The sequence below is a fragment of the Setaria viridis genome, chromosome 5 (genome assembly GCF_005286985.2).
Source record: "Setaria viridis chromosome 5, Setaria_viridis_v4.0, whole genome shotgun sequence".
Lineage (NCBI taxonomy): Eukaryota > Viridiplantae > Streptophyta > Magnoliopsida > Poales > Poaceae > Setaria > Setaria viridis.
Window position 1 is genome coordinate 41,027,194 of NC_048267.2, and position 118,374 is coordinate 41,145,567.

Genomic DNA, 118,374 nt, shown 5'->3' on the forward strand with positions numbered 1-118,374 from the left:
ATTTCTAATGACGTTCTTCATTCAGCTTAGAGTGCGGGGGCTTTGTTGTGCTAATAAAATTGTTTGTCACCGTTTGAGTCCATATGTCGTATGAAGCCTCCAATGGGTTCCTTGATATTTTGCAAAAGTATTAGCAACATCAGAAAACAATACTAACCTCCAACATCAGCTTGTCATTCGTATCACTAATGGATGGAGAGAACTATTCATTTGAAGTGGATGGATAAATTTGCATAGGTTTTCAGAATGCGGTCTGGGAGTGTCATGCACTCGTGCGGTCGTGCCAATGCTTTGTTCGCAGGTTGAATCTTTGCATGTGGTTTCAGGCTGACGATAAGAGTCAGAATCAGATTATCAGTTCAATCTATAGAAATACGAGTCGGAGTTTGGCAACTACTACGTCGTATATGTATTAACTACACATACTGCACATTTTGTTCAATTTCAATCCCTTGTGTCATGATATTCCCTTATCCTTGTTTCGAGTACTGAAGCTTTTCTTTTTCATTTCCTCTTGCAGCCTTGAAAGCAAACCTTTCTTTCAAAAGTTCCGTTTTCATCAAATAAATAGCTCAATCGAGCGCTGTTGCTTTCATTTTTCTTTTGGTATTCTTTTTTGTGATTATACTTATTTAGTTTTGAAAGCGACTCTTCTTTTCTTTTTCTGTAAAGAGCTACAGTTCGTCAGTCTTGAACTAATCCATATTCTCCTGACATGGACGAATCAACTACGTAGTATTAAATTTTATTTTTAGAAAATGGAGCATAAATATATTGGAGCCTCTACATCTACTAACTGCGAACAACACGATCTTTATTCAATTGGTTTGTTTGTTTGTTTCTATTTTCTTTTCTGTGCAGGCCCATACATTGCCATGCTTGTTTTCTCGTAGCCCACATAATTAAACTTACAACATGCTGCCGTGGCTCGCATACTCGTCACAGACCGAGTTCGGCCTGGTGCGGCCATCCCGCCTAAAAAGAAATACAATATGGGCCGACTGTTTATAGTTTGACGACGACCCGCGTGGCCCGTTCTGTCCATAGAACACTGTCTACTAGCAAGTGATTTCGGCGTCGACACGTCCACCGGCGACCTCCTCCTGATAAGCACCACTCTTCTGCAGCCATTTCTCCGTCACAATGATGCCGCACGTGACCTTTTCATGCCAAGAAACCGACGTCCTCGCGTGCCCGATTTGGGCAGATCTTATCCCCCACTCTTTTCGCCCTTTCCCTCGGCACCAGCCCCTCCTCGCCTCTCGCTGCTAGAGCTACGGGCGTTCAGTGAACCTGTCGTTCCCAGGCTTTGCACGCTCGCTGACGTCGCTGGCACCCGCGCGAGTCACTGGAGTGCTGGAGCGCTCCTGCTCGCCGCACCACACGCGTCTCGCGTTTTGACCCGGCCAGGCGGATGCTCGAAAGGCCCTGCGTGCCGCACGACCACGACCCATCTATCGCTGTTACTCCAGTGCTCGTAGCAGTGGTTCTCTGCTCCGAGATGAAAATGGGGCGATCGACGAGCGAGGGAGACCGCTAGATAAGAGTCTAGAAAGCCGATTCGTTCGCGTCGCCCAGGACGTCGGCTCAATAATTTCCCAAGTGGGATCGGCGTTTGGATGGCTCCGGTGCTAGCCACGACGCCCCCGTGGCGTCCGTCGGCCTGAATGCCCATACGCCCAGACGCCCGTGCTGTGCCTCTAGAGGCCACCAACTGCTACCGTACCAAGTGCTCGTCCCCCCCCCCCCCCCCCCCCCCCCCCCCACCCACCCAAAAAAAAAAGAGGATCTGCAGTACTAGTACAGATTCGTAACAGTTCGGGGGAACACCTTTTTAAGGGGTTCTGAGGCGCGTCTGTTTGTTATTTACCATGTGTTCGATCCTCATTATTATCTAGGGATGTTTGATTCTAAGGAGTAAACGAATGTTTAGATACCGAAGTATTAAATATAGGTTAGTTACAAAATCAATGGCATAAATAAAGGTTAATTCGCGAGATGAATCCATTAAACCTAATTAATCCATAATTAGCACATATTTATTGTAGCATCACATGGTCAAATCATGGACTGATTAGGTTTAATAGATTCATCTCGTGAATTAGCCTTCATTTATGCAATTATTTTTGTAATTAACCTATATCTAATACTCCTAATGAATATCTAAACATTCGAAGCTTTGTCGTGATCTCAATTCACAAGTGGCCGGTAGGTCTGCCGCTAGATCAGTGAGCACGCAGCTCGCAGCGTTGTTAATTGCGATCGGAATTGGGAAGTGTTCCTCGTTTTCGTATGGAAATTACATGTCTCGACGCCAGCGGCGTCGCTGTCAGCGTGGGAGCCAGCAACTTGGTTCGGGCCGGCCACGACCCCACTACTAGTATCCGATGACAAGGTCAATAAGGTCCTGTTTGGTTTGGGGTTGCGGACTAAACTAGTCTCTAAATGTTAACTTTAGTCTCTAAGAGGTTGCTAAAAGGGATTAAGGAGACTGTTGACAGGATCCGCCCCTTATTAATGCCTCCCTTCCGCTCAGCCCTCGCCGTCCTCCCGCCTGACCACCGCCGCCAGCCTCCCTCTCGCTCGGCCCCCACCGTCATCACCCCCGCCGCCCCTGCCACCCCCCCCCCCCCCCCCCGCGCGTTCCGCCCCGCCGCCGAAGAAGGTCGCTGCACGCGACGAGGAAGGCCAAGGAGTAGATCGACGCTGGCGACCCCTGCCATTTCGCCTGTAGATGTGCCTCCCGCTCCTCCTTGAATTAGAGGCATTTCGATCTTTATTCATCTGCATTAATGAACTTTAGTTCATGGATTCAAACAGAACCTTCACCGAAAGGGTTTACTTTAGTCCCTGGAGAAACAAAGGCCTAAAAAAGCGTCACGAAAGACGAGACCAAACGTAACGGACGCGAGTTACACGTGTCTGGAGCACGGCGAAACGCGAGCGCACTAACCCCCGGCTGGTGCTCGGTGCTCCCCCCTCCGGGCGGGTGCGCGCGGGTGTTTCGCTTTGCCTTTGGTTGACGGCGCGCGCGCGCGCACCCCCACCACCGTCAGGTGGATAGATTCACGCGGAGCCGCACGGCCGGCCCTGCCCGGCCGCCAAACGGCCAAAGCCATCGCGCTTTTATGATGGGTCTTGGCCTCTTGGCGCACCAGCAGCACGTCCGGTGCCGGTTGGTTCAGCATGATGATCTGCTTTCCCTTTTTCTTCTCGATCGATCGGTTACTCGAACGCGGACAGAACAGCACGATATACATGCCATTGCTATCGGAGCGCGATTGCACGGGTGACGTGTGGGTGGCTGGGTGCTGGCAGGTTGGTCGTCGTCCTACTTCTGTTGCGGCGAGGGCGACCTCGATAGGAGGAACAGTCGCGGCAAACGCTACGATACGCCGCCTACCATGCATGAATTCGTCCGTCCATCCATGATCAGGTTTGGCACCGGTCACCATTGACTCGAAGCAGTGTTTTTTTTTTTTTGAGAGGACTCGAAGCAGTGTATGGAGCTAGCGGAGCTGCGGAGGGAAACGAAAGGGAAATATGAGACATGCGGGGTAGTTAGGCCATGGCACTTATTACGTTGGCTGCCATGCCATCTCTCCCAGGCTCCGATGGCGTCGGTGGTGATGTTCTGGATACCTGTGTTCTGTTCTGCCTCCCCAACAGAGCAAGCGAGCGATGCCCACGAGGACCCTGACCGACTGCCAATGCAAAACCGATCGTAGTGGCCATGCATGATGGCGCACAAGAGGGAAATGCGCGCTCCCACCGCCCACCGGATCGGATCCGCCCATTGGGGACACGGCAGGTGGCGCTAGCACCTGCACGTGGATCATGGCTGAGCTTTGAGCGACGCGAATTCCAGTCGCGTCGTTTCAGGGGGCGGGTCCTGCCGTGACCTTCGCAGGATATGGAATGGAGGGAGAAGAAATTCGACTCACCGCTGGGGAATCGACAACGCATAGCGAATCCTCTCCGTGCTCAGGAAGGAGAAGATGGCGGCCTCGATCGGGGGATGCCTCGGGGGTTTGTAGGCATATAGGCTAGAACCCTTGGAAATGTCTGATCCATTGAACCCGACTCACCTGATCTTAGACTTTCTAGCAAGCTCTGGTTCGGACTGCAAGTTGGTAAATGACTTGGAGACCCGCTACTTGTCTACCAGCTAAACATACAATGATTGTTTTGCTGACACGCAATCAAATTATACTAGTAAAAGAATCTGACTACCAGCTCTTGATTACTACTCTCCCAAAGAGAAAACGAGCATCGGTTAGTTGATTCTGCTGTTGTCCATGCAGTCTGACGGGGATTTCCAAGCTTTACCCGTCGATGAAAAAGACTGCGCGTAGTAATAAATCTTGTTGCAGAAAAGAATTTAAATTGGTGGTCCTCAGTGGCCTCAGCACAAAATTTACTTGAAATGCTGTGGTGGGTTTATCGATCAAGACATACAAGGCGATTTTGTTAATTGTGGATAGATAACATTTTCTTCTTGTGTGCCTGTCCATGTCCATGGTGGACTGGTCCCTTTATTGTTGGAAAAAAAGGCGATTTAATATTCCAGATTCGGAATTAAGTGCATGTTGATTAGAGCACTCAAACTGGACCAAGATTTGTTCAATGGATTTGGTTTTTGTCTGTCGTTACTCACGGACTGTTGCCTGACAGCAAATAAACTGTATAATATTGCTACGGTCTGTCCTCACTCGAGGTTGCAAATCCTTATCCAATGAGTGACGGCGGTTGCTGATGCCTGGCGCCTCAATCGGATGGAATTTTCTTAGCGCAGAATGCATGCATGCATGAACAATGCGGGAAAACATCACCATGATTAGGGAGAAGAAATGCAACATAATTAGCTTTTCTAGCACGCATAGAATATTCTAAGCAATCACCATATTTATGATTATAGAAAGGAACAAGTGCTTGAAAACCAGAAATCTTTAACTATTAATAAACTGTATAAACCGGATAAATTTGACCATTAAATTGGTTTGGAAGTGGTTTTCGCTAACTTGGATGACAAGTGATAATGAGCCCACCTGTCAGTCCTTACGCGGTAAGGTTGGGCACAGTGAGTAAAAAAATTCAGAAACATTCTTATATTTAATAAAATAAATAATAAAAATATAGTGGGTCCAACATGTCATTCCCGATCCCTTCATCTTCTTCAGGCATCTCAAGCTCGTTCGCTCGGGCTGGCTAGGACTGCGGCCATGGCCCTTCCCGCGCCGCCGCTCGCCAGGACCCGCCCCTTCACGTGCTGCCGCTCGCCGTCCCTGGAAACAATCTTGCTGCAAACTCCAAAAGTTGGATCCATCAATTCTCTGTGAGAATGTCAGGTTGCTGGGCTAATCCACCTGATGCCACATGCTGCAGCCAGCAACCCAGCGCTCAGCCACCCTGACGCCACCCGATGAGCTAGCCGCCGAGGATAATCTTATTTTCCTTGGTAGCGCGTCTCTCCATTCTTGAAGATCTGCTCACCTGCATCACTTGCAGCATATATGGTGCCACAAGCCAATAGCCAAGAAAGTTCGTCGCGGAACCGGCACCGCGTTGTGTGGACCAGCTGCGCGCTGCGCCTGCGTGCGCCGCGGTGGCGGCGGAGGGAGAAAGGGCCGTCCCGCCGCAAACCTGCTCGCGCTATCTGAGCAGAGCGCGGCGCGACGCGGGGGCGAAGCGGCGCCCCAGCTCCCGTGCGCCATCGCCGCCGCCGAGCTCGCCGTACACGTCGACGGTGAGGTGGTTGGTAGTCGCCGGAGGGCTCCGAGGTCCTGGTGCTGGTCCATGGCCACGGCGACCCGCCGCCATCGCGTGTGTGGACTCATGTGACTCAGCATGCTGACATGGCGGGTGGTTCCAGTCGTGGCAGTCAAAACCACTCGAAACCAGTTAAAACAGGGGTTGAAGGGGTGCCGTGGTGATTTATACACGGTTTACACATCAAAGATTGGTGGTTTTCAAGTTCGAAATCATGTTGAATGGGCAAAAACCCTCTATGCCGAGTGTGAATTATAGGAGTACTTCATTGATGATCCATTAGGGAATTTTATTCTTTTGACCTTGTTGCCAACGATTCGATCATATAAACAACCTCTTTTAAAGAACTAGAAAGTTGTAGGTCTTAAAAAAACTATAATTTTATATAAAGATTACCTATATTGGAGTTCATACGAAAACTTATTTAAGTGAGAAACAAGCTAAAATACAAATTACAAGCGTGAAAAGTATATGTGCTACCTCGTAACTAAATAAAGACGAAAAGTATACCTCGAAAACTGTTCATACAGCACTGAGTGGATAAAATTTGGAGGACTATTCCTTTAGGCAAATGGATTTTTTTAAGCGAGATCACACCCCATTCATTGAGCACATGGATTGATCTCTAAGCATAACTTATGTCCATGATGAAATGTTGTCGCTTGTAATTTTCCTCCCTGATTTTCCAACCAAAGCACTATATCTTCGTTGAACGAAAAAGAGCAATCCCATCAAACGATCTAGACTATTAAAGTTGATGTGTTTGGTGGTGGTGTGTCTGGGACACCCCACCTTGATGATCAGCGATCCGCAGACAGGCGCAGCGGGCAGGGGGAATGGAGATCGCGAAATTATGGGTTGGCAGCCGGACCGGAAGACCCCAGACAACCAAAAGGCTGCCCCAGGCCGGCGGGAGCGGGAGCCCAACTTGCGCCACCGTCCCACGACCGCCGTGGCCACCAGCTGAGCTGCACCTGCACCCGCGCCAGCCGCGCTGGCATTTGACATTCGCCAAGGCCGGCCGGCTCCCGGCTGCCGCCTGCCGCAGAGCCAGCGAGGCCGCGCGCGCCGGCCGGCCGGGTGCAGGTCACCTTGTCTGCCATTGTTTATTCCCGGCCCCCCTCTCAGTCCCTTACCCGATCGTGCCGCGCTCGCGCGCGCGCAGCTTGCCATTATACTATGCCGCTCCGCACGGAGCGCTTGATCGGAGCTGCCGCCCGAGCGCCCTCGGGATCCGCGGCCGCGAATTTCCTATGCCCCGAGACCGGCCATCCCGATGCGCTCGTGTCCGTGGGAGGCCTCAATCACGCGGCCGGAGGGGCGAGTGCTGAGCAAGAGCCCGGATCGCCAATAAGAAACTGGCCACCCGCCGTGGCAGCCGCAGGCGGGGCGGCGCTCAGGTAGTCAGGTTCAGTGGCTGGCGGGTCGAATGATCGAGCTCCAGCTCACCAAGCCGCAGCAGCGAGGAGCCGAGCAACGTGCAACGACGACTAGTTTACACGTTCCTGCCTGGTGCATGTACGCGCCCCTGTCCGATACATGTATGTACGCATGGTTGTGTGCGCGGCTCACACTCCTCTGCACGAGCCGGCGCGGCGGCGGAGTGCATGCACGTAGCGGCGTGTGGGTAGGCAACAGGGACCAGCAGAAGCAGGGCGCATCGGTCTCAGCCTCCGTGTACGGTGTGCCGTCCCCCCGCGACCGAAGAAGATTCGCTGCAGGACGCCAGGACGGACGGCAACGGCGGCAAGCCGGACAGGACGGGACGGGAGGCAGGCAGGTTCATGAACGAGCCATGTACGTACGTACCCCGCCGAAACTTCAAGGACGAGCGGCCCCCGCGCGCCGGACCAACCAACCGGGACCGAGCGTGCGCCCCGGTCTACTCGCTGCTAGCACGTCCTCTCGCCTCGCATGGTGTCACGAACGCTAGCTTGGCATCACGTATGGTCGCGACGGGTGGAGACCGACGCGGCACGGACTTGGGGGTCGTTTCAGCCCTGTAGCACACGGGGCTATTGCGATCCACCGGTCTCGGTCCTGAGAGTCCTGACGCTCCCCGCATGCGTGCGCGTGCCGCGGCACGGAGGAGGCGGGCAAGGACGGCGGATCGGCGGCTGAGGTCGAGCACTGACACCCCCCGAAACGAAAATTTTGCTGCAAAATACTATAGAGAAATTACCACAGATAATACTCCGATGATACACTTGCATCTTCAATTAAATACACTGATCATCAGCTGTGTACGGAGTACGTACTGTGACAGCGGCCAGTGGTATCTGCAGCTATTTTAATAGGTGTTCTTTGTTCCGTCAGCAAGGCATCGCCGAGCAATTTTTCTTTCAGCGTAACAATTCGCTCGATGTACACTTGAACATGTGCATGCAATAAAATACGGTTGGGATTGGAAAAACAAAACGCGAAGAACACCTTTCTCGACGGGAAATGTAAACCACCGACCGAAAGCATCGTTTGAGCAAGCAACGATTTTTCGTATGTCACTAGACTGACTAGGCGACAAGGGGGGAGCAACGTATTCTATTCCAGCAGGGACGTAGACCACGTAACTGACGAGCAGATGATGATGGAGGCGTAAAAGCTACGGACTAATTAATACCGCACTATTTGTTCTTGAGGTGGATATGGATTGGACGACATGATGAATTATGGAGATGCTCTCTTTTCCCAGCCTAATCGCCTAGTATACACGTAGCTAGATGGACGTTATAGTGGCGGCCGACGCATTCAAAAATCCATGTAGCCCCAAGAGATTAATTCGAGGCTATTGGCACGGCAACAAAAAAACTTGTGATGTTACACGTTCATTTGAATATGGAAAGCCGCTGCACGTTCATTGAACCCGTCCGGCAACATGTTTAGTGTATACTCTGTAATATCTCGTCAATAAGTGCTCTACCAGTCATCTAAACCGATCAGTTACCGGATTGATTAGCTAGCCTTTCTACAGGTATCCGTCCCTCGCTCTCTCTGTTTTTTTTCAAGGAAAAATTGTAAAAATTTTCTGGTGTCTGCAGGGACACTTGTTCGTCTTCGTTCCGGAGGAGGGGACACCTGTTGCAGAGCACTCCAATTGAGTTCCTGGTACACACAACAGATGTCAAAAACTTGTGATGAAACAATCCAGTTCGTCAGTATTTTAAAAACTGTATCTTTTTCATCTTTTGTGTTTTCTTGCTGTGCCACACTGTTCACAGGCAGGAGTAGAACAAATCTCTAGCTTCTGCTTTATCTGATATCTGCCTCTGACAGCCACAAAAACCTGGCCGGAGAATATCCAAAACAGTACTGGCAAAGAAGGCAGAGTACCGGCCCAGGTGCATGCATCCAGCCCCCTCTTCGTGTCCTATATAAACTGCCCAAGGTTGTTCGGTGTTCAGCAAGGCAGTACTGCCCAAACCACCTCTTTGGCAGCATCGAGCAACGCTCACCCACACGCACACTGCCTATCTGCTCAACTGCCACCGCTACTGCTGCATCAGCAGCAGTGGAAGCGAGCGGCCGGTGGTGCAAGAGCGCCGAGCAATCGACCACACATGGCTCAGATGATCTCCACCATGCCCATGGTGGACGCGGCGCCGGCCGTGTCCGCCATTATGTCCAAGCTTCCGCAGGCAGCCTGCCTGGACGCGCCGGCCTCGGGCATCACCGTCGTGTCGAGGCAGCACGTCCGCCCGGACGCCGCGTCGGCGATCGGCGACCTCACGCTGTCCGTCTCCGACCTGCCTATGCTGTCGTGCCACTACATCCAGAAGGGGCTCTTCTTCCCGGCCCCCGACCTGCCCATGGCCTCGCTCGTCTCGCTGCTCGTGTCCTCGCTGTCGCGGGCGCTCGCCGCCGTCCCGGCCCTCGCCGGCCGCCTCGTCACGCTGCCCGACGACCGCATCGTCATCCGCTGCAACGATGCGGGCGTCGACTTTCTCCACGCCGTCGCGCCCGGCCTGTCGCTTGACGACTTTCTCGTCCCTGACGCGGACGTCCCGACCAAGCTGACAAAGGACCTGTTCCCCATGGACCGGACCGTGAGCTACGAGGGGCACCGCCGCCCGCTCACGTCGTTCCAGGTCACCGTGCTCGGCGACGGCGCCGTCTTCATCGGCATCGTCGCCAACCACGCCGTCGTGGACGGCACCTCCTTTTGGCACTTCTTCAACACCTGGGCCGCTATCTGCCGCGGTGAGGCACCCAGGCTACTGGACTTCCGCAGAAATTTCTTCGGCGAGTCCACTGCCGTCCTCCGCTTCCCCGGAGGCGTCGGCCCGGCGGTGACCTTCGACGTGGACGCGCCTCTCCGGGAGCGCGTCTTCCACTTCAGCGCGGACGCGATTCGCGAGATGAAGGCAATAGCCAACCGTCGCCCGAGCGGCGGCCACGACGCCGAGGTCTACGGCAAGATGGCGCACGACCCGAAGAATCCCGAAGCGCGCCGCGAGATCTCGTCGTTCCAGTCGCTGTGCGCGCAGATATGGCTCGCGGTGACGCGGGCCCGGAAGCGCCTGGCGCCCGACGCCACGACGACGTTCCGGATGGCGGTGAACTGCCGGCACCGGCTGCGGCCGGCCATCTCCCCGACCTACTTCGGCAACGCCATCCAGAGCGCGGTGACGACGGCGACGGTGTCGGAGCTGGCGCGGTACGACCTGCGGTGCGCGGCGGGCAAGCTGAACGCGAGCCTCGCGGCATACGGCGACGGCGCCATCCGGCGCGCGGCGGCGGCGTGGCAGGCCAAGCCCGGGTGCTTCCCGCTGGGCAACCCTGACGGGTCGGTGATCACGATGGGGAGCTCGAACCGGTTCCCGATGTACGAGGGCAACGACTTCGGGTGGGGCCGGCCCCTGGCGGTGCGGAGCGGGCGCGCCAACAAGTTCGACGGCAAGATGTCGGCGTTCCCGGGGCGCGCCGGCGATGGCAGCGTGGACATCGAGGTGTGCCTGCCCCCGGAGACCATGGCGGCGCTGCTCCGCGACGCCGAGTTCATGCAGTACGTGTCGTGCCCGTCGCACCTGTTGTGAGCTTGTTTGCGATGTGATGTAACGGTGCCGTGCGTGCGCGAGTGGGGCCATCGCTCGGTCGTGACATGCCGTTGCAACGCTGTTGGATTGCTCGGCCGCCCATGCCTTTCGGATGCAGCAGCTGGCTGGAGCCAAGACACTGTATCCGTCTCGCTCGTACTATCGGTGTGCTCCGTCTTAGGTAGCAACTACTGTACTAGTGCGTGCTTGGAATGACCAGCTCTTAGGCTGCAAGCTATGCAAAGTTAGTGTGGGCAGGGAGATGAGCCGTGTAACATGGTGTCAGAAATAAGTTTCTGAAATTGTTAGCGTTCAATCTCCAATGGTTAATAGTATAGTCTGTGTGTCGGATAGTTTTGCTGCTAGTTTGAACTTTGGAGCAACCTGAGAGTGCTTTCATTTTTATTCTCCTTGCTGATCTTTGCTGTGAATTCTGCCATTTCTTTATGGCACTGTTTCCACATAATCAAATCCCTCATTTCTTGCTCGGGGCATTTTTTATTAGCTTCTTTGCAGTGCGGCACGTGGCATGTTGGTTGCCACGTGGAGGCAGAAAACGCCAAGGCCTCAACAGATGTCATGGGAAGTTATGGTCAACGGGCTTAGTTCGTATGGAATGGAGCCAGCAACTATGGTTCGACTCTCGTTTACACAGACAATATTAACCCATATGAGGCTGGAGCTTAATTTTAGGTTAGGACTTAGGATCAACCGTCGACAAACATAAGTGAGCGACGCAAGTTCTCAAAACATGGCCACTTTGCTAGCTCAAATTGCAGAGGATCTGATTCCCTGCATTTTGAGTCCCCGTGTGGTGGTGTGGGCGGGTAGCCAAACATGTAACCTTAATCTGCTTGGTTACTGGTTTCGTTTCGTCTCGCCAAAAAAAGAAGAAGAAGAAATAAATAGAAATAAAACCTAAAAAAAACTTTACTTTGTTACTTATGCTGGCCCAGCCCATGAAGACATAATTTCTAGGCGTTCCTTAGGTGGGCTGTGGCCTATTAGCTTTGCTGAATGCATTGGTCTAGAGGCAACTCATAAATAAAAGGCTACGTATCAGGCATGGGCCGTGTAAAGGCCTGTAACACCAACAGCCCAGCGAAAACTTAAGACGTCAAACTGGTGGCCTAGGTGTAAAGTCACGCTACGCATTTTTTTTTTCGGATCACACAGTGACACGCTACACTGACAGAGGCTTTCACACTCACACACATCACCTATAAAATCACGCACATACAATTTATCCCTATGAATAACTACGAGAGAGAGACGTACCGGTAAATAGACGTCTTGATGTGGACATGACATGTAGCCTACCGTTGAAATAAATAACGCGTTAGGGAGACAACAGGACGTCAAAGCCTGGGTTTGATCCCTAATTAGGAGGAGGTGCAGCAATCTAGCGAGGCATCAACGTGCGGTCTTCACGAAAGGCTGAACCTGAATGACTACTGATACCATCAAGGCGTCAACTTCACTTTAACAACACAGTATTTGAAAGAAATGACTTGACTAACAACGTGCTGCAATCGTCTCTCAGAAAAGTAAAAACAACGTGCTATGAAGTATGAAGGTGATTACTTTTCCATTCGGCATCGTATATACTCCTACACAAGATCAGCCTGGTAAATTGGTTTTTCCGACCGGTGATCTACCTGGAGATGCTGCTTGTACTGTTGGCCTGTTGGGGACCTTGTCGTCTTCAAGACCGAAACATGGACTGACGATGGTCCCGGTCTTCAGATCTAGTCAAGCTCGAAGAGGATTTTACGGGCACGAGCATCTTTCCCAGTTTTGTGCGCTCTAAAAAAAAGACGAATTACGCCTCTAGAAGACTAGCTAGAACCTTCTTTTCAGTTTTCACTGTGACGCGCGTGGTAAAGCTTTCCCGGTCACCATGTAATCAAACATGCATACCCCCTGCGGCTTTAACCTTCCGGACCGAGCTTATGCAACGTGATTCATTCCTATCGTTCTCATACATCCATGACGCAGTCAAAAGTATGGAGTACCCGAGCAGTTGAGCGACAGAGACGCCAAGCTCCCAGTTCCCAAGGCGGGAGGGCAACAAGACCGGTACCTGTACCAAGACTCCTCAGTCGGAAGAACAAGCGAACAATCAGCGTCCGGAGCCAGAAAAACCAAAGGAAAAGCAGCGCGCGCGCAAAAGACGACGGCAGGGCCGCCGGCACACCCTGCCGTACTGCAGCGCTGCCGCTGCCCGTCTGCCCGCGATCTTCACAAGCTCACAGCCGGCGCAGCCGTCTGCCGAGTGCCGCCGGCCCAGGCAGGCGCCCAGCGATCGATCGGGCAGCCAGCAGCGCCGCGCCCGCATTCCCGAGGAAGCGTCGTCCCCCGAAATGCGCAATGATTGGTTCCCGCGCGCCGCATTGTCCACGCCGCACACGTCGCGTCCCATGCCGTCATGCCTCGGGCAGCGCGCACGCCGGGGCAGCCCCCACTGTGTCCCCCGCGGCGAGCACCGTCGCGCCCCGCCCGCCACCGTCCCGTCAATTCCATGTCTCCCCGTCGCGTCGCCTTGTGCGCGCTGTCTTGTCCCGGAACGGCTTTAGGGCAGACCCATGGCGATGACGGGGCCCCTTGAGGAGCACGGCTCGGCCTCTCGGCCAGCCTCAAAAGAACTGCGCGCTCGGCCTCTCCTCTGACGGTCCAATGTTCTCTGGTTGCATCACGCACTAGCTTTTTCCTCTCCCTCCTCACCTCTCTCTCTCCTCGCTTTCTCTTTCCATCTCCAGCCTCGGGTGGGCTTAGATCCTTTGCAAGATCTGCTTGCTCGCTTCCACTGGAAATATTCTCCGGCCACCACCACCGGCGCAAGGCAACAAGAATATACTGCACCCCGTACACAACACACACACAAACGTCGCGGTCTCTCGTCTCTCTAAAGCTGCAAGCCTTGCTTTGGCGGTTCCCCGGTCATACTGAAACATTAGAAGGGCTAGCCGATCGATGACCACTCTGCTCATCGCTTCTCTTCTCTGATCGATCCGATCGATGCCACCGTAGCGGTCAATTGGACCAGCCTTTGTTTCAGTACCTTGTCGCTCCCTTTGCTTCCTTTTTCTTTTCTGAGCTTGCTTGCAGTGCCTTTCATGCTCTTGTCACATACTTGCACTAGCCTCTCCTAGCTTTTCCTTTGAGCTGAGCTGAGGGATACCACCAGCCCTTGCCGTATAAAACGTGTCCTGCTGCGTAGGCTCTAGGCCGTCCTGCTGATATACGCACACACTATATTGGGCTCGTAGGAGGCATTCGACCGACGATGAGGAGGAAGGGGAGCGAGTGCACAAGGATCAGCCCAGCCGAGATCGGCAGCGCCACGCCCATGATTTCCCTGGCGTCCAGATCCGGCCGGAGGGCGGCGCCTGACCGGGAACGGCCTCGGCAGGTGCGGGGCGCGTGCGGGTCTCGCCTGCTGCGGAGCGCCCGGTGGACGGCCGCGCGGTTCTACCGGCGAGCGAGGGTGAGCATCATCAGGGCGTTCTTCCGGTCGGCTTCGACGACCAAGAAAACAGCTGCTACTGCCACCGTTGCGTCACCGGATTGCACGCCGGCGAGGCATAGCAGTAGGCGGCAGCAGCCTGCGCCACCGGTGGTCGTCGACGACTCGCATAAGAGCGAAGCGGTGGAGGAGTGCATCAAGTTCATGAACTCGTCGTCGAGGAAGTACCGGTAGAGTGTCGATCGGGGGATTCTGTGTGCGCGGATGCTAGCGTCTTTCTTGTATTTGTTCTCTTTTGTTGGCCTTTCATCTATGTGCGCATCTGATCAAACCTTGTACTTGAGAAACATACCGGCTACTTCTCTCATCTGTCTGTGCCTGGCAACGAGGCTGTGTATATTTTCCTGGGAAGGGTTTCCTGTGGTTTGCTGATTTCAATTTTTCGGCCGGAACCAAACAGAATTGCGTCATAATAAGCATAGTAATTTTTATTTGGGTTACCTGCATATTTTTATTTTTGACACAAACAGCAGGGGTGACTCAATTGAGACAAACAGAAATTTATGTAAAGAGCCGAAGGACAAAAAGGAGACCCGTCGTCTCCACTAGCAAAACTTGTACAAAATTAAGCAGCCAATCTTCCAACAAACATTTAAATACACTTTTTTTCCTGAACCTGGAACACTAATATTAAGGTATCGATACACAATCAGGAGCAGGCGTCTGGTTGATGTCCAATCGCTCTTAGTAGTTCCTTTTTTCAGTTTCCAGGAACAATGGAACCATATTCAACGAAACCATGAGCTACACCTATGATGTCTTATTTCCATATGTCGAAGACGAACAATGGATAATGATAAAAAAGAAGACGAACAATGGAACCGCATTCAACGAAACAGGTCGAGGAGATAAGAAAGCACTTGTAATTGAAGGAAACTTTGGCTTGTGAACATAGTAGTATAAACAATCAGTCAAACCAAACCTACACATTACTGTCCTAAACATAAAGAAAGAACGCAGTGAAAATGAAAAGAGGGACATGCATGCTTATAACTATTATTAGGTCGGTACGCCATCATACGTGCCATGCCATCACCTAGAGCTAGGGAGATAATTCCTAAGAACCGTCAGTCCGTCAAAGACGTAAGCTACGTGTAAGACTCCGAAATCAGGTTGATCTGCGTCCTAAAGTAGACATGGAGTCGAGGACTCAACCTAGCTAGGTAGTTGGTATTAGTTGGGATGAAACATTTTCCATCCTACTCCAGATATTTGACAAACTGAATGCGGCTCACTTCGTTGTATAATGTGCAATTGTGATGAAACATTTTCCATCCTACTCCAGATATTTGACAAACTGAATGTGGCTCACTTCGTTGTATAATGTGCAATTGTGGTACGGTGACTCAAAGCCTACTTGGATTATGATTCAATGGGATGTGCTATTAGGACTTCTATTTTTACTAGGACTTAATTCGTTGAATCCTACTGGATGTAGCACTTCTACTTGCATGTATGAGAGCTTTAGAGGGGACTATATAAACAAGGGGGTGGAGCCTCTAGGAATCAATCAAGCTAAAAGCAAACACCAAGATCTTGTTAAAGACTTGTGAGAGGCAATTAGGTGTATTCAAGAGGGATAGGCTAGACAGTTCTATAGCACTAAATTCTTGTATAGGGCAAGAATCAGAGGATCCTAAAGGGTTAAGAAGGGTTGTGAGGAAGAAACAATCAATTGTACTCTTTTGGAGTTGTGCTTAAGAATTCGCGGTCCGCTTCACCAAAATCCTATTCTCTTATCGCGGTTGCTTCAACACCATCATCTAGGGTTTTCTACGAGATTCATCTACGTTGTTCTTGATATGGTGCAAGTTCGTGTCGTACTCGCAATATCCTTTCAAGATCCAGGAGCTGTTGCGCATAACGAGAGGTATCAGATTTTAACAAGTGGCATCAGAGCTAAGGTCGGATTGATTTGATTTTGTGAGAAGGTCGGCAGTGCTAGGAAGCACAAAATCAAGATAATGTCAAGGATGTGGAATCAAGTAGAGAAATTTGATGGCAAAGGGAATTTCAACGTGGGGCAGTGCATGGTGACAGATATGCTTGTCCAGCAAGGGTTGATTGATGCTCTTGAGGGAAACAAACTGGAGAGTACAACTGCTGAAGAACGGAAGGTGATGGAATGGGAGGCTGTCAGTACAATTTGACTATGTCTCTCCGATGAGGTAAAGTACTCGGTAATTAAGAAAATTGATCAAAAAAATTATGGAAGAGCTTAGAAGACTTGTATATGGCAAAGTCGCTGACAAATCGGTGGGTGCTAAAGCGCCAACTATTCAGGTTGCGCATGGAGGAAGGCGCACGATTCGTCGACCATCTGAATGTCTTCAACAAGCTTGTCACGCAACTGATTAGTGTGGATGAGAACATTGAAGAGAATGATAAGGTCATCATATTGGTTTCATCCTTACCGTCATCGTGGGAGCAATTGGTGATGAATATTCTCATCGAAAAAATTACTCTCAACTTCAACACGATAATTGCATACCTACTGGAGGCAGAGTCCTTGAAGAAGCCAAAAGAATCTTCATACTCAGGTGATCAAGCATTGATTGTTTCAGGTGGAGCAGGCAAAAGTCAAGAATCATGGGAAGAAGAAAGGCAAGAGCAAGGGCAGTCGTACATGCTATCTTTGTGACAAAGAGGGTCGCATGATAAAAGACTGTCCAAATTTGCAGACTATGAGAGGAGTATGCTTAGTGGCAAGTGAGGATGAAAGTGATGTACTTATCATCAGTCAACAAGATACTACTCATGAATGGATATTAGATTCGAGGAGTTGTTTCCATATATGTTCAGCAAGGGAGATGTTTGACGAAGGATCTTTACTCCCGGTGAATGGAACTGTTCACTTGGCGAATTGCAAGGAGTATGCAGTCACTGAGGTTGAAACGGTTAGAGTGAAGATGCATAATGGAACATATTGTACACTGATGGGAGTTCGGTATATCCCAGGTTTGAAAAAGAATCTAATATCTGTGAGGTTGCTGGGACTCCAAGGTTGTGGCTTATCGCTTCAAGGTGGAGTTATGCGAGTTACTTGCTAAGGGCAAGTGATCATGAAAAGTATCTGGATTAATGGAGGATACCGAGTGATAGGAAATCTTAAAATTGGTGCAACCATTGAGAGATTTGGTAAAAATCCTGATCAGGAGAAGGAAGTCGTCTCGTCAACGACCGGTACTGAAATCTCATTTGCGATCAAGTGGAAGGCTGCAAAGGTGGTTGTAAAATTTAACAGTCGTAGAGGTGAAGCTGCGAGCTGTTGGAAGGAGGAAGATGCGGTGGGACCGACCACGCAGTACCAGTGAGCAGGTGGAGCTTGGAGGCGGTACAGACCTATGGCATGGAGGGATGTAGGAGAGGGTGGTGTGGTTAACCAAACTACACAAGAAAGGAGCTCTCAGGTGGAGGGTCCGGGCACTCAAGCCTGGACGCTTACACGTACATCGTGGTGATGTGCACGAGCCCCTGTAGTAGGGGCACTCCTGTGGTGGGAGGATAAAAAATAAAAAAGAAGTCGATTTGGAGCGAATTCTTGGAGGAGCATAATGACTTCAAAGGATTAGAGTCAAGGTGGAGATTGTTGTATGGTGACTCAAATCCTACTTGGATTAGAACTCAATGGGGGTGTGCTATTAAGACTTTTATTTCTACTAGGACTTGATCGTTCCTACTAGGTGTAGGATTCCTACTTGCATATACGAGAGTCTTGGAGGGGACTATATAAACAAGGGGGTGGAGCCTCTAGGAATCAATCAAGCCAAAGACAAATACCAATGTCTCATCCAAGACTTGTGAGAGGCAATTAAGAGCACTCAAGAGGGATAGGCTAAATAATTCTATATCACTAGATTCTTATATAGGGCAAGAATCAGAGGACCTTAAAGTCCTGAAAGGTCAAGTAGGGTTGTGAGAGAGCGACAATCACTTGTACTATTTTGGAGTTGTGCTTAAAGAATTCGCGGTCAATTCTCCAACATCATATTCTCTTGTCGCGGTTGCTTCAACACCACCATCTAGGATTTTCTACAAGATTCATCTACGTTGTTCTTGATACGGTGCAAACTCGTATCGTCCTCGTAATATTCTTTCAAGATCCGGGGACTAGTGCATGTAACGAGGGTATCAAATTCTAAGAGCGACATTGATTTAGAAACCGAATGCGGCCACAGTGGACGGATGAACGTTTAGCATTTATTTTTTTGGATAATGTAATAAGTGAAATCATCTTAGCCTATATAACTTAGATCTATTTGACCTACAATTATATGTAGTTTCAGGATATGCTATATTCAACCAATCTAGCGCACCGTACAATTATAATTGTATCTGCTTTGTTGTAAAAAGGGGTAAAAACTCATACTACAGCAGTTTTTTTAGATTAACTCATACTACAGTAGTTGAGAAGACCGAAGAAACTCACGGGGCTTTTTCTATAATTGTATCTGCTTTGTTGTAAAAGGGGGTAAAAACTCGTACTAGCTGAGAAGACCGAAGAAACTCACGGGCCTTTTTCTATTGGAACAGCATCAAGGTTCGTTCGCTGGCGGACCTGGGCTACGACACCTTATGCCATCCTTAGTGACAAGCCCAGAGCGAAGTTGGTTCCAGGCCTTTCAAATAGATAAGATGGGCAAACTGCAGGGTTCATTCAGCCCATAGTATCCTTGCCTCTCTTTTTTTCCTTTTTCCCTTTTTTCTAGACAATAATTCATGTCTATTTGTAATCTATATTTTCATGTATGTCATTTCTTACATACACACGACACGACACATGCGCACACACTCTAATGAACGTTGGCACGCACACTCTAACCCTTGTGAACCCCTATAGGAGACTAATAAGCTGTCACATTTTAAGATTGACGAAGTTATAATAGTCACACTCTAATCCAGATAGATAGGCTCCACCACAAAAGAACTTAACTAAACTGAACCATGCTCAACGGCGCACAGAAACTATTTGACACTCTTTCATGATTTGATTATTTTTTTAATCTTTGCTGCCCATATAGATACTAGCTCCTTCGGAAGAAAAGTGGTGGTTTTATTAGATTATCCAAAACATATACCTAGTGGAGTTGGAGTTGCCAATGGTGCAAAATCGGGGGGGAAATTAACAAAAAATGATAATATATTAATTCTTAACAAATTGAGTTTGCTTGAAAGCTGCATGTTACATTTTCTACCGCTATGGCGTGGAGCTGACCATAGGAAGTACAGTTATTAACCAAACATTCTGCAAGACAGCAAGAGTACTCGACTTTTTATCTTCGGGGGCGTTTGGATCTTTAATCCTGACTAAAATTTATGTCACATCGAATATTTGGAGGCTAAATAATCCTGACTAAAATTTATGTCACATCGAATATTCGGAGGCTAAATAGGAGGATTAAACATGAGCTAATTATAAAACTAATTACATAGATGGAGACTAATTCATGAGACGAATCTATTAAGCCTAATTAATCCATCATTAGCACATGTTTACTGTAGCATCATATTGTCAAAACATGGACTAATTAGACTTAATAGATTCGTCTCGCAAATTAGTCTCCGTCCGTGTAATTAGTTTTATAATTAGCCTATATTTAATACTCCTAATTAGTATCTAAACATTCGATGTGACAGGAATTTTAGGAGGTGCTAAAGAAACAAACACCCCCTTCTTCTGCTTTTGGGCCGGCGAGGGCGCCAGGCAAATCAAATGTTTCTTTTGCACCGTTAGTATGAAACCTGCAAAGCTGCACATGGAACGTGGTACAATACCAGTACGTTCTCTGTGTGCACGCAGACTCAATTGTCACAAAAAGAAAGATTATGGGTCGTCGATCGTCCGTGTGACAGAGTCAACAAACAAGAAAGCATGGTCCGGATGGCCGAAAAGTCATCCGCAAGCTTTGAAACTCCATGTCCAACAACAAGCCTCCAAAGCAAACTGATCAGCAGCCAACATTTCCCTAGAGGCAAGCGGGTGGCAGTTGACTATCACATGCTATGAACCCGTCAGAACTGCTTTCTTATCTCTGAAGCCAGAGACGGTACCACAGGCGCGGCTGACGGTTAAAAATTAGATGGCCATAGCACGGCATTTTGAATCCTATGCCCTGTCCTGTAAAAGCCTGCTGCTGTACGTGTTCCTACTGCATGCATCTTTCCCACCTAACACATTGTAGTATGCATGCATGAATCACACAGTTCACAAACGCCACAAACATATAAAACAACAGTCAAAACTCGCATAGCGTCAAGGAAATTCAGAGCCTACATATGCAATCGCAAGCTTAGTACTAGATCGTTGTCTCCTTAATAAACAAGTATCACTTGCTAGCAAACAGACGTGTATGCATGGACATGAGCATGAAATAATAATGCATGGTAGTACATGGATATACCATGAGGAGGTTCATTCCAAGAAGAAGAAGAAGATGAAAAAGGATATATCATCAGTGGTGAACAGGGTTAATTTTAGTATGCCATGCATAGGCAGCAGAAAAGAACGAAAAGAAGTAGTAGTACATCCCAATCTCATGATGAAAAGATCAAGGAAAGGCAAACTGAAATTTCATCGGCGTGCTCTTTCCCTGATCCTCCCTGATCCTCCCAGATCCTCTCCATGCAACACGTCGGTAGAGCGTACAAATTATGCTGTATCTCAACTCCTACACCTTTTCATGTCGGTAGCTAGAATCAAGGACTACACAATGATGCGCGCGCGCGACAAGGCCCAACACACTACGTGCATGCGCCCGCCGGTCTAGGGGCCGAAGCTGCAGAGCCTGAGCTCCAGCGGCGGATCCCGGCCGGCGGCGACGTCGAAGAAGGAGAACTCCCTGCACTGCTCGCTGGCGCTGCTCCTGACGTATCGGACCTTCTCCGCCTCGAGGTCGACGTAGGACTTGAGGGGGAAGAGCTCCAACGTCTCCACCTCCCTCGTCGGCCGCTCCCACAGCGCCTCGGCCGCCTGCTGCTCCACCACGTCCCTCACGTAGCCTGCATGTCGTCAACACCCGGCGGATGAGCTCATGATCTCAGGGCCAGCCAATGTGGCAATGCATACGACTAGTAAGTTGTAAGTTGTAACACGGTGAGCATGATATGATGCTTACATGTCAGGAGCCGGTGATGGTGACTGTAGCTCCTGGCTTCCCGCTTGCTCTCCGGCGGCTGCAGCACGAGGTCGGGTTCGACGACCGCCTCGTGGGAGGCGGCGCGCCCGACGGCGTCTTCCTCGTTGCTGCCGCTGCCGCTGCCGCTGTCAGGGGATGAGGCGCCGCGGCGGCGCTTCTTGTGGTGGTGGCGCTCTCGGGCCTTGTGGTTCTGGAACCAGTAGAAGACGTTCTTGCTCTCCACCTTGCCGAAGGCGCTGAGGTGGGTGGAGATGCGCTGGATCTGCTCCGTGCTGGGCGTCCGCAGCCCCGCGCGGAAGAGCTCCGTCAGGACCTTCACCTGCTCCGCCGTAGGGTTCCACCGCCCGCACTTCACCCCTACCCGCCCGCTCAGTGCCTCCATGACCGAGACCGCTCGATCACTAGCAGCTACTAGCTGCTGCTACCAATATGTATAGTATGCACTCCTTGCTATATGTCTTATCTACGATAATCCCAGATGGATTTATTAACCGATGAGCTACGCAGAGGTTGTGAGAGATCGATCAAGAACTGGATCGACACAACACAGCACAACACGCAGCTGCGTGCTAGTGCAAACTACTTACTACTAGCTAATAAGCTTCTGCTTCTGATTTGGTTGCTTCCGGGATCTTCTTCCGGTCAGAGGCAATGCTGAAATCTATAGATGCGCAGAGGGGGCACTTATATAATTAACCGGGGCGGGGGCAGGGCGCCGAGGCCGCGGTCGTGGCAGTGGCAGTGGCAGTAGCGGATTCGAAGGTCTCGGTGCTTTCCATTTGTTTTCTTTCCTCGAACCCTGAGAGCAGAGAGGAAGAGGGAGACATGCGCAAAAGCTGCCACTGTTTTGCAAAAACGCTCTCTCTCTCGCTCGCTATTTCTCTCGTGACCCGCGCCCGACATCCTTAAGCGCTATTGATAATGCGGCCTTGGTCGCGCGCTGCATGCAAATCTAAGTGCCGTCCTGTCGCGTAGCACCATGTCTTAGAATGAGGCCCTGTGTTGTGTGTTGCCGAGTCCATGAGTATTCTAATGCCGCCGTGGCGGGTGCTGATTTGGGGTGCGCGGCCTCCCATGGAGATCTCTGGCTCCTTGCATGGGTCGCGACCTAGCGCAAGAGAATCGCGCGCGGCGAGGACCCGTCGCTCACGGCGCACGGGCAATCAGCATTCAGCAACCTCTGGTTTCGGAGTTCGCTCAGCCGGCCGGTCCAGCGCTCGCGTCGCGCTTTGAATAAACGGCCGGCGCGGCGTGCTAACATCTCTTGAGTGGTTTCTCGTTCGTCTGAACAAGTTAAGCGGCAACAAGACAGACCTGCATCTCTCTCGCTGCAAACTGCACCTACTGCCAAGACGCATGCCAGTTTTCCCAGGAATTTTTTTTTAAATCACCTGTCTTGTTTATCACTTGTGCAATGGGTTCCTATTTGCACGCGAGTTAATTATTGGTTGGTGTGTGGAGGTGTTCGATCTCCTCCTCCATGCGTCGGGGACTCGGGGTCAAACTTGTCAGTGCTTGCCAAAATTAGTGTGATAAGATCATGCATATGCATGGAATTCAAAAGAGATGTCAGGGGCGGGTAACATGTCGCGTGGCCTCTTGCGCTCTGTCAACCAGCGCCGATCAATCCGATCCAGCTACCCACTCATGTCTGCCGATCCTGTTCTCACTCGTTCCTGTAGTCAGTTCACTGTTGCTCATGTGAGTGGTAGCTGCGGCCTGCCTCCTCCCGCTAGCGACCTGCACCCGCTTTTGTTCACACGGAGACAGTCGCGGGAGCGTACGCGCCAATGGTACACGCCCAATCATCACCGCCACCCTGCATAAGAGTTAACGCGAGACGCAGGGGGCCGTACGAGCATGACGCTCCCGCTCGATCAGGCCGAGTGTTCCTGTCGTCCGCTAGCGTCGCTCGCACAAACTCTCAGCAGCGCGCCAGCTCGGAAAAGATCGACAGTCACGTTCCAAGCAGGGGACACGACCGTACGCGCCTAAGCGGGGCAAAGGCGTCCTCTCAGCAGACAAACGAGGCCAGCGGGCAGCGCTCTCGTCACTCGCCGCTCGTGATCCGGCTTGTTCGGAGTGCTCTAGAGCGTAGCAGCTTGGCTTGGGTCAGTCACAGTCACTCCCACTCACACAGTCACACACCCGTTAAGTCCGCGGAGAACACGAAGCTTTTCGACGACCTGGCCGGGCTCCTGAAAAGCTGAGGCGGGTGTCACGCTTTTGGGGCGTCGCTCGGCAGATACCAATGATAGGGCCACACTCGCCGGCCGCGGCAGGGGCGGGCAGTCGGAATGAGATCGCGAGCGGCCGCTCCGGAAAGCGGCGGCAGCACCACCCCATTCCTTTTGCTTTGCCAAGTTTTTTAAGCCCGGGTTGCCACGGCCCGGGGGGTGAAGCCGCCGTGCCCTTTGAATAATGGCGCCCGCACCACCGGTGTGCCCCGTCCCGGCCGCGTCGCCCTGCCCTGCGCTAGCCGCTCGGCATCGGCATCGGCATGCAGCCCAGTCGCGGGCGTCGGTCGCGGCGCCGGCCGTGCCGGCTTTACGGCCTTTGGGCGTTCCCGAGCGCGCCGTGCACGGAAAATCCGTGCTGCGTGGGAGCCAATTCCCGAGGAACGAACGAACAGGGCGCGCGCGGACGGACGTCCGGGTCGCGCGTCGCGTACGATCGGCGCGCCCCACCCCCACACTGCACGCGATCCTTCAGCTAGTTAGCCGGATCGGCCCCCGGCCCCGGCCTCAGCGTGGTCCAGCTCCAGATACGTCGTGATTGCTAACGTGCCGGCCGGGATTAGTTAACTCTCTCTCTCGCGTGACGAATGGATTGGGTCGTCGGATCGGATTGTGCGCGGACGCGACGGGCACGGCCATGATTGATTGGTTCCTCCTCCTCCGATCCTGATCGCCGAGTCATCTACGTGTGCGTCTTTTCGTGCCGAAAAGTGATTGACGTGCATGCATGGCGAGATCCCTTTTTATCATGCACAGGTGTGCGTGTGTTGAAGGGTGGTCGTGCCCGTGCACGCGAGCACGGGCCGGCTCCTCCGGGTAAAGCTGTTTTGGGGGGATAATTATCGTGGCTTTGGATGATGATGATTTTGTTATGGCGTATTTGGTCGGTATCCTACGTTGCGAGGGGGGTGACTCTGCTTGATTAGCTAGAACTGCTTTGTCCCCGACACAGCATCATTCCTCAAAAGTAAAAGCAAATTGGAATTTGTGGAGCTCAATTGAAATGCTTGGACGTAGTAGTAGTATGAATCATTATAGGAGCCTCATGTGGATACCCTGAAAGATGATAACAAGATCCATGCATGTGGGGGCAATAATAAGCGTGTCTATTCCTCACCAAATTGATGAGCAAACATAGATTTCGCATGCGTACTGAACTCCTCTGAATTCTGAAATACTATGCACGTACTGCATGCATAACCTGACAGCAGTCAAGTTTACTGTCAATATACAGTCAGAGTGGATGAACATGGTCAATATAGAGTCAATGATAAACAAGTAGAGTAACTAGGAGCAGTAGTGTTGTAGATGTGCGTGGCGGAAGACCTGTTGTCCTGACGTGTTCGTCGAAAACAGATTCGGCCTCCTCACTTTGATCGCCGGCGATTCTTTTATCCTCGCGCGCACAGCAACCTGGGCTTTGGTCTAACCATTTGAGGGAGGGAGAGCCTTCTCGCACTCCGGCGGTCAGGCCTTGCAACTGCGTCTCCATGTCCGTTCCCCCTTGTCCTCCGCAAAATCCACCGCTGATCTCGATGCCAGGCCACCGGCCCCGGACCCTGCACGCCCACCTCCGGATCGATCAACTGGACGCCCTAATTTTCTGAGCTCCGGTGACCAACAATTTTGGGAAACCAAATCAGGAGTTGCGCACGGCCATGGGGTTGGGCGACCGACACGGGACGCCCCCTTTGACTTCAGAAGATGGCTTGGCACGGCTCGGTTTGGACGGTTGTCTCTGACCGCGAGCGCCGGTAATTCCCAATGCAGGGTGGCCAAACGGATAGCGATCGGCATCGTCGCCGCTTCCAACGAGCTAGTTCTGAAGGACCAAGACAAAACCACGATCGGCAGGACCGCACAGACATGGTGCTCGATCGTTCTGTTCTTAAATGGAGGACTTCTGAAAGTACGTATACAACCAAACTTTTAAAACTCACAGAAGTATTAATGCTTGTCACAAAAATGGTATTCGAAGATTCGAGGTTAAAAAATATTCTCAAATCACTATATTTTCAATAACCCTTACTAACAGTAGTAATAATAGCCAAAGACTAATCACATCTAATTTGTTGGCTCGAGTGAAGACAGGTGCCCTCGATACAATGAAATGAAAAAACAGTAAACTTCTTCTATAGTGTTAATCCTTAAGGTAAGGTATGTGTGTTTCTTCTCAAGATTAGCAGAACGACAACAACAGCGTCTCATTCCAAAAGGTCTACATGATACAGAACAGCTGCTTTTCAAAAAGAAAGATACAGAACAGCTGCCGACTAGTTTCAATCAGAATTTATGGGTCATGGCAATGGAACGGGCGTCCTCCAGCTGTGGAACTCAACCAGATCTCTGTTCACAATCGACCTGTTGTGCAGCCAGAACGTCTCTGGCGATTGATGGAACCGTCGCACCTTCCTCTGTAGCTCTGACAGGATACCGCTCATGGCAGAGCAAGGCTCCGAATCCGCTGCATACACCCACAAGCATCTCATGTCACGCCCATGACCAATCATTTCCTCTATCCTTTCATCTGCAACAGCAAGAGACGTCAACTTCCTTTGATCCAGCCTAGCCTTAATGTATGACTATAGCGTCTAGCACAAACTGAGGAGTACCATGCAATACCTGGTATTGATTCAAGGTACTCAAGTAGTTCAGGCCCAATCCTAGACGACGGCCACTTAATCGAGATTTCTCTGTAGTCGATCACATTCTGGAAAGGAAGCTCAGCTTCATCTGACAAAATTACTGGCACGCATTCCTATCATCGACATTCACAAGCTTATGATTTGCCATTCAACATAAAATCGTCTTTTAGCAGTAGGAGAAGAGGAGAGCTCACCACAAAAAAGGACTCATAGAATCGAAGTGTCCATGACGATTCGCCACGAGGAGCCAAACAGAACTTTGCATTCCTCAGGTGCTTGAAGTAATCGAGCCTTCCCAATTTGTTAGGGCCAGACAACTTCAGTTCTGGAGATTCCAGCTGTTCACAAAACCAATGTTACAGACAGTCGGAGTTTAAAAAAAAAAGAGTGTCCAAAGCACTTAATAATAAGAGAAAAGGCAACCTAGAAAGTGAAATATAGTGCAATCATGTAGTTGAGGTAGATAACTAAAACATGGATGCTTAATTCCTACTTCCATGTATTGCAATGTGCCTATACATAATTTTTTTAACAGAGAAACATGATGTTACATTGCTACAAAAAAAAATGAATTAAGGTCAAACCTTGAATTACCACTTTTCATCCGCTAATACTGAATGAAATGATCAAAATTTACAATAATGACTATTTAATTTTATTGTATTACCATATTAAAGTGATTCTGGAAATCAAACTGAAGACAACCTTGTCAGGATACTGCTTTGCAAGCTTCACCAGTTGAAGGCGCCCTGCTTTCCCCTGGGCGCGTCCAAGGAAGTTGGCTAAGTACTTCCTTTTCGTCAACGGAATTGGTTGTACAGCACGAGCATCAGACTTCACCATAGAGTCATCCACATTACCAGGTATAATAATATCTTTCCATGTATTAAATGCACTTGTGCCTCGTTTGTCTGTACGGTCACCCTGGCAAATGTAACACATGGCCATTCTAAGTAGCTTGCATAGGATAGAACAACATTCATGAACCAAGTTAATTCTCTGACCTTTTTCAAACTCACTTGCAAACAAATTGCAGATACCTCATGAATTTCGTTTTATTTAGATAAGGTGTAACAAATAACAACCACCATCTAAGTTACCATCGGGAAACCATCGATATCTTATGCAAGAGAAAATATAAATCTGTATGCATACATGAGATGTGCTAATGGAAGACAATCGCAAAAAGCAGGCCTACATTTTTTACCACACTTAAGTACAATTTAATTGTACTAGCAAGTCAGGGTGTGATCTTGGAGCTTTGGCCGCTAAGAGTAATAACCATGAGATTTGAGATATCATGACGTCGTTGTAGCACTATGAATCAGGAGTTAGGAAACCTTATTATAACAATGTTATAGAAAAGACTTCTTAAATAGACAGCAGAAACAGCCCTAGAGTCATCTGGATAATTTAAACACTACAACTCCTTTCTTTCCATGAAAAAGAATTAGGAAAATGTGAATAGCACCACAAACAGCTCATACCTCTGGAGTAAGGATAATAGATCGATTCAGAAATGTTGCCCATGAGCGAAATAGATGAGCTCCAGCACCACTACATATCACAGAAAAGGCATAGTCTTCTCAGGTAAAAAGAAGTCCCCCAAACATATATTGCTTCAGCAAAAATGAAAAAAATGATTATTTGTTGCTCCCAGGTTATCAAACACTAGTTAAAAGATGGTACCTTGGGAAAACAAAAATGTGGTCACGCCCACTTGATCTACGGAAATATGGCATCTGACTCAGAACCTGCAGCAAATGAAGGTGGAGCAGTAAGAAATTTGCTTTCAAACGCACATGATCCAGGAAAATTGTTTGGGGGTTTTACCTTGACATAGGTCTGATTGATTTCCTTGTCATTGAGTGCCCCTGTCATGCGAACACACTTGACATAACTCGGAACAAAGAAAAGATTTGCTTGATCCTTGTTGAATGTTCTGAATCTTGACTTTAGAAGAAGCTGGTGGATCTTGACCTATAAGATGGAAAACCATCGACATGAGGGTCATTGTTTTGTTTTCTGTGGAGTGTAAGAGACACTGAATGTAGTACCACGAACTAAATGAACAACAGAAAGGATCATACTAGTAGATTCTGCTATACTACTCTGATGAGATGAATAACTGAACATTTGATATAAGTTGTGTGACCTACAGTAACAAAATTTTCAATCAGGACTTTGTCAAATTGTGTGCTGCATTGCTTGAAATACTGATTGAACTGGATGACCTAGATAGGCAACAGTATGATTAATGTTATGCAGGGTTAATAGTTCAAGCCCTCTGAGTCGAATTAGGAAGAATGCTTACAGCTAGGTCCAGGGGCAGCAACTATATACTGTAATGTAAGGAATAAACAATTGCAACAAGTTAGCTGCGCGTTAACAAATAGTAGTAGTTTAGATGAGATGTAGATGTGCCTCCTCAGGCCAGACCGGTGTCGGTGCTCTGTAACAAATGGGACGTGGAGTGGAGGAGAAACGAAAGGAGGTGGGGGTTGGAGGTTTACCTGGGTACCCCACTGACCCTTGAGGCAGGTGGCTGCGGCGACGGTGCCGTCGCGTCCGCGGAGTAGGGTGCGGAGGCCCTGGATCTCATCCTCGGAGTAGACGTAGATGCGGAGGTCGGGGGAAGAGGAGGGGCGGGCGGCGTTTAGGGGGAAGGAGGAAGAGGAAGGAGAAGATGTGTCGAGGAGGAGGCGGTCGAAAAGGCGGGTGAGCAGGAAGGTGGCAGCGACGAGGAGGAGCGCGCCCACCTGGTGGCTCCGACTGCAGGCGTGTTGATGCCGCATGCTCCGATAGCTCGTCAGAGAGCCGCCGGAGCCGGAGACGGAGCGAGAGCGGATGGGATCGCAGCCGGCGAGCAGCAGCAGGCAGGCTGGTTAAGCGGGCCTTGTTGCAGCAATCTGACTAGCTAAGTCCCTAGGCCCACCAAATAATGGTACGTATCATATGCAATTTGTTATAAAATATGGGCCATATGGGCCTTTTCTAGCTTTCATCTTCCAATTACGGCCCGGCCGTGTAGTCCGAATCCGCCGGCACTGTCTGGCTGGGCTTCAGGACTTGGGCCTCTTCAGTGCTGCTTGCTTGTGGACTTGTGGCGGTGTCGTAGTAAAGTAGTGCCCTCGTGTAGTAAATTTATTATGCTAGAACTTAGACGTGCATGTTTGGATGGGTTATTAGGTAGTCTATCCGGCTAAACTTTAACATATAATTATTTAGATAAATTTATTAAAGAACTTAGGTCATATTTAGATGGGTTAAGGCTAAACTTTAGCACATATTTATTTAAAAATATAGTTAATGAATAGAGCGTCACTTTTGACTTTATTCTCGCTTCCTCTTCATGAAGTTAGGGATATTTTGATCTTTTCCTAAGATACTAGTTCCTTTTTAGCACCGTTAGCTCATCTCTCCCGGCTAATACTTTTATATTTTTTTTAGACATAGCTAAACTTTAGTCTGTCCATTAGCCTTTCTATTTACACGAGCAAATGCTAAATTTTGGCCCTCGGATCCGAACACGATTTTATACCAGAGAACGTAAGAGCATGTAGATCCGATCGAGATGGTTGCACGTGAAGCAAGAGACAACCAAGTAGAGCAGCCAAGACCTTTTCAGAATTTTGTCCATATCCGCGGACTCGGAGCGAGCGAGCGCACACAAGCGTATATCTTCTCCTGGGCTCTGCCTCAGCCATCCGTCATCGAGTGGAGAAACGGGCATACGGCTGCGGCAATGGCTACCGCGGACTCCCTCTTGCTTGTCTTGCTCCTCATCCAGCTGAGCATCCTCTTCCCCCTCTCCGACTCCTCCATCGTCCCCGCCCTCGAAACACCACAACAAAGAAGCAGCAGCAAGGAACGCCATCAACCCCGCCTGGTGCAGTCAACATGCAACTCCACTAGCTTCTACGACATCTGCATCGCCACCCTCGCCGACGACCCCTCCAGCACCACCGCCGACGTCCCCGGTCTCTGCGCCATCGCCGTCTCCGCCGCCGCCGCCAATGCCTCCGGCACCGCCTCCTTCCTCGGAAACGCCAGCGACGCTGCCGCCACCCCCGAGGCGGACCGCGCGCTCCTCCGCACCTGCGCCCGCAAGTACGCGGCCGCGCGCGACGCGCTCCTGGCGGCGCGGGCCTCCCTCGCGGAGCAGGACTACGACTACGCCTTCGTGCACGTGAGCGCCGCAGCCGAGTACCCCGCGGTGTGCCGGACGCTGTTCCGAAGGCAGCAGCGCCCGAGCAGGACGACGTACCCGGCGGAGCTTGCTAAGAGAGAGGAGGCGCTGCGGCGCCTCTGCACCATCTCCCTCGACATCATCTCACTGTTGCAGACGCAGGAGTAATCCTCCACCTGACTGAATGTTTGGTACTTGTCGGTGGGTTAGATATTACTCCATCCTCTGATCAATCGATCTCTCTCTTTCCTGTGTCGAATGAAGCTCATGCATGAGATGAGAGTACTTGTAAAATCGAGCAATGCAATGATGTATGATTGATCATCATGTCATGCATGGCACGAATAATCCATGGAACGAAAAGGTTGGTCACGGCCCAGGGGTGGGCATAAAACCCGATACCCGAACCCTGAACCCGAAAAACCCGAGCCCGAACCTGAAAAGCCCGAAATTTAAGAAACCCGAACCTATTCCGGGTTCCATGTCCCATAACCCGAATTTGCTTCGGGGAGTTCAGGCTTGCACTCCTGGTACCCGAACAACCCGAGTAACCCGAGCTAATAAAAAGACCTTAATAATCTGCAACAGCCCACATATAATATTGCACTTCAGCCCAACTCATACTCCACGGCCCACCTAGCTTCCCAACCCTATCCTGCTAGCCCACCCTCCCCAGCCCCAGCCGCACAGCTCCCTTCTATCCCGTGCTGCTGTGCATCTGCGGGCACGTTTGGTACGCTTGCTCATCTACTAGCCTCACTTTACCAGGCAAAGTTAGGCTTGCCCGCGCAAGAGAGCGAATTCGGCTCGCCTGGCGTTGTAAAACCTTGAAATCACAGGCACCGAGGCAAGTAGTAAACAAACCAAACGACAAGCTCCTGCCGATTTCTTGCCAGGCCAGGCGAGACAAGCGGCCAGCAATGAATGCAAACATGCCATCTCACTCTCCGGCTCTCCGCTGGGGATGTAGCTACGCGCTTCCCTTTCTCTGCCGCCCTCGCGCCCGCACGGCCGCACCGAGAGCTAATGGGAGCCGAGCCGTCTCACCCATGCGCCCTCGCCGAAGCCGACGATAGCTGCGCCACCGTGCCCAGAGAAGGGAGAATCAGTGTCGCTCGGTGCTCGTGCTCATCACCGGAGCAACGTTAGCTTCCTGTCCAAATCTTCCGCAACCAGCAAGCAAGATAGTTTTTCTTCTGTTCAGATCAGTGAATGCCTGTACATGAGTGTCGATCTGCATATGGTTTTAATAATGATCTGCTTCTCCTCTCGAATTTGCATGCCTTTTTGTCCTCTTCTATGAATGTGAAGTCTTACGGCCTTGTTTTGTAAGCTTGTTGTTCTGCGGTTTTGGTTAATCGATGGATGCTTTGGAAATTTCTCGTGGATTCTTGCTAAGATGCCTAGATGCATATTGTTCGGGCAATTCGGGATTATCCGAGCCCGAATCTGAATTTTTTTGGGTACCTGAAATGTCGGGTTTCAATTATCTCGGGCAAACCTCAGGTTGCAGAACCCGAATTTGTAAAAGCTCGAAAAACCCGACCCGAAATTTTCTGGTAACCCGAATACTCACCCCTAGTCACGGGCTGTTGCTCGCTGGACGGATCGGGTCGAGCAACTGGCTGAATTTAATTTGTCTCTACTGCTTGGACGCGAATATCGTCTTCCGTGAGCCGCCTCCATGCAACATGCATCTCTTTTCGTCTCTGGGTCTTTTTTTCCTTGAACTTGTATCTAGCTGAAGAGGTTTAGACAAAGTTTTTTTCTTCGCAGAAACTCTATGTGTCAATTTTATACAAGAACATGCTCAAAGTAACCCGAATGAGTACGTTGCGCGATCCACCACCCTAAAAATCACTTGTAATTAACCACCGTACTAAGCTTCTCCAAGAGTGTCAAAAACTAGTTTTCGACATTACTAAAAATTATCGGGAGGAAAAAGAAACTCATCACCCAACGGTTTAAAAAAAACTAGATCCAAAAAAAACTGAATCAGTCAGAATTAGCTCTACTTTTCAATCATGGAACAATATTTTTCTCTCACACAAAACAGCAGAATGGGTATTTTTCAGGCGAAGAAACCATCAGCCGAACAAGCCCATTAAATTTCACCACATCAAACAATCTGTAGACCCGGTATTGGGTTTTCCACGTGAAAAAAGAACTGACGGTTCTTTTCCTACTGGCGTTGCCCATCTACTCCGGAAAAAAAGGAACGGTAATTTTTTTCTCCAAGAAAAAAGAATGGCATTTTTCTCTCATCGAATGTCTTTTTTTTTCTCGTTTCACGGATTGGGAGTGAGCGGGTGGGGTGTAAAAATAGTACAAATTGATGTTAGAATTGGACGCGCTAAAAAATTAGGCACCAGTTTAGACAACTGTTGAAGCAATATTTTTTCTATTAGTTCCTAAAATCGAGTTTTAGGAATATATTTTGGACACTCTTGGAGATGATCGGACTAAGCAATGCGCTACCTTTAAAGCTACTGCACTAAGATTCTTTTTTGGGAGACAAGCGAACATATTGACATATGTAGTGTTTCCCTACTCTCGCCACACATATATTTTGGCAAGGTGAAGACAACCTCCTTAATTAAGTTGGTCATTCTCCATCTCAACTAGCATGTATCATGGTGGGCTGAAAGTTCCATCACTCACCACCGTTCTCTTGTCATACATGGGCTTTAAGATTTATTTAGAATTTTTAGAATTCCTATATAGGCCAAGTCCAATGTTCCAAAACTTCGTTCTACACACCTTACAGTAAGGTCTTGTTTGGATCTCAGAACTATATAAAAAGGTGAACTAAAATTTACTCCATGTTTCCTTCAAACCCACCTATTTTAGACTAAAAGCAGTCAAAAGGACCCAAACTTCTGAGAAATGATGAGAGGGCACATTCACCTTAACCCTTCGCGCACATGAAAAAGAAAGGGCAAAATGGATTTTCCGTAGTATCTCTTAGCCACAAGTCATGTGATCCAAGCATGATATGAAGGAGACTAATTCATAGTTCAAGAAGATTAACTGGACTCATACGTACAATAGTCGAAGGAGATCAAGTATATACCATTTCTGTAACGATATTTTGTCTATATTGCTAGCTCCTGCTCTCTCCCAGCCTGGCGCCCTGGCCCAATGAGGAACAGCATCGACACTGTACTAGTGCTGCTAATTGGCTTTGATGAGGCGCCGCGGATCGGTGATGGTGCGGTTCCAGTGGCCGTCCGAGGCATTGACCGTCGCCGCGTCCCTCCTGTGCTGCTCCAGCATCGCCACCTGGCTCTCGCCCAGCGCGCAGAACCTGTCCCTCAGCTCCGGGGGCTCGATCCGGTCGTGCACCGCCCACCACCGAGCGTGCGCCTCGTCGCTAGCGAACTGCCGCAGCGCCGGGACGTTCCAGTTGCAGTCGTAGTCGCGGTAGCACAGCCACGGCTTGATGCCCAAGTAGTGCACGGCGTGCACCTCCGCCGGCTCCGCGCTCAGCACCCGCGCCTGCGCCGTCCGGACCTCCTCGGCCCAGACGTACTTGAGGAAGTTGGCGCGGCGCGGCAGGCGGTGCCACCACGTGAACACCTCGTTCAGGTACCCCTGGTCGCCGCCGTTGTAGGAGTCGATGTCGTGGATGCCCGACATGAGCAGCTCGAAGGTGCAGTTGCACGGCTCCAGCACCATCACGCCCGAGTTGAAGCGCACGCCACTGTTCACCGTCGCGCTCAGCTCGGACGCCTCCTCGAACAGGAAGTCCATGTCGCGCAGCACCAGCAGGTCGGCGTCCAGGAACACCACCTTGTCGTAGTGCGTCAGCTGCCACAGCCGGAACTTGCTGTAGTTCCACTCGTTGTAGGTGTCCCGCGCCGCGCGCGGGTTACGGATGCGCGGGGCCGGGCGCACCTGCCACCCCGCCGTGGCGAGGGCGGCGCGGTGCTCGGCCCCCACGTTCTCCGCGTCCACCAAGGCCACCAGGTCGCGCGTGGACCCCGACTGCCGGATGCTCTGCGCCAGCGCGATGGCGCCGCAGACGTAGGCGTCGGCCGAGTGCAGCACGGTGACGTAGGCCTGCCTACCGATGCTTGATCTGGGCGGCGTCGCACCTGGTTGTCCAGGTGGCGGCGGCCGGAGAGAAGGGACGGCGAGCTGGCAGGAGCCCACGGGCAGGTCGAGGCGGTGTCGGAGGTAGGCGGCGTCGGGGCTGTAGAGCCAGGCGTGCGCATGGCGCGAGAGGAGGTGCTTGCAGGGGAAGAGATTGGGTAGTGGAAGGCACTTGGGCTCGCTCAGGATCAACACCATACCAGCCTTGGGAGTACTTGAGCTGCTGCCGTGGAGGGCGAGCTTGGCGGCGGAGAGCTGGAGGTGGAGCCTGCGCACGTCCCTGGACCAGCCTTGGCGGCGGCAGGGGAGCTTGACGGCGACGAGATCGAAATCGTGAACCGCGGGATCGGGGTCGGGGAGGGAGGGGCAGCTACTTCTGTTGCTGTCCTCGTCGACCCAGTTCGGGTAGAGGGCTTCCCAGGTGACTGCGTCCGCGGCAGGCGCCAGGCTCACCGCCCGGACGTCGGCGGCCGGCAACGTGCTCCTCCAGCGCGCCACCTCCGACGAGTTGAAGTTGAGCAGGCCCACTCTGACGATGCCACTGCCAGTGTCATCATTGCCGCTGGATGACGAAAGGCTCCTGGCGACGCTCTCCCACTGGATGTCCCACTCGCTGTCCGCCGCGTACGGTCTAGCAGAGAAAACCTCCCCCTCCTCGGAGGCTGCTACTGCCTCTGACTCCTGACGATCATGAGGTGATGATGACGGTGCTTCCGAAGAGGTTGTTGGGATCTCGCCACTTGGCGTAGAAGATGATGATACTCTAGCAGCAGGAGGAGCATCCCCGAGGGACACTGGAATGGCCCGTGGCAGTACTGCCAATTGGACGACGACGCAGCAGCCGCCGTTGCCGCGGACGAGCAGCGCCACGATGGCGCACCCGAAGAACAGAAAGATCACCAGCAGCTTGTAGATCCCACTCTTCTTCCGTACGCCGCCGTTCATGTCTCTGCGCAGGTGATGAAGGAAGCACTCAAGTGATGAGAAATCGCACAAGGAAGGAAAGAAATTAGAGAGATGTGATGAGAAATGCTACAGCAACGGAGCGATCGATCGGAACCGAGAATGGGCGCAGGCAGGAAGTGCAGCCAAACCAAAATCGATATGCAGTATAGATGCTTAATTTGATCGCACAATTTGTACTCTACTAGCTGCTTACCTGTCGATCGCTGGTCGGAGCTTATAGCTGCATGCCCTCCAAGAAGGCCGAGGCAGGCAGAGGGCCTTCCTTCAGGTACGCTGCACGTATATCCTTTGACCCTATACGATGTATTCCAAAACACAGAATATATGGAGATAGCTGACTAACTGCGTAAAAAACGCGTGCTTTATACTGTACGACTACAGACAGGAAATTGAAATAGATCGCGTTGGCTAGGTCAGCTGGTTCCTAGTTAGCTTGTACGTATAGTACAACTGCAGCAGACGCCATCTGGAGAATCCTCATGGAGTGAAAATTCTCTCTCTTCTCTGAAAGATGAGAGGAAGCCATTTGTTTTACGAATGATGGACGGAGCGCAAATAATCATACACTAGTAAAAAAAAATCTTAAAATTAATACTGATGAGCTAGCTAAGTTCATCGATCGATCATATCGGACAGCGGAAAATTAATGATGGATGTTCCATCGATTGATCCGTCGCCTTGTCCGATCAAAATGACCCTATCTGTTTGGTTGCATACGGCAACTAGTTATTTGTGCGGCCCCGAGTTTTAAGGTAAATCAAGCTCAGGTTGGCACCTACCGCTACCACAACTTTTTTATTTTAAGAGGGAAAAAATGGAAACTTTCGTTTTTAAGTTTCCTACGTGCCTCATGCTTGTTGATGGGAAATTGAGACAAATGCCTCACCACCATCTCGTCCATAACCGTGCCGACATGACAAATCAGATCCATTGGTATATTCAAATCATCAGCCTACTACGCCGAATCCAGTGTTGCACTAGTTCCCGGATGTTGTCCTAATAGTGTTCATCATGTCATCAGCACAATAGTTCAAAGTATAATGTTCCAATAGTAAATGTTAGCGTTGCATTAATTTGATTGTGCTATTCCGTTATTTATTGTGACTGTTCAGAGTATTTTATTGGTGATCTGAGATCAGGGGTTCAAGTAAGATTCAAGGCCCTCGAGTGGAAGCAAAAGAATACTTGAGTTCGTACAAAATGATAAGTTATCATAGAGATCATGTTGATGATCATCGGATCAACATGAATGATCTGAATGCGCTAAGATTTCAATTCATTCAGTAATCAGTATCCATTGAGACTCCTATTAAAGATCAGCTAGTCGCAACGCGTACATTGCGCTTGGGATATGGGCCACATGGCACCCCTGTCAACAGCCATTGGATCCATGGACCTCAAGAACCGGGCCTGCCAGTGGATTTGGCCAGCCTCTAACATCACCTGCATGAACACCGTGATGCGTGTCAGAGTCTCAGAGAACCTTAACTCGAGAACACCTATTCATTATACAATCTACGCGAATCTTAAAATATACACCTGGAGCTAAATGCCTGGGTGTGCCAAATGTTTTCCTGCTGAAGTGCTGATCAGTTCATATGCTCTATTAGACTGCTATACCATATTGCAATTCACATGTACGGACAGTAGTGACATTTTTTAGAACTCATAAGCAGTAGTAGTGTCTTGTATAAAGTAGTTCCGTGATTACCTCACCGACTTGGATTTGGACATGAAGTGTTAGAAAAGTTAGCTCTGTGCAGGTTCATGTAGGCTGTAGCATTAGCAACACTCCGGTTCATCTGTTAATGCTTTACCTCTGATCCAATCAAAGAAATGGTGTTGAAATGGAGCTGTATCCTTCCTTGCTCAAAAAGTGTACCGTGAACTGGTTCTAGTTGCTGGATCAATTTGTAAGGTTACTGAATTTCGGCGAACAGGCACATGAGAAACCCGAGACCCTCCGTGTCGTTCCAGCTGGCGCCGAGGGTGACTACCACCGCCAGCCAAAAAGCCCCGACTCCCCTCGCCGCCACCGTTGCCGTTGCTGCCACCGCCGGCGGCGGCCAAAAGACAGCTCCAAGCGGCGCTTGTCGTTCCCCCTTCCAACTACCTCTGTTTCACCCTCTCGTTTCTTCCTTGTCTTCCTTGAGGCCAACGATGGAGCAAACCAGAGGGCCGGCCACCGGACATAGCAGCTGCTCCCCTGCAAATAACACATCCGGCCTGGAGAGGCGTGCTAGAGGCCTGATCTAGTGCCAAAGCACCTTGATCTAGCTGCTCCCCATTGATGTTGGGTTAGGCCTGTAGATCCAGCGCGGGCACCGCTTGCTCGCCTACAGATCTAGCGCGGGCACGCGGTGACTGGGCACCGTAGGTTGAGGTCGGCGCACACCTCAGGTGGGCGATGCCCCGAACAGCGAGGGGTAAGCCGACCGCGGCCTTTGGAGGACTAGTCCGTCCCGGATCTGGAAAATCCCAGTGGGGAAGCTTGGGGCTCCCTGGGCGTTCCTCTCTCGGAGTTCGCGGACTAGGCTAACGCCAGTCGACACCGTGTTGTGGCTTCCGTTGTGCTCGATGCAGGTGGATCCACCGGTGCTCCTTACCGTGCATTGCCTGGGCCTAGGACTGGGCTGGGGTGGCGCGTGGCGGCGGCGGCCGGCTGCTGTCTACATATGTGCGCCAGTGGTGTGAGTCGTCGGTGAAAGCCTGGTTTCCTACCTGCGATAACGATGACGCCTGCAAGCGCCGTTCTCCTCCATGGAGGCGTTGTCTTGCGACTCCTATACCATCTCCACCGCCGGTGCCGTTCACAGATGTGGTGGAGGCTGTTGTGCAGCGAAAGCTTCGCGCTCGGAGCGCGAGGGTGTCTCACCTTTGCACAATCAGTTGTGATCCTTGGCTGTTCGATGCCTCCTATCATCTTCATCTCTTTATTGTCGTTATACTTCTTGCACTTATTGACATTGGTTGTTGGCTATCGTCGTGGTTCGGCGAGTGTCCCCCATTTGGCGCCTCTACTCCATCGGTGCTCTTCTTGTTGATGGTGCCATCAAATTTTATGCCAGATGGTGTTTCCACCTCTTCCACCATTCTCCTTTGAGGCTTCCTCCCCTCGAATGGCGTTGGATGATGGTATATGGAGCTCGGATGTCCTTCTAAAGGTGTTACCATTAGCTTCAAGGAAGATCGTTGTGTCTAGTAGGCTCTGGTTTGCGCACCTCTCACCACCTTTATTCACCCTTCGTTGATGGTTCCTCATATGGAGGGCAACAACGAAGCGGCGCAGCTATGAGGGTTGGTGTGGTCGTGCAATGGTTAAGATATATTGGCGAGTATGTTGTTCAATGGTGGCTCTAATCGGCGAACGGTGATTGTTCTTCGACTTGTGTTTGAATTGTATACGTCTTGTATTTCTCTTTCTTTGTGGTGTCTAGTTGTACTCTTCTTATTTTTTATTTTGTTGTTGAAGATCTTGTACTGTTTTGGTTTGCTCAAGACCTTTAAATGAAATTCAGGTGGATTCTCTCCCCTCGGTGACCGTAAAAAAAAAGTCACTGAATTTCCATCTGAATTTTGACCGCATGTATTGCATTTGTTCTGCCCTCAGTCTCAGATCCTCAGCACTGAATATTTGAGGACAGCTCAGTTTGAGAGTGAGCTTCAGAATGGCGAGCTAAATAGGCCACCGCGCGCCAGGGAAGTCCGCCAGCGCCGCTCACCGACTCACCGTCCGGGCGTCGACCCTGCTGCCTGGTGGCTTCACAACAAATCTGCAACGCGGCCTCCCGTCTCTGGGCACTCCGCGCTCTCAAGCGCCGGCCAGCATCTCACCTCCCGAAGGAGGTAACGAGGGGTTGCCATGACCGGCAGCAGCGGCGCGGGAGGGGGTGGAAGCGGCAGCTGCCAGCTGGGCGCGGGAATTCGATGGAGGGCGAGCAAGGGACGAGAGGCAGCGGGGGGCGGGGGACTCGCGGTGGTCGCCGGCGGCGCGTTGCTGACCCCAAGATTTGCGGAACCTCCCCCCCCTCTCGCGTAATAGAATTTGGATCGCGACTAATAATCGCGATCCAAATAATTTACATATAACCCCTGGTTTGGATCGCGATTAATAATCGTGATCCGAATATTTACAAATAGCATCCAAAATTTTCGAACAACACCCTACCGGCTTGGATCCCCGTTCCCAGGTCTATCCCCAGGTTCAGCACTTGAGCTCTCAGCTCCGCGCCCCTGAATACTGCAGCAAGGACGGGAAAGGAAGGGCGCGCGCGGATCGTCGCCCTCCCAACCAGTGGAGCGAGCAGACGCGCGCTTGAATTCACGTGAGAGCTCGCCATGGGTCATGGCAGCTTGGCCCGTAGCTTGTCTGTTTCGGGATTTAGCCAGATGCCGGTGCTACCTCGTACTGCTATGCTTAAGCTGATATTGCTTGTTTAGGAACCGGCAATCGTACTCCTAATTGCTTGCTTAGGAGTTAGGAACCTGGAATCGTACTGCCTTGATTCACATTCGAGTAATCAGTAGTGTTTGTGGGCAGAAGTTTCGTGATGCTAGTTTGCTGAATTGGGGATAGTAAAATGTTTGTCCAAGCATTTAGGGTGACTGGATTAATATCTGAACTGCAATATTTGCAGAATTTTTGAACTATATCTATCTACCACTCTAAAACAATAGCAGTCTTGGCATAAGGATTGTTTCTGTAGATGTAAAGCCTATGCACAACAATTTCACTGAATTTACGTTTCACGTACATCCAGTGGAATCAGGATTAATTTTCCTGCACATTGTGAGCAGCTTTCATTTTTTTAGGAAAAAAATGACAGTAATTTTTCATGGAAGTCAATAATGTCAGTGCTTTTGTATCGGTCAATGTAACAACATCATTTGCCTCTGATAAAACTAAAGAGAGTGGTGTTTAAACTGAGCTTTTATCCCTCCTTGCTCTGGACTGCTATTGATAATAGTCCTCCATACATCATTAGATGTAAATCAATTTCCAAAGCCACCAGATGTTTTCAACTATTTGAAGGGGCAATATGTATGGAGGACTATTATGCATAGGAAATTATAATTTACAGTGTTTAAACACACTCACATGAATTCCTGCACTATAATTAATCACTCACGGTCAGCATATTCATATGATACTCTAACAATCTGACATACACATCATTGTTGCAATGTTACTTTACGTGACACATTCTCGCAACTGATGAATATTTTTTGATCTGTACAATCTTCACTTAGTTTCAAAGACGTTTTATCAGCGGCTTGTCGAGGTCGTCTTAGCACTGTCTGTGCAGTCCTACTCTGCTAGTGTTTTTCTCGTTTCAATTTCATCCAGTATAGCCAGCAGCAACTCTGTTTGGTGCTGTACCAAGTCATGGTTGACTAGTATAAGCAAAGTCGGGACAGAGTGATCTGGTGGACACCATCAGTCCATCACCAGGAAGATAAGCCAAAAATGGATCGATTTCGAGATTTTTGATTTCTCATCTGCAAACATTGTTGCTGTGACCCGAAACCACATGTTATGTTTTCCTCCCCCTTTAGTTGTTGTATACTTTGTTAATTTGACAAAAACAAACGCGAACACTCACACACTTCTCTGAGTTTTTCTACATGTCTTATTTCTCACCGTCAGTATCGGTACTGGAATTTGCAGGAGCGCAAAAGGTAGGCCACAACCTCTGCAAATAGGAATTTTGTTGGAAACTGAAACTGCATAGTATCAGACACAGACTTATATCATAGTTTTTTCCCCAGCCTTTGCATCATCTTGGTATGCTTCAGCACTGAAGTTGAGAAATTCTGCTGAAACTGAAACTGCATAGTATCAGACTTTAAATGATTCATTCCTGCCTCTGCATTTGCATGTCCTTGTGGATTGTGATACTACCAGCATCTATTCAAGCATTCAAGGTATTACTAGCACCTGCTCCAAGGCATAATTACTACTTTAGAATTTTAATGGAAACACCCCCAAGGAGAAAATAACAGCGTGACCAATTTGGGAAGCAGAGCCTATATTGGACCGCATTTTTTTTCCTCCAGACTAGATCAGCCCACTTCTCGAGCCAAGTTCTAGTTTTAGCCCATGACAGTCCTCTTTCCACTAAACTAAGGTCCAATTTTGCTGATTGTTAAGTGTTTTTTTTCCTTCAAGGATTTTCAAAGATAATTTAATGCCATTATTTATTAAATATTTCTTACAGAATTAGGTTTTCGAATTGGATGTTTAGCACTTGAAATCGCCGAAGCCAAAAGGAGATAAAAAAAAGAATTACTGTTCTAAACAGTTATTAAGATAATAAAAAAGTTGATTGAATTTTTTTGGCATAGTACCATTTGGATACTGTCAAGTGCCAACTACCAAGAACACACAATCGAAAGTTAGAACGTACTCGTCGTAACAAGAATATGATGGAAATGAAACCTCTCGTAAATGAATTTGGCCTTATGTCCATTTGCTTTTTCTTTCTTGTTTAATTTGTTGGGTGAATAGCTGGTAGGCCAGATATTTCTCACCAACTATTGCTGCCAAGTCGGTGTTGGGAGCACTGCATGATTCTAGTATGTCAAAGGTGAGGCATTTGACGAAATAGGTTAGTTAAAGTATGGGCAACCATCCCGGTAGTTCGCACTAGCAAGAAGGAAAGCGAGAGAGGTCTTCAAGGCAGCACACGCACTGAATTTTCTACAGCAAAACCAGTGCCAAATACCACCTACAGCGCTCCTTGCTTTCTGTTACACGCTTTGAAACAAAAAGGCACCAACCGCGATTACTTTAGTCCCAGTACGTTCACTGAAGTGAGCAACATTGCTAGATTAAAGATTCTTGTTGAGCAGAACGGCCATCAAGGCAAGAAGTATGGACAAGAACAACGCATTTTATTTGCCCAGGAGGAATTCAAAATCTTGCCAGACTGAACCACATTTAAACTTGGGGCGCAGAGGATATATATACACGAGGGCGCCAAACACATTTCCCAACTCACCAAGAACACCTCCATTTCTTAATCGCAGCGGCTAATCCCAAACCCTCCTAATTATATCGCCAGAGTGTTACTGCAGCCAGGTGCAGCAGTACACAAGCTTAAAACGCACACCGGCATGGCAATGATACTGGATGCTGGCGCGTTGCATTTGCACCCCTACGCTGTCGCCGCCGCCGCCGCGGCTTTGGTTTCAGCGTACATGGTGTGGTTCTGGGCGCTGACGCGGCGGCTGTCGGGGCCGCGGGTGTGGCCGCTCGTCGGCAGCCTGCCCAGCGTCGTGCTGAACCGGGCGCGCGTCCACGACTGGATCGTCGACAACCTGCGCTCCACGGGGGAGGCGGCCACGTACCAGACGTGCATCCTGCCGCTGCCGTTCCTGGCGCGGCGCCAGGGCCTGGTGACCGTGACGTGCAACCCGCGGAACCTGGAGCACATCCTGCGCGCGCGCTTCGACAACTACCCCAAGGGCCCCATGTGGCAGGCGGCGTTCCACGACCTCCTCGGCCAGGGCATCTTCAACTCCGACGGCGAGACGTGGCTGCTCCAGCGAAAGACCGCGGCGCTCGAGTTCACCACCCGGACCTTGCGCCAGGCGATGGCGCGCTGGGCCAACCGCATCATCAAGTACCGCCTCTGGGGCATCCTCGCCGATCACAGCGGCGCCGCAGCGAGCGTCGACCTCCAAGACCTGCTCTTGCGCCTCACCTTCGACAACATCTGCGGCCTCACCTTCGGCAAGGACCCCGAGACCCTGTCGCCGGGGTTGCAAGAGAACCCTTTCGCCAACGCTTTCGACTCCGCCACCGAGGCGACGCTGCAGAGGTTCCTGTTCCCCAGCTTCCTGTGGCGCATCAAGAAGGCGCTCGGCGTCGGGAGCGAGCGGAACCTCCGCGAGAGCCTCGCGATCGTGGACCGGTACATGACGGAGGCCATCGCGGCGCGCAAGGCGACGCCGTCGGACGACCTGCTCTCCAGGTTCATGAAGAAGCGCGACGGCAACGGGAGGGCGTTCCCTGAGGACGTGCTCCAGTGGATCGCGCTCAACTTCGTGCTCGCCGGGCGCGACACGTCGTCCGTCGCGCTCAGCTGGTTCTTCTGGATGCTCATGCTGCGCCGCGACGTCGAGCGCAAGGTGGTCGTGGAGATCGCGTCCGTGCTCAGGGAGACCCGGGGTGACGACACGGGTAGGTGGACCGAGGAGCCGCTGGACTTCGACGAGCTGGACCGGCTCGTGTACCTGAAGGCGGCGCTGGCGGAGACGCTGCGGCTGTACCCCTCGGTGCCGCAGGACTCCAAGTACGTGGTGGCGGACGACGTGCTGCCGGACGGCACCGTGGTGCCGGCCGGCTCGGCGGTCACCTACTCCATCTACTCGGTTGGGAGGATGGAGAGCATATGGGGGAAGGACTGCGCCGAGTTCCGACCCGAGCGGTGGCTGTCGGCGGATGGGACCCGGTTCGAGCCGGCCAAGGACGCGTACCGCTTCGTGGCGTTCAACGGCGGGCCGAGGACGTGCCTCGGCAAGGACCTGGCCTACCTGCAGATGAAGTCCATCGCGTCGGCCGTGCTGCTCCGCCACTCGATGGAGCTCGTCCCGGGGCACAAGGTGGAGCAGAAGATGTCGCTCACGCTGTTCATGAAGAACGGTCTCCGCGTGCACGTCAAGCCGAGGGACCTCGCCGGCTACGTCGCGCCATCGGAGGAGGCACCGCAGCAGGGAGCCTTTGTGATCCCGACCACCACAGCGGCAGCTGCTTAAGTATGACTCGTGCGATGTGCCCACGCACATTGGCTTCTTCGTGCATGCTGTGCTGCCTCTTGAAGCTGTCCTGCCTGTCAAAGTCATATCGTTTTTCCCCTGCATTAGACTGTTATAGGTTTGTTCGCTATTGTTGCCTACTTGAGTGTGTTTGTGTGGATCGAGCTGTGTACTTTTGTTGAGGTCTGCTGGATGAACAAAGCTCTTTATTCCATTATTAATACTAGTTTTTCAAAATGTGAGGCAAAAATTCCAACCTCTACTCTTCATGCCCTCGGATGTAACAAAAGTCAGACGAAGAACTTGCATCGGGAGAGCGCCCACGGTCGGCTGTTGCCTACTCGATGGACCCCTCGAACTGCAGCTCGTACTTTTTTTCTTCTAACTTAGCAGTAAATAAATGAGGCGATTACATTTTTCTAACTTAGCAGTAAATAAATGAATAAATGAGGAGATTACTATGAAATCTATGAATAAGCGTCTCGTCAATTCCGGAATTAGAGTTACACAGGAAATATGGCATATGAGATTACCATTGAAAATTAAGATTTTCATCGTAGGAGGAATTGGAATGGGGATAGATATTGCAGCTTTTTGGAGTTCCGAGGAACCCATTAATCATCTTTTCCTTCATTGTTGATCCAAATTTCTATGACGTGCGATACATTTAGTATTTGGTACGCCAACAATCATCAATGACATGTTCCCTTTCATGGGTTAAACAGTAGGGCACATGCCAAATCTGTACCTACTGGTGAGGTATCAACTTTTTGTTGGGCAATATGTCTGTCTCGAAATGAGGTGGTTTTTGACAAATGTCGAGTGAAAACTTTTTTGCAGGTACTATTCATATTGTCTTTGATCTTGAGCCGAGTTGCAGCGAAGTAAGAACGATGAGAAGCTCTTCATTTTAGCATGCCAAACCTTGGAGATGGCAGCTTATTTAGGTTTCTTTAATTTAAATGGATGATCTTTTTAGTTTGTGAATTGGTTTTGAGTCGTCTTTGTGTCTTTTTTTCAAACTTATGGGCATAGCAAGTGCTACTACTTGTAATAATAATGGATTGATCATCTTCAATAATGGACTGATCAAGGTTGATGCCGGAATATTATCCATTATCTAAAAAATAAATGAGGAGATGGTGAGGGAGAGAGTTGACGACCGGATGGACCCTCGAATTGCAGCTCTTACTTTTTTGCTAACTTAGCAGTAAATAAACGAGGAGAGGGTGAGTGAGAGAGCTTAGGTACGACATTGGGGCAAATATGTACATGTTTTTTGTGCATGGTATAGAAGAAACAACTTCATTATACTATGTATTAAAAAAGTGTATCATATATACTTGTACTATATGATAACTTTGGGAAACATGGTGTGTCGAGTAAATCTGAAAAAAAACAACTGTGCTGTATAATTACCCATCATTCTATTCGAAAATGGATGAAGTTTTAGATAATTATGAATCCTTTGCTACGCGGTCGAAGGTCCAGAGACGGTTTTGTAATAAAAGTCAGATGAAGAACTTGCAGCACGAGAGCACCCACGGTCGCCCGATTAAGTTTGATGTTGCCGACCAGATGAACCCCTCAAATTGCAGTTTGTACTTTTTTTTTTTGCTAACTTAGCAGTAAATAAATGAGGAGAGGGTGAGGGAGAGAGCTTATGTACGAAACACAACCATTTGAAACCACACAATAGTATTGGGGCAAATATGTACATGTTGTTTGAGCACTAGTATAAAAGAAACAGCTTCATTATACTATGTGTTAAAAAACGTGTATCATATATACTTGTACTATATGATAACTTTGGAAAGAGATGGCATGTCGAGTAACTCTGAAAAAAACAACAACTGTGCTGTATAATTACCCATCCTTCTATTCGAAAATGGATGAATTTTAAGATAATTATGATCTCCAATCTTGTACTAATACACGGCCCACATGACATTGTCAATGGAAACAATAAGTAATTGACCAACTTTTCGACAAACAACAATTAATCGGAACAAATAACAGCAGTATTGTAATTAATCGGCTGCCTGAGTCCGGAGTACTGATTGTTTGCTGCCGCGGCCTTGATTTGATCGCTAGTTCTTCTCCTTCTCCTTGTTCTTGGACGGGACACGGCCGTCGGTGCCGGCGAGTATGCTGTACTTCTCCTTTCGGGTGATGGTGGTGCACTCGAAGCCGAGCTGCCCGCTGAGCGTCTTCTGGATGTAATTGGCCACCTCGATGGGCGACTTGCCACCGCTGCAGGTGAGCTCCTTGGGCAGCTGGTTCAGGAACGTGACCTCGTACGTCGGCCGCGGGTTCATGAAGAAGAAGTAGGGGTCCATGATCTTGAAGCCGCGCACGGTTGAGCCGTGGAACATGCTCTCCTTGGTGTTGATGGCCACGGGCACGATGCGGTCGGTGAGCTCGGCGAACAGGGCGCTGAAGCGCAGTAGGAAGGGCTCGCGGCAGGTGGTGCCCTCGGGGCAGATGACGAGGTCGCCCTCCTCCAGCAGGCGTCGGATGTTCTCGGCGTCCTTCTCGCGCTCCCGCGACAGCGCGACGGCCTTGATAGGCGAGATGAGCTCGGAGAACTTGGAGATGCTGTAGGTGACGCAGCTGACCTTGCGGCGGAGCGCGACAGCGACCTCGACGGGGTCGAGCACGGTGCGGTGGTTGCACACGAAGAGGACCCCCGGGTGGCCCTTCTTGGGCGGGGGCGGCGGGTTACCCTTGACGATGAGCCTGATGCCCATGAGCTTGTAGGTGTAGTAGACGATGCGCTCGGGCAGGGGCAGGTTGATGTAGACCCGCATGAGCGCGAGCGCGAAGCCGAACGGCATCCACAGGAAGGTGACGAGCGCGACGAGCGGCGTCGGGCGCTGCACGAGGCGGCCGTCGTGCAGGATCAGCGGGCTCAGCAGCTGGTTCTTGGCCACCGGGCTGTACTTCCTCGACGTCACCAGGTAGGCCTCCTGCACAGCCACAGCCACCGGTGCGCTCAATAATTTTGCCATGTGCTTTGTAATAGTAGTACCAACCACAAAGCTGTAGTAGCAATAGTCAATAGTGACGAGCGGTGCGGTTCGATGAACTGAAAGACATGCATGATGTTTCAGAGACCACCACATTCCACCAAACACAGAAATCGCCTCAGCAAGTATTTTGAAGCTAAAACACCGCACACAAGTGAAGTGCTACTGCTACCAAATACCAATTCCGTGTAACGATTTCAGAGACCACAAGCTGGCGGCTTGATGTATACTCAAACTACCGATCTGCTGCACGTGAAGTAGCCCACAGCGTAGCAGGCCAAAGATGGCCGGACAACTAGCCCTGCTGCCACTACCAGCACCCGAACAGGGTGCAAGACACTACTCCAGTCTCCAGCACTGGGGCGAGAAACAAATTAGTTATACTGGCAAGACAGCGCCATACCGACGGTCCCAGGACGAACAGTGCACGTACCGTATTTACTCCACTGCCAGGCCGGCCGGCCGGACGATGGAAAGAAAGAAAAAGAAGCGGCAGTCTTAGATCTGGCACGCTCAGCGCCAGCTTTCATGCCTCACGCGCCAGCCAGCCGCTCCAGGCCGGTCTCCTTCATTGCGCCCGGCCGGGGACAGGGCGCCATGAATTCACCACCAAACAGCCGTAAATGGAGCCGAGACGAGGCCGGAGCCGGGACGGGGACGGATGCGACTGTGACGAGTGATCCACTGATCCCGCGCATTCAATCCGCACGGCCCAGCCGCCAGCGACACCACCGATATGATCTCCAGCGTCCACCCACTGTCCCACGCGCCACGCTACCGATCTCTCTCGATCATGCTCACTTCCGCTGTCAAACGTGTCAACGATGACAGCTGAGAGGTGACGACCATCCTGAGTTATCACTTATCAGGGCATTACGAAGGCTGATGGCAGTGCGGAGACACTAGATGGTGCGCTGTTACTGTAGCAGCTTGGACGGGAGCAGCAGCTGTTCAGTGTTCAGAGTGTACAGCTACTGCATATATGTGTCATAAAGGCCTGGCATCGACTAAACTCTCTGATTTCTTGAGAAAACAAATGGACAGAGATTAGTACACTGCTCCGCATGAGGAGTACGTTGGTTGATATACTCCGCCTGGACTGTCTTTAAAATCTCAACTTTGCATTACTCAACAAGCCCTAAGATTCTAGACGGTTCTACTGACTGTGGTGGTGTATGGTCATACCAAATTTGCCAGAACATCTTAAGTTCCAATCTGGGTTGGCCTTCAGGCTAAAAAAACACTGAACAAGTGTCTTTAGTGACATGCCTACCTAAACTGTGAAAGGGCCGAGTGCTTTTAATTTCTACTTAAATTCCAACCTGCCACACTATAGTTCCAGGTTGCCGGCTAAAACCTAAACCATGTATGTCGGATGCTACCAGGGGCGTCGTTTGGATTTTAGTACGAATTAAAATTCATGTCACATCAAATATTCGGAGGCTAGTTAATTATAAAACTAATTACACAGATAGAGGCTAATTCCCGAGACGAATCTATTAAGACTAATTAATTCATCATTAGCACATATTTACTGTAGCACCGCATTATCAAATCATGAACTAATTAGGCTTAATAGATTCACCTCGCAAATTAGCCTCCATTTGTGCAATTGATTTTTATAATTAATAGATTCACCTTCCAATTAATTTTATAATTAGTATATAAACATTCGGATGTGATAGAAATTTTAGGAAACAGGGTCTAAATACTCCACGAGATCAGATATTTAGATCAGGTAACAACGCCGTACGATACCAATTCGGAGCACGCGGTCACACGTAGACACAGTATCAATAACTGACGAGAATTTTGCAAGTAAATTAAGACACGGGATGGGATTACGACGTCAAACCTTGCAGATGGACATGAAGTCGAAGTCGGTCTCCCTGTCCCCCATGCCGACGTCGGGCACGGCGTCGCCGAGCTCCTTGACGACGGCCTGCTTCTTGTGGTCGCCGACGAGCACGCCGGGCTTGACCATGAAGCCCGTGGCCTTGCCGTTCTTGCCGACCTCCAGCTCCGTCCCGACGACCTTGTCTGCGCCGAGGAATGCCCGTGCGAAGGGCTCCACCATGATCCGTGGGCTGGCCGTGATGATGTAGCGCTTGCCGAAGGAGTTGAACACCCTCCAGCTCTCCGGGTGCACGTCGCCGGCGTAGAACTTGGGCAGCACGGAGCGCGCCACCATCTCGATGCTGCGCACCTTGAGCCCCGCGACGGAGATGTAGACGAGCGTGCTGATGGCCAGCGACTCGGAGAAGAAGATGTAGGTGACGTAGACGAATGGCACGGAGAGGAGGAGGAGCACGGCGCGGAGGACGCTGCCGGCCTCGAGCGCCACGAGGAGGTAGTAGGGGAACGCGCTCCGGGAGATGAGCAGCGTGCCGTCCAGGTCGGCGGCCACCGTCTGCTCCGACCGCCCCTCCGAGCAGCACTCCTCGATGGGCTTGAACCGGCGAGACGCCACCATCTTGCTAGCGCTCGATCTCGCCAGCAGGCCGGCCCCGGAGAAGGAGGGGTTGGAGGCTTGGAGCAGAGCAGAGGGGATCGAGACTGCGAGTTGGCAGTGGAGTGGGGCGGCGAGGCGGAGTTAATAAATATACGCGAGGCTGGTCGTTGGTGGTGACGGGGCTGTATTGCATGGATACCCGTGGATTGATGGGAAGGCCTGCAGCTGCAGAGGCCACAGGCCAGCGCCAGCCTCGACGGGAGACGGTGTATAACTGCAAGGCACCACACCCTCTTCCCGCAGCTAACTTGAGTGGCCATTACTTCTAGAGAGCGATGTGCGCCACGGGAGAGCATCGTGCGTGAGGAGGTTAGCTAGCCGATGGCCGATGCCAAGTGGTAGTACACCGTACTACGCCGCGCTAGAAAAGGTAAATGCCGCCGTGAGCTATCTCGTCCGCATTTTCTCACCAGCACGTTGAATTTATGAGAGGCAGATCGAGGCGGATGAGTGGACGCCAACGGGCAGCCGTGCCGGGCTCGCGTCGTATCTGGCCTGACCTGTCCACGATTCCCTTTTCCCGTGCGCCCGAGACGAAACGCTGATGGTTATCCCAAGCCCGCAAGAGACGTATAATCGTCGTCGCAGGCGGCAGCAGTATCGACAAGTCCATAAGCTTTGGCTTCGTCATCCAGCAGGAGGATGGGGCGTGCGCGACTGGGCAGAGATGGGGAGAGGAGGCTTTAATCGCGTCGGAATAGTTGGTTGGGAAGTTTATGGTGCGCGGCGGCCCATTGATTTGCGTCGCCGCTAGCCTCGGTAGTCAACAACTAAACCACGTCAGACAGCTGATGGCCAACTGCAGCGGCAGCGCGGAATTAATCACGCGCTTCGGATTACGCAAAAAGATTGTTGTTGCGGAGCAAACAAATGCGATGGCGACATGGACTAGACGTAAACATGCTGTGCACGGCGCAGGAACTTTTCTACGTCCTACACATGCTACAGGTGTGATGCAGCAATCACTTTGGTTAAGAGGGCTCAGAACTGTCCCAACAGTCGAGGGTAACAAAACTTTGGAACACTGAAGATTCAGCATTGTCTGTCCTTCTGGAATGTGACAGTGAAGATAGGTATGGAGGGAGGATTATATCCTGCTGCCCCCACCCCTAAACACAAGTCTAGTGAGAATTATACTGCACGAAGGATTAAAAAAAAGAATTATGCTGCACGAAGGATTAAAAAAAAGAATTATGCTGCACGATATATTGATGAGGCATGTGTAGAGTAGAGCCCCATACCGTTGCCTGTAGGGGCATGTAGGCGAAGAGCCACAGGAGCATGTTCGTCAGAGGTGAGGGCTCACAGCATCGAAGAACCGAAGGAATTTTTGTAGGAATCAACAATGTATCCAGAGTGGTCAATCCCAATATCCCAAGGACGAACCAGGCTGCACGATATCTTAGTAAAAATTCTCGGTTATTCATATCTGCTGTAGCCTGAAGAAATGCATCCTTTGAAAATTGAGATCCACGTCTCTTCTGGTGTAGTTCCGATTAGCCTTCAAATGTAGTGGATATTTTCACGATAACAACATCATGGAAGAAATGGTCGGACACCCAGTAATGTTCCTTCCCACCAGAAAGGTTAACGTTCACCTGCTCGTGTTGAATAATGAGTTTCTGTAAGCAATCTCGCACAATGCATGCCAGAAAACAGGAAATGATTTTGTATATTACCCTAATGATTGCCGAAATATTCGTTTTCTAGAGTTATCATTTTATATCAAAACCAAAAAAAATGCATATTACAAATAAATACTCGTATCAATCTTTGCACCCACATGACTTATTTTCTTTCATTGCCGACCCATAAATGAATAAGCTGCGAATGACTGCAACTGCAACCGCAGTAGAATGCCGTGTGGACCCTGCCTTCACAACCAGACCTCAATATCAATATGACCACAACCATGTGATCAGTTGGGATAAGATCTTGATTGATTACATTGTGGATCTGAGCCACCGATGATGTTACCTCTTATGTTCACCAGAGCGTTTCTATAACATCTTTATGTTACATAGCCTTTGTACTGTGAATTCACGCGAAAGGAAATGATTAACCATTCTGGTAGTCCTTCCAGAGCACTGTATATTTCTGTTGTTGAGCATGTGCTAACCATTATGCATACAAGCTACTTTGGTCAATAGTCTGAACTCTGAAGTGTCCCAGTTAAGTCCCAATTCTACATGATTTTACCCGTTTTGCCAAGGAGAAACTGGGAAAGAGAGTACTGATTGCTACTTAATCGGGAACAGAAGAAAAACCACACGCTGATGCTGGCAAAACATTTCATTAATGGTAGCTTGTTATATGTCACTGTTAGCCTGCATGACATAGTTGTTAGGCGATGAAAATAGTACTAGGTCTAGGCTACACTATCATGGAAACGAAACAAGTCTACACATAAGGACATGTCACTAGAACCAGACTTCTCAACCGAACATGCATACAAGAATGATATATGTTCCCTCAACACACAAGAGCAAAGGACTGACCAGCCAGCCAGATCATGGCCTTTAGCCGGTAATAGTCAGATTCCACCCCAAAATTCATTCTTTTTTTCTCGAACACGCAGGAGAGCTGCGTATCATTATATTAATAGTAGAACAAGGAGTCATACAGAGACCCAAACACACACCCACACACACTAGAACGTGTAGATCCTAATCACCTTTTACAAGAAAAAACCCCAAAATTCATTCTTATTGTAACTTTATTCAAAGTCATCAATTTAAAACGCCAAAGGGCATGTAATAGCAAACGGGAATCAGAACAGAGCAAATAAAAGAGGCAAAAATATTAATCAACCTGTGTGAACACTTCTCCAGGAGCTGATGGGGAAGCAATAACTAGCAGAAATAAGCTGGTTGTCCACTGTTTTTTTCCCATTACCCTGGACCTGAAAAATTAGTATTTTGTTTAGCCACATCAATTTGATTCTTAAAGATACTGAGGGCGACTGGCAAGGATTTACATGGTCCTGACAATAGGCACCACTTCAACAGGTAGGCAGATTTTAAGGATTGGAAGGCGCATGTGACTGTCCCCTTTGGTACTGTTGCACGCACCAGGGCAAATTTACTGATGATATCTAGAGTAGTTGCTACCTGTGGAGGCAAGCTGCGGAGGGAGGTTCAAAGGATGAAAGGAGGACAAATTGGTCGTGTTTAAAAGAATATTGACATTTCATTTATCTTAGAGTGATTGAGTGGCATTTTTTTCTTGGGGGCCTTTGATATCATTCTAAAAAGAAGCATGGGAGCACTAAAAATAAAATAGTTATTAAAAAATAATAAAGAAAATTCGAAAACTGATGTAATAAAGCCCAAAGAATAATTATAGAAAACGCAATACCTTCGTCATACCATAGATTTTCAGATTGCCCGTTCAACACGAAAATATCAAACTTTGAAATTTTACAGGCCTTCAGCTATAAGATTCTAGAAAACAAAAAAAAAGCAAATTAACAATTTTGGTAGGCATAGAGTATCTCTTACTGTTAGATGGTGCACAGAAGAAACAGCCAGCAGGTGCATGAACACAATCTTCCGGAAAACAACAACATAATGACAGGTCACACGCTACCACTACCGTACTAGGAAGCTACAAGCTAGTGTTTTCGAAAGTGGCAATCATGTGTACTACTATACTTCAGGAAAAGAAAACATCAAACCTGTATATCCGAGGAACTGTTCCCGTTTAACTGACGACAGCAACATCAGTGACAAAAATTATGATGGACCAAAAACAAGCACACAACCTGACAGACTATTGTCTGCCATCATAAGGAAAGGGAAGACATAAACGGTAAAGAAAATGACATGAGAAATCAGATCTAGCTTTTCGTGCAAGTAAGTTGTAAACATATGCAAAGCAAGTAGGCTGGTGTAACTAACAGGAAATTGATGCGGTATGCAATGACTAAACCATGCAACCACTACTGGGCAAAGGAAATCAGTGAAGTGAAGTATTACAAGTAAGCGTAACTCCTATATTTAGCATAGGATGCATAACAAATAATCCCTTCGAATTCACATCCCGATGTGCCAACGCACTGAGTGCTATCCAAAATTTTTACTGTAGTGTTACTAGCACTAGCTGTACAGGGGCTACTTGGTCTTTCGCACAACACGGTCTGTTCGTGATTCACGTGTGCCTTCAGGAGTTCAGTACTTCAGGTCCAGGATGATGATCAGGCTGATCTGAATTGCAATCTAAATTCTCTCTGCCCTTTAAAAATTCAGTACCACTTGAGGTCAATCGGTCACTGCAGAACTTACATCAAGCTGCGGCATATGTCCGAATAAGCAACCATAAAACAATTCACTAGAAAACCAGCGAATCACCAGGACAATTAACAATACAGTTCTAGAGGAGATGGAAATAAGCAACAACCGTAAAAAAAAAAAACTATCTGCAGAAATCGGCGACTTTGAACGGAGGCACAGGTATTCTGGCGCCGCTGCTCTAAATCGAGCGGTTAAATCTATAAAGGGGAACGAAAGGATACGGCATTGGTTATTGTTACCTCGCCACCTCGGTGAGATCTGCCTTGGCCATAGTTGCCGGAGGCGAGATCACTGAAGAGCGCCGCGCGGCGCCGCCGCCGCCGCCCCGTTGCCTTTCGGGAGAGGTCGAGGACCCCGTTGAGCCTGCGCCATTACATGGGCTTGGCAATGACAGCATTGGACGACTGGGCCACTATGTTGTCACCAATATGGGCCACTTAAACCAGATGTTGTTTTGGGCCATTATATAGGAAAACTGTTATTTATGTGGAGACTACGACAATAAATAGTCCAAGGTGATCAAATGAAACTTTTTACAAACACATCTACGAGCAATCTAGCATCATAATCTGGTAGTTCCTTTCACAGATGATGAAATGAAATGAAATCATATCCTATCCTCTATAATATACCCAATGGACAATAGTTCTAGTAGGACCGATGTGTCCGTCGTCGGTCAGGGTCGCCAGAGGCATTGGAGTAATTTTTCTCGCCCCTGAGCGCATGACTTGTAGGCCAGATGATGAAGGTTATCCATCGCCGCTAATCTGTACGGGTGAAATCACTAACACGCAGTGCGCGCCGTACAAAAGTAAAGGTGTAGCTTGCCAATCAGCTGATTCTTTACTCGGTGAAAAGTTTGCTTCACCATCGAGTTGCTCTCCATTACTTCGCCACCTCCACTCCAAAAGTCATGAACAGAAACTCGACACCAAAATGGCAAAATCCCGAGAGGGCGAAGAGAAAAAGCGTACCCTGAAATTTCAGTAACAGCAGCCGAGCACAATCATGGCCACCAAATGCATCAATCGGTAACCTGTCACAGATCACGGAAGATGTACAATCTCGTGTGCCGTTCGTTCCAAAAAAAAAATCACGGAAAGATGTACGCGGCGTGACGTCACAGCAAGGGGCAGGTGGCGCCTACCACGAATATCCAAGACCATCTGCGCCACACATTTTCTTTCCCGTGGGGCGGGGTGCAGGACCACCGTCCTGGGCCCGCGTATCGAAATCAGCCCAGGAAGGTTGGTGCGTGGGCCATACGTGGCCCGACTGCCGGCTCCGGGAGGCCCGATTGCACCAGCCATTCGTCCGTTCCCGTCAAGTTGCGCGCAGCGCGCATGTCGCGACGATCGGACAGCCAGCAACCATCTAGTCTAGTGCACCCAAGTGGCCAGTATTTCCTGCTGCTCCAGCAAAGACTCGCTGTAGTTTCCTCGCAATCGCAATCGCAAGCGCTCTGAATCTGAACACATTTTCATCCACATAAGTAGTTCCAGGCCATGCGCAGAGTCTTGGGGTGCAAATTGCCGCAGATTTTCCGTGGGAGATCCCAAAGATCTGCGTCTTTTTGGGCATATCCTTGGTTATGAATACGCACCTCCCGTTTGAATTTCCACGTGTGACGGATATTTGTTCGGGAAGCCACGTCGTCAAAATTCTTGAATGAATCTTTGACGTTAGCTTGGAAACCTCGCCACTTGCCATGTTGGTGCTGACACGGCAGAAATCACTAGATCAGCAAGTGAAAAGGGCGGGCACTGAGGAACTGAAGCTGGGTGGGAAAAGTACGTGCCAATTTTGCAGCACCAGATATTCTACCTTGCTCATCGCAAAAGGTATATTACAGTATAATCCTGCAAAGGCAAATATTGCAAGATGTTCCTGCAAATAGAAGAGATGGATGGTGGAAGGAAAAAACTGCACGTGGACGAATTTGGTGACGGTTTCATCCAAACGACCACTGCAACAAAAAAAAACGTCTTGGCAGTACAACAGTTTCTTCGGAAAAGGGAGGAAGGTTCTAGAATTGATGGCTCGCCGGTCTCCCGCGCGGCATGACCAAGAAAGGCAAACGCCCAAGCTTCTGCAGATATCGCTGGTGTGTGAACAATGGAGACACGTTGAGTGGAGCGAGGATAGGTGGCAGATGCGACAGGTACGGTGATGGGGAGCTCCGGAGACCCGGTGACGACGGGTTAACCAGAGGGGGGATAAGAGCAGGACGTGTGAGATGGAATGCAGACACGGGCACTCGGCGAGAGTGACGAGCCGACTGCCGGGGGGGAATCGCTGTGAGGCGGTGTGGACTGTGGAGATAACTGAGGGGTGGCGTTGGATCGTCGGCGATTGTTCATCAACGGCATCTCTGTCGGCCATCGAGTTATCCAGCTGAACAGCTGATGCCATTCAGAGGATCTCGGCATGACCAGTGTCTAAGTCGGCATACTGCTGCTATCGCTCCAACTGTGTTCTGTTGAAATACACTGATTCCAGTAATCAGATCAGATTAACGGAGCTTCTGGTGCTTTGTTCAGCAAATAAAGTCAAAGGAGGTTACTGCTTGTAGACAATGCTCCGACTGTAGAGCAGTGGGGCTACTGCGTGGAAAATTGCATTCGTGCCAGACAAAGGAGAATGATACCTGACTGGTTATCCCTGCAAATATCTGAGCTGAGGCGAGCAGCAAAGTGGCAGCAAGCCATCGCGACGCCGATTGACGTGAGCAGCCACCTGAAAGCCGCTGAATCGACGCAGGAATTTCACCGGCGGTCAAAATCCCCGTTCGGGCCCGATAGCAACACCAGCTGCTATAAACCTGTGCGCACGTGAACAGTCTTAATTAATCCACTGTTAGTCGTGTGGTGCGGCGAGCTTTGTAGCGGAGCAGACGCAGAGCTCACGCCGGCCGGTCATGCCGCTGTCACCGCCGTCGCGTCGGAATTGCGGGGAAAAGAAAGTTTCGAGACGAGAGGAGATCGGGCACGGAACGCACGGCGACCGTCCGCATCGCGCGCGGACGGGAGACGATATACATGTACAGTAATTCAGTATTCCAGAGGACGATAACATCCACTGATGTAGCCACCTGTTTAAGCATCTTCGTTGGATCTCAATCACGCGTCTTTAGGCTATCATATGGTGAGATGAATATTCTGGATCGCCATCAAGCCAATTGTTCACGTCCAACTTTCTTTTTTAACTCGTAGCAGGAGGAGAAGCTCGTACAGACTCTTTGAGGGAACCGCACAAGTAGAGTTCGGTTAAACTAGTTTGGCAGCTTTGGTGCCAAGTTGCTGTAATTTTGCATTGCGGCTCAGTAGTCCAAAATCTCTGATGCAGGGGTTAGACTGAGAATTTCATTTTATTTTTGGATCAAAGTTAGACAGAGAAATGGGAGACTACAGATCATTTTTGCAGTTGAGGACTATTGAGCTGCACCAATTTGATTCTGAACATGTGGATTCGTTGGAGATTTCGTTGGGATCTATCGGGTTGATGCTGTTTCACTGTCTGGACTTGCTGCCAAAAACAGCAGGAGATGCAGGCATATCAAAATCTTTACGCCCATGCATGTTGAGATCTAAAACTTTGAATAGGAAGGAAACCTTGATTCCTGACCACACAAGGTTGCAGCAACCATTTTGCCTGTAAACTTTCCAAACGGTTGAAGACCTTTGCTGGATTGAACGATAGCTGCCCAAAAGTCCTTGCAGAAGAGAACATCAGCAACGCATCTAGACGGGGATGTGTAACGCACAACTCGATTTGTGGTGTTTAACTCTTGATTCTCAAGAATACACTCCGATTTAGTAGCGAGATCCTCACATGAATGTTAGAGATTCAGACAGGATCCTCTTATCGCAGCCGCCACCACCAGACAGAGCTGACCAGAGTCGTCTTCTTCCTTCCCACCTCCTCTCTCGGCTAACTGCTCTCTATAATAGCACTCCACCTACAGTCTTGGCCTAGCATTACTTGGGCCATCAACTTGGGCCGAGATACTCGAACAATCTTCTTAGCGCCACCGATTCCTCCAGCTAACTCATTAGGTTGCTGCTCTCTTCCTTGGTCAATTGATTCTTCTTCAGGCTTCTCATGTAGCTTCAGCTTCGTGACATTCCCACCTCCATTAGTACAGCTGAAGTAGCCGGAAATTGTTGTTGTAGCGCCGCCTCATTTTCCCACTTTGACAGTGAGATTGGCCAAGAAGACCAATGTATCAGAACTTGATCAACAACATAATTGCTTCTTTGAATAGAACGGTGTTGAAGCATACGCAATGGAACTTGGAATTGTGTGTCAATAGGGGTAGAGTGGGACTGACCTGTTGGTTAGTGCCCATAGCACGCTTCAGTTGTGAAACATGGAATACTAGATGAATAGCCGAGAATGATGGAAGTTGTAGACGATATGCCACAGCTCCAATCTTTTCCATCACCAAGAATGGCCCAAAGTATCAAAATGACAATTTGTAGTTGGCTCTAGGCATGATTGACTTTTGAATATAAGGTTGAAGTTTCAAATGAACAAAATCCTCCACCTGAAATACTATTTCTGCTCTATTCTTGTCAGCATGATGTTTCTGCCTCTGTTGAGCTCTTATGAGATGCTGCTGTAAGAGTTCACTCAAAAGCTTCCTATTGGACAACCATTCTTTTAGATCATCCATAGCACAAGCTTCCACTCTGTCAATCCCTAATTGTCTTGGCATATGATCATAAAGCACTTCAAATGGGATCTTGTTAAGAGATGAGTGATATGATGTATTGTACCAGAACTCAACATGTGCTAGCCACTCTTTCCATTCAGTAGGACAGTTATGCACAAAGCATCTCAGATAAGCTCTAGACATTGATTAACTCATTCTATTTGCCCATCTGTCTGTGGATGATAAGTTGAACTAAGTTTCAAGTCAGTACCAGACATTTTTAACAACTCTTTCCATAGAGTACTATTTCCATAGAGGACTAGTGAAAATTATGTCCCTATCTGAGATTATCACCTGAGGTAAACCTTGAAGCTTATATACATTGTCCATATACACCAGTGCAACTAGACGTGATCATTTGTCAGGTCAGGTTGGGTTTGGGTTGGGTTCTTTTGGGTTGTTGGGTTAGATTTTTTGGCCCACACTCGACCCGTCACATGGTTGGGTCAGGTTGGGTCGGGTCGGGTTTTTTGAGTTCTAGATCAAAAATTTTGGCCCGCGCCCGACCCGTCACATGGTCGGGTCGGGTTGGAGTTTTTTCAGGTGGGTCAGGTCAGGTTTTTCGGGTCGAGCGGCCCATGGTCAGGCCTAAGTGCAACCTTCACGGCTGTTAATGGGTGGGTCAGAGGGATAAAATGTGCATATTTTGAGAACTTATCTACTACTGCAAAATGCAATTGTAATGTTTAGAGGTTGGCAATCCTTCAATGAAATCTATTTGACAACTTGCCATGCATGTTCAGGAACAGGTAAAGGTTGAAGCAAACCTGGGTATTTCACATGTTCAGTTTTAGCCTTTTGGCATACAGACCAGCTATTGACAAATTCTTGAACTATTTTCTTTAATCCAGGCTAAGCAAATAGGGTTCTAACTCTTGTATAAGTGACATGAATACCAAAGTGACCTTGTCGGTGCAAAATCTGGCCGACAAGTAAATATTTGTAGTTTTGTCGTGTGTTAGATCGGATATGACCTAGCACACAATGGCACAGGATGTATACTGGTTCGGGCAACGCGCCCTACGTCCAGTTAGGGGCAGTCGGTCTCTATGTAGAAGCGGGGGGGGGGGGGGGGTCCGTCCTCTTTTATAGTATAAGGGGACAGTCCTTACAGATCGGGGGAGGATAAGAGAGTGAGTGTGCAGGTGCTGCCTAGTCTTGTCGAATCCCACATCGGTGGATACGGTGTAGCTTCCGTCCTCGGTCGTTATTCTCCTGGTCAGGACACTACGCCATAGCGGGTAGGTTTATGACGCCATTGTACAGACATGCGCAGTGCATGGCGTGGTACGGCTCCGCGTACGGTCGCCTGACCCAGGCGCTACCTCATTATCCGCCCTACCTGCTCCCTGGGCCCACTTTGGGCGGACGTCCCCGGTCGAGGAGATCAGTGCAAGTGGTACAGTAAATCCCCAGTTGGGGGATTAGGTTGGGAGAACTCAGACGGGAGCGCTCGGTCGGGGGTACTCAGTCGAGGTTGGACTGTGGCCCCACCCCCGGCTAGCTTCCTCTAGTCGGGGCGCCGACCAGGCCTCCTGGTTGGAGGAGCTGGTCGGCGGCCGGATTGTGGTCTCGGCCTGGCTGTGCGTAGCTGGGCCGACCCAGGTACACGTTTGTTTATGTTGCCCTTTATTGGGCTAAGCGTTGTGGGAAAGTAGTCCTGTTGGGGATCCCAGTTCTATGGACCTGTCAAACCTACAATAGGACTTGCATGGAGAGCTTGGAGTACTTTGTGTTGTGCTTTAACATTATATATTAGCCAGATTTTACTTTTGTACTTGATGACACCATTGTTTAAAGAGAAATGGCTAACAGAACCTAATACATACAAGGATGCCAATAATTTACTGAATTCAAGATGAGCAGAATATCTTTCAATAACACTTTGCATCCAAACTGGCTGTAGCTGAGAAACTGCCAGTGTTTCTTGATGGTGAGGTGAAGTGACTCCTGCCAAAGCATTAGCCACTTTGTTATCAAAGCCCTTTTTATTGCAGATCTTATATTGCAATCCCAACATTTTGGTCATAGCTTTGTGTTGCCAAGGTGTTGACAATCTCTAATCATCAAGGTGTATCAAACTCTTTTGATATGTAAGAATGAGAAATTCACCTTGCAACAAATACTATCTCCAACGATCAATGGCCATCAATATAGCTAAAAATTCCGTTTCATAAATGGACAGAGTCTAATTTCTAGGTCCTAAAGCTTTTCTTACAAAATCATTTTGTAAACATGATGTCCATTCTGTTGTAGGATTGCCCCCACTTATTTATCAGAAGCATCAGTTTCCACAACAAACTGCTTGGAAAAGTCAGGCAATGCTAAAATTGGAGCTGTGATGAGAGCCTCTTTTAAAGTGTTGAATGCTTCATCATGAATAGAGGTCGGCAAGAACAGCTCATTTTTCTTGAGAAGATTAGTGAGTGGTTTGGAGATAATACCAAAATTCCTCATAAATTTTCTGTAATATCCTGCCAAGCCTAGAAAGCTTCTCAACTCTTTAACAGAAATTGGAACTGGTTAGTGTTGTACAATTTGGACTTCACTTGGATCAGGTGCTACTCGTTTTGCACTGACAATGTGGCCTAAGTAAGGGAGTTCTTGCTTTGCAAAAGAACATTTGGATAGTTTTTCTTGAATTGATGTTCTTGTAATAGCTTGCACACAGCTGAAATATGTTCCAAATATTGTTGCCAAGTTTTACTATAAACAAGTATGTCATAAATGAAAACAATGGCACAATTCCTTCACAGTAGAACCAGGATGTTGTTCATCACCCTCTGAAATGTAGCAGGCCCTCCAATAACCACATACAACATTACTTTATATTCAAAGTGCCCATGGTGGGTTTGAAAAGCTGTTTTGAACTGATCTGACTTTTTGATCCTAATTTGATGGAACCCCGATCACATCTCTAAGGATGTGAACCACTGTGCACCAGCTAATTCATCCATAAATTCATCTATGACAGGTAATAGAAACTTGTCATTAACTGTCAATGCATTTAGTCTTCTATAATCAACACATAGCTTCCAATCACCAGTTTTCTTCTTGACTAGCAACACTGATGAGGCAAATAGACTGGTACTAGCTTGGATCATGCCATTCTTCAACAACTCATTCACTTGTGCTTCAATTTCGTCTTTCTGAGCTGGGTTGTATCTATAAGGCCTGAGCTTGAAAGGTTGAGCTCCAGCAATGAAAGGGATTGAATGATCATATGGCCTTTAAGAGGTAGAATTGTTGGCTCCTTAAACAGATCATCAAACTGATTGACAAGATCTTGAACTTCATGAAGCCAATCATTGGTATTTTCACTTGAGTTCGCTGAATATAGTTCAAGTATGCACCAAAGTTCATCTTTCCTTAGGAGATGTTCCACTTCTACATCAGAAATTAGCTGACATTCGGTCAAATCAGGTCTAATGCCTTTTAGTTTAACTCTAGAACTGTTGTACTCAAAAGACATCCACTTAAGCTTCCAATATACTTCCATTGGGCTGTATATTTCCAACCAGTCCATACCCAATATAACATCATAATATGTGAGAGGCAGTATTTTCAGGGATACAGTGAAGCATTGGCCATTGATCCAAACTTTGCAAGCTGGTAGTTCATAAGTGCAAGTGAGCAGATTACCATTAGCTACTCTCACTTGAATTGGGGTTGGTAGTTGCTTCCAATTGGGTATCTTGCATGCCATACTTTCACTGATGAAGTTACCAGAACTGCTAGAATCAGCAAGTATGATTGCACTTAAATCCATCACTTTCCCAGAAAACTTGATTGTCCTTGGGGCTTCTACTCCATTAACAGCAGCCAGTGACAGTGCACAAAGATCTTCTCCAGAATCAGACTCATAGGAGTGAGGTTATAAAGGGAATTCCACATTTGGATCTCGAATGAGTTACTATAGTTCTTCAACAACATTCAGAACAACTGTTGGAGCACATTTATGGCTTGGATTCTACCTTAAGCCACACTTAAAGCATAAGCCCTTGGTTTTTCTGTAGGTCATCAGTGCTACTAACTTGTTTTCAGGAGCTTGACTGCTAGAAGCCTTATAAGATTCTGAACTTCTTTTCTCATCAGCTGCAGGGGTTGGGACTGAAGCCTTTACTTGCAGAGAGTGTATCAGGATTGCTTGTTTTCTCAGAAGATCTGATAGGAGTGACAAAATCAACCTTCCTATGTTCTTTCTTGGGAAAACCTCCAATCACCTCTTCCTGTAAAATGGCGAGTGAACAAGCAGTATCCAGGTCAATATGCCTTTGTATCAAGACTACAGCTCTTATATCATCACGCAAGCCATCTATAAATCTATTGGTAATCATAGAAGGTTTAATAGAAGAATCATGAGCAAGTAACTGATGAAATAGACAATCAAACGTCTCGACATAATCTATCACACTACCAAACTATCTACCATGGAAAAATTGTTTGGTAAGCTGATTGTGTTGCTTCTTCTAAAACCTACAACGAATAGCTTGGCAAAGCTCTGCCCAAGAACTATTTATGACAGTAGCTTCCATAGCTTGTAACCAAAAAGCAGCAGAACCAATGAAATACATAGTAGCAAATTTCACCCATAAGTGAGGAGGGATAGCATAAATCACAAAGAAATTCTCACACTTCGTTTTCCAAATCTTTGGACTACTACCATCAAAGGAAGGGAAATCTAGCTGAGGCAACAAAGCATTCCAGTTTGGACTACCACAACTAGTCGGCCTGTTCGCTTCAGCTTATTCAGCCGGCTTATCAGCCACCAAACAGTATTTTCCTCTCACAACAAATCAGTCGTTTCAGCTTTTCAGCCGGCTTATAAGCTGAAGCGAACAGGCTCAGTATCCATATTACTAGCTTCAGTAAGAGAAAATAGAATTGGGGTGAGATTTGGTAACATTTTCGCACATGTGATCGGGGAAGGCACAAGGGTGGCGACCACCCCATGGCCAGGTCCCGGTGAGCGTGTGTAGAGTGGTGGCCTTCAGGCCCTGAAGCCGCCTCCAAGGAGGTCGCAGCTAGATGGGTGGCCGCCAGCTTCAATTTGGTGAAGTCGAGATGCTCAGTGTCGAACACCTTGTACGCGGGGTTCTCTTGGTCATCTTGACGAACAACAATTTTGTCCACTTTAGCTTGGAGATTAGTCACGGACACCTTGAGTTCATCAACCTTGGAATCAATTTGGGGATGCCAACCCGCAACATCCTTCATCACCGCCATGTTAGCGTCGAGGAATTTCTTCAAGGTTTGGAGAGTCTCACGATCTACAACACAATCTGCAGCTCGATCGACTTGCATCTGCTTCGCTCGGCCTGCATCTGCTTGACCAAATCAGCAAGATCGGAGACCGCCTGCTCCATCTCTTTGGCCTTCTTCTGCTCCCGCGTCAGGTAATGCGACTTGAGCAGGTAATCGGGGAGCTCCGCCAGGATCTTGAGGCGGAATTGGGAAACGCCGCAAGCTTCACACCCGAGATTGATAGCTCTGAATACCAATTGTAACGCACAACTCGATTTGTGGTGTTTAACTCTCAATTCTCAAGAATACACTCCGATTTAGTAGTGAGATCCTCACTAGAATGTTAGAGATACAGACGGGATCCTCAGATCGCCGCCGCCGCCACCACCGGACACAGCGGGCCAGAGTCGTCTTCTTCCTTCCCACCTCCTCTCTCGGCTAACTGCTCTCTATAACAACACTCCTGCAGTCTTGGACCTAGCATTACTTGGACCGCCAATTTGGACCGAGATACTTTGGGTTGGGCCTTGATACTCGAACAGTCCTCCTAACGCCACCGATTTCTCCGGCTAACTCATCAGGTTGTTGCTTGGTCAACTGATTCTTCTTCAGGCTTCTCGTGTAGCTTCAGCTTCATGACAGAATGCAACTCTGTACTCGCAACCTTTGGTTGGTAGATTCAGACATTATAGCAGTACCCGATTAGTTGGTAGATTCAGCTCCCGTTATTCCAAACAAATGATTCGGGCAGAACCGCACAAGACACCTCTAGTGTCCCAGCATCAGTCTGAACCGTCCATCCGATTTCTTCTTACAGTAATCATCTATAGAACCGACGGAAATCAACTTGTTACAGGGGGCCATAGTATACTACTCCCTTTCCGTTTCTTTCTCTCCTTTTCACCCCATTTTGGAGGTAAAAGAGACATGACGCTCATCTCTACCATGTTCTAACGCGTACCCTGCGCTATGAGCCTATGAAGTTGCCCTCTGAGCCCGAGGTCATTTTCAGATTTTTTTGACACTAGCAAGCAGCTGGAGCACAATCCAACATGGCAGTGTCAGCGCGCCATCACCTCAAAAAATAGAACGAAGCACACACTCGATACGAGGGAGAAACCAAACAAGCGTAGGCATCAACAAGCGGGGAGAGCAAATCTGAGAGATACAACCCGATTTGTAGCGCCCCAGTGATGGCGATCCAACTTGCACGCCATCGCTTGGCAGCTTGCCCTGAGCCCTGGCCCGGCGCGCACTTGAGTCGCCTGTCGCTGGCGGACCCAGGCCCGGGCGCGCCATCATCGATCGAGTGAAAGGACTGGTCCTCCTCCGCGGCGCGGCCTCTTTCCCCTCCTCACAGGCCACAGCCTAGAGCCCTAGAGCACGTCTCGACCGTCGAATTCGCGCGCAGCAGGGATGCTGAAAGCTGATTCGGCGGGGTCGAACGGGACGCCGGCGGATGGGGACGGCCGTTGCGGGATATTTCGTGTCGGACACGGTGGCGAACGGGACAATGGCGTCGCGGGCTCGGGAAACGTTGCCGCCGCGGTGCCTTTCGCAGAAGGGAAAAATCTCCAGGAATGCACGCATGGCCTGAATCCTGATGGTATGTACTCGCAAAAAGACTACAGTATAAAGTGGTACCACGGGCAGAACCTTTTACGCCCTATAAATATAAAAAAAACAATGAACGAGACAAAACAACACGTGATTCATTCCGTGCCCGTGCATTGTACACGCGTAAGCACTGAACCCCCGAGTCGAGCCCATGCAGCCATGACACGGCACAGTGTTCCGTGGGGACAGGTCCCATGGGTGGGCTCGATGACTTGTATGGCACTTTCTGATCGCAGGTTGCCACCGCGGCTTGATGGCGGACGCGTGTGGGACGGTGGCGGATCGAGGGAGCTTCAGCGAAGGGAAGAGCCTCAAGGCTTCACATTTTGCAGGCACGCAGGTTGCAGCACCATCGCCGCGGGTGACGGCACGTGAACAGAGGTTGACACGTCAACAGTAACACCTCGTCTCTACTGGTCTCTGTTGCAAATTTTTTTCACCCTTTTTAAGCCTAACCACGTGGGACGATATTTATGTACAACGATCATTGGGAGGATATTTATGTACGACGATAGTATCTCATCCATTTTAAAATATAGGTCATTTGTTCTTAGATGTATATATATTTGTGTGTATTTAGATATACACTGTTTAGATGCATACAAATATCTATCCACCTAAAATAATTTAAGATGGAGGGAGTACTTCACAGTGGAATTTACGGGTATCCAGTTCCAAACCAACGATATAATAATCTATGCTCCGGAACTTTATTAAAAAAATCTATTCTTCGGGTCCAATTATGCCTGATGTATATAATAAGTATAGGTTTTTGCATCTGCTGCCTGCAGCTACTCGGCAAAACTATCTTGTCTACGGTATCCGGGGGTATTTGGATACTAAAGTTAGCAACTATCACATTGGATGTTTGATACTGATTAGGAGTATTAAATATAGGCTAATTACAAAACTAATTGCACAGATGGAGTCTAATTCGCGAGACGAATCTATAAGCCTAATTAGTCCATGATTTAATAATATAGTGCTACCGTAACCATTTGCTAATGATGGATTAATTAGGCTTAATAGATTCGTCTCGCGAATTAGCTCGGGGTTCTACAATTAGTTTTTATAATTACTTCATATTTAGTCCTTCTAATTAGCATCCGAATATCCGATATGATACTGCTAAATACCCCTGAGCTACTTCCTGTGCCATAAACTGTGACTGTAAAAGGAACCAAGAATATGAAAGGGACTCTAGTGAACAGCCCAAGAATATGAAAGGGACTCTAGTGAACAGCTTGTGGCATGCTGTCTCCAAGTATAAAGAAAGAAAGAAAAATCTTGGGACATCGTTTGTCTTCATCTGAAATTATCATTGCAGATACTTGCCATCCATTTTGCTTACATACTACGGTCTAAAAAAATACAATACGACGAGAAAAACAATATAGATATTCAGGTGTGCTCCGTCTCCATACCCTGCACACACGTTGATGATGCCAGAGGGGAGCCGTCTGTACAGAACTGAGAGGCAGGCGGTGGTCTACAGATTCCTCGAGCTCAGCACACACACATCCCGGGGGAAGGAGGTAATAGGCTGGCTCTATGGCCTTCATCATCTCCAATCATTTCCCTGTATTTTCAATCCTTCGATTTTTTTTTTCATCTTGGTACAGTTTCCATTTGTAGCGACGCGACAACACCAATTCCTACTAAATTTGGCCTGTGCCTATTGTTTTACGGAGGAGAAAAAATATCATTTGTTCCTGCTCCGGGTGTCTATAAAGTTTTGTCTAAAGGTGGCGTCGCCATTGCGGCACTAGCAGTGGCACTAGCTGGGGAGGTTGACCGAGACTCCTTCCGGATCCTGAAATAAGGCCACCGCTCGTTTCCCCTCCCTTCACTCCCTTCCCTTGCATTTTAGCCTCCCGCGGTTCTGGAGCCGCGGGCCATTCCCAACCATCGTTCCGGTGGTGGCCGGTATTGGCCGAGACCCATGGGCATCCAGGTCGCGGCGGTCGTCACGCCGCCGCCGTGCTCTTCTTCCCCCTCGTCCTCCTCCCCGGCGTCGCCTTCGTCCTCGGCCATTACCACGTCGCTGCGGCATGCCGCGCCAGGCGTCAGGCTGGCGAGGAGCCAGTCGTCGCTGGCGGGCTGGAGCGCCGGCCTCGCCCCGCGGCGCGCCGGGCAGCACGCGATCAGGCGCACCCTCAGCGCCAGCATTGACAGCGTCGGGAGCGACGGCGGGGACGACGAGGAGTTCTTGAGGAGGATCCAGGAGCTCGCGGCGGGGCAGCACCCGGGCGCCGGCGGGTGCGGGTGGCCGGCGAGCGTGGAGCGGAGCGCGAGCAGCGTCGGGCTGCCGCTGTCGCTGCGGATGCTCAAGCGGCGGAAGCAGCAGCAGCAGCAGCTGGAGCAGGGGCGGAGGGACGAGCGGCTCGTGGACCGCGCCGGCGAGTCCGCGCGCGCCGCGGTGGGGCGCGCCTTCGCGTCGATGGTGCTCATCATCCGGGAGCTCCAGAGCTTCACGCTGCAGATGCGGGAGGCGCTCTTCTACGAGGACCTGCAGGGGGTCCTGGCGCGCGTCCACGCAGAGATGCACGCCTCCTTTGTCTGGCTCTTCCAGCACATCTTCTCCGGCACCCCGGCGCTCATGGTCTCCCTCATGCTGCTCCTCGCCAACTTCACCGTCTACTCCATGGGCGACAGCGTCGCGACCGCCGCCACGCTCCCGCCTCCCCAGGCCGCCGTAGCGGCCGTCGAGATGGTGGACACCCAGCAACCGGAGCAATCCCATTCTTCCCAGCAGCGGTTCGACCCCGCCGCGCTCAAGACGTTCTCCATTGGCCGCACGGCCTCGGTGGGCGGGAACGGCGACGGGGGCGGCAAGGTGCGGCCGGTCGCCGGCTCCACCGGCGACGGCCAGTCGGACGAGTCGTCGTACAGACAAAGCGGAACGGTCTTGCCTCAGGACGCGTCACAGCAGGCGACACCACTGGGCGCCGGCTCGGAGGCGTCCGTGTCCGACTCAATGGCCGTGGAGGATGTACAGGACGAGCTGGTCATCTGGAAGCGGATATCCGATGAAGCCACCAGGATGCAAGCGAGCGCGCGTGCCGAGGAGCTGATGGACCCAGAAATTCTGGAGCAGCTCGTCGCGCCGGTGGAGGCGCCGAAGCTGGACGTGGAGTACTCGGCAGAGCACGCGGCCACGGCGCAGAGATACGAGCAGGCCGTGTCCGAGGAGCCCAGCAACTCGCTGCTGCTTGCCAACTTCGCTCAGTTCCTGTACCAGGTGCAAGGCGACCACGACCGGTGAGTGTGCCCAGCTGCTGTTCCGGGGAACGCCAGATTTAGCGCCGCGCGCGATGGTTTTGGGTTTCACTGCACACAGCGTGCGGTGGTCGCTGACGGAGGTGTGTTTTGGTTTTTGCGCGTGTCCAGGGCGGAGCACTTCTTCAAGCGGGCGGTGCGCGCGGAGCCGGCGGACGCGGAGGCGATGGGGCGGTACGCGGCGTTCCTGTGGCAGGCGCGCAACGACCTCGCGGCCGCGGAGGAGACGTACCAGGAGGCCATCGCCGCCGACCCCGGCAACGCGCACCACGCGGCGGCCTACGCGCACTTCCTGTGGAACACTGGCGGTGAGGACACATGCTACCCCCTCGACTGATGCCGCCGCTACCGTGCAACACAGATCATCGGTGCCTCCCATAAAACCCAAACACAAAAAGAAAGAAAAAGATCACTCCGCCACTCCACTCCCTTCCTTCGGCAAGTCCACGCTCTTCTCGCGGCATGTGCTTTGGGCGGTCACCCGGGCGGCAACCTGCAATGCTACAACAAGTGAGGCTGAAGCTGATACACTTCGCCCTGCTAGAATCGTTCGTTTGCTTGAGGCATGTTCTCTCTTCCGATCCCGTGGTCTCTCGTTTTGGGGCAAGTAGTGGAGCAACGGGCAACGGAAACCCGCGGCTCGCCGCTGCTGCTTCCCGAGCTGGAAACCCGGCAGCTGCGACGAGTTGAAACGCCGGGAACGGCGGCAACGCGCGGTTGTCGGTTGCGCCGGGGGATGGGGGTCCATCCGTCCACTTGGCGTCGCGTGTCGAGACTCGAGAGGCGGCGTGGATGTTTGTACTGGCACTATGCACCACGGTGCCGTCGAGATTTGCGAGACGCCGCTCTGTTTTCAGTGGAGCAGGTGGAAAGTATATACACCAGCAGCAATTTGCTTCTTGTAACTGTGCAGATGAATAAACTGTATAAGAAGCTCTTCATTTTTCCCCCCCACTCTGTGAGGCACCACCAACAAGTATATGCTTCTTTTATTCTGGACTCTGGAGTGCTCTTGAAACTCGGAGTAGCATCTGGACGTGAACCTGTGCCATGGAGGATGAATCATTTTTAGTGAAAAGCAAGCATGTGAACGGGGGCCCCGGGGGTTGCGGCAGTTGACAATTAGCGGCCTCTTTTCCGTCGCATTGCACATGCAAAACTGGAACGGTGAGTGCAATCTGCCCACACGCTTTTTGTAAGACCACGGTAAGTGAATCCGTAACCATCGTAAACTTCGGGCAAGACCAAAACTTTCAAGTAAATTAGCATGGTAGTATAACTTTGAAATTTAGATACAACTTTCAGTTGGTCAGCTCAAACAAATAATAAATAAATAAATAAGTTTACAGCATAGAACCGCTGGCTCTGAGAGCTGTCTGAAGAAATCGAACAGAATTTCCCCTCTAGAATGTGCTATGCACGTATTCCATAAGGAGAACAAATTCAAGACACAATTAAGAAGCCAACTCAAAATCAAAACCCACAAAGTCTTCACTTGATTTGGTCCTCAAAGTAACTATCAAACATGGAAAACTTAGAACTGCAAACTTAACATCCTTTTGACATTCGGCTGGCACCTAGTGCTTGACATGGCGCGCCCTTGTGATCGAGAAAAAAGAAACATCTATAACACATTGAACATTGATCTTTAAAAAAACACACATACATCGAACAAAAATAGAGGAGGGGATCGTCTTTGAGAATTTGCATATCCTATTGGAGCGTTTTTCAATTTGTGAAGTACATCCATGATTGCTGAATTGGCCACTGATGGAAGCATTCATGTTCCTTAATCCTTAGCAGTTAAGGCTACGAAATAATGCTGTGCTTACTAACATTTTTCTACATTTGAAAAAGAAAAGGGAAAAGAATATATGCCACCACATATGAATGTATAAAAGAATGAGAAAAATACCATCACCTTGCCATATCACACTTGGTCTATCATTTCGTGTAAAGCTGTTTTTGTAAGCACGAGAGGAAAAGAAAAGCCAGCTAGAAAAGAGCCGGATTCCTTTTCTTTTTTCTTCATCTTGCTCTTTTTTTAAACAAAGATATAACAAAGAACCGGAGGTAGATTCAGTCCCTTAGGTTTAGGACGTCAGAAATAGAGCAGACTGACTGGGAAAAAACCATTGATTTCAGATTTCTTGTCAACGGTTGATAAAAAAAAGAAGAAGATTTCCAGTCACATCGTGTTGTTTTGTTCCTTCGGGAAGCAGCTAGTAAGGCTGCATCAAACTGGCTTTCAAAACGCAGAAGCAATTGCAGATGCAGCAGAACTATAAAACTAGTTTGCACTCTCATCAGAATGTGCCCAGTGGCAATTCTTAAGCAATAATTCGTTCTCGCTTTCGCCGCATCTACGCAATCATGCATATGATGTAGCACTGCAGCTCTTCATCGACCAGTCCGTACGAACGAACTAAAATTTTCGATGTTGCCGAGTACGAACACTCATCACTCATCAGTAGGCACGGTTTTGATCATGATCGCTTGTGGACGATGCAGCAGTCAGTAAGAGAAGTTCCTCTGCCAATCTACCATTTTCTGAGCCAATCTCATAGTTCAGACCAATACCAGCTGAGCAGCAAGAAGTAGCTACAGAATTTCTCAGGATCAGCATCTTACAGCAGGCATCACGATCGCCGGCCAGGAGCAGCTTTTCGACTGCCACGAGGATCGACGTTCGACGAGACACCAGACCATCGCGATCTGCAACCAACCTGATCCGTCTCTGCCTGACGAGACGTTATGCTTTCCCGTCTGCCCCGTGGCTGTGTCGTTCAAATATCAGAGCACAACCGAAACTTCAGTGGTAACGTCCTTCTCTTCGACATATACTGCTCAGTGCCCAGTGTCCTTCGGATAGGTGATTGGTAGTCTTGTCCAGCGCCATGCTGGACGCACTCCAACCGACTAATCCGCCAAAGATGAGCACCCAAGGCCGGCAGGGCCATGCCCAGTCCGAATGAGAACTACAAGTCGTTGAGCCAAACTCATTCACTTCATCAGAAACAGCGTGGACGATTGATACGATTCCGATCAAGATGTGTATGTGATGGATGGGCCGTCAGCCGCTGCGCAACCCCTTGCAGGTTACGGGGACATGATCGACAGATCGAGCTTACATTGCGCCACATGCCTGGGCCAGATGTAATGTGTATGGTTATGCCTGAACTTATTCTGAACCTACTGTTGTTGATCACGTAGACACCATGCTGCGATGTACTGACGTTAGCCTGTCCGTGCTGCTTGATGTGGTGTGTTCCCTGACCGAACTGGGATCCAGGGTTTCCAGTCATGTCCAAGAGGAAGAATCCACGGCGACGTAGGGTTCAGAGCTTCAGATCGAATGTAACATAGTTCGTGCTTCAAAGGGACAACAGCAAAGGCCAGAGGGGAAATACAGTTTTCTATAGTCGCCGGCTTTACTTTTTAGAGACTGATAGAGGTAGCCCGTATTATCCTAATTGCTTCGGGTTTCTTCTTACCTTTTCTGAAGACGATCTGCCATCATATCTGTTGATGAATAATCATCGTTCGCGCTGTCGTATGAATGCTCTCCTATGGTACTGCAAGTATGATTACTGATCTCGAGAATTGAATGGTATGGCATTTTTTTCTCTTTTATAAGAACCGGTGCAGATAATCTAGTCCGCTGAAATAGCGGCTAATTTTAGCTGTCATGGACACGGATTGGAATGAGCCTGGACTAGCTTCTTCCGAGTTCGCTCTGCCATGTCTACGTTCAATGAATATCCGGTGAGTATGTAGCATCAATCATGTACTGAGGAACGGCATGTCCTTTACCCCTTGGCATGCTGACTCAAGCTTATCAGAGTACAGGAGTCGATGTTGAATCATGTGCTGCCAACGTGGTCTTCTCCTTCAGTTGAGTGGCACCCATTCTCGATGCTTAGTTTAAGGCAAACGGATGCTCAACTGACTGGTACTAAGAAAAACGCTTAGCTGGAGTTGTTTCTGCAGGAGAACCACGAATAATCAAACGTCGACGCTGTGGCTCTATGTGGGGGAAAAAAAGAGACAAGAAAAAAAATGAATTTCTAGATCCACACATTTTTGAACAAACTGAATTAAGGATCCGATGGTTTATATGGACCGGATTAGTTTGAGCCATACCTTGATAAAGCCCAATATAACTTAAGTCGAGCCCAGAGAAATCACCCACGAGGCCACGACCACAAATCAAGTGTGAAAGCAAAGCCAGTGTAGGCTGGGCCGGTGAGCCCAGAGAAAACCACCCACGATCAGTACTTGCATATGTGTATGGGCCTCATAGATGAACATAAACAGTGATTGACAAAATCCTGCCCAATCTATCTATCAATTTTTTTTCTGATTTTTTCATAAGATTCGCAGTATTTTTTTAGGTTTAAAAACGATTTATTAAACCTCTAAAGACCGAATCCAGCCTCCAAGATCAGCCACGTCATTGTCAATTCTCGACCTTTGGATCTTCCATCTGCGGCTCAAATCAGAGCTCAGGTCGCAGCCTCTCGACGTTTCGCGTTCGCCGTCGCTGACCTCGTTCTTCCTCGCCGCCCCTCCCTCCCTTTCGGATTCTCGCGCGGCTCGCCTCTGCCACTCAGGCCACGCTTCTGGTGCGGCATCCGTTGCGCCATCCCGGGGTCGCACGAATTTGTCAATGGTGACGAGGTGGTGCCAGCCCGGGTCGGCGAATGCGGCAGGCCGGCAGCGGCGATGAGGACAAGCGCGACTCATCCAGCACCAGTGAAAACGGTAGCCGGAAGAAGAGAACTGGGGCAAGTCCACGACGACGACGAGGACCTTGAGGACTATCATGGCTCTGCCCAGCCTGAGTGGTCGCGTTACTCGCGTACTCGCCGGCGCGTGGCCGCGTGCACGGGCTATAGCGACTTGCGCCCGCATAGGTTGTGTCGCCGTGGTCGGCATGTGTATCAACGCGGACAGTAGATACCAGAACGAGCAGCGGAGCAGGCAGCCAACATCGCTCGTGCTGTTCAAGAGCACAGGGAAGAGAAGCGGTTGCAGTAGCTCCTGCAGCGATACCTGCTGTTGTGCCTTATAAGTTGCTCGACCAAATGCCTTGCCGACCCACGGGCAGGCTTCCTTGTGGTATGTCTCTCACATGTGGACACCCTCCCTCTCCACCAACACTGATGAAGCAATTGGACATCTGAATTTTGATTTGGCCTTCATAGTGTCGACTATAGGTGCAAGGTTTTAGTGTTTATGAAGTGTTGAACTGTAGTGCTAATCATACCATGCTAATTGCTTTAGGGGGTGTTTGGATAGCAGTGCTAAATTTTAGCACCTGTCACATCGGATGTTTGGACACTAATTAGGAGTATTAAACATAGTCTAATTACAAAACTAATTGCACAACCCCTAGGCTAAATCGCGAGACGAATCTATTAAGCCTAATCAATCCATCATTAGCGAATGGTTACTGTAGCACCACATTGTCAAATCATGGACTAATTAGGCTTAATAGATTCGTCTCGTGATTTAGCCTAGGGGTTGTGCAATTAGTTTTGTAATTAGACTATGTTTAATACTCCTAATTAGTGTCCAAACATCCGATGTGACATGTGCTAAAATTTAGCACATGCCTTCCAAACATCCCCTTACTTCTGTCAAAACAGAGGTACCTTATACAAAGTCTTGTCCAATCCAATCTATGTCTAATCCAGTTAAGTATTTATTGAGTAGCATGCCTTCTAATCTTCGATTGAACCTAATGGAGACCCTGAAACACAGTGCAATTAATGCGATTCTTTGTGTATAAATCGAATAGCAAACAAAGGTTCATGAGGCTAAGTTGCTGTCAATAATCCAAAAGTGATACTAGAGTTTTGTCTCTTTAGATTAGTGTTTGCAACTTCAATGCTTTTCTTAAATTATCATGAGTTAAAGTATACCTCTGTGATACTGCCTACCTTCACTATAAACTGCCCGAAGGCCACACAATGAGGTTGGATAGTGCACATTTATAGTGGCAATGAGGCTGTCATAGTTTCAATTTACCTTAACCTGCCTTAGCCTGGTCCTGAGTTCACTATGTACCATCGATACAATGCACAGATTATTCTATATCTGATTATTTGAATGCAAGAGGTTACTCATTTGGTATATATATGCGCAGACCTCTCCATCAGCTACCTGAGCCCGTTCACAAAGCTAAACAAAGAAAACGCCACCTAGGATACAGCTTTTGTAGTATATATTTCCTCACTGTTATGATGTCAGCTAAGAAAGATATCTTCGATCGTAGTCATAGCAGCTCCTGCGCAACCTACAAATATATGCTGGCTAGCTCCATGGGCACGCATTTATTTTGCAAAAAACCCCTCGAACTTTACTGAAATCAACACGCGATCCAACTCCATCATCGACTGTTTCAGCCATCCATCATTAACCGTTGACATCACCTCCCACTCCATCTCAGTTCCCGCATCAACCACGGACCGCCCTGCCCCGCTTACAAGTTCAAATCTCTATATGTTATCCTAGTCTGCAAGCTCCCATTCGCCCTGTCCGTTAGCTGGCCGCACGGCACTCATCACCTCCCTTCTCCTGCTCCCCGCGCCGCCTACCTGCGTCTCACCTCCCTGCATGAGGACGCGCGATACAGCGGTAGGAGATCGAATTTGGGAGCTGCAGCTGCACGCTTGTCAATCTGCAGGTGGATTGGGGCTTATCTGATTTCGTTACTCGATGCGAAATACAACTAAGAGGGATTAGAGAGAAGGAAGGTTTGGCTTGCGTGGGTTGCTCGACCCGGATTTGGTGGTGCTCGAGTGTTCCTGGTAGAGGAAGACGAGCAAGGAGGTGTTGGCTTTACTGCTGCCTATCGAATCGAGCATTGTCAGCGTGAATCACGCTGCAGGCTACAACAGTCGTGGAATCGAGCACCGCTGCCACGGACCTGCAGCTCGACCACCACCCCTCAGCAACTCTGCCTCCTGATGTGCTCCTCCGGCTCTTCGCCATGTGCCATGGGCCACAACATCGAGGCCCTTGACCTACACGACACACCCCTTCTGGCCCCCACGCGCTGGTCCGTTGCAGCCGCAGTGCTTGCCGGCTAGGAGGAAGAACACGGCGGAGGGGAGGCAACATGAGGGGCCAAGCTGCAGAAGTAATACTGGGAGCTCCAGCTCGTTGGCCTCCACCGGCCCGGGCACCTTGCTCACCAGCGCTGCTCACAATGGTGCCGGCCATCAAAGCGGCAACGAGGCATGCGCCTAGACGGACGGTTCACAATTGTAGAAAATGGACGGTGGAAGCCTAGCAGAGATAAGACTCAACACATTTACATGACTTTAAAATGTGCTGCTGACTGATCCTAAAATGCAATTTTGAAGAAACATCTTAAAAAAATCCTAGGTTTCTTAATATTTGAGTAGAGGAATTCGTATTTCATAGCCGCAACAAACATATATTATATGTCGTCTTTTTCAATCATATCAATTAAAATCTAACGGTAAAATGCTCCATCGTTTTTTCAAGTATAATAATCATGCGATAATATTATTTGCACAAATATATAATTATTTAAGTAGTTCATTTTAAATTTAATATTTTTTTCTGTTGCAACGCACGAGCATATTTGCTAGTCTATACTCCCTCAGTCCCTTTTTATCCATCGTTCTTACTTCCCGAGAATTCAAATGCGATCAATTTTGACCAAATATATATAAAAAATATTAATTTTATACATAATTAGTATCATTAGATAGATCCTGAATCTATTTTTATAATAAATTTATTTAAAAATATAAATGTTGCTAATATTTTCTAAAAAATGTTTGACTAGCACACTTCCCACGACGACATATATCAAGGGACAGACAGTATCTCATATCCTGTTTTTCCAGATCTGATAACCACAACTAGATCTCGTCGCCCCTATTTCTATTTCTAGATATGAAAACCATGTCTAGCAGCGGAAGTTCCTATCACATCAAATATTTAGATACTAATTAAGAGAATTAAATATGAGCTAATTATAAAACTAATAGCACAGATGAAAGCTAATTCGCGAGACGAATCTATTAAGCCTAATTAGTCCATGATTTGACATATGATGCTACAGTAAATATGTGCTAATCATGAATTAAATAGACTTAATAGATTTATCTCGCGAATTAGCCTCCATCTGTGCAATTAATTTTATAATGAATCTATATTTAATACTACTAATTAATATCTACAATATGACAGGTACCAGTTTTAATCCGTGATCTCGTAGCTTCCCCCAATTCCTCACCGACATTTGCAACTCCGACAAGCAATCCTGCCACCGTCCGTCGTCCCAGGAGAATTCTGTCACCACGATGGCGTCGGCGTCGGTGTCCTCTACCCCACCGTCCCCCGCTTTCGCGTCGCGAGCCCGTTGCCCAGCGGCATCATCTCCTCTGTTCCTCACCCGGGCCCTCGGGGAGTCGGGGTTTCCTTGCGGCTTCACCGCCAATCGCCGTCAGGCGACGCCGCACGGAGAAAAGGAAGACCTGCTAGGAATTCCACGGATGTTTCTGGGAACTATGTGCTGAGTCCTGAGTGCTGAGGCCTACATCAAGTACAGAATGCTGAAAGGTCTCCAACATCGGACAACCACGTATCTCGTTTGGTTTTCTCTCGTCGGAGGCACGAGCTGCCGCTGCGTTGCTTCCGGCTCACGGCACAGCACATCCGTGGAGAGGAGAACGAAGATTAATCAATACAGATGCGTGCGACAAGATACCTGTGTCAAACGTGCGCTCACCAGAAAGTCACAAGAAGGCTAGAAGTTTCAGAGCGTAGCGATGCGAGGGCTAATTGATCTTTGCAGCATACTTCAGCTTCTAGATGAATTGTTATTGTTTGGTGCATCAAATTCACTAACATGAAAACTACCGTGGTATTATTGTACATGCATGTGCATGTCAGCATGTGTCTCGTTCATAGCTGTGCTGCGCGGTTCAGGTGCATCGATCACAGTGTGGAACTATATGATGATGCGCTGCCCGCGAACTCTTTTGAAAACTATAAGCTGTCCGAAAGAGGGCTATCATCTAAACTCTTGATTATCAATGAGCTTGATGTGAGCTTCCTTTTAGCTGCCTCAAGTAATGGGAGTATATGGAAAAAATTTACCCAAAATGGAGGACAAAAGCTTGTAATTGCTTTCTCATCGGTTCAGGGTCGTCATGGAGCTGCTGGTCGCAGTATTGTGATCGACTGGCAGCAGCAACCTGGTTACCTGTTTGCATATAGCTTAACGGAACATTTGACAAGTACTAGATGCACTATTCTATCGATGCGACCGTATCCCGTCGGATGAATCTTGCGCCAGCACACCGCGAAGGAGACGTCATTGTATGCGTATGCAGACAAGCAGCGTGCGTGACCTTGCCAAGCAAGGCAGACATATGACCCATCTCTTCCACAAAGCCTATCCTGGATCATCGATGTAGCTATATATAAATATATCCCATATCTGTATACACGTCCATATCCACAGACAATAACAACATAGATTGCACAGAGAGACACAGGTCCTAAATCCGAGCTCATCAGTCACCACTTCACTACAACCAACCATGGAAGGACTCTACGTCGGCGCCGTCACCTTCGTGCTCCTCGTCTTGCTCCACTACCTCTTGGTGGCGCGCAGGAAGCAGCGGCGGCTGCCACCCGGGCCGCGGTTCGCGTTCCCCATCCTCGGCCACCTCCCCTTGCTCAAGAAGCCGCTCCAGACCTCGCTTGCCGACCTCGCGGCGCGCCACGGCCCGGTCGTCCACCTGCGCCTCGGCAGCCGCCACGCCGTCGTCATCGGCTCGGCGGCGCTGGCGAAGGAGTGCTTCTCCGGGGAGCTCGACGTCGCGATCGCCAACCGACCGCACTTCCCGTCCGTGCGGGAGGCCTCCTTCGACTACTCGGTGCTCACCGTCGCGAACTACGGCGCGCTCTGGCGCACCATGCGCCGCGTCGCAACCGTGCACCTCCTCTCGACCCACCGGGTCAACATCATGTCCGACAGCGTCATCGCACGCGAGCTGCGTGCCATGGCGCGCCGCCTCGCCCGCGCCTCAGCCGCCGCGCCGGGCGGCGCCGCCAGGGTAGAGCTGAAGCGGAGGCTGTTCGAGCTCTCCCACAGCGTCCTCATGGAGATCATGGCGCAGACCAGGAACACCTATGGCAACGACGTGGACGAGGACATGTCGAAGGAGGCGCGGGAGATGAAGGACATCGTGGAAGCGATCGTCCCGCTTGTTGGCGTGGCCAACCTGTGGGACTACATGCCCCTGCTCCGGTGGCTGGATGTGTACGGCGTGAAGAGGAAGCTCGCGGACGCGGTTAACCGAAGGGACGTGTTCATCTACAAGATGATCGACGCAGAGAGGCAGAAGCTGAAGCAGCTGGAACGCAACAACGGCGAGGGCGACGCCAACGACTCCGACGACAAGAAGAGCATGGTCGGCGTCATGCTGTCGCTGCAGAAAACAGAGCCAGACGTGTACACGGATACCTTTATCAGCGCTCTCGTGGCAGTGAGTAGTACTTCTTTGTAGCTAATTATTATGCTCTCTTTCACTCTCTAATACTTTTTTCTCGTACCTGGATTGAAGAATGTTCTCGGCGCCGGCACGGAGACGACCTCAACGACTATGGAATGGACAATGACTCTCCTGCTTAATCACCCAGATGTACTGAAAAAGGCGCAAGAAGAAATCGACTCGAACGTCGGAGGGGATCGTCTTCTTGACAAGAACGACCTTCCCCATCTGCCGTACCTCCACTGCATCATCAACGAGACTCTCCGGCTGTACCCTGCCGCGCCGATGCTACTACCTCACGAGGCATCCACCGACTGCAAGATCCATGGATATGATGTCCCGGTAGGGTCGATGGTCCTTGTCAATGCCTATGCCATCCACAGGGATCCGGCAATATGGGAGAACCCAGAGGAGTTCAGACCGGAAAGGTTTGAGCATGGCAGAGCCGAGGGAAAGTTTATGATGCCATTCGGGATGGGAAGGCGCAAGTGTCCTGGGGAGAATCTCGCCATGCGGACCATGGGGCTGGTTCTCGGGGTGCTGCTCCAGTGCTTCGATTGGAGCAGGATTGGAGATGGAGAGGTTGACATGGCAACAGGCACCGGCACCATCATGTTTAAGGCTGTCCCTCTTGAAGCTCTCTGCAAGCCACGGGCGCACATGTATGCTGTTCTTCAGAAAATCTAGGGTGAAATTGTGAAATTTTATAGGTAACAAATAAATGCCACATATCTTGAGGAGCCAGAGGGGCCTTCCCCCTATCCTTCTTGCACCTACAAGCCCATATAAATATTGACCATGTTTTTGCACTAAAATCTTGAATCCCCCTCCCCCAATTGACAATTTGCTACACTTTGGCCTCCCTATATTTCTTTTCTAGCTTCGCCCTTGTATCTATATACTGCTTATATATTGCGTATAACAGTTTCTTGATTAACATTGTGCATGTATATTGCATACTTGTACTTGTAAACACTATTGTATGCATAATATCATGTTCTTTGGGATTTACCGTGTGGAATTGAACGGTGACAGTACTTGTGGTGTTCATGACATTAAGAAGGTGTTTGGTTTGAGATATGTGATTATCTATCACATTCTCACTTCTTACTTTCTGTTTGGTTTGTGGAATGAAATGGGTTGGTCCATTACCATCACAAACCTCATAAGTTAATAATTAGTAAAAAGTAGTAATCACACCAAAATTTATAGGATGGCTTCATGATAAACCACCTCATCTAGAATGGGTGATTCCTAAAATCAAACACTCCATAAGCTGAGGCACCAATGCTATACTAGTAGTTTTCGTGGTGTTTCATTCAATGTATTAGAGAAAGAGTAAATTGCATCTATCATACAATAATTTGTATGATTGTATCATTTTTGTCCAACATGTAGCAAACTATGCCAACAGATGCACAAACTTGTCATGCGTGTGCATATACGGTCTCATGCACGCCAGTAGATGTATTTTGCACATGTACATCTAAGTAGAGTACATGTGACCGTATATGCACATTTGACAAATCCATACATCCATTTTCATATTTTACTACTTATTGGATCAAAGTGATACAACCATATAAGTTATTGTATGATGGATACAATTTACTCTCAGAGAAATAGGTTTAGAAAGATGAAGTGGAAGAAATGACAACCCACAAAGTGGCAAAAAGGAAGAGCCATGGACCATGGTGGGATCATGGGATCGTGACATGAGGTGGCATCAAGGAAAACATTTATTTAGTTCGTTTCTTTATTATTATATTTTGCCTTTGCTTCATGCCATGATGTTATCTTGGAGATACCATAAAGAACGCTCTAAAGCCCAAGTTTTTTTGGGAGGAGGAAAACCATAGGTATAGGCTTGTGAAATGAAAATTTAGTTGCAAACCAAAAGAAAAAGAAGGAATATTAGGACTTGTAACTCGATTCATGGAATGAGTAGCTTTTAATCCTTTTATATGAGTGTGGCAAACATGGCCTAAAAAATATATTTGAATGCAAAACTCCTCAGAAAGAGTGGGAATTAAACCATGAGATTTGCATTTTGGTCTAGCTTCATGTAGTCATGCCCGACAACGTCATCATGCAGGAGGTGCGCTTGATGGTGCATCGCCTGGTCCACACCTCCACCGTGGTGGGCACGACACCAAGCTAAAGTGGAGGCTATTTGACCTCTCGCACAACATCCTTAGGGAGATCAGGGTGAGGACCAGGAACACCCTGCTCTAAGGATGTGGATGCAAGCATGTCGAAAGAGCCATGCGAGATGAAGGATATCATAGAGGAGATCTTCATGCTTGTTGGCGTCACTAACCTTTGATACAATGTGCCTGCGCTACACCGACTCGACATGCACGGTGTGAAGAGAAAGCTCAGGGGTACGGAACCAGAGAAATGTGTTCATATGGAAGCTGATCAAAGCAAAGAGGCAAAAGTTGTTACAACTGGAATACAATGATGTGGAGGATGATGCTAATGACTTCGACAAGAATTAGTGCAAGATCAACGTCATGCTCTCGCTGCAAAAGATGGAACCTCACATCTACATGGGACAATTTCATCAACATTTGTTGACGCTCGTTATTGACACACTTTTAGTGCTATTTAACTAGTGTTTTCATATATATTCTTATACTAACCCGCCACTTGGCACTTGAAATAACCCCATTATTGCATATGTGTTGTATTTTGGAGCTTATTGTGTTTTGACAGAAAATACAACATAATTAGGGGGTTTTCATAAAGAGCTTAATGGATATTTGGATATGGGCTGTCGATAGAAGCCTCCACGAGGAAGGAGAGGACCAAGAGGGCCAGAAAGAGCCCAGGTTGATTGGCTTGGGATCCTACAGACTGATCGGCCCAGCCCATTTCAGGACCCGGTCGAGCTCCCGTTTCTTCAATGTGAAGTCCACGACATATCTAGGGTTTTTCCAGTAACCATCGACCCAGAGCCGCCGCCTATGAAGGACAATAAATATCCCCTCATGAATTACAAGGAAAAAAATGTTGGAGAAGAGAGGAAACACCATGTAAATACCATCCACCGCCACCACAAAGTCGGGAAACGGAGAGAAGATTGGATCTACAGGAGGCCACGCGAAGCAGAGCACCAAAGGAGGTAAAAACCTCCCAAGCTGATCGGCTTGGAGGTGCCCAAGCCGATCGGCCTGAGGCTTTCCCACCCCCGTTCATCGTCATCTTCGATCCAGCTGATCTACAGGATGTCCTTTACCTACTTTTGCGTCAACATGTGTAAGATCGTAGGGTAAAGTCTCTATTTGTCCTTGGGGTTGTATGGAGATCTTGATTTGTAATCGTCGAACCTTGTGTTGAAGGTCCTTTTGTTATGATTCATATCTTAATGATGCTCTTTCATGTAATGGTTGGCCAGCGCTACTTTGGGTTGCTTTATTGCTTAACTAGAACAATCATCATGCTATTTTCTTATTGTCCGATAGTTTAGTACCCTTGTGTAGTGACGGTATGTGAGGGGGAAAGTGTTGGGTATGGTTCACATCCACTCATGATAACGCTCAGATCTAATCCTTTCATTCATGGCGATTGCATCTGCAAGTGATCCTAGATCCCTATGATAAGTGTTCCACCTATCTTGTTCACAACCTTTTACTCTCTATCTGCTTTGATCTAGACTGCTTAGTTCTTTTGTTAGCATAAGTTTATCCAATACAAAGAGCTTTCGGTTACATAGATCAGTGCTTAGTTAAGCATGCAAATTCCTTATTCCGTGGATTGATAAACCTTGGGGGAATCTCTAAGAGAAAAGCTACAACTGATATGTGTGCTTGCGGTTCACAACTTAGCGTGCTAACTGCCGTCAACAACACTCTAGTAGTTGTATACAATGTTTTCATGTCCTATTATCCACTAGGGTGTTGCTATACATTCTCTAACTATTTTCTTTTTTTTTTAGTGAATCTACTTGCTACCGGAATTGAGACAACCTCAATAACCATAGAGCGGGCAATGACGCTCCTGCTTAACCACCCAAATAGGCATGCGGTGTGTTGTGATGTGAGGTGTATTTGGATGGGTCCAAAATAGATTTGGGTACCTAGTGGGTTGGGATAGGTTGGAATGGGTTTGTATGGATAAACCCATGGGTTCAGTTCTACAGGTCTACCTTTTGATGCGAGACCTACATGTTGGACACGAGGTTTATGTTTCAAGGCCTAGCTCTTGATGCAGGACCCATATGAAGGTTTAGCCACATTACTTTGCACAACATAGCGGAATGTCGAACTGGATCATCTCCAACCAATTTCAATCAGTTTTGCTATATTTTAATGTGTGAATGCGAGATTTTAGTTCTAGGGTCCAGCTCTTGAGGCGGGCCCCACAAGTAAGTCCAGGCACACTTGATCAATTTTGCTAAAATTTTAAGGTGTGAACACGAGGTTTTAGACTAGTGTACGGGTCTTGACGCAAGGCCCACATGTAAGTGCAGCTGCACTACTTTGCACAAAGTAAAGGACTGTCAAACTAAGTCATCTCCAATAGATTTTGATTAATTTCGCTAAACATTTAAGGCGTGAACATGAGGTTTTAGTTCTAGGGTCCCGCTCTTGAACCATGAGCCGCATGTAGGTCTAACTTTTACTGCAAACTTCTACATGGTTTTTTTTATAAAGCTATAGTTTCGTGTAGCAAACCCGCAAGTTCTATCAGTTGGTGGGGTAGATTGAGTTGGGTTTAGACAATAGACTTATGGGATGAGGTGGGGGTGAGGAAATGAGTTAATTTGATGAGGCAAAGAAGAGATTGACGCACATATTAGAGACTAACGTCTTCTTGACCAGAACAACTTGTCCCATCCGTCTTACCTCCAATGCATCGTCAACAAGACTTTGCTCCTCTATCTATCGTCACTAATGCTTCTTCCCCACGAGGCATTCACCTAGACCTAAGCATTTTGCACGATGGGTTGAAAAAAATCCCAGTTCATTTTGGGCCAAATATTTGTGCCCACGAAAGTCCTATGGGCATTGTTTAGCTGAGTTTTCATGCTAGGGCTAGGTCAAGGTCAGGCATCCCATTCTTTTTCAGTTGAAAAATTAATAAAATTAATTGTTTGCTCGGGACGGTCTGATTTTTTTCGGGTTTGGTTTTCGCTGACCATGACCGGCCCGACAGCTAGCATGAGTGGGCCAAAACCCACTGGCTCAGGTCGAACCTGCAGGCCAGGCCAGTCTCCAAATGCTCAAGTATGCATCCACCGAATACAAGATCCATGGGTATGACGTCCCGGCTGGATCGATGATCCATGTCAATGTGTATGCCATTCACATGGATCCAACAATATGGGAGAACCCGGAGGAGTTCTGACCGCAGAGGTTCGAGCCTGGTATAGCAGAAGGGAAGTTCATGGTACTGTTAGGAAAGGGAGGTGCAAGTACCCCAAAGAGAATCATGCCATGCCAACAATGGGCCTTGCTCTCAGGGCACTACACCAGTACAACAGGGTCAGTGATGGAGAGGTTGACATGGTAGGAAGCTCTGGCTCGATTATATGTAAGTATGTCCACTTGGAAGTTGTGTAAAAGCCACATGGAAATATTAATGTTTTTCTTGGTATCTAGGGTGTAAATGGTATATTTATGTAATAAACAACACAAAATTGTTCTAAGCATCTTTTATGTAGATGTTGTGTAAAAGGGATAGAGCTAGTAAGGCATTTCATCGGATGTAATCCTATATTTTTTTCCTTTTATGGAACAAATTGAACATAACTTTCTCCCTTTTCTTTTAAATGTAGGACATTTAGGGATATCGAGATAAAATTCTAAACCAATCTAATCAACATCCAACATTATGGTACTATCATATTGAACCGATGAATATCCCATAAGGTGCTACATAATACAAATTTGCTAACATATGCATGATCCTACCCGTCTCACATGGGAACATAGAGGAGTGATTGTTCATCTCCCTCTATCACCATTACGTGCCATCATTTTGCGCTTTCACTTCTTCTACCACTGATGGTGAGGAGATGCATGAGGACTGTACATTAGACTTCTCCAAAACTGAAGGTTTCTTAGTCTAATTAGGAAGTTTCGGTGTAACAAATTAGCCTAATTAAACCCAGTTTAAATCTTAAATAACTCCATAGAACATAAAGAAGAACTTTGGCAGTGGAAAAGGTAGGTAAAAAGACACTTGTGTCCCTCACAAGCTAAACCGTTGTTTAAGCAGTAACTCAAATTTTTGCTTTAAAACTTAAATATCTGTCGAACTAAGAGTTGTAGAACTCCACCTTCCCAACAACTTTTATTTTTGGTGTTTTGTTTAAATTTGAGTATAAGACCTTCAAAAACTCAAAATTTGAATCTGTATCAATTTAAGAAAAGCAGTTGAAGTCTCAACTTTGGGGCTCTTATTTCGAAATTTCTAATATAAACTCAAGCTGAGCTCTATACCAAAGTTGAATATCTTCGAGACCTTAACAACTTTGATTAGATGAGTAAGTTCTAAATATACACAAAAGGCCTTCAAAACCTAGATCAAAGTCAGCTAGTTCGGTCAACCCAGCCTCAATCAGCAATCCAGGCTAAGTTTGGAAAACAGCTCAACTAAGCATTTTGGCATGGGTTTATCTCTTAAAAGTTGAACAGGACATCAGAAAAACCCTTTATAAGAATTTGAGATCTAAGTCTGCACAACAATTTGGGCTCAAGTCAGTCAAAGACCTAAAAATCGGCCGAACCCCCGTTTTTCTCTAAGTCTGGAAAACCGACGTTCCTCCAAATTTTGCAGCCTTGTATCTTCGAATCTACCATGAATTAGAACTCGGTTCAATTACAAAAGTTGAACTTTGGTCTGAGGACTACAATTTTGTAAAGGGATTTAATGTTGTGCGGTTCAAGAATCGGGATATCTTGCGCTTGGAAATTGGCCCGGCGAGGGATCCCGCAAATCCCTCGGCCCAGAGCGCGCCAGGGTGCGCGCCGCGCGCTCTAGAGCGCCGCCACCGCGTGGTGCGGCTTCACCAGTGAGGTTGTCTCGCCCGATCTCCGGTCGAGGCAGGACGACGCTTTGAGCGCCCCATGCCCAGTCGCGCTACACGCTCGCCATACACGCCCTGCCCGTTGCCTCGCCTCACCTCGCCCGAGGGCACGCCCTGCCGCGGCTCTGCCGCTCGTGCCCCGCGACACTGCCGCGACAACTCCTCCCTGCCTCATCGGTGATGCGTCCCGACAAAGCAGCTGTTGCCACGCACGCTCGCTTCGCTTCGCCCACGCCTACCGCCTCTCCTGCAGCGCTCTCGCCTGTCGCGCCCCTCTCCCTCCTCTGTCCGCCAATGGCGCCATCACCATTAATGACCGCCGCAGCATCCCGACACCCTCTGGTCCCGCCCACCTGGCGCCGCTGCTCCGCCTCGCTCGCCGCTCCACCCTGGCCCTATAAAAGGAAGCCCCGCGCCACCTGTGCCCCCTTCCCCCGCTCGCCCTTGAACCTCGCCGCACTCCTCTGCTCTCGCTCTCAACTCCGCTGCACGCCCTCTCCGTGGAGCTCCCCCTTCCGCACTACCCCGTACCTTGCCGACACTACCAGCCACTTCGCCTTCCCCTCGGGCAGCTCTAGAGCCCACCGTTGCCCGCAAAGAGCGTCGCCGCCGCCGGAACACCATCGGACTTCACCGCCACCCGAAGCTCCCCGCCCTTGCGCCGTTCCGCCCCAACTGAGCCTCCCCGCCACCCCCAACTACTTCAAACTGGCCAAAAGTGATCCTGTAAGCCTCCCCGACCCCTTACTATCCCAAGGCCGCCGGCGAGTCGTCGGAAATTTCGGCCGGCCGCCGCCGGCGAGTCGTCGGAAATTTCGGCCGGCCGCCGCCGCCCACGCGCTAGGGACCCAATTGCGGTTTAGAAAGTCAAATAAGGGGCTTTAGTGCAAAGACCAGGAACCCCTACACAATTAAAGTGTAGACCTAGGGGCTAGACCGCAAGTTTACCTCGGTTTTTCTTTTATAGTCAGCAGAAAATGTGTTTAACTTTGGAAATTCACCAAAAGTCATAGAAAATTCAGAAAAATATCAAAGAAATTTTTCTAGACTCAATATAAAGTGTAGTTTTTAATAAACATAATTTTGACACATGTCGCTGCTAAGATTAAAGTTATATGATTTAATCCTTGTTTTAGCTATCTAAATTATAAAAAATCACAGAAAAATGCTAAAAAGGTAAATCCAACTCTCAAGTTCTTTTTTAAGAGAATGGAAGCTCATAAAAATCATGTGGGGCCTGGATCAGATGTTTAAACCTCTATTTTAGTTTTGTCATGAAAATCTAAGGTTGCTTTTGTATTTTGCATAATAATTAAATCAGAGATGATAAAAATGTGAAACCAACGCGAATAAGTTAGTGGTATAGTGTAGTTTGTAGGAAAAATATGGAACCTGATCAGAAATAGAAAGAAAAACCACTTTCCTTTTTAGGGAAGAATAAATAGGGTGAATGTATGGAAAAAGATGCCCTTCACTAAAATTTTTCAAAAATTCACCAAAATCTAAATATCACCCCTATAACTCACTGTTGAAATTTCATCACCAGTTTCATTATGGTTTATGTTTTAAAAATGTTTAAGTATATACTACCTTAAGGTAATAAAGGTAATATTGGAAGAGATACAAAACAACATTCAGAAATTGGATATCTTTCCGATCTAAAGTTTAATAAAGTAAGTGCTTATATGTACACAATTGCCATCAGAACAACCCCATACTTGTACCACACCCTACCTTCCTTATGTAGATAAAGAAGGTGTAGAACCTTGTTTAGGTGAATATGACCCTTATATAACTTCTTCTTCAGTATTAACTCGTGTTTTACATCCTATGAGAAAGCTTGAAAATTTAGCTTGATGCATTGCATTTCGTACTAACCTCTTCTTCTTCAGTACTAACCTCGCTGACAGGACTTACGAGCTTCACCCGGCATTAGAAGAACGAGCCGTAGTTGATCTGCAGCCAGTCGGAGCCGAGCCCGAGCAAGCCAAAGACCAGTTCGCTAACTCCTCACGTGAAGGCAAGCCCCGGAGCATAAATTCCTTTCTTCAAGTACTTGCAATATATTTGGTTGCTTGATTGTGCATTTACATTTTTAGGAATTGATTGAAACCGTAGATGCATGAATTAGTGCCCTTTGATCTGAACACTAGTATGATAGGCCGAGTAGGCAATGCTTAATAGGACTCGGTAAAAGTCGAGTGATTGACTGTCACTCACGAGTTATAGGATTTGTTTGCTCTCCTTTTGTTACAACTATAAGGACGATGGACGGGGTAGGGCTCTGTGAACTATTTTGGTGGTCGGTGGATTGCCCCGTTTGTCTACATGAAATCGGACTAAGCTTGAGATGTGATGGTGTGCGTGATCAAGTGTTTGAAAGTACTAATCTCATACCTAGTATGGGATGGGGAAGCCTAGTACCTGATTGAACCGGAACGTGAGCGGATCATTCCACTGTCTCTGGAATGGAGTTCCCTTGCGGCCGCATGTGGTGACAAGTGTGGTCATAGAACGGCAGAGGCCGGGTCTATGGAGCCTTGTACCAAGGGAAGTGGGCCTGACACGGGTCTAGGAATTGATGGGGATGGCTGACAAATGAAGCGACCATTCGCGGTGCGCGGATGTCGTGGAATTAGGTTCGCCATGCATGGTTAAGAAATTCAAAACGATTCATTTGCCTCTCACAGTTTGGGACTACTTGATCGCTATGCTACACTGAGTAACAATAGAACTTGATGATGATGTTAATAGTAACGCTTGTCATAAATTGCTTGGAAAACTATGCTTGTTTAGTATAGTTGTTAACTTAGATTGTTAATTGAACATAGAACTTGTGGCTAAAATATTGAAAGTAAGGACCTACACTAGTTGCTTTTAGCAAAAACAAACCCCTCTAGCCAAAAAGCTTGCATGTCTAGGTGTTGGTGGAATAGTACCACTGGTCGGTTAAGTCTTGTTGAGCGTAGTCGCTCAGTCTTGTTGTGGCACATCTTTTCAGGTGATGTTGATGCCTCTGAGCTCGCTGCAAGTGACACTTGGACTCCCCAGCTTCCTCCTGGTTGGACGGTTGAGTGGAATACCTCCTCGAACGGTCAGGATCGGGATCATTGATGTCATGATCGGCTTCATCATAATATCCTGCAACGACGTTAGCTTCCGCCTATTTATTTCTATTGCTTGAAACTCTGCAAACTATGTTTGAATTTCGAACTCGATGTTGTAATCATTTGATGCACTTGTTTAATTTGGATGGACTATTGTAATCTCTAGAACCACTCACCTTCGTGTGAGCTATGCTTTCTCGATCCTGTGTTAAGTGGTTTATCGGATGAAATCTGACGAACTACCAAGTTAACTTGATTAAACTACATGATCGTGTGTTAGGCAACTTAAGTGTGCTTTAGCTAAGTTAATTTGGACGGTTCCTCCACATTCAGAACCTTGAATCAAAAGTTTATTCTTGAATCAATTTTTTCTCCCTGATTGAGACATAAGCTTCCTGAGTGTAGGGATTCTTTTTTAACTATTTAGTTTGATACTAATAGTTTTCTGCCTCAAATAAAAAGCTCTTGCTATCTAATCCTAACTCCATGGTTGCAAAAAAAAATTAAAAATCATAGGTTCAGAGAACAAGGAAAGGCGCTTGGGCCCCGAGGAAGGCAAGGATGAACTCATGAGAGATTGTAGTCTGGGAAGGAATAAATGATGAGGAAATTCCACATGGCATGCTCTGTTATTGATACGTGCCGCAAAAGGCCAAACGAGTTTCAGGTCTATCCCCATTAAAAGTTGGTCTGACTTATACTCTCATTAGCCTTGCTATAGAAGAGATCTCTAGGGCCGCTAATTTGTGAAAGAGCAACTTGGGCTGATAATTACTTCATACGTTGGGCTAGGAATATTTTGGACCAGGTGATAAGAGGAGTTAATGGCACAAATGGGCCGAACATAGTGGATGCCCATACCAAAGTAATCCCCTTCCATGGGCCGTGCAAGTAAGAAAACAAGAGTTGGAACGTCATATTTTTGCATAGTTTTTGTCCATTGGATGTGAAAGTGGTTCAAGGAGGTGAACGGGCGATCTTGCACCCTTCTTCTCTATATTACCAGGGGCCTGGATCTCCATCTTCATCCTTTCATCTTTCCCCATTGTTTCCCCTTCTCTCACCCACCTTGAAATTCAAGTCTCTGCAATTCACACTCTTGCCTCCAACCTTGGAGGTTGTACCAATCATGGCGTTTGAGGAGTCCGTCGTCTTCAACCGCGTTCTTGCAGCGGCGTTGGTAGGGGATGAGGTGGCGGTGAGTTACCTTGCTAGCTCTGGTCATGGTGGTCCTCGATTCGAGCACAATCTGGTGGCGCCTTCTTTTATTCAAGTTGGTGGTGCTCAATCCATGGGCGGCCCCCTCGATGTGAGCTCCCTCGTGGCTAGTATAGGCATGACTCCGGTGGGATTTCAAATGCCAGAGGGGGCTATTACGACCTCCAGCTACAACGCTCTTGGTGGCATTCCGATTGATGCTGCAGTGGCTCCACAACCGGAAATCGAAAACGATGGCAAGCCAGCACCCTTCAAGGGAACATGGACAGAGGAAGAGGATAGGTAAGAATACCAAATCAGAATTTTCCCCCTCCACATGGTTCAGATCCCTTTATTTCGTTGTTTGATCTTAAGTATTTGCTTCTCAAATCCACAGCATTCTGAAGGATATGGTAATGCAACTTGGGGAGCGCAGTTGGTCGGTGATAGCACAATCTTTGCCCGGTCGGATTGGCAAACAGTGCCGTGAGCGATGGATCAACCATTTGCATCCTGACATTAAGGTCTGATCCATGTCTTTCTTGTTATTTGGTTTACTTGTAGGAAGTTTTTAATCTAGAGAATCTCATGTGATCTTTATGCATGAGCAACGTGGAGAATTTTCCCTCATCACAAAGGAAAAGATTAGATAGCTTGGATTTGTTCTAATGTTACATGTGTTTCTTGTTAATAATAAGCGCATCTAATTCATCTAATTCCTCATCAGAGCCACTAAAGCATGTAAGTGTATTTTGTCCAAGCCTTTACTTCCTCTTTTTGTTGCACATAAACTTTGAATTGTGATAGAAAGGTGATTATCAAAACAAGGTTTTAAGTGAAAAATTGATTTACCCCGCAATGAACTCGTATTCCAAAATCAGTTTATGGTATTATGCATCCCACTTAAGAGTTTATGGACCTGGCAGGCAGTAATTAAAGAAACGCTTAATATTCCAGCACATTTCACCCTTTTAATACTAGAGATTGAGGCACAAAGTAGTACTCATTAAATGTTGTGATCTTTCTTAAATCTCATCCACCTTTTCCTAGCTTAGATTTCGCATGGAGAAGGAAAGGAAAATGTGAAAGCAGAAAAAATCGCGTATACAACGTGCTCCTTTTTTTTCTATCTTTTCGACCAGATTAAAATGACCTCTTAGATCAATATTTGTTGTTTAGCTAGTTTTTATTCCTTTGGTGGATCACATTCTTGTCGTTCTTTCTTTACATGCTGCTAGTTTACTACCCCGGCCAGTTGGCTTCCTATTCTGCGTTCGCTTTAGAGGCTCACCCGCCATGCTCGTGTCCAGCTATCTGACACTAAAGTGGCAGATAACTATCTGTCACCCGAGTGGCATAAATTTGGCCCGTTAAGACTTTTTCGGCCTCCTACACATGGAAATCATGGTCCAGGTACAGCTCATGTGACGGTTTTCTCATTTTCCTTTCACTTTCTTTCCTTTTTTGTTTTACTTTGTCTTCCACTTTGTTTTACTATCTCGTTTCTATTTCATTTCTTTTTTCTTTAAATTTATTTTTATTTATTGCTTCCTTATCTTTTTCCCTTTGACATTCTTTTTATTTTATTTTGTATAATTATCTATTTATTTGTCCAACATATGTATACTTTTTTGCAATTTTGTATATATTTGATACTAGTTGATACTTTCAAGTATTTTTTAAAAAAAACTACTGGTCGTTGATATGAGGAAGGTAGTAAAAAAATCAAATTAAATTAGATACAGTCCCATTAATTTTTACTTAGTCCCACCTATTTGATACTTCATGATATTTTTCTTTAGATATATCTAGGTACTTTCTATCTTTTCATCATACGATTTATATAAATGGGCGGCTCTCAATTTTTCTAACCATTGCAAAAACCCTATTCTTTTTTGTTATTTTTCTCTCTTTTCTTTTGTATACTTACGTGTTTACCATGTGTAAATTATTTGTTTGCCTATAAACGCATTTGTTCGAGATGTTAAATTTTTTTTACATTCTACATTAATTCGTTCGCACGTAAGAATAATTTGTTTGTAATGTAGACATGTTTTGGGGGGGTAGATTTGTTATCCTGTAGAACATTTTGTTCGCCCTTCATAAACTAATTTATTCGCATTGTTAAGTTATTTATGCATCCCATTTCATCTTTTGTTCACATAAAACAAGTACTTGTTCAAAAACTCCATCCAAACATGGTATTTGTCTTGAAGATCTTATCTAAAAAATATTATGGTGCAATCAGAATTTGGTTTAAGATTTATGCCTTTTTTTCCAAAATATTAGTGACATCCCAGGTTCCTTTACTCCTCTTCAAGCATTGTTATTTCACGTGGTGTGCTATTACATGTATCTGGTTGCCTGATTTTGTGTCCACCCGAGGCCTGTTTTTCACTACATGCGACACGCTGAAAATCTGTTGGTCTTCACCTTCTTGGACGCTGGCACCCTCACCGTGGTACCACCTCCTGTCACCTAGTTTCTCCACTCTAGTATTTAGACTCCCTTGGATCTAAGCCCAGTTGCCATGGCGAATCCTAAAAGGATTATGAAAATACCCGAAACGCTAACCCTCGAAAACCTTCATCAATGATCCATCTCTCCCGACTTGTTTGTACATCCCCCACAGTTTACCGTTCAAAACAAAATGATCCATCTCTGGCAAATTGAATGTCGACAGAATGTTTTCACAATTTCAGGCGAATGAGCAACAGGAAGCATTAACTTTTTGCATGTACTATGTCCTTCTAGCATAGAATTGATCGTCGCTTATGCTAAGCATTCTTTGTTCATTGAATTTTCACAGCAAAACGACATATGGACGGAGGAGGACGACAAGATCCTTATTGGAGCTCACAAAAACTTTGGAAATCGCTGGTCATCAATAGCAAGGTTCCTCCCAGGCCGGTCAGAGAACGCCATCAAGAATCATTGGAACGCAACCAAGCGCAGCCTGAAGTCGAACCGCCGCTTGAAGAAGAAGAAGAGCGAACAGGTGCCGCCCGGTCAGTTTTCCATCCTGGAGGAGTACATCCGCACCGTGTCCCCGCCCTCCGAGTCTGTAGCACCGCCGCCGCCGATGTCACCGCCGCCCCAAGGCCTCGCATACAACAGGCCCGTGGTCGGTCCCGAGGCTGTCCACTCACCGGCGCCCCAGATGGAGATGAACTTCAACGCCGCCAACCCGTCCGGGCCGCCATCTCCCCACCTGCAGGGGATGATCAATCACAACATGCCACTGCTGCCAGACCTGAACATCAGCTGTGATCCGCAGGAGGCGTACCACATGAGCTATCCTATGCGTGCTCCCGCGCCGGTGCCGCCCCTTCAGATGGTTACTCAAGACCCTCATCAAGCCTCCTTCAGTTGGCTCCCGTTTGCTGAATACCTCACGGAACCGAACCCAGGGCTTGCAGCTGGTCCCTCGTACTACACTGGTGGATACTACAGTAATGCCGGCGCAAACGGCTACTACAGTGAAGCAGGGCCTAGCAACGCCGGCGCAAACAGCTACTACAGTGAAGCAGGGCCAAGCAACGCCTGTGCAGACGGCTACTACAGTGAAGCAGGGCCTAGCAATGCCGGTGGCAGTGGCGGCGAACCAGCTGGTGACACTGACAACATCGCTGAGCTGGTGTCGTCGGAGGAATTCTTCTCCAATGACGACGTGAATCTTGATTTCACCAGGTTCGGGTGAGGATGACGAAGGGCTTGGATTTGCGTAGCTGTTTTGCATTTGCATCCCGGTAAGAATATCTTCGCGCATGCGTGGACTATATACAATTTCCCTTGAACGATTTGGATTTTAAATTTGGTATGTGGACCGTGGATGTGGCTTTAATTAAGAACCTGTGCTGTAATAGACTCTTTCGTTCATCAGCAAGAAACCATTTCTATTTATGTGATTCTGTCCCTTTTGTTTTATTGTTTCTTGCTTGTATGGTGGCAATTCAAAGCACCTGAGATGCCGTAGTGTAAGATTTTGCTCCGATCAACTGTGTGCAGTTGATGCATGTATAGAGGGGCTGTCCATAGCACGCCCGAGTATTCCATCCCCTCACTACACTCGATTTTTTTGACCCTTGATTATCAAACGAACGGCTCGGATCAAATCTCTCTCTCTACCTTATCTCCTCATCTTCCCCATCCATTCACCCCAGGAGCCCCGACCCCGACGCCCGCCGGCTTGCACGCGCCGCTCGTGCGCTCTCCCCCGCGCGCCACCGGTACCCCGTCCGGCTCCGGCGGCGTCCCCGTTGCCGAAGCCACCGCGGCCCGCCGCTAATCCTCTCCCGGCGTTCTCCTCCCGGCATCTTCTTCATCAAGTCCGGCCAAGGTTCCCCCGCCGCCACCGGCGGCGTACCGCCGCCCTCCATCACCGCCGACGCGAACTGGTTGGGGAGCTCGACGCCCCCGCCTCCTCCACTGCGCAACCGGGGGGTCCATCGCCGCCCCAGCGGGCGGCGCCCCGCCTCGCCGTCGTCTCTCCCGCCACCACCGCCCGCTACCTGCCGCCCGGAGCTCCCTCCGACCCCCGAAACCCCCAACCCTAAAAGCTCGCCGGAGGTAAAGAAGAAGGGGAAGAGGATGGAAAGAAAAAAAAAATCGAGTGTGAGGAGGGGATGAAACACTCGAGTGTGATTTAGCTTTCCATACAGGGTTTGGCTGCAGCGATTTCCCTTTTCTTCTCCGGCCAGTAAATATTCATGCCTTCTCTGGTGTGCACGCAACCAAATCCAATCCTCTTTGCAGCCATCTGCATTTTGGACAGCCTGAGCTCCTGTGGAAGCTACTGCAAAGCAATCAGTGGCAGAGCTTGAGCCAATTGTAAGAGGGGGCCGGCTTCAGTGTGCATAGGGATTAGGGAGCGAGGGGTGGCCATTTGATAGGACTGGTCTCAAGAAAAAAGCTGAAATCTTGCCAGATTTGCTGAGGATTGCTCCTGCAAACGTGCTAATTTAGCACATGTCGTGATACTAATTAGAAGTATTAAATATAGGCTAATTACAAAACTAATTGTACAGATGGAGTCTAATTCGCAAGATGAATCTATTAAGTTTAATTAGTCCATGATTTGACAATGTGGTGCTACAGTAACCATTTGCTAATGATGGATTAATTAGTTTTAATATATTCGTCTTGCGAATTAGCTTAGGGGTTTTGCAATTAATTTTATCTCAGATTTAGTCCTCAAATTAGGATCCGAACATCCGATGTAATACGGTTTTTAGCACCTAATATCCACACACCACTTGAAAAATTTCAAACTGAGGAAACTGAAGGAGTCCACGGCCTACTTTGGTCATTACAATGCTCTGTCCCTGCAAGCAATGGTAGTGGGTTGTATGTAACGAGGTACATGGAGTCTGGAGCATTTTAATTTAGAAAAAAGATGCGGCGCATATAGGAATTGTTTACGCCTGGTCGTACATGTGCTAATCTAGTGTAGTGGTTCATTCTACGCCGGCAGCTATGCTGTGTCGAATTACTGAAAAAAATAGTAAATTAGATCATATGGGCCCTTCTGCGAAAAAAGAAAGAATTGATCATATAGGCCAGTTCTGGAGGCCCAGCATCCAGATTTTGGCAGGCCACTTAGATAGACAGGCCAATCGTCGTAGAAGGCCCATGCAGCTATCCCATCTTTATTTTTTCCGTCCTAAATAATCTTCTTTTCTTTCCCTTTCTTTTACGACATTCCTCAGCTCAGCTCACACTTTGCATTTCTCTAGTGCTCAGTGTGTTTTGTATTTTGGTTACGTTACGTGTGTGGGGAGGACAAGCATGGCCAGCAGGCATGGCTCGTGCAACCCCATCGACAACTGTCCAGTTGTGCAATGTGCAGAACTGCAGATACAATGGACCTGGGGTAATCGCCCACTGATTACGTTCGTCTATCGTGCACTCCTGGTGGAAGACAGATTGCCCGCCATGTGAGCAAGGGCGGCATCTGTGCATTGCCGCGGTCTCGAGGAAAAGCATGTTGGTCACTGGTCAGTGCGCAGCAGATGTTTCTAGACAAATGTCCAAGTCCATGGCTCCATGCTATCCAGTTTCTCAACCATCTTCTACTATAATTTGAGCATTCCTTATCCATTACATTTGCATAGCTGGCCGTTGAATGTGAATGCAATGAAAGTAGATATGGTATCTTCAGTTTTGGTCTGTCGGTTAGGTTTAACCCCGAATTCAGCCACCTTACCAGGTTCCTATAGAACATAAAAGTGCAGCAGCAGATCAGGTCATCAGGTGACTCGGGCCGAAGTCCAACCGAACTCGGTACCAAACAAGGCTCAATTCGACACTTGCAGTCAGGGCAACAAATAGGTTTTCGATATGTTCCTACGATTTGATTTCTGCAGCGTTCTTCAGTGTAAGCATGTGTCCTGATTCCTGAAACAATTGTCCAATCTTCATAGTCGATCAACAACACTCAGTCAATCCAAAACATGAAACTATCTAAAACGTATTTACAAAGTGCGATATATACACGATTTCAATTGAAATGCTTGCCTAGAGTTACAAATGGCATCTAACTGAATCAATCTCTCTCGGTACAAGACAACACAACGCAGGGCACAAAGATAAGAGAATCTGGTGCTACACGTAGTACACAATCCCTATATATGAAATGAACCACACTCTATCACACCACCGAAATTAGGAAGCATTCGGGCCTGCAAAACTGCGATCCGGTCACTCTGTCCAGCCGCGCCATCTCGTCGTTTCAGCTTTGCTGAGACTGAGCAGAGACCCCCGCCATCTGCTGAGCCCAGTAGTCCGCCAAGAACGTCTTGGCCGCGTCCAGGCTGGGGTAGTATGGCGGCTCGAGGAACATCTGCGCGAGCGGGTCCATCCCCTCCGCCGGCACGAACAGCGCCCGGTTGCCCGACGCCTCCGCCGTGCCCATCACCGCCGCCACCAGCTGCCGGTACGCGAAGAAGAACCTCCTCACGGCTGCCTCCACGGCCTGGAATGCCTGGAGCAGCTCCACCTTGCCTGCCTCCTCGCCCTCGCCGCGCCTCCGGCTGTGGTAGAGCCTCATGGCCGCCTCCTGCACCCGCGGGCCGCCGTTGGGGTCCACCTCGACGCCGAGCACCCAGGGCACACGCTTCTTGAGGTCTCTGGTGGTGTTCGCGACGTGCAGTAGCGCCCTGGACCTGAAGCAGAACGACGCTTCGGACCCCGGAGCCGCCCGAACCGCGAGCTGGCTCTTGAGCCGCAGGAAGTCGTCGGGGTCCATCAGCAGGTGGAGGTCCTCGACGTCGGCGAGCAGCTTCCACACGCGCTCCAGGATCCAGCAGTCGCTCGCCGCCGCCTCCCAGTCCTTGGCTTCGATCCGTTCGTTCAGGCGGGCGAGGAGCTGGGACGCCGCGCACAGCCAGGACTCGAGTATCTGGTACATGGTGACGAGCGTCTCGTTCTCCCGGTTGCGATAGCCGGACCTGGGCTCCGGCGCAGTCTTGGGCTTGAGCGCGTGCAGGTCGTGCGGGCGCACGACGCGGTCGTACTCGAGCACCGGCTTGCCGGCGAGGTTGGGCTCGCCGAGGCCGAGCGTGAAGGCGCAGCCCTGCATCTGGCCCTCAACGGCGTACATGATCCGGGCGGCGAGCGCCTCGGACTTGTCCCATGCCGCGAGGCGCGGGAGCAGGCTGGCCTCGCTGGCCTGGCACACCACGGCGGCGGCGCTCCCGGGCAGCTGCCAGACCTCCGACCCGCTGCGCTCCCGCGGGAGCACGCCCCCGGAGGCGGTCAGCTCGGCGAGCGGCGCGCTCCGGTCGCCCTCGCAGAGCGCGGCCACCAGCTCGACCTCCCGCGCCGCGAGGGACTCGAGCCGGCGCGCGAGCTCGCGGCGGCTGGCGTAGCCGCGCGGGTCGGAGAGCGCGAGGGACGCGAAGCGGAAGGTGATCTCGAGCGCCTGCAGCGCCGGCTTGACGAGGCCCTCGCCCGCCCAATCCGGGAAGCACCTGGGCTTCCACAGCGCCGACAGCTCCGGCAGGCGCAGGTACTGCTCGTACGCCTCCGCCGCGGACGCGTCCTGCACCCTCAGGACAGCCGACGACGACGACGACGGTGACTGCGCGCACGGCTTGTCGTCCCGCCGCACCGGCGAGACCGGGGACAGCTTGGGCGTCGCCATTCCGGCTCCAGTTGAACTCTCCAACGTTTGCTTTTCAAATTCCTTTTCTTCTATCTACAGGACTGAAGCTCTGATCGGCTTTTGCTTATGGTTTCGAGTTTGAACTCGAGAATGAGAAGGCGAGGCGTGTTTTATAGCGCGTGCGTGCTCGATCGGGTGAGTTCGACGGGGAAGCCGAGTCCGAGGAGGAGCGTGCCAGAGTGGCCTGGCGTGTGGACCCGCGCCTCGGCGTGGGTTTGAAAACGGAGGGGTCCGGGAAACCGCGGGTGGGCGCGCGTGCCAGCGTGGGCTGGGGTGGGGCACGCTGGAAGGCAATAAATTAGGGCGGAAAGGGTTTCCGAGCTTACTCCTCCTCCAATGCTCCAATAGTTATCCAATAGTTATAGGGGGTGTACACCCCTATAAATTTTAGTACCTGTCACATCAGATGTTTGATACTAATTAGGAGTATTAAATATAGTCTAATTACAAAACTAATTACACAGATGGAGTCTAATTCGCGAGACGAATTTATTAAGCCTAATTAGTCCATGATTTGATAATGTGGTGCTACAGTAACCATTTGCTAATGATGGATTAATTAGGCTTAATAGATTCATCTCGCGAATTAGTACAGGGGTTCTGCAGTTAGTTTTATAATTAGCTCATGTTTAGTCCTCCTAATTAGCGTCCGAACATCCGATGTGACCCCTCCTAAAGTTTAGTACCCCGCATCCAAACACCCCTATAAGCAAGAGATCAACTTTTCAATGATCTACCTTTAGCACATAGCTTATAATATGAATAACCTCACACGTCATCCCCACGTAATCTTGATAATATATGTACGAGACTATCTCTTGATCAAGAGATAGCTTTTCCCTTCCTCCTATTAAAATATGAGAAAATATTCTATAAGCTAACCAGAAAGTCAGAAATCATTCCCACACGAGATGATGAGTTCTGCCGCCCGGGTCACGATGTTTTCTCGTGTTCGGCCCGCGCACGCCGCCGCTGTATTCTATGGAAGGAACAACGCGGCCGTCTCCATCCGGCGTCATCCATTTCCATCCTAGGCCGGCAGGCACAAGGTTCCCCGAACACTCCAGCATTATCCTTTTCTTATTAAGCATTTTTTATTCGTATGTGCGAATGATATCGAGTATAAAACTCCTTACTCATCTTCGCTTGCAGGCAATTTCGACGCGAGAAAGGTGGAGTTTCTTCTCATTTACGTGCTGGCGTCTATGTAACTTTGGTCGGCAATGCCGTGAGGGCGTTAATTTGATTTTGCGGGTGGGACTGGAACTAGCTGGACTGTGACTGTAACTCGCATAAAGAGGCCGGCATTTTCTTGCCGGATTTTTGCTGGTTGACTTTGCGTTTCGTTCTTGCTTCTTTACCACCACTAGACGTTCTGGTCAAGGCTTTTAAAAGTGTTTGAAAATTGCTTAATTAGTTTTCTTCTTGTCGTACTCACAGTTTGTGGAGGACGTGGTGATCTGAACAATAGGGTAAGGGGGTATTTGGATACTAGGTGCTAAACTTTAGCAGTGTCACATCGTATGTTCGGATGCTAATTAGGAGGACTAAATATGAGCTAATTATAAAACTAATTGTAGAACCCTGTGCTAATTCGTGAGACGAATCTATTAAACTTAATTAATCCATCATTAGCAAATGGTTATTGTAGCACCACATTGTCAAATCATGGACTAATTAGACTTAATAGATTCGTCTCGCGAATTACACTCCATCTGTGCAATTAGTTTTTTAATTAGTCCATATTTAATACTTCTAATTAGCATCCAAACATCTGATGTGCCAGATGCTAAACTTTAGCACAGGGTATCCAAACGGGACCTAGGGCCTGTTCGCTTCAGCTTATAAGCCGACTGAAAAGCTGAAACGGCTGATTTGTTGTGAGAGGAAAACACTGTTTGGTGGCTGATAAGCCAGCTGAATAAGCTGAAGCGAACAGGCCCCTAATTCCGTATCAGCACGTAGTGGCTTAGACCTTAGTGCAGGTCAGCCGAAAATTCAGAGGGACGTGGCAATGCTGCTGATACGGCATGCACCAACCCATTCGGGCATTTGGCCATCTCCGGCTGCTGGACCGAATTCACTGTTCCAATCGGCTCTGCTCGCCACTTGACTCGGAACGTTCCCGCTTGTCTCCGAGTCACCGGTCACCGCGTAGGGCAATCGTAGGGCGTGGAACTGCTCGAAATCTTGGACCAGCCAAAAGGCTCCAAAGCCTCCAACACTGCGTTCCGCGTATCCATTGGCCACTGCACGTCTGCACCCGCGCGAGAGACCGTCTGCGCAGCGCTGCCGAACTTTGACGGCGGCGGCCGCGGCAGGTGAGTCTGCTCCCAACCTCGTTCCGGTCCGCGGAAGCAAACGGGAAGGCTGTCGACGTTTAGGAGGGAAGGTGGTGTAACTGCGCAGCGCAGCCATTAGTCTCGGTGCTTATCCCTTAACCTGTCAACCCTGCACGTAATTCCCTCGCCTCTTCGCTCTGACCTAGTATAACCCCTTGGACCAGCGAGACCTGTGCTGCGTACCTGCCTCAGCCACAACTTGGTTGATCGCGATAACTATGAGAGGTGTACAAGTTGGGTTTTTTAAGCTGACCAGCGACTGCAACTGGCGTTCATATCCTTTTCCTTTAATAGATGGTACAAGAACAAAGTGATAAAATAAGGGTAATCGGTTCCCACCGCGGGATACCCCTGCTAAACTTATACCTATCACATCGGATGTTTGATACTAATTAGAAGTATTAAATATAGTCTAATTATAAAACTAATTGCACAGATGGAGTCTAATTCACGAGACGAATCTATTAAGTCTAATTAGTCCATGATTTGATAATGTGGTGCTATAGTAACCATTTGCTAATGATGGACTAATTAGCTTTGATAGATTCATCTCGCGAATTAGACTCTATCTGTGCAATTAGTTTTATAATTAGCTCATGTTTAGTTCTTCTAATTAGCATACGAATATTCGATATGATCCTGCTAAAGTTTAACACCTCGTGTCCAAACACCCCCTAAGTGTATATCCACGATGAGATGGCACAGTACAGGCAGGAAACAGTTTAGCTGAAAATGACGTCGTTAAGGCGGCAAGCGAGGTGATGCAAGCGGGTGCAGGTCGGCAGATAACCTGCTTAATTAAGTTACCCGCCAGAACACCGCGGGATATAATACGACGTCCACCGCCGACGACGGACCGACCGATCGAAGTCATCGAACAGTAGTTGATCGGCGCGGCCGCGGAGAGCTCAGCCTCAGCGATGACTTCGAACGCGATCGCCTCTCAACCGCTCGCCCGGATGACGGATCCGATCCCTGCCTCAGATTACCGAAGCGAGGAAGCCAGAATTCAGAAGGATGCTTTGCTTCTGGCTCTCTCCCGGAACATATTCATATCAGAACACAAGGCATGTAAGTCACGGGATCGTAGGCCACCACTAGTGTTAGTGCGATGGAGCTATGGACGCGTACGCGACACATGCACGGTTGTCCTGAGAGCCTCGGACTCTAGCCTCTGATCTCCCTCTTGCGGTTCCCTATCAACTAACCCATCATGCATGCGAGCTGGCCAGTGTCTTAGGCAAAACAAACTGGTGCTTGGCACCATCATCAGGCCCCAGTAGAGGTACATCGCTCCCGCCAAATCAGCACGATCAAGCACGTGCATTATCGCAGCCTAACATTACCCGCCCGGTACGAGAATCCCGGCACTTGGTGTCGCTTCCGCCAATCACGTCGCGAGCATTCCGGCGACGGCCATGATCCTCCGTGCGTCAGTGGGCACGCGCCGATCCGTGAGTGCGTGGCGTGACATCCCCGGCCGGTGGACGCGGACGCGCGTGCGAGTCCATATCGACGGATGCGAAACCAAGATTATGGCGGCCACATCTCTTCTCATCTCATCCAAAGTTTCGGATAAGAGCCAGCACGCTAGAGCTAGGTAAGCAGCTGACCGTCCGGGCTCCCTCCCTTCCTCATTCCGCGCCCCGATCGCGTGCGGAGAACGGTAAGAGCCGTCGACCGTATCCGAACAACCCCTCGCCGCCGGGATTTGTTTCTAGACGAACGGGGTAGAGGCTTCCACGCAAACGCCGGACGTCGCCGTCGCTGCAAAAGCGGATGGGCAGCGGGTCGGACCGGTTCAACCTCCGGCGGAACGGAACTCGCGCCAGGTCTCGATCGAGAGCGACGTGTTCTGGGCGGGAAGGGGAGGCATCCCATGACGCCCCCACGAGCTAGTCCGCCACAGTGGCGGACTGGGCGGGCGGGGACGGCGGCAACGCTGTGCTCGGGCAGTCGGGCGCAGCAGCAAGTTTATCCAGTCGGTGCGTGATGTGAGTTAGGCGGCACGGCACGGCGTGGCGCCGTGGCCGGCCGGGCCGACGACGGCAGCTGGGCTTAGGTGGACGTGCGCTGCCTGACCCTCTCCGTTCCCTTCCCCACCGGACGCGCCTTCACGTGCGCCGGGGACTGGGGTGGGGATCGGCGGATCGCGAGATTGGATCACCACCGCCAGGAAGGAGTCAGGAGAAGGAGATGAAACCAAGGCGCCAAGTCGTCCGTCGTCTCTGGCAAGTGGACCGTGGTTGCTGTGCTGCAGAGGGCCCGATGGCCCGTCGGCCACATGGGCGCCACGCGGGCCGGCTCGCCAGGGACCGTACGCGGCCCAGCCTGTGAGAACCAGGTGAAGTGACAACAGACTGACAGCGACTCGCGTGGGTAAATCCGGCTCTGACTCAACAGCGGCAACGTGCTTTGCTGGACCAGAACCGCGCGAAAACATGCCAGCACTGTTCGCTTCATCTTATCAGCCAGTTTATCGGCCACCGAACAGTGTTTTTTTCTCACAATAAACCAGCCGTTTCAGCTTTTCAACCGGCTTATAAGTCCAGCCGAACAGGCCCGACGTCTCGGCACTCGACATATAGAAGTTCGTGAAGTACAATCATCATATGATAATTTATATGATTATATCAATTTGATCTAACATTGAATTGGTGTATATGATCACATACACACCACGTAGATATTTTTAATACCATGAGGTAATGTAAACGGTTTATTTTCTTAGCAGCTAAAAAGACAAGCCGACGATGGCTTCCACCTACCAAGTTTCAATAGCGGTGATCCGTTCTCCCTTCATCGGCGCAGGGCCAGGGTAAGCCGGCTATGGTTCATATGTGGCATCGGCGTGGGGGTGAATCGAGCTGGGTCGTAGTTCCCGTCAGCACAGACCTTGACGCATACACATAACACAATATGACATAACATTCTCAAATAACATATAATAGCTATATACTTACTACTCTAGACTTGCAATTTTTCTCCAACATTTACTTGTGGCCCAATATTCTCCCGTTAGGGCCCAATTATCCCACTGAAACATGTTTCTCATTGCCTATACGATAGTCTAAACGTGCGTATGTAAACACATCTAATTCTTGTTTAGGGGGTGTTTGAAAGGGGGGCTAAACTTTAGCCCCCCATTTTAGTCAGATTTTAGCCTCTCCATACCAAACAGGAGGGCTAAAATGGAGGGGCTAAACTTTAGCCACCCATAATCCATTAGCCCCTCCAAGAGGTGCTAAAATGGACTAAAGGGGCTAAAAGTGATCCCCTTATCCAAAATTCCTCCCCTTGCCCCTCTCTCTCTCCTCCCTCTCACTCCTACCCACCAGATCCCGCCGCACGGCACCCCACCGCCTCCGCCTCCGGCCGGCCCTGCCGCCTCCTCCCCTCACTCTCTCTCTCCCCACGAGGGGCACCACGGCGCCTCGCCTCCGCCGGCCCCGCCGCACGGCACCCCACCGCCTCCGCCTCCGGCCGGCCCTGCCGCCTCCTCCCCTCACTCTCTCTCTCCCCACGAGGGGCACCACGGCGCCTCGCCTCCGCCGGCCCTGCCGCCGTGCCCCCCGCCCTGCCTCGTCTCGCCTCCGCCCGACCCCGCCATCGCCGTTGTGGCCGGATCCGAGCCCGACCGGCCCCGCCACCGCCTCCGCGCCGACACCAGGGACGCCGCCTGGCACCTCACCGTCTCGGTGCCTTGCCTCCTTCGCCCGCCGCCACCGCCTCCGACTCGCCTCGCCGAAGACCAGCCGCCGCCGCCTCGCCTCGTCGGCTCCGTCGCCGCCGCCTCCACCTCCGCGGCCTCTGCCTCCGGCCGGATCCCGCGGGACCGTCGACGCTGGGCGCGTCGATGGGTGGGTCGAGTCCGTGCCCGCCTACGCCCAACCTCGCCTCGCCTCCGCCAGCTGCGCCGCCTTCGATGCCCTCCGGCCGACCCCGTCTGCTGCGCCGATCCCACTGGCTCCGACTGGCCACGCCGCCGCCGCCGCCCGGCCCCTCCGCAACCCCCTCCTCTCTACCGGATCCGACGGGGGCCGTCCATCGCGCCGCCGGATCCGAGCCTTGCTGGCCCCGCTACCACCGCCGTCGTCGGATGCCCGTGCGCCGCTTCGTCGGCAGGGTCGGCGGCGTCAGGGGGCGAGAAGCTCTGCTTCTTGTCGGAGGAGGAGGCGTTGCCGTCGGAGGCGGGCCGGAGGAGCCAGCTCCTGGCCTTGGCGGTGGCCGTGCGTGAAGCCGAGGGAGCAGAGCGTGCCGGTGGTCGGGTTTGGCAGAGGGAGCAAAGCAGAGGGAAGAAGTTGAGGATAAAGGAGAGGGGGTAAAAGAGTCTTTTGATAACCAAAGTGCTAAACTTTAGCCTCCCTCCCAAACACCCCAGCTGCTAAATTTTAGCCCATTCATTTGAGGGGACTAAATTTTAGTCCATGACGACATTTGAGCATCCTCTCCCGAACAGGACCTTAATTTCACTGTTTACACTTTTTGACCAAGTTAATCATCTACACATATTTAGTATTTAATTCAGCAATTAGACCTAAACTACACGCATATTCTGCGTTTACCATGTACATGCGTATAAATGACATTTTACACGCAAACACTTCGACGCCCATCGGCAGTCGCTCAGTTGCTCTCATGTCTCATGCAACCGCTCATACCACAGCTCCCTGGCAGTCCACACACCCGCGCGCTGCCGCGCATACAATTTTCAAAGAGCCACCTACCCCGGTCCCAGAGGGCAGAGGCCAGAGCCCACGTTCGTGATCTCGCGTTCCCGCGCGAAGCCGAAAACCCTTTCGCGCTCTGCGCGCGGTCGCGCCTCTCCACGCCCCGCCCTTTTCTTCCCCACCCGTCTCCGTCTCCCCTTCCCCGCCATCCACATCCACGAGCCCTCCCCAATTCGTCAATTCCCCCACATCTTCCAAGTAACCGCCAATCTCCCGTCCCTCCAAGCAGCAATGCCGACTCTCCGCAGCGCCACGGCGAGCGCGTCCCCCGCCGCCACCCCCTCCCCTGCCGCTGCGAGCACGCCTCGCAGCGTCAAGCGTCGGCTGACGCCAGGCCGCGCCGGCGAGTCGCCGAAAGCGTCGCGGCACACTTCCCCTCACCGATCCCCGCACGCCGGCGCCGGAACGGTAAGATCCACTGCTCTACTTGGTCTCCGATGCGGATCTGCGCGGCCGTTGCTTCCTTCCATCCGTTCCCCTTTGCAATGCACACCAACTGCTCGATCTTGCAGGCCTGCACGCCGAAGCTGCTGTCGGCGTCGCCCAAGTCCTCGAGGAAGCGGCTCTACGGGGACCTTGTCGCGGCTGAGAAGCCCAAGTGGAATCCCCGAGGCAAGCCTCTCGATTTCCATTTTAGCCAGCCAATGTTTTCACTTAGTTGCTTTTGTGTTGGGGCCTGACAACGAATTGGTCGTGCCACGCAGATCCCGCGCAGATGAGGGCTGTCAAGGAGGCGCTGCACGTGGCGACGGTGCCGTCGTGTGAATTAGTTTGCCGGGACAATGAGCAGAGGCGCGTGTTTGAGTTCTGTAAGGCTTGCATCGAGCAGGAGAAGGCTGGGAGCCTGTATATCTGCGGGTGCCCCGGCACAGGGAAGACACTATCTGTTAACAAGGTCAAGGAAAGCTTGGGGCGTTGGGCAGATGAGGTAGGCTTTGACAACATCTCATGTTCCACTGCAGTTTCCAGTTTTTGAGTGCTCTTGTATTGATTTGCTGTGTTAATTTTGTGTGAATGCAGATGGGAATGGAGACACCCGATTCGCTAGCAATCAATTGTACAAACCTAGCAAACACATCCGAGATTTTTAGCAAGGTATTAACTGCTATCCAGTTATAGACTCGATCTATTTGTGCCTGTCCAATTCAACCAAAAATTTTAGTTTCTAAGTGACTTTTGATGCAGATACTGGGACAATTTCAGAACCGTAAGAAGGGAAGCAGCAAACTGTCACCACTTCAGCAACTTCAGAGCATGTTTTCCAACGAGGAATCAGCTCCAAGAAGAATGATGTAATAACTGCTTGTATCCATTGTGACAATTGGGGTTTTCTTGCTGTCTTGGTCCTGCTATCTGAATTCCATGCTACTAATGCCAGGTTGGTCATCGTGGATGAGATGGACTACTTAATAACTAGAGACAGGGCTGTGCTACATGACCTTTTCATGCTTACGACTTGCCCATATTCAAGATGCATACTAATAGGTGAAGTTTGAAGGATACTTACACCCACTAGTAGCTGTATATGCCTATGGACCAAACAATACGGTTTTGCTGATTGATGGTGATGCTTTTCAGGAATTGCGAATGCCATAGACCTAGCAGATCGGTTTCTTCCAAAGCTTGAATCCTTAAATTGTAAGCATAAGCATTGCTGATAATGTCTAATGCTGCATTTTCTGCTATGAAGTAAACTAACTTTCCTTTGGCTTTGGTACTTTAATTGACAGGCAAACCTTTTGCTGTAACTTTCCGTGCTTATTCCAAGGATCAAATTTCTGACATAATTAAGCATAGACTAAAGGTAAATATCTTATCATGTTGCCAATTCAGATTTCTATGCATCTATCTCTTATTACTATACTTTCAATTGCTTGCTGGTCATTATTTCATATGTTCTAATGCCACTTATACAGGTTCTTGAGTATGATGTTTTTGAACCACTGGCCCTGGAGTTTTGTGCTAGAGTAAGTGCATTCATTTAGCAACAATTGTGCTGTAGTTTCATTGACAGAAATCATAATCTTGTGCTAAGCATTGTTGTCTATGTTCATCTTATAATGATTTGGTGATTGTTATTTATCAGAAAGTTGCAGCAGCCACCGGTGACATGAGAAAAGCTCTAGGTGTTTGCAGGTAAATCACTTCTGTTTTTGTTGAAACAATGATATTCTCCGCGAACTATAGCTCCAGTACTAGAGCTCATAAATGTTGGGCTCTTCATTTTTTTAATGAAACAAAAGAAATTCTAAATCTTGTTGATGCATGTGCTAACCAATTCAGAATTTTTTGTATGTGTTATATCAATGATGACTGTTTAAGATTGCGTGCCTCAGCAATGTGAGCCATTAGAGTATAACATTTTTATTTTTGTGAATTCCAGGAGTGCTGTGGAGGTTCTTGAAACAAGGCTACAAGATTCTGATCAAGAATTAGGAATTGTAAGTTTTGCTTCTCACCAGATATTTCAGTAGTTCATCAGGAAATTGACAAGTGATTTCTAGGCAGGTATTGCATAAAACTAGATTCATAGTTCCTAAGCATAACAATCTATCTAATTTGAGGTGCCAGCTTTTGTCATAAATTGTCATTGGCCAAGTATGTGATCTATATGATTAATTACATAAGTCTGGTCTTGTACTTCAATTGAAACCAATTTGAATTACAGCCATCATTAGGCTTGAATGTTGCTAATTGTCTCTTTATCCTCTACTAAATAACCTGTATACATTTACTTATATGGTACAAAAGATCCTACAATAAATTTTCCGTTGACATGATTTTGTTTAGTGCCTGAGTCATCTTTAGTTTTGGAGGCCTAACATTTTTATTTACAGGTGACATTTGACCATATGGATATAGCCTTGACAAAGGCATTCAAGTCACCAATAGTAGATAGCATACTGTGTCTTCCCCAACACCAACAGGTAAGGTCGCAGTTCTTTAGAAGCGTTTAGAGCTTTGTTCCTCATTTTTCTTCTGCCCTCCTGTTCCGTTAACTGTAGTCTGCCACATTTCTGTGCCTCGTTCTTATCCATGAAATGTTGGGCAGATGGTACTGTGTGCACTGGCAAATACTTTCCAGCATTGCAAGAAAAAGGCTACTACTCTAGGAGAGGTAACACTTCATGCCATCTTGAAAGAATGTACTTGATCACCTCATCTCGTATTATTCTAACCTACCTATACATATCTTTTTTTCAGCTCAACAAATCATACATTGAAATCTGTAGATCAACCCAAGTCCCAGCAGTTGGAATGCTTGAATTTTCTAACATGTGCATGGTTTTGAGCGATCAGGTATGCGGATATGCTCAATCTTTTGATGCATTGGAATGAAATGAAAGGCAACCCAAATGTTTAGTGTTTGATGGATTTTACATTGTAGGGATTCATGAAGCTAGGGCAATCCAAGGAAGATAAGCTTAGGAGAGTAACCCTTCAGATTGACATTTCAGATATTGGTTTTGCATTTAAGGTGCGGACAAAGGTTCTTAATCCTATATATTTAGCAACATAGTAAGTGTTCGATCTTCTGGGTTGTTTACTAGTTCATTCAATGATACAGGGAAATCGTTTCTTTCAAAAATGTCTGAAGCAGCCAAGATGCTAGCTAGACTCATGGTTACCAACAATTACAACCCTCGATGTGCAACACTCAGGTGCCTGACTGATACAAGTATACAACCCCATCATTCTAGCCCAGTCCTTGACGTGCTGAAGGATGCCAGTGATAGTCAAGCAGGCTGCACCGTATGCCTTTGGTCATACACTCAGCAACTGCAGTTTACTGCATTCAGCGAGCTGTCCTCGTTTGAAATTATGAGAAAACTCTTTCTTGGAATTCGGAGAGAAGTGTACATGTGATGAGTTATGATAGTATTATCTGACACAATTCTTTCGAAAGATAGTTGACTGTAGTTTTTATTTCTCCATTTTTTGTTCTTCCAAAACCGATTGATGTAACTAACCATTAGCAAATGAATAACATTTATTGGTACATTTCTTGCTGAAAATTGAATTCAATAATGAGAAGCTGGAATTATGTTATGTATCTTTGCCAAATCAATTGCACTGTTGTCATATTTTACTCAGTGACATTATTGTTGAGGTTGTAAACTGCATAAAGTGCTGTCGGTCGATAAGATAGGAGAAGAAAATTTCGGTGCATGTCAAATATGCTAGATAAAGCACAAAAGCAACTAATCTCAAGAGATAGGCCCGTCTCCGTTGTACATTACAAATTGATTTCAATATCTCGTCCTGTTGAGCATTTGATCAGTCAATCTCATCCGCGATGTTTTTCTGTCTCTGGCTTGTACATTGCTGACCGTCGTAATCGTAGAGTAACAGAGGTGGCTTGACGAAAATGATGGAACTTTGTTTACTCTGCACACGTTTTGAAACGTATTGGGCCTTCCCTATACTCCCCGCTGCTAATTTGTAGTGATTGGGCTCCAAATTATGGGCCGTAGTTAGAACATGGATAAATTTTCTTTAGTTTGGGCTTCTTCGATCGCACTTCCCAAGACCAACTTCGTGGTTTCCAACTTTCTCCACGAAAACTGGGCTATATATTTAACTGAGCTTGCATGGGCCTCTTTAACATCAATACTTCTGCTCAAAAGTCTCAAACTGAAGGAGGAAGAAATCAGCACAGATTCGCCGCTCAATTTCAGTGCGCCAGAGTTGAAAGGTGTGTTCGAGCATGATGTGACATTCAGGTCAACAAGTAAAATCCCACCTGACCGTGTAACGGAATATGCCGTATATCGAAGCAAGCAAACGTACTACCGCACCCTATTCTCGTCGGCAGACAGAACGCAGCCCCGTCTCTTTGCGTGGAGGCAAACTGCTTGCCGTCGAAGGCAGCGTCATCAGTAAATAAAAGATACGATAAGATTAGCGAAGGGCATCGTCTGAACACCCGCGTTGGGAGTATTACGAAGGGTGTTTGATACCTTACTAAACTTTAGCAACTGTATGACAGATGTTTGGATATTAATTAGAAGTATTAAATATAGTCTAATTACAAAACTAATTGCACAAATGGAGTCTAATTCGCAAGACGGATCTACTAAACCTAATTAGTTCATGATTTGATAATGTGATGTTACAGTAACCATTTACTAATGATGAATTAATTAGTCTTAATAGATTCATCCTGCGAATTAGACTCCATCAGTGAAATTAGTTTTATAATTAGCTCATATTTAATCCTCTAACTAGCATACCAACTAGCATACCAACGTCCAACATGACGAGTTTACGCCTCATATCAAAGTATCAAACGCGCAGGTGTGGACGGAGGGGGAACAGATGCAGCGCTGGTCCATGTCAGGACGCAGTATCGCAAGTTCCAACGAGGCCCACCTCCACCATCGCCACCACACGTCGCCGGGGATCGGAATTGGATTGGCCGAGACCATCATCAGCATCCCCATCATCGTCATGATCACTCCTCACAGCTCACATAGATCATCGATCACTCCTCCCCCCCCCCCCCATTCGATGCCGCCTAGTCGGTCTCAACGTGGTACGGCGCCTTCAATTGGAAACGACGGCCACCGTTATCCTGATCACGTCCAGGTTACCCCTTCCACTGTGCCACCAGACTTGAACAGCACGCCATGTCCGGAACTGTAAGAAGTACTGTAGTAACGATCCTTAGCAGAAAAGAGAAGGGGGAAAAAAAGCAGCCGAAGGAATCGGGAAATTCAGCAAAGCGGATTCATGGCGCTTTTCCAAAAGGACAAGCCGGTGCTTTCGAACGAGTCCCACTTTTCCAGGTTTCCAAAAAACCTTAACGTTCCTGCTTTGCCAAAAGATGATGATAGCCCTCCCTCGCTTTTGCGCACGAAAGATCGACGAAAACTCAAAAGCACACGATTTTCTGAATTTTGTTTACGTCCTCCCAACTCCCAACCCAAACGAAAGGAGAAGATCGAGAGATCGGGCAGGCAAGCAACCGAGACTGGCATGGCTCAGCGGCAGAATCCACGGCCATCATGGCCAGACTCGATCCTCCTTAATTATCAGCGCCCCATGATTGCGGATCGCTTGGCTCGCCTCGCCTGCGTGCTGCCCGTACACTCGCTTTCGCGGGCAATAGTGGCATGGATTCCAAGTTCCCCGTCGATACTACTACTAGTAGTAGCAGTAGCCAGTAGGCTAGTCGGTAGGGGTGGGGGAGGTGGCGTCGCCCTCGTCGCGGCGACCCGGGATCACGCACGGCACGGAGCCCATGCGCGGATGCGGTGGTGGCCAGCGTCTCTCGGTCTCGCCGCTCGGGACCAGGGCGAGCGAGGGCGAGGCCACCCGTCGATCTCACGGATCGGGCACCAAATCCGCAGCGAGTTCGCGATAGCATTTCCGGAATCGTGACGGGGAACCGAAGATGGGGTGGGCTCGCGCAAATCGGCGCGATGTATCGTGTAGCTCCGATCCCAATCATGGCCCCGTCCGTCACTGTAGCGGGAGGAGGAACGGGTGCGGCCCGCACGTGAAGGGCACGAGGGGTCGGCGTCCGCGCCACACGAATGTTTGTCCACACGCGCTGCCCCTGTCGAGACTGTACCCTGAAAGCAAACACGTCCCAAAATCCAGCTCACCATTCAAGGAGGCGCTTGTTTAAGCTCCTGTTGTACAATTCACATCCCTTCATATTTTGTGAGCACATTGCGACCATCCAGACGATCAGAGCTCCGATCAAGCAGCCTCGGTTGCTCGCGCCAAACGCCACATGTGCACACGCTTGGTCCAGGGGGGCAATCGGGCGCCGAGCAGCCATCACCCTGCAAGTTCCAAGCTCCTTTCATCATCAGTGCCGTGCTTATCGCCGAGTCGTGGGGCATGGACAGATCCATTGCCCTGCTCCTCCTGCCTCGTCTCCAGTTTCTCCACCGGCACAATTATTGGGCACCTGGAAAAAGGACGCTGAAACCCTGGAGTCCATGTCCATGCTCCAAACACCCAGAACCGCAAAAAATTCTTCCTTGGCGCTTGCTCTTGGTGGTACTACCACTCCGTGGGCTAGGTCTCTGTTGAGCTGCGAAACTGTTTCACTGTTTGCGCCTCTGCAATTTAGTGCTCACGCTCTCGTGCCGTGCGCACTTGGCTGGTCAAGTCAGTCAGTGCAGTCCACGGATGAGTCTGAGATAGCGTTCAAACCTGATTAGCACCGGCACTATTACTATACTATGTAGGGGCAGTTAGCCAGAAGATTCCGGGTGTGATTAATTATTGGTTGCTCTTATTAAACAGGGGATTATTGTTGGTAGATTAATTGACATTAGAGACCAAAGCACTATGATAGATTACACCGGTGGTAGGGCAATCTAGCCTAATTCTTTGGGTTCAGAACTATCTTACCAAACTTTGACTGTAGCTGGCTGTTTGTTTGATCACTCGTCCTTTTCTGAGCAGTCCACAATTAAACCCGTTTTCATGAGAAGCAATGAACGTCCAAACTCGCTAGTGACGTTTGAGTAGGGAGTAGATTTCTGGACGGCCATCATGATCCCCAGATGCATTTTCTCTGGACAGGGTGCACTTTGAAGCTGGAGATTCGGACTCCCCAACAGGGCAACTCGACACATCTTCAGCGCCAGAATCTTCTCCCCACCGAAACAGCCTGAAGATGATGTCTGAAACGAAACGGATCAAACGGAACAAGCCATATGTGGTCACGCATGTGAATCATTTTACTGCATCCATGATGGGTATGGTGACGCTGCAACTGTCGCGGGCACTGCACAATTATTTCCCAACACGGGAAATGGGCCACATTGTGAGTGGGATAGGACGGCCCAGTCCAACTTGTCACCAGCTCAGCTCAGAGGTACTCCGACGCACAAAAGAGCAGTCGAGCAGATATGGGGCCACAGACAGAATTCCTTGCATCAAAAGTTCGAAACATTCTCCATTAGCGGCTGAGATGACAGGAGCTCTCAAATTAACATCACATACCAGCAGAATTTGGTTGCTGTCAAAACGAAAACCAAGTCCCAAAAGCCTGAAAGTCGAGCCTCTAAAAAACACTGCCCACCCCGTCACCGTCACTTTCACCTCTGCCATTAGCGCTTGCTTCCTGGGGGTTGGTTTCCATGGCAGGATTCTTCACATCGCCTCAGTCAAATCCTGTTACCGCTTGCTTGTTCAGATGCCATGGCGTGCGCCCAGCCCTTTTTGACATCCGCGCGGAGCAGAGGTGACGCAACAGCGGTCGTTTCAGTTTGGAGTTTTGGACGACGCGTTCGTTTCAGTGGGCATATATTTTTTCACCATCAGGGCCATCAGCTAGCCCTGCGGCATCAGATACCTTGGAGGATACGGGAAGTTATACTATGATAACCACTATTGCTAGCGCGGCGTGGCGGCAGGCTAACAGACGTGCACTCGCTTTTGGGCAATTTTATTTCGTGCACGAACAGTATAGCTTTTTCTCCGGGGAGACCGTCATGTTCGTCCACATCAGGCGAGTCAGTACTATCGGAGAAATTCCTTTTTTTCCGAATATTTGGAGATTTTTCTCGATGACGACATATATTCTGCACCTTGCAAGTCAAAACAAATTCCTCGTGGGAAACTAATTTTCGGATATGGTTACATGTATCGCATCTGCAGCCGATATCGAATAATCGATCTCATTATCGTTTCGTGACGGAAAAGACGAGCCGACACGCACCAGCCGCGCGTGCCCCAGCGCGCCGCTGGTGCTGGCCGGCCGCCGGATTCTCGCCGGCGCAGCGAGCAAGCACCGAACCACGCACTACACCACTGGCACTGGCCTATCCTGTCCTCCCCGTTTTGCTGCGCCGGTGCGCCCCGAGGCTCGTACAGCCACCGGACTGGTGCAACCTGGCTGGCCCGTCCACACCCCCAACCCCCAGCACTGTGGAGCCGAGGAGGAGCCGGGGTGTGCCGTGTGCGCGTATACTACAACCGCGCACGTACCAAAAACCACTGACCGATCGATCGATCGATCGATCGCTTTACAACTGCTTTGACGTAGCGGCATGCCCTACCAGGCACTACGGCACGGAGAACCAGACGGCCGGATGGAGATGGATGGATAGAGTAGTGTGGATGGCGGCAGTGGGCAGTGGGCAGCGCGGCCGGCCAGGGCCAGGCCAGTGGAGATGACATGTTCGTGTCCGGCGAGGATAGTGCAGGCAATGATCCGTGGTCTAAACCATGGAAGCATTGGGATCCCCCGGGGGCAGACAAGAGGGGGACAGGCGACGGTAGTGGAGCGCGCGGGTGGCGTACTCCTCGCCGGACATTGGCATTGGCATTGCCGCCGGGAGCTCCGCAAGTGGGTGGAGCAGCGTCCCCGCCGTCATTGGCTCGCTGCGTGCGCTCCGCCCCGCAGGTCATGAGGGGCCGCCTGCGCCTTTGTTTGTTTGACGAAGAACCGAGCGGGCATGCATGGCCATATATCGCCGTTGTTAAATGTGGTGGTGTCTTGTCGGTGCGCGCCACTCACCGGCGCACCGTGCCGTGCGTCCGTGCGTGCAAGAGGAGAGCTCATGACCTGCGCCCTGCTTGCGTGAAGTGTGCGCTGGACTTTGGCCCAGGGTGTGGAGGATATCTAGGCAGCTCCAGAAGTCTCTTTTCCTTGGGAGCGCATGGCTGGTGGAAAGGGCAAAAGAACAGAGCAGATCTCTAGCAGGATTGCTGGCAGCCATAGGAGACAGGACCCCTGGAGCAAAGCGATCGATCTCTGGTTGGGTGGGCACTCGATCATGTAAAATGGGTGGCTTGCGCTGCAATAATGCTACCATAATTCATCGTGATTGGGATCTTTTACGCTTGTCAATCAGCATATGGTTTTTTCCGCCGTCATTGTTTGCTTGTCAGATCGTGTTCACGCACGCGCGCACAACGTCGCGGTTCCGAAAGGAACCGGAAATTGTTTGGTCTGATGTTGGAGGAACTTGAGGTCCAATCGGTCTCCAAAGGTTGGTGTGCCGTCCGCCCGTCCCCCATGGGAAAAAGGGTACTAGAAACCGCGGAGAAAATTTTTCCAAGCGAGTCCACGTCTTGAAAACACATTCCGTTCCGCTTCTGATTCTTTGGGAGTTAGGTGGGTCTTGTACGAGCCTGGTCTGGTCTGGTCTGGCTGCCCACTAGTGGTAAGCTAGTTCCGAGATATACTACTGCCCTACCCCCAGCCTCTGGGCCTTTTGTTTAGCTACAGGAATGGCGAGAGCAATTGGCTATAGCTGGTTTCATTTTCAGACATCGGTGGTAAAGCATGCAGGCACCCATGTAGCCCGTGCAGCCAGCAAACAAAGGCTATGGCATATTCTAGTATAGCATTGTAGCAAAGCTCCGTATGGGATCATTGACTTTTGAGGTTTTGAGCTTGTATTTTTTCGATCTATATATATTGGACCTACGCTTACTATAGCGGTACACATTCACCGTGTGCATTCTTTTTTATGATGAGGTGACTAGGCGTACGAGGCACATGATAATAATAAAAAAAGCAATCGAGGTCTGATCCAACGGTTAGGAAAGCTTACTCGAAAGGGATGCAGCAACTCACAGATGCTGCTGTGCACACACAACAGTTCTGTTGTGCGTGTCCGGGAATTGAAGGCGAGCGTCACGTGTCGGCGTGTACCGAAGCGATAATCCGACACACCGTCTGGTGCTGCGTCAGCCCCCGCGCCGTGGGATTGGCCGCCACACACGGTGACGTGCGGGGAGTTGCGTTCGGGTCGGGTTGCCGCAGCCCGGGCATGCCCCCGACGTGAAGGCGAAGACTTCCTACCGGGCACCGGCTGCGCGCGCGACGACGCCCCGTCCGAGGACGAGAAGGTCGCCGCCTCGCCTCGGCACGACGGCACGTGCCGCCTCGCTTCGATCGCGCGTTTCCGAGGAGATCGCGAGCGCGGGGCTCGCGGACACAGGGCCATCGGCGAGCCCGGGCCGGCGGCCGACGCGCGGGGCAGGCGATCTTACCCTAACCGCGTATGCGTGCGTATCCTCCTCGTCTTGCCGACTCGTGAGGACCAAGGGAGTGGGGGGCGGGCGGGCGGATGCCGGACCGGTGGGGGTCTGCGCGCCGCTAGCTGTTTGCTCCGTTCCGCGTCGGAAACCGATGAACAGTCGCCGGTTTACCCCCGAGGATCCAGCTTCTGGCTAGCTTGACGGGTATTTTAAGCCGCCGCCTCTTCGCCTCGATCTATCTCCGCTCGCACACTTCCGTAGTTCGTTCGTTCGTTAGTCTGCACGAAACCGTAGGTGGCAAGGTAGTACAGATCTAAAATTGTTTAGTCCTTATGAAATCGGGTAGTCCTTGTGAAATTCAAGGTGCTGGTTTCCTTAGAAAATCAGAATATTGCTCTACATGCTCTTCTACTCGGTACCATGGGCACTATCTCGTGCTGATTCGTTCAAGAAAAAGAAAAAGAACATTGCTGGGCACTAGCCAATAGACATGCATGCATGAAAAATTCTGACAAAAATAGTTAAATTCACGGTCAGGCGCGAGAAAAGAATTTAAGAGAACACTATTTGATTCCCCGAAACATCTCGGTCGGTTGATTCGCTATGATTGATGCGATGGAAGCCGTGGTGGTCAACTGCTGTTCTGCAACGGCTAGTGAGCCCAGACGCTCGTGCGGAGGTCAACTCTTGCTCGGTGGCCCACATGCTCTCTGCACGTACAGCTCGGTTGCAACGGAATAGTAATCTGGTCAAGAAATACAATCACGGATGAATCAGGCAACGGGATAATGGTCGATCTACTGAAGTACTGATGGATCTTCTCCTTGATTATTTCCAAAGAAACATGGAATCCGCGGTCACGTAATATGAAAATACTACGTCAGTGCTGAGCATTTCATTAATGCCTTGATCAGTTAATTACTTAATTATACCGGATGGCTCTTGTACATATATTCCGGCAATTCTTCTGTTGACTCCTGATTAAAATTAAATTCAAGTTGCTTGTACTAGCACATCTGTTCCAACGTTCATAAGATGCAACGGGAACTGATATTTGCTGCTCCCTAGTTCTAGCCCTTTCTTTGGGCAAATGAAGGTTCCCGTAATTCACTCCCCTGTTTTCTAATTAAAAACCCCATTTTGTGAGGACAGTGCATTTAACTGATAATTACTTTATTTAACATTTTGTTTATGTGATACGAAATTATAGTCGTAAGTGTTTTAATTCGAATATTATAATGTCAGTTTCGTG

The 118,374-nt window shown here is 49.1% G+C and overlaps 12 protein-coding genes and 1 long non-coding RNA gene across 14 annotated transcripts; 7 read left to right on the forward strand and 6 right to left on the reverse strand.

The window, feature by feature from the left end:
* Positions 1–9,153: 9,153 nt before the first annotated feature.
* LOC117858786 (uncharacterized acetyltransferase At3g50280) lies at positions 9,154–11,204 on the forward strand. Its single transcript, XM_034741916.2, has one exon. It carries the CDS (start codon positions 9,324–9,326, stop codon positions 10,797–10,799), a length of 1,476 nt encoding a protein of 491 aa, XP_034597807.1. The 5' UTR covers positions 9,154–9,323; the 3' UTR covers positions 10,800–11,204.
* Positions 11,205–20,774: 9,570 nt separating this feature from the next.
* On the reverse strand, positions 20,775–22,279 carry LOC117858278 (WUSCHEL-related homeobox 9). Its single transcript, XM_034741318.2, has 2 exons — positions 21,441–22,279; positions 20,775–21,324 (listed from the first exon to the last, which is right to left on the reverse strand). The coding sequence occupies exons 1-2, from the start codon at positions 21,841–21,843 to the stop codon at positions 21,089–21,091; spliced, it is 639 nt and encodes a 212-aa protein (XP_034597209.1). The 5' UTR covers positions 21,844–22,279; the 3' UTR covers positions 20,775–21,088.
* A 3,405-nt stretch (positions 22,280–25,684) lies between these two features.
* Positions 25,685–29,262, reverse strand: LOC117858608 (probable glucuronosyltransferase Os03g0107900). Its single transcript, XM_034741710.2, has 8 exons — positions 28,857–29,262; positions 28,177–28,323; positions 28,033–28,097; positions 27,831–27,900; positions 27,049–27,267; positions 26,538–26,681; positions 26,321–26,456; positions 25,685–26,225 (listed from the first exon to the last, which is right to left on the reverse strand). Exons 1-8 carry the CDS (start codon positions 29,136–29,138, stop codon positions 25,996–25,998), a joined length of 1,293 nt encoding a protein of 430 aa, XP_034597601.1. The 5' UTR covers positions 29,139–29,262; the 3' UTR covers positions 25,685–25,995.
* A 648-nt stretch (positions 29,263–29,910) lies between these two features.
* On the forward strand, positions 29,911–30,859 carry LOC117858609 (pectinesterase inhibitor 28). Its single transcript, XM_034741711.2, has one exon. It carries the CDS (start codon positions 29,918–29,920, stop codon positions 30,698–30,700), a length of 783 nt encoding a protein of 260 aa, XP_034597602.2. The 5' UTR covers positions 29,911–29,917; the 3' UTR covers positions 30,701–30,859.
* A 2,617-nt stretch (positions 30,860–33,476) lies between these two features.
* On the reverse strand, positions 33,477–36,083 carry LOC117858801 (UDP-glucuronate:xylan alpha-glucuronosyltransferase 1). The gene has a single exon (XM_072294289.1). The coding sequence runs from the start codon at positions 35,570–35,572 to the stop codon at positions 33,707–33,709; it is 1,866 nt and encodes a 621-aa protein (XP_072150390.1). The 5' UTR covers positions 35,573–36,083; the 3' UTR covers positions 33,477–33,706.
* Positions 36,084–42,560: 6,477 nt separating this feature from the next.
* On the forward strand, positions 42,561–44,574 carry LOC117855637 (cytochrome P450 86A1). Its single transcript, XM_034738023.2, has one exon. It carries the CDS (start codon positions 42,710–42,712, stop codon positions 44,351–44,353), a length of 1,644 nt encoding a protein of 547 aa, XP_034593914.1. The 5' UTR covers positions 42,561–42,709; the 3' UTR covers positions 44,354–44,574.
* A 1,633-nt stretch (positions 44,575–46,207) lies between these two features.
* Positions 46,208–50,100, reverse strand: LOC117857497 (glycerol-3-phosphate 2-O-acyltransferase 6). The gene is made up of 2 exons (XM_034740183.2): positions 49,238–50,100; positions 46,208–47,322 (listed from the first exon to the last, which is right to left on the reverse strand). The coding sequence occupies exons 1-2, from the start codon at positions 49,853–49,855 to the stop codon at positions 46,444–46,446; spliced, it is 1,497 nt and encodes a 498-aa protein (XP_034596074.1). The 5' UTR covers positions 49,856–50,100; the 3' UTR covers positions 46,208–46,443.
* Positions 50,101–52,449: 2,349 nt separating this feature from the next.
* LOC117857498 (uncharacterized) lies at positions 52,450–54,601 on the reverse strand. The gene is made up of 3 exons (XR_004640776.2): positions 54,426–54,601; positions 53,252–53,337; positions 52,450–52,796 (listed from the first exon to the last, which is right to left on the reverse strand). It is a non-coding gene; the product is annotated as an uncharacterized lncRNA (long non-coding RNA).
* An 11,251-nt stretch (positions 54,602–65,852) lies between these two features.
* LOC117858011 (uncharacterized) lies at positions 65,853–70,032 on the forward strand. 2 transcript variants are annotated; one of them, XM_034740961.2, is made up of 3 exons: positions 65,853–67,296; positions 67,384–69,022; positions 69,152–70,032. In XM_034740961.2, exons 2-3 carry the CDS (start codon positions 67,704–67,706, stop codon positions 69,375–69,377), a joined length of 1,545 nt encoding a protein of 514 aa, XP_034596852.1. In that variant the 5' UTR covers positions 65,853–67,296; positions 67,384–67,703; the 3' UTR covers positions 69,378–70,032. The 2 variants fall into 2 exon arrangements, with proteins under 2 accessions (XP_034596852.1, XP_034596853.1); XM_034740962.2 differs by having other exon boundaries at positions 67,397–69,022.
* An 8,500-nt stretch (positions 70,033–78,532) lies between these two features.
* LOC117855261 (cytochrome P450 81Q32) lies at positions 78,533–80,598 on the forward strand. Its single transcript, XM_034737571.2, has 2 exons — positions 78,533–79,581; positions 79,660–80,598. The coding sequence occupies exons 1-2, from the start codon at positions 78,631–78,633 to the stop codon at positions 80,272–80,274; spliced, it is 1,566 nt and encodes a 521-aa protein (XP_034593462.1). The 5' UTR covers positions 78,533–78,630; the 3' UTR covers positions 80,275–80,598.
* A 10,261-nt stretch (positions 80,599–90,859) lies between these two features.
* On the forward strand, positions 90,860–94,833 carry LOC117856545 (uncharacterized). Its single transcript, XM_034738886.2, has 3 exons — positions 90,860–91,230; positions 91,325–91,451; positions 93,737–94,833. Exons 1-3 carry the CDS (start codon positions 90,860–90,862, stop codon positions 94,625–94,627), a joined length of 1,389 nt encoding a protein of 462 aa, XP_034594777.1. The 3' UTR covers positions 94,628–94,833.
* Positions 94,834–97,399: 2,566 nt separating this feature from the next.
* Positions 97,400–99,183, reverse strand: LOC117854734 (nematode resistance protein-like HSPRO1). The gene has a single exon (XM_034736960.2). It carries the CDS (start codon positions 99,068–99,070, stop codon positions 97,658–97,660), a length of 1,413 nt encoding a protein of 470 aa, XP_034592851.1. The 5' UTR covers positions 99,071–99,183; the 3' UTR covers positions 97,400–97,657.
* Positions 99,184–106,214: 7,031 nt separating this feature from the next.
* On the forward strand, positions 106,215–110,213 carry LOC117855060 (cell division control protein 6 homolog). The gene is made up of 16 exons (XM_034737336.2): positions 106,215–106,571; positions 106,676–106,775; positions 106,868–107,091; positions 107,184–107,258; positions 107,349–107,455; positions 107,542–107,648; positions 107,742–107,801; positions 107,894–107,967; positions 108,080–108,130; positions 108,250–108,299; positions 108,547–108,604; positions 109,001–109,090; positions 109,216–109,281; positions 109,368–109,463; positions 109,552–109,641; positions 109,732–110,213. Exons 1-16 carry the CDS (start codon positions 106,395–106,397, stop codon positions 109,774–109,776), a joined length of 1,470 nt encoding a protein of 489 aa, XP_034593227.1. The 5' UTR covers positions 106,215–106,394; the 3' UTR covers positions 109,777–110,213.
* Positions 110,214–118,374: the final 8,161 nt, after the last annotated feature.

Excerpts from the sequence above, each read along its gene's own strand:
- LOC117858786 (XM_034741916.2), top strand. The coding sequence starts at position 9,324 with ATGGCTCAGATGATCTCCACCATGCCCATGGTGGACGCGGCGCCGGCC.
- LOC117858278 (XM_034741318.2), bottom strand. The coding sequence starts at position 21,843 with ATGGAGGCACTGAGCGGGCGGGTAGGGGTGAAGTGCGGGCGGTGGAAC. Across the intron at positions 21,325-21,440 it reads CCATCACCGGCTCCTGACAT|GCTACGTGAGGGACGTGGTG; the intron begins GTAAGCATCATA and ends GACGACATGCAG.
- LOC117858608 (XM_034741710.2), bottom strand. The coding sequence starts at position 29,138 with ATGCGGCATCAACACGCCTGCAGTCGGAGCCACCAGGTGGGCGCGCTC. Across the intron at positions 28,324-28,856 it reads AGGGTCAGTGGGGTACCCAG|GTCAAGATCCACCAGCTTCT; the intron begins GTAAACCTCCAA and ends TCCATCTTATAG. Across the intron at positions 26,457-26,537 it reads TCTATGAGTCCTTTTTTGTG|GAATGCGTGCCAGTAATTTT; the intron begins GTGAGCTCTCCT and ends TGTCGATGATAG.
- LOC117858609 (XM_034741711.2), top strand. The coding sequence starts at position 29,918 with ATGGTTGCACGTGAAGCAAGAGACAACCAAGTAGAGCAGCCAAGACCT.
- LOC117858801 (XM_072294289.1), bottom strand. The coding sequence starts at position 35,572 with ATGAACGGCGGCGTACGGAAGAAGAGTGGGATCTACAAGCTGCTGGTG.
- LOC117855637 (XM_034738023.2), top strand. The coding sequence starts at position 42,710 with ATGGCAATGATACTGGATGCTGGCGCGTTGCATTTGCACCCCTACGCT.
- LOC117857497 (XM_034740183.2), bottom strand. The coding sequence starts at position 49,855 with ATGGTGGCGTCTCGCCGGTTCAAGCCCATCGAGGAGTGCTGCTCGGAG. Across the intron at positions 47,323-49,237 it reads ACTTCATGTCCATCTGCAAG|GAGGCCTACCTGGTGACGTC; the intron begins GTTTGACGTCGT and ends GTGGCTGTGCAG.
- LOC117858011 (XM_034740961.2), top strand. The coding sequence starts at position 67,704 with ATGGGCATCCAGGTCGCGGCGGTCGTCACGCCGCCGCCGTGCTCTTCT. Across the intron at positions 69,023-69,151 it reads GTGCAAGGCGACCACGACCG|GGCGGAGCACTTCTTCAAGC; the intron begins GTGAGTGTGCCC and ends GCGCGTGTCCAG.
- LOC117855261 (XM_034737571.2), top strand. The coding sequence starts at position 78,631 with ATGGAAGGACTCTACGTCGGCGCCGTCACCTTCGTGCTCCTCGTCTTG. Across the intron at positions 79,582-79,659 it reads TTATCAGCGCTCTCGTGGCA|AATGTTCTCGGCGCCGGCAC; the intron begins GTGAGTAGTACT and ends CCTGGATTGAAG.
- LOC117856545 (XM_034738886.2), top strand. The coding sequence starts at position 90,860 with ATGGCGTTTGAGGAGTCCGTCGTCTTCAACCGCGTTCTTGCAGCGGCG. Across the intron at positions 91,231-91,324 it reads TGGACAGAGGAAGAGGATAG|CATTCTGAAGGATATGGTAA; the intron begins GTAAGAATACCA and ends TCAAATCCACAG. Across the intron at positions 91,452-93,736 it reads ATTTGCATCCTGACATTAAG|CAAAACGACATATGGACGGA; the intron begins GTCTGATCCATG and ends GAATTTTCACAG.
- LOC117854734 (XM_034736960.2), bottom strand. The coding sequence starts at position 99,070 with ATGGCGACGCCCAAGCTGTCCCCGGTCTCGCCGGTGCGGCGGGACGAC.
- LOC117855060 (XM_034737336.2), top strand. The coding sequence starts at position 106,395 with ATGCCGACTCTCCGCAGCGCCACGGCGAGCGCGTCCCCCGCCGCCACC. Across the intron at positions 106,776-106,867 it reads GCCCAAGTGGAATCCCCGAG|ATCCCGCGCAGATGAGGGCT; the intron begins GCAAGCCTCTCG and ends CGTGCCACGCAG. Across the intron at positions 107,259-107,348 it reads CATCCGAGATTTTTAGCAAG|ATACTGGGACAATTTCAGAA; the intron begins GTATTAACTGCT and ends CTTTTGATGCAG.